General features: G+C 36.5%; 2 protein-coding genes across 3 annotated transcripts; both read right to left on the bottom strand.

Annotated features, from left to right (window-relative positions):
- Window positions 1-55,655: 55,655 nt before the first annotated feature.
- Window positions 55,656-58,240, bottom strand: LOC582347 (tripartite motif-containing protein 2). Its single transcript, XM_782300.5, has one exon. It carries the CDS (start codon window positions 58,120-58,122, stop codon window positions 56,035-56,037), a length of 2,088 nt encoding a protein of 695 aa, XP_787393.2. The 5' UTR covers window positions 58,123-58,240; the 3' UTR covers window positions 55,656-56,034.
- A 3,703-nt stretch (window positions 58,241-61,943) lies between these two features.
- Window positions 61,944-125,724, bottom strand: LOC373195 (ADAM; the record flags this gene model as incomplete). Of its 2 annotated transcripts, NM_001366411.1 has the most annotated exon segments (21): window positions 61,944-66,427; window positions 66,999-67,146; window positions 72,899-72,967; window positions 74,834-74,951; window positions 75,484-75,561; window positions 76,019-76,217; window positions 76,719-76,821; window positions 77,139-77,256; window positions 78,653-78,823; window positions 79,534-79,705; window positions 80,222-80,367; window positions 80,895-80,979; window positions 82,812-82,981; window positions 83,518-83,589; window positions 90,715-90,851; window positions 96,805-96,914; window positions 100,654-100,730; window positions 101,166-101,244; window positions 105,657-105,733; window positions 123,262-123,377; window positions 125,700-125,724. In NM_001366411.1, coding segments are annotated over 21 exon segments (3,078 nt in total), but the record flags the coding sequence as incomplete, so codon positions are not given.
- Between the last annotated feature and the right edge of the window lie 3,253 nt (window positions 125,725-128,977).

The following is a 128,977-nucleotide window of genomic DNA, read 5'->3' as shown; positions in this document are numbered from 1 at the left end:
CTCCGAATTTTGGCTTCAAAGTGTTCTCCCTACTCTTAAATTCTTCTACCAATAGTAACTTCTCCGGTTGTGTAAAATTTGCCTTCCTGTGGTTCATTTTGTCTTCCATAATTGCCTGGTGTCTGAAAGCTGCTCCTCTGGAGGTGAAGAGTTTAAACACAAAAGAGGAAAGGGGTTATTTCATTGATACCTCTGCCTTTATCACTTTGAAAAATTACTGAAATATTGCAGTGAAAGTAAAGGTAATATACAAAAATCAATGCCATCTTTGGAGAAACTTTGTCAGAGGCTTTTGCCTGGTACTTCCTAGATCTTTTTTTATCCTTTCCAGTATTTCCAGTGTTTCTTTGTGTCCCTCAGCCTTAGTTGCACTTATGTTATCTCCAGTCCTTTACCTGTTGCTTTAATTGGTGTCTGGTACAAGACTCTTCTAGTGTGTCACTAGATATTCTTCATATTTGCTAAGATCTCCTAGAACCATGCTACACTAAGGCAATAGCTGGCCACAGTGGAGTGGCATATACGGCCGTCATAAAGAAGGGGATCAATTCCTCTTTCGTTAGCTTTCTTCATGTCTACAAGACCATGTTTGCGGCCTTTACACAGAGGAAGGCGCAGAACCTTTCCTTCTGTGTAGCTTTGCAACCTGCTTTCCGATGACCACCTATTCTTGATTTAAGATGGCCTTCGAATAATTCCAGGTAGTCCACTGTCAAGAGGTATGACAGGCAAAGGAAAGATATTCAGTTATCTAAATTTTGTACTTGATAAACAAGATTTCTGCTGTTCAGTTCCATTCAACCCCTCATGCACATTGATACCATACAGTTCACTCACAAGATGCCATATTCAATTCAATTCAATTGTTTTATTTTTCCAAATCGTTTATAGGCCAAGGTATTACAAGATCCAGTCCACAACCAGTCAAATCAATCCAACAAACAAAACATTACCCAGCTCAAGTCCTACATGTCTTCGTTAAATAAGGAAAGAAAGGGGGAACTACAAAAAAGCAGAAGCTTGTGGTTTGAAAAGTTCCCTCGGTACATTATCATAATCAAACTGTTACACTTACATTGTACAAAACTGATAAACTACCACACACATCCACGTATACAATCAATCACACAGGGAGGGGGAGGGGGTCAGGATTCGGGGCCCAGTCAGTTGTGACTGGTGCAAGTCGGTCCCATACTCATATACACGTAAGCAGGTAAAGTGACAAAAGACTGACCTGGACCAGCCACAAAAAGAGTGACGGGCTCTTGGAAAAAATCTAATATAAACTAGACCAATGGCAATGGGATCTGTCTATAGCTTCGAGGGGCTTCTTAAAAATTACATTCAGATTTTTTCAGTCAGCCCTGGCTCATGAGTCTGGTTTATCAGCCGGGGTTACTGCGGGGAGTGTGTGGGATGGGGTTGATCCCCCTCCAACGGTAGGGAGATATTTCAAATGTGTGTCTGAAAACGGCATTTTCTTGCACATTACCTTTATTAGGGGTAGTTTTTGTAGTTGCATAGACCAATTCCCTCCTCTTGTTCTTTTTTCATTATTTTCCTAATGAATTTGTTTGAAGGAAACATTTTCCTTTTTTCCTTTCTTTCTTCTTTTGTTTTACTCGCCGATCAATGGGGGGGGGGCATGGTCCCCTTGTGCATCTTAACTATTCCAGTAACAGTGGTGCAGCCAAGATTTGTCAACGGGGACAAAGCGAGGGAGCGAAGATTTTCAACAAATCTCCACATGCTTCACAATTGATGTCATTAATATAACACGGTTTAATACTTCTTTCATTTTCAGTATCAGTGACGTAGCCAGGATTTAATCTTAGCGGGGGAGGGGGGGGGGGAGTAATATGCGAGGGAGCAAGGGAGGGGGGTGTCCCCCCTCCTCCTCAGACCTGCATTTCATATATAGTCAGAGCAATATATGTCATTCTACTGGTTAAAGTCTGTATGTCCCCAAACATTTGAGGAAAAAAGGAAAAGTTCCTTGTCACTTAAAATCGGCTTTGGTGCTCTTTAACCAATTCTGATATTGGTGGTGATGGTCTCATGGCGATCGTTGGGTAGATTCTTCTTGGGTCATTTTCGGCCATGGAAACATGCTGAAAAAGATGTCCATGAGTTTTAGATCGCATTCTGAAGACTTCAGAGGTGAGAAGTGGAATGTATGCGTATGTCTTCGGCTCCTTGATGGGGTACACAGCGAAATGCTTGGTTCGTTTGTTCCATCGCTTTCCCCAACGCAGTTTACCGTCCTTGGTCTTTGCTTGTTTCCGGTTGTCACGGAAGTTTTTGTCCAGGACTGCCAATTGAACTCTTGTTGTATATTCCTTCAAGGTGGAAGAAGGTACGCTTGCTGGCATGCATCAACAAGACAGCCATTTCCCCATGCCCTGACAAAAGTTCGTTCAACTATTGACCTAGCCCAGTAAGTAAAAAAGTGTCTCAGAGTGGACTCTAATTTAAACACCATGCTCCTTCCCAGTCCCAGTTCAAATGTTAGATCTTCTAACAAAAATATCCCTAAACATGGATCTGTGTTTTCAAAATTTTGAAAAATGGGTAGGGGTTTCGAGGCTTGAGCGGCACACCCCGGCTAAACCAATATGTATTTTATTTGTTGAGTCTACACCTAGTACGTCTACTTACAACAATCGTAGAAAGGATCCATAGAGTTAGAGGTATTCTATGGGTCCTTTCTACGATTGTGGTAAGTAGACGTACTAGGTGTAGACTCAACAAATAAAATACATATTGTAATTTTAGTCTAGCTACTCTTGTCTCTACTCCAGTGGGAGGGGGGGGGGTACTCAGATTTGGTTTAGCCGGGCTGTGCCGCTCAAGCCTCGAAACCCCTACCCATTTTTTCTCGAAGTAAAGTCCATTTATTTTCTAATTCACGCTGTTCAAATGAAAATAAATTATTTTCCATCGCGCTTTCACCCACCTGCTGAAGAAAACATATAAATTACTTTCCAAACACTTAGGGGAGCACCGCTCATCTAGGACAGCTGCGGACACCTCCGCTATGTTTTCCCCTATGTAAATCTCTTTATTATGTAGGCAACAATGGAATCTCAGTATAGTCAGTCACCATTTTCATTCGAGAACATGAAATTTGCAAAATTCACAATCTTATCTTTCCTCTCATGCCTCACTCTTTCATAGACTGCCTACCGATATCGTGATATTACATTATATCCCTTTACCCATTTACTAAACATATGCAATTTGATACAATTTTAACCAATTCATATAACAAGTGAACGTTATACAACATATCACTTCATTCTGTTCCAAATTTATGAAACTAATAACAATTCTGTAAACCTTTTATTTTTATAAAAGAGGTATCATAATACTGCAAATATAGCCAATACTCGAAACCGATAATATTTACCTTTATTCTGCTCTCCAACGTTAATTCCGTTACTGGCCATCTTTTGACAATTTAGGGCTATACCCAGGGCAATTCCGTCTCCAGTGACCCGTCTTCCCACAGCAGAAGCAGAAATCAGTTGACTTGGGGCCTGACTGATAGGTAGGATTGAATGGTCTCGTGTAAGGGGTATTATGGCGGATGGGGCACGAAAATTATTAGCATAACTGGGCATATAAGCCGGATTGGCCGGGGAAGCCATCGATCTCCTCGCCTGATATGGCTTGGATTTAGGAGCAGATTTGATACCAGACTTTTTCTTCCTGGCTGCTGCCCTGGCTTGGGCAGAACGGATCTTCTTATCATCTTCACTATCCTCTGCTAAATCATCCGCCAGATACTCATCAACAGCCAAAAACCCCGCTTCAGACTTATCTGCAAGCTTGACCAGCTTGTTCCTTTGCCTTAAATCTTCTTCGGCTTTCTGAAGGATTGTAGCAGCACTATTGCCCAAAGGAAGTGATTTCTTGGCTTCCTGTAGTTGATCTAATATGGAGTAATTGAAGCTTACTTGTTCTTCGTTCCCTTTGAACCTGAATTGTATCTTCTTTGCTTTGAGCTTTTGTATGTCAAAAGAAGCCTTTTCGTTTGCTTTCTTTTGCGATTCAAGTTGATTGTCAACATAACTATGGATTCCCCCAATCGCTTGCGTTAAAGCCCCTGCTACGGCCACATTTATTGCATTAGTCAGAGTATCTAATGATACAGGCTCACCTTCTTGTCCTCTGATTACTGGCTGCTCAATATTGCCTGAAACACGTTCCATTACAATCCGACTCTAACACCACACAAGGAAGCACTATCTATCACAATTCCTTGCTGGAGCAAAATCGGGTGGTCCGCACTGCCTCGTTAGATAGCAGTCAATGACCAACGCCCTACTCTTATTCAACCTTCCCGCCACGTGACTCTTGCATACATTATGCAAAGTGGGGTCAAAGCTCCGATGGAAAATGTCATTTGACAGATGACATGTTGAGTATTTCGGCAGAAACACTGGTTTAATTAACTATTAAACCTTAAATCTTACAACTGGATCGACCTATATACTGAGTAGCTAGCTAGATATAGATGCACGAGGAAAAGATGTACACTTTTCTTTAATCTGATTGGTTAAAACTATACAGACATTCCCGACGTCATTGAAGGGGAATTGGTATCACATATCCTATCTGAATACGCAAAAATATGCTTTTTCATTAATATACACATGCCATGAAACCCTCCTAATCTCTGTCCACTTCTTCTAGACATACAGTAGCACTCAAAATCATGTAAATAGGAGTTAGACAGATCAATAGAATCAGTTTACATTTCTGAGAGACATATTATAAGCTTTCAAATACACATCAATAATACCAGCATTTTGTTTACTGGTCAATCCATTAACATTTAATTCTACAACAGAAGGCAAGATAGGGCTGTGTACAGCAACGGCTGTGGTAAGACATGCCAAAAGGGGATCTTCTTTTCCTAGCTAGAGACATCAATGAATAGGACCTGAGCTTTTGAGCTTATCCTCCCCCCATCCTAACTGTTTGAACAAGTCTTCATGAGAGGAAAGTACATATTTCTTCTGCGGATCCTTCTTTAGAGTGCAGAAGATCTTGCAATCTACTGCCCACACTTTCTCAGTTTCTTCATCTCGTTTCACGACATGGAGCTAGAGCTAGATATTAGCTTCCAGGTGCTTGACGAACTGTATGTCATCTTAGTAATATTTTTTTAATTTATTTTATTTTATTCATTCATAGCAACCAAGGGTTGGATTGATAATAATACATACATTTTCAACATAATTATGAACATTATTAAATTCAGTACAATGAAATTGATAAATTATGAATAGAAATACATGTAGATCATTAATACAAAAAACATTACAAGTCATTCAGGTATATCATATTACAAATAAATCATTACAAGAAAAAGGGGGAAACAACATAAACTTGAATAGACAAGAACAGGGAGCAAGAGAGGGAAAAAGAAAGAAAGTGAAGAAGTGAAAAAACTGCAATGATCAATCAAGTAAACTATACATCCAAATATAAAAATATATAATATAATTATAAAAAAAGTCAACGTATGGGTATAAACTGAAGAAAAAAAAGAAATGTATATTGCACTAATTACCTGCTTATTGTAAATTATACGCACACCAAGGGATAAAACTATTCTAATATCGGTTTGTTTTACACCTGGGCAGACTCACTTGTTTACTTTTCCTAAGGTTATATCTTGTCTCTCGTTTTGGTGGGAGAAGGTCATTTAGTTTGTGTTCAGGTTTCTGTATTTGGTTGAATAATTTCTTTTAAATCCTTTAAATGTAGGTAGACAGTCTTAGTTGTTAGTTGTTTTGTTACCACTAATTAAATCTCTGAACACTGATTACTCAAATGTCTGAATAACCAAATTTACATGCACATACATGAACAGTACAAGGTGACATGAACATGCAGTCTTACCTTCTCAAGGTATCTTACAAGTAGTAAATTTTGATTTTGATTTTTTTTTTTTTTTTTTTTTTTTTTTTTTTCCTTTGCTGTCTCCTCCTTTTTCGCTGTCTGCACTTTTTTCTCTACAAATATGGGCTTGGTGGTACCGGGATCGGGTTAGATGGTGTGATAGGAGCATGTTGGCTAGATGTTGAAACGTTGATATAGGGTATCGTTGCTGGTAGTTTGCTGAGTTTATATCTGTTGGGTGGAAGCTGTGGTGGTGAAGGGGGCCGATATGGGTTTACGGGGAGTTGAAAGCCATCAAGTGTTGAACGCTTCTGCTTCCGTGGAATTCTCCGTCTTTTTGTACTCTCATATCTATGCGTTTCATATTTTTCCCTCTTCTTGTAAACCACGAGGTCCAAGTCTGTTTCAGTCCATCGTAATGGTTGCTGCTTTATCTTTCTAGGGGTGTGAAGAATTTTCAACTCAGGGAGAATCCATGATGACAACACAGAAAGTTTGGGCGTATACACATCATTTAAATAAATTTCCACATTCTGCGCTAAGAAAGCTTTTCTGACGTTGAAAGCCATCAAGTGTTGAACGCTTCTGCTTCCGCTTCCGTGGAATTCTCCCTCTTTTTCTACTCTCATATCTATGCGTTCCATATTTTTCCCTCTTCTTGTAAACCACGAGGTCCAAGTCTGTTTCAGTCCATCCTAATGGTTGCTGCTTTATCTTTCTAGGGGTGTGAAGAATTTTCAACTCAAGGGGAATCCATGATGACAACACAGAAAGTTTGGGCGTATACACATCATTTAAATAAATTTCCACATTCTGCGCTGAGAAAGCTTTTCTGACGTTGAAAGCCATCAAGTGTTGAACGCTTCTGCTTCCGCTTCCGTGGAATTCTCCGTCTTTTTGTACTCTCATATCTATGCGTTCCATATTTTTCCCTCTTCTTGTAAACCACGAGGTCCAAGTCTGTTTCAGTCCATCCTAATGGTTGCTGCTTTATCTTTCTAGGGGTGTGAAGAATTTTCAACTCAGGGGGAATCCATGATGACAACACAGAAAGTTTGGGCGTATACACATCATTTAAATAAATTTCCACATTCTGCGCTAAGAAAGCTTTTCTGACGTTGTTAAGATGTAGTCCATCTACAGTAGAATATTCATCTGTTCTATTATAATATTTACTCTGTTCATACAACAGATCACAGTCCCGGCAAGGGAGAATCAAAGAAACAAAAATATCTGCAAAGCGAAACTTCTCTTTCAATGTAAAAATTAAGTTAAAAAATTGCCACTGGTCTTTTTCCCACACTCCTCATTGAAGGTTATTTGTTCCCACGTGGACTAAAACTGTTGATGTATCCTCGCAAAAACTGTCAGTGTTGCTTATTTTTTTCTCTGCAAAAATGGGCTTGGTGGTGCCGGGATTGGGGTAGATGGTGTGATAGGAGCATGTTGGCTAGATGTTGAAACGTTGATGTAGGGTATTGTTGCTGGTAGTTTGCAGAGTTCATATCTGTTGGGTGGAAGCTGTGGTGGTGGAGGGGGCCGATATGGGTTTACGGGGAGTTGAAAGCCATCTAGTGTTGTATGCTTCTGCTTCCGCTTCCGTGGAATTCTCCGTCTCTTTGTATTCCCATATCTATGCGTTCCATATTTTCCCCTCTTCTTGTAAGCCACGAGGTCCAAGTCTGTTTCAGTCCATGGTAATGTTTGCTGCTTCATCTTTCTCGGGGTGTAAAGAATTTTCCGCTTCCGTGGAATTCTCCGTCTCTTTGTACTCTCATATCTATGTGTTCCATATTTTTCCCTCTTCTTGTAAGCCACGAGGTCCAAGTCTGTTTCAGTCCATGGTAATGGTTGCTGCTTTATCTTTCTCGGGTGTAAAGAATTTTCCGCTTCCGTGGAATTCTCCGTCTCTTTGTACTCTCATATCTATGCGTTCCATATTTTTCACTCTTCTTGTAAACCATGAGCTCCAAGTCTGTTTCAGTCCATGGTAATGGTTGCTGCTTTATCTTTCTCGGGGTGTAAAGAGTTTTCCGCTTCCGTGGAATTCTCCGTCTCTTTGTACTCTCATATCTATGCGTTCCATATTTTCCCCTCCTCTTGTAAGCCACGAGGTCCAAGTCTGTTTCAGTCCATGGTAATGGTTGCTGCTTTATCTTTCTCGCGGTGTGAAGAATTTTTAACTCAGGGGGAATCCATGATGACAACACAGAAAGTTTGGGCATATACATTACACATCATTTAAATCAATTTCAACATTCTGCGCTAAGAAAGCTTTTCCAACGATGTTAAGATGTAGTCCATCTACAGTATAATATGCATCTGTTCTATTAGAGGTCTTTCACACTATCAAATAGTTTAAAATTATGTATCGTGGATAATTCTATTATTTTTGTATTATAATATTTACTCTGTTCATACAACAAATCACAGTCCCAGCAAGGGAGAATCAAAGAAACGAAAATATCTGCAAAGCGAAACTTCTCTTTCAATGTAAAAATTAAGTTGAGTAGAGGAATTTTCCATCTCTTTGTACTCTCATATCTATGCATTCCATATATTTTCCTCTTCTTGTAAGCCACGAGGTCCAAGTCTGTTTCAGTCCATGGTAATGGTTGCTGCTTTATCTTTCTCGGGGTGTAAAGAATTTTTAACTCAGCGGGAATCCACGATGACAACACAGAAAGTTTGGGCGTATACGCATCATTTAAATAAATGTCAACATTCTGCGCTTAGAAAGCTTTTCCAACGATGTTAAGATGTAGTCCATCTACAGTATAATATTCATCTGTTCTATCGAAGTCTTTCACACTATCAAATATTTTAAAATTTGTATTGTGGATAATTCTATTATTTTTGTATTATAATATTTACTCTGTTCATAATACTATAAATTTTAGTCCCAGCAAGGGAGAATCAAAGAAACGAAAATATCTGCAAAGCGAAACTTCTCTTTCAATGTAAAAATTAAGTTAAAAAATTGCCACTGGTCTTTTTCCCACACTCCTCCTTGAAGGTTATTTGTTCCCACGTGGATCATCGATGCAAGTTGAAGAGATCCATTTGGAGTTCTGGTGTTTAAGAAGATATCCTCATCTGTGGTATTGTATAACTGTACAGTTATTCTTCCCCTACACGAATGAGCCAGCGTCGGACTGAGGATGATTCCCTTCGGAGTTTGCACAATTTGGTCCACAATTACCGCAATGGTCCACAATTTGGGTAGGACAAGTGTCACCTCTATAGCTTGTATTGATCGAGCTGGGACTCTCACTTTCCCTCTTCCAGCTACACGAACAAGGCCCACAGTACTGTTCTTGTCGATCAACTTCTTGCTTGTGACAACTGACGCAAAAGCTCCAATTACGGTTGCTAAGGTCTCAACTGGTAAACCTTGTAGAACATTCATTCCAAGCAGAATGGGATGTTTTGGTTTATGTGTTGTATTTGTTACTAGAATACCTCTTTCCGGAACTGTAATGCCAGCAATAGTCACATCAGGCTCAAAATATCCAGAGTAAGGAATATATTAAAACTGTTGATGTATCCTCGCAAAAACTGTCAGTGTTGCTAATGTAAGTTCTTAAACGTTGATAAGTTGTACCCGGCAGCGGTGAACGTTTACATCAAAATCTGAAGAGAAGCCTTCTGAAATGTCCCTTAAAATCAAATCGCCTAAATTGAAACCTGCCTCATTGTCTTGGAAATCCTGCAATGTTACAAAAACTAAAAAGTAAAAATGATGATCAGCATACTTGTTTTATTAATAGCAAACGGTGTTACAAAACATTTCGTAATCATTGGCCTGATGCTACTAGAGTAGGACCCTCATTTTTCAAAATTTTTAAAGGTAACCTTTCTCTTTTTGGCATGGTAATTAACATCCACCATACATTTACCCAATACAGGTATAGTCTCTCGTGTGAAAGTTTGAGCTTTATATCACATTTGTCTACCTTTACCTTCTGTTTGAAGTTCTTTTCATACACAGATGGACTCACAATCGTGACTCCACACTTCCGGTCTTTGCAAGTAAGGTCCTCCAATAGGAAGGAGCATGTTACGATGTAAGCCTTGGCGTACGACCTCCGTCCTCCGGCTGCACATCATAAACGAGTAGAGAGTTGTCCTTGCGGTTTCTAAGGCTGTAGGGCTCAGATCTTCATCTCCATCTATCCATCTATCGGCCAGTTTGTGGGAGCCTTTCAATCCCTCTATTCTAACGAACATTTTTAAATCGTAATGCACCTTTTTAGGTTTTAGTTTGTATTAGTCACTTCAAGTTACATTGATAAATTTGACAAATGATTCACACTCCACTGAAAATGAACATTAGATTACATAATGCATTGAACATTATACAGGTTATTAACATATCAAATATCTTTCTACACTTATCTGACAATGGATATCCACTGGGCCATGCCCTGCCACCTGCTGTCATGGGCAGCTTTTTATCGTTACGTATAGCAACGTATCTTTCCATTTTGAAAGATTTGATTAATAAGGAAATAAAGTCATATACCGGGAACAATTTGCCTATATAGATGCAAATTAGCTAAATCAAATATTTTTGACTTTTTGTATTTGCTGATTTCTGTGATGCCTCTCGTGCGGCTTGGAAAGCTTGTTTTTATCCAGGACGTAATCCGACGCGTACTTCACTTGATCAAGAGATCGACATAGTTGAAATATAGTTGAAATATTTATTGGTTACTGAATCATCATAGGTTATAACAATAATGTGACAATGTCTTTACATGAGTATAAAACATAAGTTAAATTACATTTCCACATTCAGTAAATCATAGATACATACGCTCGAAGAGGTGATGATACAGAAGGGCTACAGCCTAAGCGTGACAGCTTGATACGCTTGCAGCCCAGAAACATTTAAAATCATAACGATTGTAAAGTAAAGTAAATTACAGAACATAATTGGGGGAAAATAACAAAAAATAAACAGTGACTTGCAACCAAAAAAAAAAAAATGGGATAGAGGGTGCATGGGAGGGGGATTTTCCTGCTATATCAAGGAAATGCTGACAAACATATATGATATCATGTGTTAATTTAAGAGATTTGTCAATATTTGCTCAATAAAATTGATTTCACACTTTTCTTGAAAGTATATACTGACTTCAAGTTATGGATGTCAACGGACAGTGAGTTCCAAATATCCGGACCAGAATGTCTTATAGATTTCATAGCCATTGTTGTTTTAGGATTACATAAATGGTATTTATTTGATTGTCTGGTTGGGTATGTATGAATATTTCTATTCAAACAAAACATTGGTGGGAAGTGGGAAGGTAGGGAATCATTATGTAGACAGAACATGAACAGTGCTTTTTGTAAAAAGTTAATATCAGTTACTTTCAGAGTTTTTAACCTCGCGAATAGGGGATCAGTGTGATCGCGATATCCAGCATTGGTACACACACGAATCGCTTTCTTTTGTAAAAGTAGCATTTTATCAGTATATACTTTTGAGTCTGCCCACAGTATATTGCAATAAGACATGTAAGGAAGAATCAAGGAATTGTATAGCATATATAGAATATTCAAAGGCACATAATGTTTTAACTTATACAGTAAACCAACAGTGCGTGACACTCTCTTTGAAACGTAATGTACATGATCACTCCATTTCAGATTTTCATTGATGATAGTTCCAAGAAATTTAGTATTTTGTTTTTTCTCCAAATATTCACCATCCAAGACTATTTCAGGTATAGGTTTATCAGTTGCATTTTGCCTGCTTTGAAAATGAATATAATTAGTTTTTTCAGATTCAGAGACAATTTGTTGCTCCTAAACCACAAAGACAGCTTAGGTAGCTCGGTGTTCAGAATTCTCTGAAGTGATCGAAAATCGGAATTGGAGCAAAACACATTAGTATCATCAGCAAATATAATATATTGTAATGATGTAGTTGAGTTCGAGATATCATTAACATACAGTACAAACAATAAAGGACCAAGTATCGATCCTTGCGGGACACCACATTTCATAGGCAATAATGATGAATCTACAGATTCGTAGCTTACATATTGCTTTCTACCTGACAAATAATCATTAAACCAGTCAAGAGCAACTCCTCTTACTCCGTAATAGTGAAGTTTGCTTGATAGTACCTTGTGATCAAGAGTGTCAAATGCTTTGCTTAAGTCCATGAATACACCAATAACATGCTTTCGAGACGCCAAAGCATTCGAAACCTTATCATATAATTGTGCAAGGGCTAAATCGGTTGAGTGGTATTTCCTGAAACCATATTGATCCTGATTCAGTAAGTCATTTTCTGTTAGAAAACAATATAGCCTATTGTATATAAGTCTTTCCAATACTTTGGACAAACTCGAGAGAATAGAAACAGGGCGATAGTTTGAGACTTGGGAAGAGTCATCCTTTTTGTATATCGGAACAACCTTAGCAATCTTAAATGCTTCTGGAAATGTACCTGTCGTCAGAGAGAGATTAAAAATATGCACTAGTGGGGTTATTATATTTCCTATAACTTGTTTCAAAAGATATGTGCTTATCCCATCATGACCGTTAGCATAGCTTATTTTAAGAGAACGTGCAATATTCAAGATTTCAATCAAGTTTGTTGGTTTGAGAAATAATGACTTGTTGCAGGGAGTTTGAAGAAATTGTGAGAAGTCGACTCCGTTCGAAGCTATTGTATTGGCCTGATTGGGGCCAACCCCAACAAAGTAAGCATTGAAGCAATTTGCTATTTCTTTTGAATCAACCATTGTATTATTATCTTTGGTAATATGACACTTTGATTTACTCTTTTGTTTTTTGAGGGCTTGATTGATCACATTCCACGTTGATGATGCATTTCCATTTGCATTTTCAAACTGCTTGGCAAAATACATTTGTCGAGACTGTCTAATAATGGTGGTTAGTTTGTTCCTATATGATTTGTAATTATTCAAGCTTTCCTCTCCTGGGTGTCGAAGACTATATTTATATAATCTATTCCGTTTTTTAATAGAGCAAAAGATACCTTTAGTTATCCATGGCTGCTTGATTCTATTTCTTGCCGATCTTCCTGCAAAAGATCAATATTAAAATCACCCATCAAGTAAACATCCTTATTTTCTAGATTGACCTTATGCAGCATCCTATCAAACTCATCCAAAAATAATTCAACATTTGTATGCGGAGGCCTATATATTGTACATATCAAGATGTTTTTCCTTTGAGCCATATTGATTTCAATGCATATCGAGTCAGTACCATCACTCTTCAAACTAAGGTCAGATCTAATTTTGTATGTTAACAAGTTTGAGATAAACATAGCAGCTCCACCACCCCTTCCGGTTTTTCTATCAGAACGTACAATCGAATAATTGTCAATATTACATAAAGTAGATGGAGATGTATCATTAAGCCACGTTTCTGTGACTCCTATGACTGAAAACGGTTTGGTGAGGGCCGACAGCAGAATGTTCAGATATTCATAATTTTTAACAAGACTTCGTGCATTTGTATGTAATAAGCTAAAGGAATTATTTTCACTCTCAAATCTTGAATTAAATTCATGAGGAAGATAATATTTACAATCCACAATTGTCATCCAATGATTCATTCAATTCATCAATATTGAACATAATATATAGTTACATGAAACATAATAACAAAAATGTGTCTACAAAATGCATGATAGCAGGAAAAGGGGGTCGGGGAATGGGTGCAAGTCTTAAAAAATAAAATATAATTAAATACAAACATAATTGAAACTATATGTTAAGAGAAATTAATGTTAACAGTAGTAAAAGTAACTGCCAAAACACTCCTAAAAAAATTAAAATGTGAAAATACAGCTAACACAAATCACATGAAGAATTTTAGTAGCAATGGAATAGAGGAGGTAAAATGAAGAAGAGAGCAAGAGCACACATGTGCTGAATTGCTGATAACATGCAAGGAGCCATGACTCATTTCTGAGAAGTAAGCCATAAATCAAATAAAACAGAAAGTTGTGTCCTTGAGCCAGCTAGTGGGTGGTCAGTTAAAGTCGCACTAGACCTATAGTAAAACTAAATTTAAGCAGAGAAATAAGGAACACCTCCATCACCCCTCCAAACTCCTGCATAAAAGCGTAGTTTAGTTCCCTTCATGAACAGATCTTGTACTTGTTTTTTGTACTTCTTCTTTTCTGTAAGGTCTGCCAGCGTCAGATCATCGACAATGTAGTATTTCTCCTTATTTAGGGCCTCCCTTGACTTCTTCATGATGTCGACCTTCTCACGTATTGACAATGTCTTGACCAAAATGTGTCGTGGCTTATCTCCTTTCTTCCCATCACGATGAGCACGCTCAACCTTGATGTTCATGTTAAATTTCGTACTGAGGATGTCTTCCACTTTCACGACACAATCCTCTGTTTGATCGCCTGTTGATTCCTCAATCCCGACGATCCGCCGATTATTTCTCCGAGAGAATCGTTCAGCCTTGTTGGCTTCACGATCTTGATTACTAACTCTCTGTTCCAGATCATTATAAGCTTTCTCCATCTTTCCTAGTCTGCTTTTCAGCTCCTTGTTCTTCTGTTCTAGATCATTGATCCGGAGACCCTCAAATTCAAGGGCCTTTTCCACTTTCTGAAGACTTTCCAACATATTTTTCATAGCCTTGTTCATCATCTGTTCGAAGTTGCATGATGCACCTTTAATATATTCAGCTAGTGCAGACGGGATGACAGAGCCCAAGTCATCTTCCTCTACGGGATTTGAGGTTTCAGCTGGCCCGTCAGGAGCGGCAGCAGCACCATCCAGCTCATCGTCTAAGATGGAGAAGTTTGCTCCCTCATTCTTGTTGGCTTTCTTTGCTCCTTCTTTCTGGCTACGGCGGGTCATGATGGAAAACTAAAATGTTCCAATTGAGAAGTAAACCTTTCAGGAATAATTGCCACTTGTGGATTGTTTGAAGATGTTATCTAGAGTGTATACAAATATATCTTTTGGAGAGGTTAAGAAGCACGTGTGTTGCTCAGCCAGTCACCATACTAATCTGTCGGGACATGTTCCGAAGTCCACATCTATTGGTAGTTGGGCTTCCCACCCACACATCATGGCGAGATGGCGTCCATTTTGGGTGGTCCTGTTGCTTTCTTCAGCCAGAACCTCTTCAAGTTGTTGCTTAGCTACTGCATGCATCTCGCTGCTTATGCTTTGTTGGGATGATCTTGACGTCATCTTGCCATCAAATGTGGCTTGTGTCAGGGTTGTTAAGACAGTCTCTATGGCAGGATCCAATTCCTGTTCTGCGACGCCAATTCCCTGCAATAGCATTGATGCTTCCTTTAGTGCAGGGTGGATCCTTCCTTTATTTTCAGGATCACGTTTTGGAATTACCAATTCTTGAGGCATTTTGAGTTCCTTAGCCTCTGCCCACTTGGAGAAATAGTCTGTTAATGTGACTATGTATTTGTTCAATCTTCCGTTAACTGCAGAGGGTCTCTTTTGCCTCAAAGAGTTACAAATTCTTGAGGCATTTTGAGTGCCTTAGCCTCTGCCCACTTGGAGAAATAGTCTGTTAATGTGACTATGTATTTGTTCAATCTTCCGTTAACTGCAGAGGGTCTCTTTTGCCTCAAAGAGTTACAAATTCTTGAGGCATTTTGAGTGCCTTAGCCTCTGCCCACTTGGAGAAATAGTCTGTTAATGTGACTATGTATTTGTTCAATCTTCCGTTAACTGCAGAGGGTCTCTTTTGCCTCAAAGAGTTACCAATTCTTGAGGCATTTTGAGTTCCTTATCCCCTGCCCACTTGGAGAAATAGTCTGTCAATGTGACTATATATTTGTTTCCATCTTCCGTTAACTGCAGAGGGTCTCTTTTGCCTGAAAGAGTTCCTCCTCAGTTTCTAACAACTTGTTTTCCACATCCGTGATATTTGTATTTTTCTCCTTGAGAATTCTGACTGTATGTGCCAAAGATTCCTGTTATATGTTTGTCTCCACTTTTGATGATTGCTTAATTGCCTTTTTTACTTTTTGCCCGATTCTTTCTATTTGAGTTCTGACTTTGTAGGGATTTCAGTTTTTGTATTTGGTTTCTATCAGAGATATACATGCTTGGCCTTTCTTTGCAGCTTGTCTCAACTTGTGACTCTCACTACGCCACTTAAAAATTCAACCCTTTCTTATACTCCACTTCGTTCTGTGTTTGCCTGTCGCACTAGAAGACACTTGCTGGATATTTGAAGTAAGCCCTTCCGTGCTCTTCTGTTCGCTTCTGTCTGGTATGTGACATCTTCTTGCGCATGTCTCTTATCTCCTTAGGTAGCATTTCATCAATGAATATGGGATTCTCCTTATCCTCATAGACAAATTGTTTGTTTTTGAGTGCCGCTCTTCTTGTGGTATAACGATTGAACGCAACCATTATTTGGCGAGGAGCCCCTCTTTTGGATGACTGACCAGAGCGATGTGCCCTCTCTATACGCAGGTCTAGCCTCCTTGAGAAGTTTGACTGTATGTGCCAAGGATTCCTGTAACATGTTTGTGTCCACTTTTAATGGTTGCTTTATTGCCTTTTTACATTTCGGGCCCGATTTTTTTCTGTTTGAGTTCTGAGTTTGTAGGGATTTCAGTTTTTGTATTTGGTTTCTATCAGAGATATACATTCTTTGCAGCTTGTCTCAACTTGTGACTCTCACGACGCCACTTTAAAATGCGTGAGTTCTTTCTTTTTGATTTAATTAAATTGAATTTTGTTAATTCATTTCCATAAAAATCACATTACAAGGACACTTACATTTGCAAAGAGTACTGTAAATGACATGCAAAATCTTTAACTAGAATATACATAACTACATTAAAATATTAAACAATAATGAAAAATGGGAAGTTATAAAAACCCAAATAAATGATTTTGTTTAGATGTCTCCCCCAAAAGTAATCAAACAAAATGTGATGAATAAAATAAAGATTTGAAATTACATAAATTTATTTCTCCCCAAAGAAAACAAAGAAAAAAATAATAAGAAAAAACACAAGCCCTACAAATACACACACATATATATATACTGGTATATAAAGTGCAAAATTTGGTAGCATGCAAGGGGTTAAAGTCAATGAGGTCTTTCACTTTAACAATCATGATCTCCTCGGGTTGTACTGGCAACACAGCATGAGCATGTTATGTCTGTTGAAACCAACTGTGTGCCACAGTTCACAAAGTAGGCTGACAGAAGTACTGTATGGAATAACCCTACAGATCTTTCCAAACAGCGGGTTACCATCCTTCTTTCCAATTACTACTGTGAGATTGGCACGGTACTCGGTACCGAATACCTTACAACATTTCGCGACATATACCCCATCATAAAGTGCCGGAAGACACTTAGGACAAACTCATTCAGCCAGAGAATAATCAATGTGTGGAATGGTCTTCCAGGCGATGTTGTGGAGAGTACCACTATCAATCGTTTCAAATCTGGGCTTGAGAAATGGTGGAAAGATGCCCCAGATAAATATGATAACAAGCCCAACCAAACGAAACCATGGATAGGAACAACAGTCTAAAGACTGAATAATCCTGGATCAAAGTGAGTTACAAGTGAGTTTAGTGAATATAAAGTGGTACTTGAAGAGCTTGTGTGATTGCATCAGCATAATCAAGAGATGCTAGAATGACAGATGATCCAGGACCAACCTCAACAGCTCTTTCCGAAAGAGTTTTCTTGCTCAGTATTCTGTAATTTGGGGGTTGCTGTAGGGAAGTTTTTTGTGTCCGTTGGGAAGCAAATTGGGAGGTAGCTGGTCGTTAGGTAGTTGGTTGCTCTATGAGGTGTTAAGTCAATAATTGGTGGTCTTCGGAAAGCAGGTTTTCTGCAGGGAAAATTACGGGTAGATGGTCGTTCTGTACATGTGGTAGCTAAAAAGCAGGTTTGACTCTACGTGAATTCATTGTTACAAAAGTGTTTATCTTTTTTCATGTTTGATTTCATGTGTGAGTAAGATGAAGGAATGTGTACTAAAAAATATCTTGTCCAAAACATTTGTTTTTTTAATTCAAGTGATGAAAGGGAATAAATTGAATATTTAAGATCTATATTAAATTAATAAAATCATCACATATCTACCATGTGTAAATCATTTTGTACAAGATATTTTTTAGTAAACATTTGCTCAAGAGCTGTTCACATAGGGCTGTATAGCGCCCTCTATGTTAAGGGATGTACGATGCAGATATGAATAAGTGATATCCTCATGAATATACATGTTAGGGTGTCGGCACTGTGAAGTGATTGACAAGCAAGGTAGTCTTCGGTCTGAGACTCTATCTTGCAAAGATAACACTACACAATGCCTTGTACTACGCAATATTGTATTTCTTTCTTTCTTTAATAGCATGAGGGCAAAATTATTGCATTGATTTTGTCCACGTTGAAGATTAAGATTCTAATCTGAATTATTTATGTATTTTATGTTTTTAAAGCTCAGTGATTGAAAACCAATGGCGGGTTGTAAAAGCATGTTATACCAAGAGAATATGCCTACAGTTATGAGTATCAAAGTCCCCTGAATTATCACCTTAAAATTTTGGATTGAAATAAAACTCAATAATTAATCCATTTTGTTTCATTGAATGTATGTTTTTGATGTACTTTTTTATGTATGTGTTCATCACTGTATTACTAGATACAGAAGAAAAAAGTTGACAGAAAGCACATTTCAATAAATTGAATACAAGCCCTTCATCTTCAGAGTAGAAGATACCTGAAATAGAAAACATAATCCTGAATTCACATGTTTACTACAAAGTTGTAGAAATTAATTCAGTACATTTGGAACAACCCTACTGTTGAAAATGTGCAAGTACTTTAAAACACAATGTAAGTTCTGTTACCCAGACTATACAGTCGCCTGCTACTGTTGTACTGCTCATCAGGTGTCGCTAGCCTACAATAACATGTACATCAACGCCCACACACATTCACACACACACTTGCTATAAATCATGAATATGCATGATATGTTAATACAATCATGTTTATTGATAAGCATGCAGATATATCCCTTTAGCCAGTGAAATGTCAGACTTGGTATATGATTATTGCAGAGACAGACAAGTGGACCATATGTTACAGCTCTCTAAGGCAAGCCAAGGAATGGATACTTTTCTGCCAAATGTCTTAGACATATTTGTGTAAAAGAGACACTAGAATTTGAATTTCATGAGGGAAACTCTCTAGTGACAAATCTGTCACTTCATGTCATTTATTGGAACATTATGAAAACGATTCACACTCGTTAAATATAGCAAGCCCTGTCCCTCTGCTATCCCACGCACCAAATGTGACGTCAATTGTCTCATCTGCCCCCCGTAATTTATGAGTGATATCTATACTGTCTTGTCACTCCCGTTGAATTTCTTGCTAAAAAAGGGTGTTTCTTGTTTTTTGTATTATTTATATTAGATATCAAATTTTGATATATATTTTAATAGTTCTATTATCAAGAATCAGTTGGAAAAGCCAGGATTTATGATTGTATAAGGATCCATATATCCTTTTTATATTAACAACTCTATCAATGCAAGCAATTTATACATTCATCCAGTTTCAATTGTTTATAATAAGGATGCTGTGTACACTATTAAAATTCAGGGAGGGGACATATCGCGATACCATGAATTATGTTCGATGACGATGGTACTGATTTCGGATCATGACTTCTCAAATGTATGCTATTAAATTTAATTGCAGTATATTTTGGGATATGTGTGCAAAATGAATATCTGTATCGATTCATTTTGTTGGTAACTGATGGCTTGGCTTGTATGTAAGCCAAGTCAGCATTTTTCAAATTAAATACATTATTGTGTAAAGACAACTCTATTCTGTTAATTTTTATTCTGTTTATTTAAGGGATCACCCCTGCTCAGATTTAATCTTGGTTTTAAAGGAATGACAGATAACTTTGAATAATTTGTAATTGGAACAATTTACAAAATGAAAATAAAAACAATATTCAAATATATTTATACCAAACTGTTCATTTGTGTTTTGTTTGTTGTAAGAACACTATAGCAAGGACTTTATTGACCTCAGGCGACTTCAAAAGCTGTGTCCATTCTTTATATTTCTCACTTTTCTTTCCTTTTCCTTTCTTCTTTCTCTTACACTTAGAAACATTGTATTAAGCGCTATATAAATGTGATGTATTATTATTTTTATTGACTATGTGTGAACATTGCAATAACATAGTACATTATCCGCACATGATGTCATCGGGATGTAAAATAGGGTATTTAAATTTCCCTTGAATTCTCAAAAAACTGCAATTATCGAGAAGCTAAATTGGATTATTCAACAGAAGCAAGTTACCACAATATACCCTTTTAATACATGTACTACAAAGAGCACGGAAGCCACAGACAGTGTGTCATCCCTTTGTAAATCTGGCACTATTATGCAACGATCTTTATCTGATTAACCTCAACCAACTACCTGTGAATTGTGCATATCCTTTTCCTCATACCTTTTAAGGATGAGTAATCTGTCCCGCTTTCTTCTCGGCCTGGAATTATAAATGTTCTGACAATACTATTCTCTCTAACATCTGTAGCTGGCTTTGAATCAGGGGCAGATCCAGAGTTTGTAAGAGAGGGGGTAGAACATTGCTGATAAGCAAACAAAAAGGGGTATCACCTCAAAAGGGGAGGGGGCACAATTTTGGACATGTGTTCTGAAGGTATGTCACTTGAGTTTCAAAGGGGAGGGGGCACAGAGCAATAATTGTGCCCCTATCTCACATCCGCTAATGCTTTGCTTTATACTTTTCCTATGAAAGAAAAGGGAATGGGTAATTAAAATGATTAGGGGCAATTAACGGGTGACTGTAATAACCTTGGTTAATTAAATTTCTCACCTCTGCGTGAACTTTAAGAGAGAATTGATTTACATCACATTATGTTAATCATATTTCTATAGCAAAGAGTTTTACAATAACTAACTGTGTATATGGTAGGTTATGATATGTAGTAGTGTGATAGGAGACAGGGTGGGTCATTGATTAATTGGTTCAAATCATTGATTGACTGATGTTATTGTTTTACCATATTCATTACATGAATGTATTAGTAGTATGTCGAAAAGGCAATGTTGAGATTTGATTGTGAATGAGTAATCGAGTGAGTGATAGAACTATTGATAGATTGATTGATTGGTGTCTGGAATTTGTATTGGCGACAATTTTAGGCAATTTTTTTGTCTTCATATATTTTGAAACTTTTTGAAGTCTAAAGGAATATGACATTCACACACGTGTGCATTAGTATAGACCAACATATCTTTCACCCCAAGTTTGATTTGATATGAGTTCCATCACATTTTAATGGCATGTCCAGAAGTTGTGAACTGGGGGGGGGGGGCGGAGACCTCACCTTATAGAGAGGGGCACTGGGCCGATTGAACCTCTATAGCCAAACGTGACATGGAAACACTCCAAGTAGGATGTCCATAGGCTCCATTTTATGCAGAATACACCACTGCATCTCCCCCCCCCCTCTCTCTCTCTCTCTCTCTCTGAGTCTCTCTCTATGCCTCCCTCTTTCTCTCAGTCTCCTCCCCTCCCTCCTCCCAATTTCCTCTCCTCCCCACCTCTCTTTCTCGCTCCCTATCTCTCCCTATAACTCTCTCTCTCTCTCTCTCTCTCCTCCCCCCTCTCTCTCTCTCTCTCTCTCTCTCTCTCTCTGAGTCACCCTCTCGCTTATTCCATCATGTGATATACTTTCTATACACTTAGACAGATGGCATGACCTTATACAAGAGACAAGGTCGTAGAGGAGTCTATATGTGACGTATCCGATGGAGCTATGTGATACATTGATACTCACCTCAAGAAGACATCAAGATGTCAAAGTGATCAGTCGACCGAAAGTGAAATGAAGAAAAAAATCCTTCCACCAGTCATTTTTCAATTCCATCTTTCCCACACTCTTTAGCATAGAACATTCGCCCTTCAGTCTTTTCTGTAGCATTAATCTCTTGCGTTATGGTGCTCTGAGCTCTAATGACATCGAAAGCAAATAATTATGATGATCTTTATTCTGAACTATATAACCACAGAGATCTACTTTAATAGATTCACGACTGTCTGCAACATAATTACCTTCACAATCTTAATAATATGCATTAGGTCAAGTTTCGAGCAGAGCTATTTTCAAAACCGTGTGAAAAAAAAAGAAAGAAGAAAGTTTGTGTAGATATCGTCTAGTTGTATTTTCTTTCGTGACATCCAAGCAGTGTCTATTTTGTCAACTGTTCTTGCTTTTTTTATACAGCATCACTGAGTTTATGTTACAACTAGTGGTGTATCCAGAATTTGACGAAACAGGGGAAGGGGGTAATTCCTTCCACAGGGGAAGAATGTACTGAAGCAGCCCCATGCTACGTTGACACATTGCAACAAGTAGAGATCCACTACTGATATTTTTGTCCGGATTTTAAGTGTGGGTTGGGGGGGGGGGGGGACCCCGGCTCCAATTTTGGTCAAACCACCGGCAGCCCCATCCTACGATGTAACTTTAACACGTGAACTCATTATTTCTGGGCACGTCTTGAGTCAGGTGCATGCTTACCTCAGCGTTCGGCACATCTGGTGATGCGCTCGGTATCAGGAGGTTAAACAATTGACTCATAAACCAGATGATGTATTGCCTACACCACAACACAGATGAGCTCATCTTCAGTATCATCAATCTTATTGAATGAGGTGTAGCCTACCTTATAGACAAACATTGTGACATATACATGGCCTAATGGCATAGCCCCTATAAAGTGGCGTATCCATCATAGGGCGGGGCCGTTTCTGTGACCCCCCCCCCCCCCCTCCTCTCTTTTTAGCACCTGCTGCTGTAGGGTTCATACAAAGATAAAGAAAGGCACTGAGAGCAAATTACACCAAACATCGCTAAACGATTATACTTATTTGATCATGTCTAAGGGTTTGTTTAAAGCAGCTTTAGTTATACATGTACATGTATTTACGCGAACTCAACTACTTTCATTTTTACTAAAAATGTATGTTTACACCCTTTACACACAGAAGAATGATTATCATTTTAAAGAAACACTGTTCGACTTCGATTTTGTCGCAACTCTCTTTTATATATGTTCATCCATCAATATAAATGCATGTGACAACTGCTCTATCCCTTTTTTCTTCTTAAAAGTGTGCTCCATCCTACTCTTAAAGTTCAACATCACAACATTAGTTGAGAAGACGAATTACCAATATTTATTTGTTGCTATTTTCGGTTCCGCGTACGTCAATAATGATGAATCAGCTATGCCTTGATGCAAAATATTATATTTTTTAATGTGATAATGCGGAGTTAAGCGTCACTAATTGAACGCTAGGTAAAATCAGGGAATATATTTGCCGCAGCAATGAAAGTTGGGGTCGAGGGCCCATACCACTCCTCCCCGCCTCCCCCCCCCCCACCCTACTCTTTCAAAAATCGAGAAAAGTGCCCCTCCAGCATCATTAAAAAGTGAGCAAACAGCTCGGTTATGGAATAAGTGCACTTTTATTTATCTGATCTGCCCTTGGTTTAATAACCTTTCATTACAAAACAGATGCATTTATGTTCAAGTTCTCCTTCGAAGTGAAAAAAAACACGCCCTACACAATGAAATTTGTGCCCCTCCTAAGGTAAAATTATGACTTCTTTATCTTTTTAAATGTGCACATAGTTTATCCCTTTTATTACATACTTTTAAATATGTACCTCCTCTTCAAGCTTCTATACTAAATAATTTTGACAATTTTTGGGTTGCCTCTTTTTTGCAATGCCCCACTTTGAAAAACATCCCGCCGCCCCTGGATCTATGTAATTATGTCATACTCGGACGCACCGCTTGTTGTACATACTCGTTAATGGGATTTCTAGTTTCGTTTAGCACCTTTTTTAGTTTTTTCGTGCTTTAAAATTATCTTTTAGGGAAGTAGCATCACAAATATTCATGTATGGGTCTCCCCCTCAAAAAAAAAATCTTTTAAATGTCATTACTCCCCCACCTCTTCCTTCCTCTACCACTGAATAACAGTGATCTCACCTCATCTTAATAGGAGATGAATTATACTCCTCAGAAGGAATATAGAACACTATAGAACACAAGAATGTATATCACATCACGTACTCAGTCCAAATAAGAACTCGCAATCCAAAGCGTTCGCGGTCTTTCGCTCTTTTTATCTCAAAAACACTTGTTCGGGTGCGTGCACTTCATCAGCATACAATGCAAAATATTCGGCTCCGCATTCTACTTCTAAAATCGATTTGATTCTATCACAATTTGGTCTGGTATTCCTTTAACTCTGATTGCAGTAAATATTTTTGACTTGCTTCTTGTCCAACTAAAGCATTGTTAAAGACAATTTAGATCCGGGGTGTCGATAACATTTACGAACAAGTACACACAATTTGCCAATAGCTCTACGAAAAATATGTCCTCAAATAATTGATAAATTTGTCGATATATAGTTGCGTAAATGGTTCTCAAAATGTGTCTACAACAAGAATGGATTTGCCGGCAGGAGTTTGATTTTTTCAGGGGGGCTTTACCCCCGGTAGCTCACCCGCCATTCGAAAATTATTGAATTTCGCCCGGGACCGTGAAAACAAATCATTGTTCATGTTGATCATCATTCCAACGTTTATTATGAGGTATTGATTATAGCCTCGAACCTCGAAGAATGTATGATGCTGAGAGACATGCAATCATTGGAAAGCATTGTAGGACTGTTTATTGTTGGTGCCTTTAGTTTGATTGCTATTGGTCACCGATATAATAGTTGTATTGATCTTCTGAATGTTAACCATTGACTACTGTAGGAGTCTGAGGTTGAATTTTGATATGGGGTTAAGGGTTTGCTCAACACTTTTTGGACTTCTTCAAGGGATGTTCCAGTTTCCAGACTTCCCATTTGAGCTAGCATTGAAAATAGTAGTGCGGTATCGGGAAAGTATACGTATATAAGGGTTATGTGCAAAACGTGACATTAATAAGATTTGTATGGGGGCAGGAGCTGGATACCGAAAAGTAATATTCGAGGAAGAAATAAGAGTGGTTCTTTAAAAATATTGTTCAAAATATTATGGACAAATCAAATGATTTTATTTACAAACTAGTTTAAGTGTCATACCCTTTTTAGTCTTTGTTTTTTGCTAAACCAGGATTTGTTGTTGTAATGATTATGAAGACCATAAAACTATCACATTGTTTACGGTAAACTTCCAGGGGAGTGTTTCACAAAGATCCTAAGTTGAACTTATCTCTAAGTTGGACTTAAAAAAATATGGAAAGCCATTAGCATCTTTGAAAATATTTTGTAAAAGTTATTTTGAAAGGCATTAATTGTTTATTCAAATCATTCATATTTTCTATCATCAAGGAGATTTCATGTTCTGGATGTGGAATTAATAAAAAGTCTAAATACTTGAATTTCTGCTTTTGAATATATTTCATTTAAAGACTCCAATGGCTGTCCATAATTTTTAAGTCCAACTTAGAGTTAAGTTCTACTTAGGATCTTTGTGAAACACCCCCCCCCCCCCCCAGGACTTGATAATGTGAGCATTCCCACCTTCTGCAAAGTCATATACACACTTGTAGCTCATATAAAATATAAACATTGAACGGTGTTCATCTCGCCGCTTGCATATTCATCTTAATATACGTTTTGATAAATAATGGAGAGCCTTAATAAATTTACAGGTACAAACTAAAATATATCTCAGACACACCAGTTCTCTTCGATTAGAGATTAATAATTGATTCGACTAAAAATATCTACTGCATTCACATTTCGTTTTCATACTGGTCGCGCTCGCCATGATTATATCATAAACCATATTTAAGTAAATTCACCTCGCATTAGAGAAAATCCAGAGTGCTTTATGTCATGAAGGCGAGCTGAAAGTGATGTTTTTCTACAACTCAGCTAGTTAGAATACATATTGAAGCCCCTCATTAGGGTATATCAGAAAGCTTTCGGGCTATTTTGACAAGTCAATTCTGATCCCGCCCTCTCTCCCCATCTTATACTGGCGTCATCCCAATAGAAGACGTCACACAATCATGAAACAAATAACCTTGTCAATTGGTCGCCGCACATGCATGCCCAGTGCGTGAAATGTCACATTCCGATGCCTTTTTCTCCCGCTATTTTTGTTTTCTTCGACGAGTCTCAGTGTCATATAGTGCGTGTCGCCACTACCATATGGTGTGCTTTTTGTCAAGTCATAATAAAAAAAAAAGCATACGCAACAAACGTTACAAATAGAATTGAAGTTAGAATAGAGATAACATATATATGTTCATAGACAATCGAATGTTTCTTTTAAACTTTTGAGTATACATTTTTAGGAAAATTTATATCTTGTATAATTATTTGGTATAAGTTAGATTAAAACAAAATGTTTGGTGAAATCTGTTGAATTAAGAATATTAAATTGTATATACGTATCTCATGATGATACAATTTTTATTTTAGGTCGTGATTAAGAAATCAATTAGGCCTATATGATAGTCAGAATTGTGAAAGTATTTGTAACGACTGTTGGGAAATAAAGATCTGATTGGTGATGATTACGACGAAGATGGTGATGTAGTTGATAAAGATAATGAGGAGCAGAATAGTGATGATGACGATACGGGTGAGGATAAGGATGATGGATGATGCTGATAATGATGATGATGACAGCGATAATGAAGATGAGAAGAATAGTGATGATGATGATGGTGATGCTATCATAATAATAATAATGGTAATAAAAATAATAATAATTGTGATAGTGATGATTATGATGATCATGATGATAATGATGGTAATTATGATGATGATGGTAATTATGATGATGATGATTATGATGAAGGAGGAAGGGAATATTGGTGGTGATAATGATGATGATGATAGTGACTTTGAGGATGATATCAATTTTTTTTTTTTTTTTTTTTTTTTTTTTGGGGGGGGGGGGGGTGAAAGTTATTTTATTATTATTCAAAGCACAAGAAATAATACAGAATGATAACATTCGTTACACGTTAACAATGTACGTTACCGAGAATAGTTACTGTGAGGCGACTAAAATACTACTTTCACATTTTATTTTGGATCATTTCCTATACCCAATACTGAAGATGTTACTTGTCTTGCTTATGCCATATATGAATTTCTATTCAATAACAACTTAATAATTCATAGCATTAATAGTCGAATAAAGAAACCGATGAATAATATATAGAAAGTGAGAAGGGGTGGAAAGGGAGATTGAGGTAGTTCATATCATGAATGTTATGGGAAAATACATACAAAACTGTAAAAATAGAAGTATTCCATATGGAACGCGATACAGGCATAGCATAAAGGCGAAATACAGCGATATAGAAGTTTGCTCATTCTAGGAGTGGTACCAGCTTGCGTCACAATGAGACATAGGTAGAGAGAAAGGGAGAGAGAGGAAGAGAGAGAGAGAGAGAGAGGGAGAGAGGGAGAGAGAGAAAGAGAGAGAGAGAGAGAGAGAGAGAAATAGAGAGAGAGAGAGAGAGAGAGTCAGGGATAGAGAGACAGGAATAGAGAGACAAGGGGGAGAGAGAGAGAACGAGAGGGAGATGCGTGGGGGTGCCGTGATTTGCATGGAGGGCATAAGTAGGAAGAAGACGAGGAAACAAAAGTAGCAGATATAAATGGCATTGTGGGCAGATATGGGGGCGGACTAAAAGGTATTGTAAACCAAGGAGTTATTACTTGATTAAAAGGTACGGGAAGTTAGGATGAAGAATATAATCGGCATGGGTGAGAATTAAAGCCTGATATCTGAACAGGGATTTTTTTTTTAAAATCAACAACTCACTTTACCCTACTTTAATATTAGTTTCTATTCCATTACTGTCATATCAGGATGGAAATTAAAGCCAGAAAATACACGAATTTGTAGAAAGATTATTGGGAAAACACAACCAGCTTGAGAGAGGTATATATCAGAAAAAGGCACATATTAAAGGAATCATTATTATGTTTTCTACTTGATATGATAACTAAAAAAGACAGAATGTAATGCACATCATGCATGATATTCTGATATGAATCACCATAAAGAAGAAATGAAGCGTAAATAAAAGAGAAAGTGAAGGGCGATGTATATGACAGAAAAGGACACATTAGAGGCAGGCAAAATGGAACATTAACAGAGGTACGTTGCGACTAAATGATGAATGAGCTGGTTAGTCAAATAAACACAAAACACGAAGATAAATGGATTTAAAACAACATCGACAACAATAATCAATTATCAGAATGTACCCTGTTAAATTAAAGAATAGAATGCAGCCGACTTTTTGCACATAATACTTAGAAAACGGCAAAGAAGGAGTTCTGTTACTGCTGCATAATAGAAGAAAAAAAAAAGGTAAATTATTCGACCTCCTTTACTTGCATAGCTCCCTTATCTCCTCCGTGTTTGCCTCGACCTCGCATCACTTGTCGGTTCCGTTCACCTATACGACCTCGCTGTCCATCGCCGGTGATCATGTTACATTCAATGCTGACCTCTGGGGGACATCGTCGATCTCGGCTTGAATTATTCATTATAGTTTAAACCGTATACGCATTGTTTTCCATAATCAAGAATCAGGAGATAGGGGATACTGGGTATAAGTTTCTCTCTCTCTGTGACCTCCCCTATTTCTAATCATGATTACCCTCTCTATTTCTCCGGATCTGTTTTTATCATTATAAATATTTCACTTTTTTATTCGTGGAATGCTTATCCTCCACATTCCCCCCTTGAAAACAGAATCAACGAACTTACAACTTAACTTTTTGTTAAAGTAAACATGCTTCAAAACCGAATGAAATATTTCACATTTCTAGTGAAAGTAGAAGTGAATGAAACAATTATAATGTCATGTAACAGGCTACTTTTTAATGGAAAATTTCAAACCGGCCAAAATTCCACATTATTTTGGCTGAAGTTATTTTTAAAATGTAGCTAACAGACAGTGTACTTTTATTATCCTAAGAATTAGACGATAATAATAATAAAACGATGCTTGAAATATGCACTTGAAATTAAGGTTTGAGCGGACGTGTACTCTGCTCCTCGGTTTTATGTATACCTGTATATAGCTTGCATGGTTCTGCATAGAGATGCCTTCAAACTACTCTCGCGGCAGGGAGGGCATCCAAAATGTCTTGAGGAATGCAAATATCCTCTCTCGTTCTCTCTCTCTCTCTCTCTCTCTCTCTCTCTCTCTCTCTCTTTTCTCTCTCTCTCTCTCAGCGGTAGGATATCTTGACCCTGTTTCTCTTCCATCCATCCGTGGTTACATTATATTACCTTGAATCTTTATTGAAACCCATCCGGTTTCGATGCGCTCCAGGCATGCATCAAACATCGAGATGAAATCTGCCATTATCATCATCTTCGGATTCGAGTCGAAGAATGAAGACGATGGGAGGTAAAGAATTCAATGTTTTGATAAGATGAATGTGAGGGTGTTTAAATCTTAATAAATGGTTTCGTTATCAATTTCTGGATGCGATCATTATTTTTAACATGTTAAACAAGGCTAGAAAAGGGATGGAGGATAGAGAGTAGATATAGAGTTTGAGAGATATAGAAATAAAACAGATAGAGAAAGAGAAACACAGAAAGAGAGACAGACATAGAAGATAGATTTAAAAATTAAATAGAGAGAGAAAGAGGGAGAGGAGAGGGGAACGGGGCCCGACATCGTTTATTCTAACTGTAATGTACGTCATTAAAACAGAGTGTTACGTGTTACAAAAATAGTACTCTCCAATACCACGACTAGAACAAATCTCTGTAGTAGATGTAGACTTATTATTAGATGACAATTTTAATGTCCATATCGCTTACCTGTTTAAAGACATGCATCATGGGCTGCCATGAACAGTGCCTGAAGATGTCTTTGAAAAAAGAAAGTAATCAAGCTATTTTTTAACGAAGAAATGAGAAAATGTAGCCTATAACGTATACAAAATAGCAATGAAGAGGTTTTGTGAACTGATGCAAATTAGAAAGGAAATGTATTCTAACCTTGGTGGATCCGTGAGGGAAAGAGGGCACGAATAAACAGTCATGTAGCCAAAATCTTGACCAACGAAACAAAAAAGGAGTGGGAGGGGCACGTGCCCCAACCCAAGCGCCCCTCACCCCCTCGATTCACCACTTTCAAGGGGAAAATGAAGTGTAAAGACATAGTGAAGAAAGAGAACTAAATAAAGAGTGATGGAGACGGAAGAATTCATTAGCTTATCCCTGTGTTTGCACGGATGGTTACTAATGGACAGCCAATATTCATCATTTCAGGAGAATTCGATGCTCGTCAGCAACATAGTGGTAAACAGCTCGAGTGGGTTGCACAGGGGCGAGTACACTGCTGCTTCTTTACAGTTGACTACTGATATTTCGCCTTAAGCATTATTTAAGATTATCATAGAAACTAAATGTCAAGTATTTCTTAATATCGCAAGGGTAAGAATGTTGAAGAAAATGCGAAGGGAAGATATAGTATAGCAGAAGAGCATCAAATGTATTTTCGCTTCTATAAAATATACATTTTAAAAGTTATTACAGAACATTTTTACTGTCTTTTCATTCGTGTTCTTACTTATTCATTTATTTATGTATGCATTTATCATTTCTTTACTTGATTTATTTGCTGGGATGGGAGTTAAATCTTCTTTATTCAGGGGTGTATCCTCAAGACCCATGCAAAAACAAGTCATGTGTTTATTAACGAATTCGACCTTCCGATCGCTATTTATTTTGTCCGCTTCCCTTTATACATTATTTTTTTTGTCTTCATAGTTACTTCATTTTTCCATTATAAGTAGTAGAAGGGGTAGCTCAGCGGTATGTGCCCCTTCCCCATCCGAACGAGTAAAAGTATCGTTTCTTCCCCCCTCCCCAATATACAGCGACGCTATACTACCTCGGTTGAATCGTGCAGTTCACATTAATGAATTAATAATTAGTTCTCTTACATGCGCTTCTTCTCCTCTTTCTGCATGTGGCGACGGCGCCGTTCTATAGTAACATGAATTACTAATTTTTTCCTTCAATTTTCGTTATTTACGTTTTGTAAACAATTATCTGTTATCAAGTGTACAAAATTCAATAATCATAAGTGTCTCTAAATTGGCTGTATAATGGCAGCTGGTATGACATGTATGCCATTCGGATTATGTTTTATAATTTTGTTTCTTCATTTACATCCATCAATATCTCTCTTAACTACTATCAGATCGTTATTGCCATTTAAGTTTAATCATTTGTGATTTAGATTTTCTTCTTGATGCACGTTAAGTAACTATGGTAACTGTGCGACGTCTTCATAGACATTAAATTTTAATCCATGTAGAAGTATCTGCTGCGCAACAACAATGAACAACTGAAGGCATTTTAATTGCTGCGGAACCGGCTGAATGATACGTGACCTGTTTAATGAATAGAGCGATATACTATAATTAATACTGTGGCCTCTCCCAAGCTGTGTAATTAGCGTGCAGTGTCCATCACACAGCGGTAACGGTAAATCACATCTGCCTTCTTGTCACGTAACTCCCAAGCAAGGGCATCGATAGTGGGGGACATGGCCGGAACTTCATAGCAAGACCCCCCCCCCCCCCCTCCCCCTCTTTGGGGCATCAGAAACATGACTGGAAAGCATAATACTTATCATGCAGCATTATTAAATTTGATTTACTCTACAATACACTACAAATGCATTTTAACACCCCACATTTCATAAATTTTTACCCTGGCCCCTCCCCACACCATCATAGGGTGCACGCCCCTCTTTGAGAACTTCCTGACACCCTTATCCTCAAAATTCAATTTTGCAAAAATGTGAAGTTGTCCCAATATGATATATTTACTCTATCCCATACTATTGTTGAAACATTCATGGTTGGATTCACGAAAAAAGAATCCTCTCACTAGGCAATATATGTTATCATTACTCTTGTCAACATAACTGACAAAATGTTCCTCAGACTGTTTAAACATTAAGGCCCGAATTCACAACGGAGGTCTGAGGGCAAACACGGTTTGATCAGACCAAGGTTTGTACAAACCTTGGTCTGAGCTCAAACCTTGCTTTGTGAATTCGGGCCTAAATGTTTCACCATTGTACATAGGTTCTCATAAAAATGGCTGCTTCCTGTTTGTTCTGATTCTAGTTTTATAAAATCAGATTAATATGAAAATAAAGATTCACGTGGCATTATGAACTCGTGTAAACCGTAAAACGATGAATAAAATACAGCGCTTAATTCTTTGCCAGGTGTTTTATTACATTATAGGCCTTATATCTTACCTCGTTGAACTACCAATCACCGCGGACATAAATATGACTAATCAGATACTATTACTCATGACTAATAGGTCCTATCAATATGTTCAGTGGCATGGCCAACTGGGGTAGGCAGGGGTACGCCCCCCGCCCCCTTCGCAAAATTAAAAAAATTTACACGCGCGTGTCCTACTCCGCGTTGAAATTTTGTATCATTTTATATACTTTTTAACATTTATTCTTTTGCTCCCCCTCCTGTACAACCATCCTTGGTCTATATACAACTACTATTGAAATATTAATGATATAGTATTTCATTTGAATGAGGGTTCTTTTATAATGATTATGTCTTTTTATGATAATTCGATACTCGATTTATATTTTGGTTTATGATACGCCTTTTCCGGAGGATATACGAAACGCTAAAGATGTTATCCTAGCTTCATGCAGCCAAGATGTCTCAAGCAGACAACCAATCATGCAAGAAAAATCTTCTTCCAAGGTACTCATTATACATAGCTAAGTCCTGGATAAAGAACAAAATCAAATTTACACTGGAAGACGAAACTTTGTAATAAGATTTTCAATATCATATTCTGGATGTTGTCTTCAGAGCAATATCCCAAATTTATCATTAATAAAAAATGCAGAAAAACATTGAGGAAGAGAGTACGAGGCGAGGAGCTAATATCGACGAGCAGTATTGAAAGTCCTGCTGCATCTTCTTCAAATAAAACTCTATTTACACACAACTCCCCCATCGAGATTGCTTTCATTTCCGACCAATCATTTTCCCGCCATTTTCTGGCAAAAAAACTACCCTGGCAGACGACAGTCTGGAGTATGAAGAATTCTGTCTATCTCTCCCCAAACGCAACGCCTGCGCAAGATTTGTTTTACTATTACATTGAATAACATAACACAAAAACCATGGTGATGCCGATTAAATGAATGTTCCACGATTTTAGGCTCAATGTACCGCGATGGGGATGAATATATACCTATTCACTATAATGTATTTCAATAATTTATGCATGTTTCTCTCCCTCGCCCCTGGTAACCAGCCATTGCATTCACCTAAGAATAAATGCACCTCCATGGAAGGAATACAATTTGAATACATTCGTTGTTGATATGTCGGGGAGCATGTGGCAAGCTATTTAGTTGTCAGGACGACATTTTGATCAAAAATTATGCATAAAATTAGCAGACAAGTCTTCTGTTGGTTATAAACATGATAAAGAGCCACCCTATATGATTGTATGTTTTCCCACTTTTGAGAGTGCTCTCACAATAGAATTATTTACTACTCTTTAAATGCAAAATTCTTGAAGAAAGGTTTCGCTCGACAACTTGAAAGCTTGTCAGAAGCTTGCCAGACATAGCAACAAATATTCATGAAAGTGACTTCATCATTATGCATTGCAGGTGAATCAAATTGTTGGTAACAAAGGGGTTTTGGAGAAAAACATGCATAATTTGATATACATGAGTAAACGGGTCTATTCACGATTGTATTTCTAAATTCAGGGCGATTATACCTCAAGACCCCCTCAAGACCCACCTGACGAACCATCTAACATGGGTTCTTTTATTCCAATAGGTAGAAAGCCGCCAGTTGTATACATTACTTGGTGATACGTCGGGCAAGCATCAAGCACAATTTGGGGCTGTTGCTCGTAACTAATTTGTAGTAGAGATATATGCATGAAGTTTGAATGTATACATGGCACCGTGTGTTGCATGTTTGCATCTTTTTGATGTTCCCCTACAATTTTAGCCGAGAGTTAAGTGGCGAATGCTACAAACAGGCAAGGCATTCTGAACTGTAGAAATGGTAAGTAACCCGTAGCATTTTAGCTTACCAGTTAAAACTAGTGGTCGAAATGAGCATCACACTTGTTACACTATATTGTTTTACATAGTTAACAACTAAAATTATTTATAAATCTTGTAAATTTGATATTTTTTGTATTTGTCGTAATTTAGGAATGAAAGGTGGAATAGTTAACCTAGGGCCTTTGTTGAATAGTTTTAAATGTAAACGTTAATATGTCACATTCTCAAGAAACATAAATCGGGCAAATTCAATTTTTCGCATACTTAAAATTTAATTACAAAAAATGGTAAGGGTATGAATAACATAGTTGTTAACTGTATTGGATTTGTTCATCATAACATTACATTGTTGAGTACATGTTGAAAGCTCAGGCAGTATATTGGTGAAAGCTTATATCAAACCATAACGATTTATGAAATACATAATTCTTGCAGTGAAATGTCTTTGATTTTTTTAAACAACGGTGAGTTATTTATTGTTGAACTATGCACTAGGTCATGTTAAAAGCCTGGGAATTGATATTTGACATGGTCTTGCTTCCATTGGATATCCTAGTGTCACAAGCACTGATTTGTTTGTGGTTATTACCTCCAGAATGTAAATGACATATATTATATCGCTTTGAAGTTTGTATTTAACAACAGCATTGAAAGTCCCTTGACATGCATCGATTGTGAATGAATCATTGTAAATTATTTTTTTAGAGAAAAGTTTCACTTTAGCATATCAATCTTTAAGTGTCTTTATGTGCAATATTCAATGTTAGGACAGCATGATCTATTTAAATGCAGGCCTTCATATTAAATATTCTTAGATGTTATTGTTTGTATTTAAATTTACATGTTATTGTTTATACATTTTTGTTTACCTATAGCTGTGCGAATATAAGATATTATTTTCAAAAGTGGGTATGTCACTGATTTCTTGCGGAAAGCGAAGAAGTTTCACTGTCGATTTTGTCCAACATCTTGCCGATTTTGTCCAATATCTTGCAGATGCTAAACATGTTGAACATTTCCATCGCACAGCTTAATCTTGCAACTTTGCATCTCGTGACATTTTCCTCCCTGATGCAGTCAGACATGCAGACAGAGCATTGCTACAGACTCATCTAATATGCTGCAGTTGGTTCTATGACTCATGCCCTGATGAAAAGCCTCATGAATGTTACCCCCTATAGAGTCTCTTCGCAAATACAATATATCGGAACAAGCGAGATGAGGGCTGGCGGAAGGAATCGGAGCTCATGCGATAGGATGGTTGATGTGTCGCTACTCACAGGTATGGTGTTGTTATAAAACCTCATCTTCACTTGTCAATGTCCTGTGATATCATTATTAAATTTACTTGTTATCAGCAATATCATTATGAGTATTATTATTATTATTTCCACTGTGAGTATCGTTATCATCATTATCATTATCATTATCACTATCATTGTCATTTTTATTCAATTATTTTGATTTTTATTCTTATTAGCGTTATGATTATTGCTATTATTATTATCATTATTATTATTATTTTTGTTGCTGTTGTTGTTCTTGTTGTTCTTGTTCTTGTCTACGATAATTATGGCTATTTATGTGACGGGTAGATTTCATTAATATTTCACGAACAAATGTTGTTCTTGGCATATAGGCTTGTCAGAGGCTCGTCTGATATAGCATCAACCAATATATGCAAAGAAGATCACATGCAGAGTGATCTGCGTCATAATAGGTGTATTTGATAGTCGGTAACCAGGTCCCTCGTAAATGAAGTAGATTAGTAATGAATTAGCAGAGTGCATTGGAAGCGAATGATGTGAGTGTGTATGTATCTCATGTAATCAAAAGTACAGACAAACCTGCCTATCGAGCTTGTCCCAGCCGAAGGAACATACAAAATTGCCTCTTTAGACAGGTTCATTTACAGACACAAGATTTATACCGGAAAACAAATGTTTTAATAAATCTACTTTTTGGAGCCGGAAGGGTGTTAATTTTGTGTAAAATGATATAAGAATTGTCAAATTATCTCTTAATGTCTAATGCACCGGCTGTTCATTGTGTAATTGTATTATGAAATAATCACGAACATGTTCAGTAGATACTGCTTGTGGTCACGTACGCATTTCGGAAGTAGATGGTTGTCTTTCTTTCCACGATTAAAATGTGTGCTTTTTTATGCTAAGACGGTAAAGCTTCTCTTTCGTAATCTCTTCAGGATCGTTCTGATAAAATAGCATGAGAAATGGCGCCTCCCCAAAAAACGCCGCTCTGAGCTTGAAGCATTATGTGCCTCGTACGAAGCGCCTTCTTCCCATCCCATCTCCCCCCCCCCTCTCTCTCTCTCTCCCTCTCTCTCTCTCTCTCCCTCTCTCTCTCTCTCTCTCTCTCTCTCTCTCCAGGATATGAGAGTTAGGACACCTCCCTGCTCTCTCTTTCTCCTTTTCTCCCTCTGTCGCTTTCTCTCCTCCTTTTGTCTCCTCCTTTTATCTCCCTCTTTCTATCACTATGTTTTTCTCCCGCTCTTTATTCAACGCCTCCTCACCCTGCCCCTTTTCTCTCTCTTTTTCTCTTTCTCATTGCATCCCCCCCCCCCCCACCCTTCCATTTAAAAAAACATTCAATACGATTCCACAACCATTCTCTTCAATACAGACAATAAAACTAATTTCACTGACTCGTTTAATATCGAGGGTATATCCCCGCTTGACATTTTAAATTCATTAACGAAATTACCAAGGGCGATGAAAATGGTTACTCAATATAATTCTATGAATCTGATATCATCACCACAATGGCTAATAATCTTCTGACAGGCATATAGATCGTGAGATTCATTAAAATACAGAAATCTCGATGTCGGGTGAGGATAAGGAGAAATTGTCTTTATTCTCAGGAGGGAGTGAGTAATATTGTTTGTTCTATAATTTAGCCACTATCCATCCCTCGAGGGAATTATCGTTATTCTTAGGTATTATCAACTATTCCAATTCTGTGAGGTGTTGGGCTGTCATATCTAAATTCTATTTATGTAACTATCAGAAACAGTCACGCGTGAAAAAGCTGAACACATAATGTTGTAATGCAAAGGATTTTTTTCTCTCTTATTATTTTAACAGATAAACAACAACATTATATTTGTTTTCTTCTTTTTGTGTGTGTGTGATCAATTCGGGCAATTTGATGATAATTGTATTTATTTATTTATTCCAGAATCTAGCATAAATTATGAATAACTCATACAATAGTATACATATTTTTAGTGGTAATATGATCAAAATAAAGCTATAAGGCAAATTAAATTTCATGAATTCCTTTTAGCCAGTGGGAAGTTTGTAGATAATTCAGTTTTATGTAGATTTATAGTTCAAAGAGTACAAAGGGAAAGCATTTCTGTGTATTCAAACTTTCTCTGCATTCAGTTTGTTGTCCTCCTTCTCTCTCTCTCTCTCTCTCTCTCTCTCTCTTTCTCTCTTTCTTTCCCTGTATCCCCTCTCTAGCCCCCCCCCCTCTCTCTCTCTCTCTCTCTCTCTATCTCTCTCTCTCTATCTCTTTCTCTCTCTCTCTCTCTATCTCTCTATCTCTCTCTCTCTATCTCTCTCTCTCTGACTCTCTCTCTCTATCTCTTTCTCTCTCTCTATCTCTCTCTCTCTATCTCTCTCTCTCTGACTCTCTCTCTCTATCTCTTTCTCTCTCTCTTTCCCTATATCTCATTCTCTATTTCCTCGATAACTCCACATCTCTTGCTTTTGAAATCTCCTTTGCCATTCTTTTCCGTATTTCATATTCTCAAAAGTCAAACTCTAGAAATGAAATGCATTCAAAAGACCTGGAACAAGGCATGTTCCACATACTGTAACCTTCGTCATTGTGTATCATGATGAATACTCCTCATTTGAACTTTCCATGTTACTCTCAATTCTATTACTCTGGCTCGTCTGATAATCAATGTCCTTGGCTCTTTTCATTTGGAGAATTGCATTTGAAGAAAAAACAGACTCGATTCTCGTGACAAAAACAGACGATGGAATTACCCAATGATATTGATCATTATGTGTTCATGAATTAAAGGTTATAGCCAATTTGGTTAAAGGCATTGTTTAACAATGCCAAATATGAGATGTATGCCTGGCCCTGAGTGTTATCAACGTCTGTGATAATGGTGTAATATTAAAACCCTATACAACAACAAATCAGCGCTTCAAAATGATCATGAAGTGCTTGAAAAACTAAACATCTATGAGTGACCGGTTTTTAACATTTACTCATTCGTCATTTTCCCCAATAGACTTTAGTGTTATACAAAAAAACGTTGGGAAACGTTTTTTTTTATTTCGAATTCCAATCATGAATATCTTGATAATCAAAAAGACGATCGGATTGTAAACGTCATGGAATTCCTGACTGATCTAAAGGTTTATAATTATCATTGCAGCATGAGCTAAATCCAGGATTTTGTTTAGAATCTGAGGCAAAGATACCCAATCCCTTTAAGTTTCGGCAACGGGATGCAACACGTTTTTATTATTTAATGGTTTGTCTTTGTTTCTCCTTGTATTAACAAACTCGAAATAATCTTATTAAACGCATGTCTTAACCCTTCCCCTCTAAAGGTGTACAGGAATTTGTTTTAACATTTCAATCCAACTATTATTTGAGAATCCTTTGAACGAAGCAGACTTTTATACCATTTGATTTGTACAGTATTTGTTAGCATGAGATAAATTGGTGATCATTATGTTATCATAAAACGTATTGTATAGGGACTATCCTCAGAAAATCATTTGTATCTTCCCATTATCTGAAATTAAATGTAACATATGGCTGTACTGTATTATAGACGCTTTGAAAGTTAACATTTTGTGCTAGAGATCGTATTTGGCAGTGTGATTTCGCCTAGAAATTATTTCACTTAAATGTATTTTTAAGGCTCCTCTCATTGTGTCTCCCTTAATATATTGTTTGTAGGTTTTAGCGTTGATAGCTTATTAGCCAGGTGCAAGGTTTCAAGAGTCAAGATTCAAGATATTATATTTTTACCATAACCATAACAAACATACAAACATTGTGATAATATTATGACAATATTTGATTTGTAATAAATAAAACAAAATCAGTTGGCAGATACACATAGCATCCGTGTTATTTAATAACTTTACGATATACTATGAAGTTGTAAGATTTACCAAATCCACTCGAAATCAAAAAACTTTAATCAAATTAAAGTTATTACTAAATAGCGGCAAAATTTCTTTTTTATAGGTCATAGGTTATTCAAGAAAGTGCCTTTGTCTTATTTTTCTAATAATACACAGACAGATGAAATTTGTTCACGTATTGCGGTCTATACCACATTCTGTAGATGGTACCGCGCTAACTAAATCCAAATTACATCGCCCTTCCTGCAATATTGAGCAACCTTTCGACTGGGCCTCCTAAATTAATGCGCACCGCTCTTAAAATCAGCGCACTATACATTATTCCTGGCAAAGGGCAGCTATTTAATTTTCAACGGCATTCCCTAAATCTAATTTATACCTGCTTGCGTACTATGCCCTTATTTATGTATTATGTTTTGTATGCTTATACATGTATCTACCCCTTGCATGAAAACAACATTCATGGTGTATTTCGTATGTCAAATTTGTTGATAAGACAGTCACTGTGGAACTTGACAGTTTTTTAAAATTATTGTTATTTTGTTACATTTATCCCATTAAATCATGTTTCCATCCAAGACCTTTGTGTATTATCGCCTTATCGGTGCTACAATTGAATTACAAAATAAACAATATTTCTATTGTCTATAGGCATAATTATATCGCTCAGGCGAAAAATAATTTGTATTTCACGTTACGCTTATTAGAAATATTCAAATTGCCTACTCTCAAACATTTTGTTTCATTGTAAAAATTATTTCATGATTAGCTGATGGTTAGCTAATGTTTCACGACACAAAGAGCTTCGTTGTCGACCGTGGTTAAAGATCTAGTATTATTAATAGAGTCTCTTTTGATAGACTAACAATGGCTTGTGTCCATATGCAATATGACATAATAATCCTATATAAGCCCTGTCGATGAATATATAAAATGTCAGTATAGCTTAAGGGTCAAAGTGGTGCTATATGCAACGTGCGAGACCTTCGAAGTACAGAGAATACAGTATCATGCTTTTATCAGCTACTAAACAATTCAGCGATCCTCATAACTGTTTTCTATTTCTATATTGATATGTCAATTTGTTGGTGTGCTTGTGTGAATGAGTATTGGCTATCTGAAATGGTAATTGCCTGTCAACCGCGACAACCAACAACAAATTTACTAAAGTGCCACAAACGGATGTCAGTAAATTAAGCTATACCTGGTAAATTGATCGCACCCTCCCCTATACATGACCATTGCTAATTATGTTTATTCAAGGTAGACTGTCATCTATTTTCTGTACACGCTTCAGCGGCGACCTTTATAAAAGACCACTTTTCTATAAAGACGACATTTTATTTTTTCCTTGAATAGTGGTTCTCAAAGAACCCTGTATTAAAGGAAAATGAACATGAAGATTACCTGTCTATAGAGACCATTTTTCATGTATCCTCTTAGCGGTTCTTTTACACAGGTTTTTTTGTTTTCTTCTTCATTTTATATCCTTTATTTTCATTTCCAAACATAAACGTAAAGGAATATAACATGTTGACACGTGCAGGGCATGGTTGATAATCAATTAGAACAAACTTACAATAAATAAATTTACAACATTTTCCTCTATGTACAAGACATTGTATAATTAGACTTTTTTTTTAAATTACCAAACACCAAACAAGTTTCACTGTAATTGTTAAAAAAAAGTGAAAAGTTGATTTTATTTAAAATATAATCCAAGCTGCTACAATGAGAATGTATCAGTGACATAGTAAGCCCTGATCAAAAACTGAAAGAGACAAGTCATTAAAGCGTTGGTCACATCCCACCGTGCGTGTTTTTAGTCCGTACGGTTTTTGGGGAGGCCACGGCCGCCACGTTTTTCTGAAAACGTAGGGAGGGAGTGGCAAAGGGTGTAGAGGTCAGTGGGGAGTACCGGCAACACACGTCACACGCACTGGCGGTTGAATCGGTAGCCCGAACGCAGCCCGAACGCAGCGAAAGTTCCTCGTGCACTAAAAGTGCTACGGTGTGTCTGCGTGCTCCCAAATCCGTACGGAGGCGGCACTCACCACGTACGGTTACTCAAATTTTGCCCACGTTTTTGCACGTAGACAGCACGCACTTGCAAGTACGGCGGGATGTGACCACCGCATTACTGAGATTACGTATTCTGTCCTATACTCGGGGGGGGGGGGGGGGGGGGGGGGGGGGGTGGCACCCGTGTCGATCCATTATCCCGATTTTCCATTGGTTGTGGATTATAATTCAAACCACGTGAGTGGGCAATGTGAGCAGTATCTTTCGATTCATGTTCAAATTTCAAGGTTCGATTCTGCTCTATATATTAAAGCTGCATCTAATTGAACAAACCAAAAATTGTTGTGATCATAATGTTTGAGACAATATTCTTTTCCAGGGGAAGAAATTAATCAGGCCAATCAGATTAGTATGTGATTGGCTGATAATAAAGTGCCAACCGTCTAATCATTTTAATGACCAATCTGCAATCTCACAGTGATGATGCAGCGCTGCATGCCAATTTTAGAAAAAAAAATTGGGCTGAAGATTATTTTGTTTGTTAACAAGTGTATGACAGCAAACATAATTATCATGTACACTCTTACATATCTGCTCATGCCATTGAGATTATGGCATTTTAAGCAAGGTTTTATCCATATTTTCAAGGAGATTTTATCCCATTCTTAATGTCACAATTTGCAATTGAATTTATTTTCAGTCTTAACATATTAAACAGGTGCAAAATACTCATAATTTTATTGCTTGATTGTAACAGATTATTTATTTTTTAATTGCGATTTCGTATACGGGGTTTTATGCGCTCACTGAATGTGAAAATTAAAAATATTGTTAATGGATCTTGGAAACTGTGGCCAAGAAAGCTATGCTTTGACTACAAGCTTTTTTGCAAAATCAATACCTACAATCTTTAAAATAATTTGGCTAATTATTATAAGAGAACATTATCATATGGAAATCATACTGGGGACCGATTTTTTTCTTTCTTTTTTAAAATAAAAGATGCAGGGTAGGCCAATACTGCAATTCAGGCAAACGTCGGGGTAATGTTTGTGAAATAAACCCCTCTCACTTTAATGGTCTGGTCCAATTTACCCGACAATTTGAGAAAATCCTACGGCAAATCTACGAAAGGTCGCGCCCCTAACGTGCATCTTCACACGATCTTTCGCTTACGTTTACGAAAGGTCGTGTAACGCGACCACCCTACCGGACGCGATGACCCGATGATTTGAAGTCAGCCAAATTCCATGGTGTCATAATAATATGCTCAGGCACGACTAAGTTATGATATCTACGGATAGAGTGATCGCGCCTTTAGGCGAATTCACGTTCATGGTTTTAAGTCCAATCGAAAGATTTCAGCAAACAATTTAGTGGTTGGATTGCTTGCTTGGCAACAAGAACCTGGACTTGGTAAAAAAAATCATAATATTTTGTAACAGCTATTGTGAAAGGGCAAAGTGTCCCACAGTATTAACACCTGAAACTGTCCTAAAACCACACCGTGGTCATACTTCGATGCGTACATTCTGCTCCTTTTCCCGATTTAAAAGAATTGTAGTAGTAGTAGTACATGTAGTAGTAATAGAAGTTGTTGTTGTTGTTGTTGTTGTTCTTTATTGTAAATCAATCCAATTACTTTACAATTATGGCCGTGTGTTGTGTCTTTTCCTGTTATTCATGCTTCATAATTATTAAGGAGAGAGCACTGAAAACCATTGTATTAATAAGTCAACACAATCTACCTAGAACATTATTTAAGAAAGATTGAATCGGAGCAAGTAGGAAGGATTCGCTAGAAAATGAATGATTAAAAAGCATTGTATTGTATCCTGGATAATATTGAGATTCGTATAAATACAATCATCCCACAGAACTGTTTGCACAAGGCATATGGAAGGCTTTATCATAGGTAAGTGAAGGTAATTGGCTTTCATGGAGAATCATCATGACATGACTATTTTTGTTAAAATATTTCTCGCGAGTCATCAACCGCACTATTACCCGCATTCCACTTCAAGGTACGAGTTAATTCAAACCACCTCTTCATGCAATGAATTGCGAGGGCTGCAAGGGCATCGCTAGCACATGCATATTTCTATTTTTGTGGGGGTTGTTGGAATATAATTGTCTAAGCTATTTTGTCTCATGTATTATCGACCAAATCCAAGTCCTGTGTATACCTGATGACATTATCAAGCTGGTACCCTCATTGAATCAGACAAAACATCTCATTAAATCATTTTCGTGTCAATTATGTCCACAACTTCATAATCCAATTGGAAAATACTCGGTAACGTGTAGGACGTATTATCTTGGACTTAGCCAAGAGAAATAATTCTACCTCCTCTTCAAAATAGGGCTAAAATGAAAAATTCGCAGGCAAGGAATATTCTTCTTTTTTGGCAACGATAAAGGAGTGACCATTACTCATCCCTACACTACCTATATCGACACCCCTGGTCATACTAACAGTAGCTGTGTTGTATTGTCGTGAACGAAGAAACGCACGACAGGAAAAACAGATTTTAGCCAATTAAGACAATTGATCTTCAGTGACGAAGTTAAATTGAAACTGGCGTAAGCTGATACGGTGGCTAATTCACTCGCCCTCATGAAGGAGCTAATTCATTTTATCCCTCGAAAAATGTGGAGTCTAATTCCCAAGTGATTCTATTAATAGGCCAAGGAAAATGTGGCATTTTTAGCGAATCATGAGTACTAATGTTGGCATGTTTCACAAATCATCGAGTTGCAAGTATCTTTTGAAAATTCCAGTCTCCCAAAGTATAGCGTTTAGTTCACATCATCTCTAAGGGAACTGTTGTTGTTATTGTTGTAGTTGTTGCTTGTTTATATAATATATTTGTATTTCTTTATGTTATATCTTTTATGAAACCATGTGATAGGCGATCGTCGACAAAAAGTTTTACAAGACGACATAATTCATTTACACGCTTTTCTTGAATGATGTATTATAGATAGGGAACGTACAACCAGAGTCAAACGTATCCCTCAGTTATTTGACAAGATGGAAATGCTCCTTAACATTTGAATGGCCGGATTTTCTTTCAGAGACTCATTTATATGTTAATTAGATCGTTATGCTTACTCATGTGTGAATGGTAGGATTTCAATCCCATATCACCTTAGAGAGGATTAATTTATGTTTATTTTGATATATGAAAGACAAATATATATATATATATATATATATATATATATATATATATATATATATATATATATTATTATATATTCAAAATCTAAATCATAAACAGGTCTCTAGCATACCGCCACTTTTTCCCGCCCTGGTTGCTACTTACTGTTCATTCGAATAAAACCATGTTAATGATTGAAATGAAAGGGAAGGGAGGTGTTATCCCGAACAAAAACATAGGCCTGAAATACCCGTGCCCTACAATCATCCATTCCATTGTTCTTCCATTCGCTTTCCTTTCCATTGCGTACTATAAATAGTGTAAACCGAAATGTCATGTATCATTTATGTATGTATTTGAAATTTTGTAAATGAATGCTCATGCTCGTGCCATATCTACAAACTACTGCTCATCGAACGCAATATCTATCAAATCAAATCAATCAACCTTCGCATTGCTTTCGTTTTCAGGGTTTTACGTTTCAGGGTTTTACGGTAAATTTATAATATCATGGCGTATAATATCCACAATATTGCTGCCAACTACAAATTCGAAAGGGTTTACATGGAGCTGCCTAGATAATTTTTCATGACTTGTCTTTTTGCGTCTTCTGAATAATGTAAATTGTTACGTAATTTCTGTATATTTAAGTATTATACAATCAGCTAATGAGCAGAGCCTTACAAATATCCAATTTTTTCTTGAGCTGTATTTCTTATCACGAAGAAATGAGATTATTTTCACAGCTGTGTTTACCAATTACCTGTTATTACCCTTTTAAAATGAATACAGAAAGTGTAATATCGTAAAGCAATAACATATGGAAATTCGGGGATGTATGGTCCAAGGAGCGTGGAATACCGTTCAAAACAAAACCCTCTGCGATTGTACATCTTCAATGCTATCGATCAAGCGATGACGTCATCGTCGTCTGTCCTCCCCGCATCGTTCGACTTATACGTCTTCTATCGTTACCATGGCAACTCTCTGGAGGAGGAATATAGGGCAACGTCAGGAGCAGGCTTTTTATTATCCCCATCGGGAATGGACGAATTAGGCATTGCATATTTAAGGGTATTTGGTTTCGTACTAATGATATTGTCTTAATAGTAATCATCGCGAATAATAATAGCCCATAGTTTCCTGTCCGCCATTTTGAATGCTTGCATAACGTTGACAATGTTCGGTTGTATCAGGGAGGTGAAAGAAAAGGAAGCGAAACTCTTGTAATTTATTCAAACGCATTCTTGAGTTCTAAAGCGTAACAATGGGGTGTGTAACATTCCACTTGGCTTTGAAGTTCCATGCTCCGAACCGCGCTTCCACTGCGGGGACTTTCGGAAGCCAGGCACCAGTTTTACATTTATTACAAAATATTAAATTACCGGCAAAATTTCAGTGTAAATCAAAAACTTTATATGGGGATTTTATTTGGAATAGTGCATCAAACCAATTTTCAAATTTAGAACTCCGTCCTTCCTTTAATTTGTGTGCCAGAGTTAGTTAAAGAAAAATTACATCCTGTCAAAAACTCAATATTTTAGGATGATGCGCTAATTTGTGCATGCTTTAATGCCCCGTTATTTGTTTTCGCGTGTTTTTTGTATTTTTCAAGTTTAAAAAAGATGAAAGTACACAAGTTTGTGTTCGCTTGTTCTACTCTTTACACATTCAACAATGGATGAGAAACAGTGGCGTAGACAGGTTCGTACACCTGGGGGGGATGACTCAGGGGCGGATCTAGCTTTTTGCTAAGGGGAGGGTTGACCAAAATAATGACGATGCGGAGCATCGTCCACGAGCCGCGAAGCGGCGAGCCGATTTTTTTGGGGGTGTTTATTTGAACCCCGTAAGTGATGTTTTCCTGGCATCTATTAACACAATGGAGACCATAAAAAGCAGTGCATGATAACGTCTTTTTAAATCAAGCAACAGTTAAATACACAGTTATATCCAGAGTTATCATGTGTTTGGTTAAGTTACCAGATGAGTTGAATATCTTCTCACAATATTTGCACTTGAAAGGGTTTCTCTCCAGCGTGCGTTCTTTTTTCTTTCTTTTTTTCTTTTTTTTCTTCTTTTTTTTCCTTTTTGTTGTTGTTTGTTTTTTGGGCCGCCCAAGGTGGGGTTTAAACCCCCTAAACCCCCTCCCCCATAGATCCGCGCCTGTTTAATCTTGTGGTTATCTTGTGGTTTCCAAACCACAAGATACTTGTAAGATTTCTTTTTTTTACCGTCTGAATTGGCTTTCACCGTGTGAATGCGGCTAATAACAATAAACACAATTACAATAATGATGAGGATTATTATTATCATCATCATAATTATTATTATTATTAATATTATAATTGTTATCATTATTATTATTACTATTATTATCATCATTATGACTTATTAAGTAAGCAAATATCATTCCCCAAAACCTGGGGGGGGGGGATGATTGTACATGCCATCCCCCGCACCTTGTGAGGTGGGGGGGATGCATCCCCCTCATCCCCCCGTTGTCTACGCCCCTGATGAGAAATCATTGGAAGGGACAGCGAACAGTTGCAGTGATACTATTTTCTGATGTAGGAATTCTAAATCCTGAAATTTCATGCGCTCTTTTATCTCACCACCTGGTCAACAGTTGTAGATTAGCGCATAACTTTTCGGCGGCTTGGAGCATGGGGTCAAAGGAGAGCGGCTTGATTCCAGTCCTTCTCTATCACGTCCCTGGTTGTATCAATGAAGCCTTCCCTATAGTGCCTTCACTTCAGATTCTGTCTTGTTACGACATAAATAGCATTAACCTTTACCGAAGAGCACTTAAGGTATGGCCAACGACGCGAAATGCGTAGAATCACAGCCTTGCCAATCTTCAACAGGCAAGTGTTTGTTTGATTTGTGAAAAATAAGGGGTATTTACTGGCAATTCAAGATGCTTTAACTTTCATTTTCATCGTATTTCAATCAAACTGATTTCCTTTCTTAAACTTCTGTTTAATTTCTTATGGAATCGTTTCAAATTCACTTCAAATATCCGCCATATGGTGACGGATATAATAAGCATCGGTAGGTTCACAAAATATTTCTATTTATTGTTAAGGTTTCTACATAATAATAATAATAATATGCCTTGTTTACCCAGGGTAGCCTCATCAGTATTCATTCTCCCTGAGGGCCCTGCAATTACATAATTTGTTTGCTGGTATTTTTTGTAATAAATTGTCAGAGATTGAATGTTCGCGTTTCATCAAGAAAAAGAAAAAGATTACATAAAGATTTCTCAACAGTCGGGCTTTATAGTTTAGGAACTTGCAAATCTATTTTTTTTTTAAATATGTGTTTGCTTGCTAATTTTTTGAAATATTTTTGTCGTTTTCTTTTGTTTCGAAATTAGCTCAAATCTTGTGTTTATGGTTTATCCATACAATGATAATATCTGAACGACTTCAAGAACAGTCGATTGTTCTTTATTAGTTACCGGCAAATAGTAAATGATTATGTCATCTTCTGATAATCTTGCAGGCACACTTGGACACATGAGAGAAAGACGGGTCCAACGCTATCAAAAAAGTTTATGAGTTAGCCAACAACAAAATCTTGATGTTTTGACAAATTTACGAAATAGAATGTTTTAATTTCGCAGGGAACATTTATTACATGAACATCCATTACTCCAAACACTTCTTTTTTTTTAATTTATCGAATATTGAGCTGACTTCTTGATAAGTAAAACCTGTTTGATGGAATTGAGCCCTTGTTTCTCTCATGTTCGTTTTACTTTTACTATCCTTTTTACTTTTACAATCCAATCCATATGCATCTTAGCTGTCACTTTTTTCAGACATGCAAGGCTTCGTCTTCTAAATACATACAGAACATGCGGTTGTACGACACTTGCCCCTGCGACGATTGTTCTGCGTCAATTAAGACCTGTAATTATTACACACTAACCAACCCCGGACCAAATACATTATACCTAATGCCCAATCCCACACTACACGATCCTCCTGCGATCTGATCTTTTTAAAAAGAAATAACAATTATATTAGATATGGAAATCTAAACAAACATCAACTTCCTGAGTTAGGTTATATTGATAAGAAATAGTACCAACCGGAATTGTTAGTGCTGTATGCGTTTATGCTTTTAGTCAGAATAAAAGCCAAATAAGCTTCAAATCGTAAACAATGATACTACTGGTTTAACATCAATACGATTCTGATCCAATTGAGCTTCTCAGTGGAAGCTTGAAATCACTTGAAATTTAAATTTTATTTGTCTATTCAGATCCTCGATCACCAAGATTTCAACGCTTGAAAGTTTTTAATGTTCATATCAAATTCTATCGCAAAATTATTCTTCAAAAATCGCATCGTAGTCAGATCGTATAGTGTGCGGTGGGCTTAACCAGAAGCCCAACCCTCAAAATATCTCAAATGCAACCCTAACCCTAACCCTATACCTTTGATGAAATACATCCCAAAGCAATATTGTCGCTGGAGCAAATGCCTGGTCATCACACAATACATTTCACGATAAATGAAGTATAAGTTGATTAAGATACTGTCATCACACTCTCCATTCTTACACCACACATAATTATGTAGAAGTAAATTTTGTTTTGTACAAAATAGAAAAACACGATTTAATAAGGTCAAATGATTTGTTTATTTTCTGCACTGAGTATATCAGCTAAATAATGCCAAACAGTGACGTGCCCATAATGTGTTCTTTTAAATATTTCACTAACATTTTACGAATTTCTTAAGCACTCATTTCATACGACATAATGTATTACATAGTTTGCTTTTGTTCTCATCTTAAAGTAAAGTAACATCTTCTTCAGTGTTTAAAAAAAATTGCAATAAATACGATAAACTTGTTTCATGACATTGACATTTTTTGAGGAAGTTTCAATAAGAAGCGTACATTGAGGTTAGGGAGTTAACATAAAGCCAACAACAGCATAAACTGGTGATATGACATACTTTTGGAGTTTTATTGGAGAACACGTGTGCCAATACTAAGGAAAATATCATGATTCAAGATAAGAGGCCGATTGCACCATAGAAATAATTATTTAATTTCAGATATAATTTATGAACACCTATATCTCTTAGCTGTTTCTCATCGTGCAAGTACAACTTGAACAACTTTATTCTGAAAGGATTTACATTGACAAACTTTATACAAACACATGACAGTTTGGATGAAGTATGGTCTTTGAATACGTCATGACAAAAATGTTAGTAATTTTTTCCAGCAGTAAATGACGATATAGATTGCAGTTATGATATTTTGAACGATTTATTTTGATAAAGTAGCCAATATATAGATACATATTTAGCGTTTAATTGGTATACAAGAAAATCCGAAAATTAACACTATACGCATTGTTGCCATTTAAGATAATGTTTTGTACTTTTTTGAGTTTCTGTTTCGAAATGACGGCATACATAGAGCGTCATTATGTAACCAATTAGTAACATAGAGAAAAGTTGTAACTTTTTCATCACTGGATACAATATACGCATATTCAGAGACTGAACAAATTCTTCCAATCATAATCGTCATTATGTTCAATAATTCAAGATTAGTCATGTAACTTCAATTGATTAATAGCACATTGTCACTGTTTTAATTAGCTGAAATTCTACAGATTACATCTAACGACTTGTACATTGTTATTTAGGAATATTGTTCTTTTTATTCACCAACAGTAGATTTACACGACAGTCGTTTGGTAGAGCTATTTTAGCAGCACAATACGCACAATACATCGACTCTAAGACAATATTTTACTTATACGTGCATTTTAAAATCCATGTTTTCCTGCGTTATTTACATCGTCTATAAAAATATAGTATATTCTGATGTTCATGCCATTTACTTTTTATACATTCCAGTTAATTTACAATCTCTTCCATTTATCAGTAAAAGCTACTCAATCATAAAACATTCTTTCATCCCACCGTATATTCAACTTTATAGTTAGTCTTCATAGTTTACTCAGAACAATACTTAGTCTATTTGCTATAATGTGTTTCTGTTCTTTATCTCAAATGTTTGAAATATATACATACGTCATTTTATACATCCAACTATACCTATAAAGTCAATGCAGATGTATTGAACATTCATTTTGTTTACCTTATCATGCTAATGTACATGAATATATTTACATATTACTGTAAATAATTTATTTGAATAAATATCAGTACTATTCGCTATAGGTATATAGTCTAATTTAAATCTATTAAATATTCAATTCATCTATATAAGAAGGCAACGTATAATTTATAATCTCCCCAACATTCTTTTTAACACACTGACAATATATCGAATGAGGAAGAGAATAATAAAGTATTTTCTACAAGGTCTGGAACTAAAAGACTAAATGAATCTACCTAGTGGAAGATAACATAAATCTACGTTTACATATACGTTTGGAATGTAAAACGGTTTGATTGATGAACAAAATGAAAATATATCAGAAGTCATACTTCACATGCTATATCAGACTACCCAAACATTTAAAAGAAATGTATCAGACATGTAATATTATGGGTTAGATAAAGATACATTCTGGAAAAATGCTAATTTTGTGCCAATGATTTACCGTTATTCTCTGACAATATTCCTGATCATCATAGGGTCATATCCATCATTTTGCTTTGATATTTTGTATTGACTAATGCCAATGGAATATTAACAGAGAAGAGGTTAACATTATAACAGATCACGTAAGTTCATCTCGATTCAGACTAACATTTTCAAGCGAGCAGCAAGTGTTCATACTAATGCAGCATGTGTACCTTTAATGTACACTAATGAAACCCAAAGCAACAAACGCAATATGCGCATAGAGCTCCACACGACATGTATTCCGCACAGGAGATGATGCTATCCACACCAACCATACTCCGTGGTCGCCATCATCACCGCGTGACTCTACATGAGCGAATAGGAGATGGAGCACTTAAACACAGCATGTATGCGTATACACACCCCACCCTAATTCTCACTGGGGCTATAGCAGGGATGTGAATTGCTTTTACCAATCATGATTGGAAGGGTAATAATGAGTACCCTTATGGGGAGGGGTGGGGTGTGACGGGGTGGGATGAGGTGTAATGGGGAGGGGTAGGTCGCCATCATCACGACGTGACTCGGCATTATCATGAGTAGATAGGAAATGAAGCACTAACACAGCATGTATGCGTACACACACCCCACCCTAATTCTCACTGTGACCAGCAGGGAAGTGCATTGCTTTGACCAATTATGATTGGAAGGGTAATAAAGAGTACCCCCGTTAAGAGGGGTGGGGTGCAATTTGTTAGGGGTGGGGTGGAGTTGAAGGTTGTGTAGATGATTGTGATCAAGACCTCATCAAAACATCTTAATCATGAAGACAGCCTTGCTACAAGATAGCTACGTCCATGCCAAACGACACTAGGCGAGGAAAAGTCTTGTATGTACATAGCTGTGATAATATTGGCCAGATGTTGTAGACACACTCGAATGCATACTGCATAGGGTGTATATTTGCCAATAAAAAGAAAACCTCGATTATATCTTTAGATTTTAGTCGACACTCAAGATTTGGGTATTAAACAATTATAAGCTTGTTGATAAAAAAAGTGAAAATAAGTGTACATCCACAGTATATAAATAATTAGTTGTTTATGCTCAGTTGATGTCTCGAAAAGAATAGAAAATCTTCTAATGCATTGTGTGTCTGATTGCTTTACGGAAAAGCTATTAATATTTGAGACTATATTGAAATGAAAATCACTGAGTAGTGGCCAAGCAGAGCTACCCTTGGAGTATACTCTTACCAGGGACACTCGGGTCTCCCTGCTCTTACCGTCTAAATAAGAAGCTCATTGGCTGTTAACCGGCGCCAAAATCTATTGCGATCGATAAACTAGCTCACTCACAACTCATTGCATGTACATGGGCTACTGCACTATCAACCAAAGCCGCAAATTTAATATCCCCGACCTCTAAATGAAATTAATAAACCAGAAGGATACGGTCTCCTGAGTTTACCAGCTCCCAAAGGGCATTCTTGTTGATAAGTTTGTTTGCATTTTCCTGGCATTCCAGATATTAGATGTAAATAATGAAATTCCTTTCGTAATTGTAACACGCCCGCACGCTGATTGTCTTTACTTGTTACCATGCAAATTGTTGCCCATTTTCGTAGGATGTAAATAGTAGATTCCACTTTATATTGAAACAAATAAAACCGAAAACAAAACGTGTCATGACGCAATATTCTGATTGAGCACTGAAGGATTTCATGCGGCAAATCGAAAATAATAGTGACGTCATTATTGACTAAATCTCATTGTTCCATTACTGAATTCCTCTTTACACGTGTGATAACAAGCCCAAAATAAAAAGATTTGCAAAAATAATTTTGTATGTTTAACGGTTGTATTTGATTTATTTCACTTTACCATACAATATCTGTAACTATAATTTCAAAAAATATGCTAACATCTTGGAAAATAAACCAAACTGTATCCTTCATGTTTAATAATTGTAAACAAAAATAAAAAAAGTCCCATATAGGTAAACAAATCGAGATACATTCACGGGTTTATATAGCCACACCTTCTTTGCAATATCCAGTTAAGAGATTATCAAGATTTAAACTTTTATCAATCATGTTATTAAATGCTTGTTATCAAAAGGAGTAGTACAAATCCGAAACAAATATATCCTTTTAAAGAAACCTAATCTCTGCCCAAATGGCATTACATTCGCATAATATGCACATATTGAGTCACATTGCAGTGATGTGATATCCTGCATTTAATAACATGACTGATGAAAGCTTACATCTCGATAAGTTACATGCCCTGAACAACAAGAATAGATATGAGGGATTACTTCCCATCGGTTCAATTATCACTCCTAGATCTAGCTAAATCTACTGCGAATATCCCCTTTCCTGCTAGCTATGAATCCAGAGATTTCTGTATTAGGTATGGCAATGCCTTGATGGTATTTGTTTCATGTTTAACGTATATAGCTAAATGACTAATATAATTTCTCTTACGGATCAAAATTTGCTGAATGTTGATTATGTTCTAATAAAACAAGGTGAAGTAGATACCGCAAGAACTTATACGTAGACAATGTGACCTTCTTGTTAAAAAAAAAATATTTACATGTTTAAGTTAATATTTACTTCGTCAAGGAAATGTTTGCACATGACTGTGGCATCCTTGTTACGTTGTGCAGAGCATTGGCAAATAATTGTCCTTGAAATCTATCACGTTTTGAGATAAAAAAATCCTTAAAAATGAAACTTGGACGGTTGTCAAATCCAAAGATGACATAAAAAAAGCAATAAAATACCTGATAATGATTTACATATTTTTTCATATTTTAACACTGTACGCTTGAATGCTAACCACAACAACAATGACCAAAACGGACTATTAGTAAGTGTATTTTTCATTGATAATTTCAGTGTTATTGAACAATCGTCGTAACGAAATACTTTGTCATCAAAGTCACGTCGTTCTTTAGAGCATGCACAACGAAAAAAAAACAACGTCTCTGTGTTGGAAAGGCTTGTATATTGGGTATGACTACTGGCTTATCAAGTAATGAATACCTTCCTGTCATTCATAAATATAATCTCCGCAAGCCTGAAGGAGATAACATTTCTGTAAACAAACACAAAATGACGAATGTTTGTCGATGATGAGATCATCTGTGAACAAGAAGTGTATAATACACAGAACTCATTTTAATAATTCATTCTTTTGACCGTGTTGAATCAACAAAGCGTCTAGTCATATTGTATTGACTTTGCCACTGACGATCAAGGCGTGTCCACACTAGCGCTTTCTTTGTTTGCGTAAAAGGGAGCATGGTTGTGTGCACAGCCCCAGTTTCTGTGCACCAGGAAATATTGCTGTGTGAAAAGCACACATGTCAGATGAACAGAAAAAGGAACCTCTGAATTGTGAAACAGACGTTTGACCATCACAAGAACAGTGTGAAGCGGCCTATACAAGGACGATATTCTGTTCGTGTCCGTATATTATTAGGAATTGCATACAAAGGGACCAATATGCAAATGGATTTTTTGCAATGCCGTCGAACCAAGGACATATTAGTCACAAGATTCGTCATTTTGGACAGGAAAGGTGGAGTTGACTACATTCCACAATAATTTTTTCCGTTATCGCTTTCCCGAAAACTAAAACGTATAGACCTAATAATATGCGAGCATGAAAGTATAATTAAGACGTTTGATCATTATAAGCGATAATAAATGGCCTTTTAAAACGACGTTATTAAATCGGGCTCTTTACATAGAATTTCCAGAATAACGATTCAAGAATTCAGAAAGGCTGACATTTATAGGCCTTCTAATTTTCAAAGCATGATATTTCGTTATGGTGGAATCTCTGGAAACGATTCTTCAATCAATTAATCCTATCCAACAGCTGCGGTTAACCTCAGCAAACCAGAACTATATGATAATATTCCCTCAATTCCCTAAATTACAATTATCATTACATTTTGGGGATGTATAATTATTAACACTGAATTTATACAATGTGAAATATTTCCTTACGTTGCTTTGATGTATCACTTTTAAATTCTAAATATAAACTAGTCCCTATGTTAAACTTTATTAAAGTGTTGTCAAGGTGTTTCATGACAAATTAGACTTCTCATCACTACGAGAAATGATGTCTACATTAAATTGTATCAAGCAAAGTATTCCTACCAAAAATGTGATTCAGATAAAACATAATTGTATTTTATGAATACGTACAATAAAATTAAAAATAAACAGCGAATTTGAATGCGTAAATACGATTATTACAGCATGGTAGAAGTTCAGACAAAACATCTTTTCTCTCCAAAGAACACAAATTGCAATAATATGAATAATTTGATAAAAGCTTTACAAAAAAAATATATCTGCCAACAAAAATATAGTGCAACGAATATCGTACGTATTTGTTAAATACATTATCTACTCTATGTTTATACTCAACATACTTGCGAAGTTGCGACCAAGAACAATACATGTATATTAAGCACCTATATTGAAAACGGATGGTTTCGTTTTGACATAAATCATTTTAACTAGTCCATAAGCTTATTTTTGACAATTATTGTCCTCACTTTTTGGTATTTGCTTCATAGAACGTATCCATGATAGTATATTGTAGCAATAATTAACATTACGTTAAACGTTACTAAAATCCTTGATTTTTTGTTGATTTTTTTCTTTTCTACAAAGACTTATACTTCGATATTGAATTCATGTCACAAGAAGGTGATATTTTGTGCAGTTTTCCACAACTGTTCTTATAAAATTTCTCGATTTCGCTTTTATACCTCTCAGTGGTTGTTCATGTAAATGACCTCAAAATTTGGATTAAAATGGCAGTAATTTCAGCTGTTTTCAGGTGTGATTTAGGATCCAACTTTATGTTCGTTTCAAATTAGTAGCACTAAATACAAGCTTAGCGACAATAGAGGAGGTTTTCTTACGAAACCAATTTTAAAATTTGTATTACATTAATGTGCTTCAATGAGAACTGTTTGCATGAGCATGGTTACACCCAGCTTGAATATCTAAACATGTTTACACAGTGAGTACCGAGGTTGGTGATTACCAGCTCTCCGCTAGATGACATAGCCATACCCAGAGGCCCACTGAGGCCATCTGACTCATTCAATAGATGGCGGATGAACATCCCTTCAGGAGAGAACAACTGTAGCCTATCGGCACAATCAGCTACCAGGATGTTACCTTCCTGGTCGGTGCAGACACCGGTCGGACCGATGAACTGACCGTTGCCAGAGCCACAGGACCCAAAGGTGTGAAGATGAGTGCCTTTGAAGTCGAAGATCTTGATGCAATGGTTGCAGTGGTCGGAGACGATGATGCGGTTGTTGCTGATGGTGACGTAGCGAGGTTCATTGAACTGGTTGTCGGCGTCACCACGAGAACCAAAAGAGCTGATGAGATTACCGTCAGGATCGTGGATGGTGATGCGATGTTTCCCGATGTCAGTGACCACCACGCGTCCATCCTTGGCGAGAGCTATTCCATATGGCTGCTTGAAGAGACCGTTGTCGCCGAAGTGGAGAATGTATTGACCATACAAAGTTAGCTTCTGGACACGGTGGTTGTATTCATCAGTGACATACACACACGGGTCGTCACCTCCTGTAATGGCAACGTCCAGGGGAAGCTCAAACTGACATGGCTGGCGCCCTCTAGAGCCGAACTTACATTCGAATCTTCCCTTGCGATTGTAGACCTGGATACGGTCATTGTCGCGATCCACTATGGCCGTGTACTCTCCATCAGCAGTAGAAGCAACACCACTTGGCCAATCAAACTCACCAGCTTCATCTGTTTCATCCTTCAGGTGGAACAATATCTGAGGCTTCTTTAGCACGGACTCTTTGGCTGTTCTTTTAGGTGATTTAGGAGCACATTCAGATAGAGAGCTGTCGTCCAGCTCATTTGAATCAATAGAGCATATTGATCTGGTGTCGGTGGCCTGGGAAAGTTCACTGAAAGTTTTGTCTCCACATTTGATTTCACCTAGCTGGGGGAGGGAGTGGTCAACGGCACTTTCCTTAGCCTCGAAGTACAGGTTACTCAACTGCTCCATTGTAAAGTCTTGTTGAGGAGAGACCACGGCTAGCCCTTGTAACCTCTCGATCACCTGGTCCTTGATGGACAGAATGTCCAACTCTGATCCATGTCCAAGAGCCTTCTCGGTGAAATCAAACCCGCTGAGAAGGTTATCTAGTCCAGATTGTAAACTCCTACGGTGTGCTGTTAGCTGCTGCTTACTACCCTGGCAAATCCTTGCTAACCGGTGTCCCAGCTCCTGCTGTTGCTTACGTAACAGCGACATGACATCCTGGAGTGTCCTCTCTATGACATACTCGGCCTGACCACGATTCGCCTCTAGTTGAGCCTCTACCTCGTCCACTCCGCGAAGAGCCTCCTCGAACGTCGCGATCCGATCTCGAACATTCTTCATGAGACCGTCGATGGTGTTTTTATGACGGGTCACCTCATCTTGAAGGAAGGTATGAGAATGATCCTTATGTTCGATCAGTATACATTCCCGACAGATTGGAACCGTGCACGATTCACAGTAGAAACGGACCGCCTCGGATTGATGCTTGGAGCAGACGATCTCGCGTTTGAGTAACTTCTTATTCTCAGAAGCGGGAACGGATATTATGTGATGTTTGCGAGTGAAACGGGCGATTCGGTGGTCATGAGATGGTGCACATTCATCACATAAAAAGTCGACACATTCCAAGCATCTATAGTGGGCTTCAGCCGGCTGCTGACCAACGCATATGGTACACACAGCTTTCCTCCTCGGCCCCTCATCCTTGCGCGGTGTGAACACATCCGATAGATTCAGTATGAAGAAGTTATCAGCAAGCCCGGAGACGCCATTTTCAGGGAGTTCCGATTCTTGCCGGCATAGTGGACATCTAATAGTATGGCTTCCATCTGGCGCGTATCTCAGTAAACAGGCTTCACAAAAGCTATGAAGACAGGGTAAGACTTTGGGTTTGCTAAATCGCTCGAAACAAACTTGACAAAGAAGGAATTCTTCACTGATTTGACTAAGGACAGAGAGCTGTGAAAGTGATGCCGCCATTTTAGTATCGTACGTTAATCATTATGCGGTCATGCAGTATTGAAGTGATGCTCGCCTCTGTCTCTCTCGTTCAACCGGTTTGTGCTGATAGCTAAAAGTCGTCTGCTAGCTACGTCAGTGCATTCATTAACATCGCGGTTTGCAGACGACACGATACTCAGCGCCTGAATATCGTTCGCGGAAATGACCTCAATGCATCGAATTATCCCTCCCAATCGCCACGCCCCTTTCATGGAAAAAATGCCATGGTGGCGCTATGCAAGATAGCAGAATGTAAATAATAGCTTGAAGCTTGTGAGGTTACCATGGAATAGTGCGGTGAACCTATCTAACAGTCTCTCGACTATTGATGTTGGGGACATTAAATGAATAGATATACAAAATATCACATGACTTTATTTACCTACATGAAACACGATCGCATAGACTTTCAAGAAATTTACCATTTCAACCACACATTTTCTTGCCTGTTGAAAACCAGTTCGGATTTTTGCAATATCAGGCATATTGAAATGTTCACACATGCAATTATTGACGTATGCCTACATAGCTTTTAAAGCTGCCTTGTGTTTACTTTTTTAGCCTTAAATATGACACATAGTCATGATTGGAAAGAGCAAAAATTTCATGTACACTCTGCATCCACTTTTTTTGGATGAGTAGATTGCGGCTAATGCCAGGAATTAAAAAAAAGGAAAATTATCTTTAATATTTTTTAAGGTGGCAACATGTTGAGAGGTTCAAAATCATTACATTCGATCAAAATTGTCAATTTTTAAAACCATTTACAAAGTTTACACACATACTGTTTTGGAGTCAATACATTTTATTAGAACAATATAGCAATAAAAGGAGAATATTAATGTTCCCAATCTAAAGAACAACATGTGATCAATACACCATGTACTCAGTGGAATGAATAATTTTGTCCTCTTCCCATTTTCCTATAAGGTCAGTTGGTAAGTCGATTGGTGAGTCGATCGGTGAGTCTTCATTGGATAATTCCCTGACCCTGAACTTTGAACACATGATCGTGTGTCCACAGACTGTAAAGTAAATATTGCCATGACTCATTGTCATTCGGTCCAGACAATGTCATGATCATGACGTACAGTATATAGCAAAACCTGGACTTTAGACAGTGGAGGGATCGGGCAAGGACTTCTCAAGGTTCAATTGTAATCATTCTCTTAATTTATAATTTATGCGTGCATGGTATTAAAATTAGCACTCAAAATGCGAGGATAAATATACATAGAACGACTGTGGTCTAGACAACAAGCTCATAGATAATTAACCTTCGGACAGCTACCTCCGGACAAGTTTACCCCAAAACTTAAAAGAAAAATACTCCTGTGTTATTTCCCCCTATACGAAAGCCACTAGATTTAAACCCGGACATAATTATACCCCAAGAAAGATTTTCTCCGGGACAACCACTACGGAATCATTACCCCATGTGACATTATCTTTAAACAACGGTGCTGCTGAATATCCTACTTCATAATTTATATAGATATAAGATGGTAATATTTTGGGATTGAATGCTGGCATGACATGACTTGCTTATCAATATCCGATTCGAAATAATACTCCTATCTTGTACTGAGCCCCACCCCGCACTGTACCGTGAAGGACTGCCTACGATTGAACGAATCATTATTCCACCTCCAAATTATTTAAAAATAAAGTGCCTTAACTTGTAAAACCTTGTTTAAAAAAAAGCATATTCCCTAATTGCTATACAGTTCAAGAGCTCTTTGTTGTGTCTCCATTAAAAGGCTGTAATTCGCCCTTTTTTGTGTTCTCTTCCCAGCTTAAAAATGACTTTCATTATTGTTGTCGGCGTTGTCATAATGACATATGGCAATATTCTCAATATGTATTTCCTTAAGTGCAGCTGTCAATATTTAACATTGAAATCCCATTTAACCCTATGTAGTGTTGAACAATTTTCATGCCATTTTCAGGGTTTGTCGCCCTCACATAACTTCAGTGCGTACACCATCCACAATCATACCAGACTGTCACAGCGAAGCTGTTCAAGATTGAGAAGTAGTTACAAATATTTTCAAAAGATGTTATCATTGTCATAACGAATAATGATAATCTTCATATCAAGTCTGATATCAAAGTTAAAACATTTTTACTGGTATTGATTTCCTTATAAGCCTAACATTGACCCCCCCCCCCCCAAAAAAAAATATATATATATATCATCCGAGCAGCAGAGATTGGCCCAATTAAGAGTCTTCTAATAGGGCTTCCAGCTGCCAAAAAGTTATCTGTTGATACTTGAAGGGTTTGAATATAAAAAGGGGTGTACGAGAGCCCCATCCCGCTCTGTACCGTGATGGACATCTGTTTCTTTCCTAATATGTAAGTTTTACGTTCAACTTAATCAAAATGTCTGAAAATAACTGTCGTTGTTTGGTATTATCGGCGTTTCATTCTTTTTCAGAATATTTACGCCTTACACTTTTTTTTATAATTACTTGTAAATTCGAACTCGTACGGTGCGCAATCTTCTTGGCCATCATTGGCCTAGGCAACTATGGTACCGGTGAGAGGCCTAGGCAACTCTGGTGCCAATCACTATACACCACGTTCACTTACATGGAACTTTCAACCAATCATGTTCAAGTTACGTAAACTACCGTGGGACTACAGCGCGGCGGTGTTTCCCCGACCAAGAAAGAGGGCCTACGAATGCGCAATCTTACCCGTTTTTGTTTTGAATCTAAATCCTATATTAAAACTGAAGAAAAAATTTAGAAAAAAAGAAGAAAACGGTGGGTTTATAATTATGAAAATTGTTAGCTATACTATGGGGGGAATATTAATTTTAGATCTCTCTTGGAAGTCCAAATGTGTACCTTTCAGATAGTTATTTGTGGTCGTATTTGTGGTATATCTCTTTCCTCTCTCTCTCTCTCTCTTCCCTCTCTCTGTCTGTCTCTTTCTCTTCCCTCTCTCTCTTTTCTCTCCTCTTCTCTCTGTCTCTTTTCTCTTCTCTTCTCTCTCTGTGTGTAAGCTACAAGTATTTGATGATAAGAAATAACATTTAGAATATGCATAAGGTAAGAAACTTGAGCTCAAAAATATCAATTCCAGCTCCCCTCTTTTCCGAGAGCTTATTAGAAAGAAATTCAAGTATATGGAATTATCCTAACAATTGTTAAATGTGCTGAAATTGTTGATTAAAAAAAAACTAGAATATATCTGACAGACGAACCATTAAATTATTTAAATAAAAGTCTGTTTATTTTTAATCGTCAAAGTTCATTGATGTTGATTTTATTTTTGGTGTGTGTTAAAGCTTTTAGGCGTTTTGGCCTATACAATAACATACAAAACTATTAGTCTATTTGTAGTTGTTTAGTTCATATTGATTGAATGAAAATGCATGAAATTCTTTTTTAGTTTGTAATGTTAAGCAGTTTTCAGGTGTTTTACTCTCATTTTTTTCATTTAACATTATTTTCACACTAATGTTAATTCAACAATTCAAAACCATGGTTCAAACAATGTTCGTCCTACTTTGTAAGAATTATTCCATTTTCAACTGTTTTCATGCTGTGGGTGTTTGAAAAGAAAATCACCTATCAGAGAAGTGGATATACCAACAGTATTTCATGCCGATTCAAAGGTTTCCATGCCAATGTAGATTACACACCTCAATCCGGGGTATGATGGGTGGGGAGGGGGCAGGAAGTGTCACACCCTAAACAGCCCCTCCCCCTCCTCATAATGTCCCAATCATGAAAGCTCACACTCACACTGTTTGAATATAGAACAAATACAAAGACACCAACTTCAGAAATAACTCCGAGATAAAGCAAGCACTTGTTGTAATTTTGTTAAATATAAAAGTTTTTATTTTCTTCACTTCCCATCACATAATTGCAGTTTATATTTTGAGATGTTCACACATTTACACCATTACACCATGAACCATTCATTATGGTCCTCACACGATACATCAAATTTCAGATAATTATCTCGACAAAATTTGCCTATGAGTTTTCAGAGTTTCTTTAAATCTGCTGAAAAATCGCAAATGGATCAAATAAGGAGTGAGTGAAAAATCAACAATGCAGAATCAAATTCGTCACAGGCTAAGTGTTGCGCTAAAAAGAAACTTTTCAGATTCAGTCGTATAAATGCACCTCTCTTATTTACATAGTACCTTTCTTAACATAATGAACAAGAACATACACAAAACATGGGTAAATAATATTTAATGGTACCCATAGAGCATCCTATCAAAATAAAGATGAAGAAGATGGCTGAACAAAATGTAACAGCATGTACATGTACAACTGTGGCCTCAAAAAAAGTAACTTATCTGAAGTATTAACATGTTTTTCCCCCTATCTAACATCTTTCCAACTAAGAAAGGCATGCGCCGGTATCTGTAATGCTACTTGTACCCTCGCTACCGCTAAGTGTAGTCCTTTGGTTTAAGAGACTTGTAGTTACACGTGCCAGTACATTTTGCAAATCTACCTACAAAATGATTTAACAGAATATTTGAGAGATACAACATAAAGTATCGATTTACTCATTGTACAACAAACGTATAGTTAATTCAGAACTAATTCATGTTCATTGACGCATCATCAGTCTATACAATAATGCACAGCCTGGCCCTGACTGTATTATACAAAATGTAGTGCACAGAGGTTTACCTGCAAAGTGTGTAATGCACGAAGGATACTTGAGTGAATTGATCATGCTCCATGAAAACAAACACATCTTAGGCTGACCGCAAGAAGCTGTCAGAACTATGTATTATCAATGGTAGTAATGGCTTTCTTGCGGGCAACCAACCACACAAAAAAGGCAGCTTTTACAGCATGAATGATTTTTTTTTTATCAGCTACACATCTCCATGGACATGAGTTGGAATTTCTGATTTTATCAGGAAAGTCAAACTTTGACATAAATGGCCAATTACAGTATACTAGGTGACCTTTGAACTACCGTACGTTCATTGAATTAACCATCCTAAATAATTGGGTAATTGGTATACCATAGCATTCAAGAAGTTTTTGAGAATAATACCCAAGTCACATCGACAACAGACCAAGATTTTTTTTACATTACCCTTATGTATCACCAACTAACCTATACATGTGACCAAGGATGATGTCATTTATTTATACGACATCAGCTAAAACTTTTCAAAATGTATTTCACGGTCTTATTTTTCATCTCTTCCAAAACACGCAAAAATCTGAATTATCAACAAGTATTAAACAACAATATTTCTTTAAAGGCAAGGAGTAAAAAAAATTCTTCAAATCCAAATAAAACCTACACAATAAAACAAAATATTTATCTTACAAGAACTCAAGTATTTGCAACAAACCTTGTATATTAAAACTACTAATCAATATAGTAGAATGTAAGACTTTCCATGTCCTAGAATTGACATTTGGTGTTCGACATGTACCTTCACTGATACATGCACATCAGACAATTTATGAATCTCCCAGAATATCTGGAATAAGCATCAAAGTTCTGATAACAAGTTGTAGTGGTTCCATTGACATGTTGAAAGAGAAGTTGAAAAGGGGTGTGTTTAACGTACATTTATACTATATGATGTCTTTTCCTAACATAAGTAATATCATTATTCATAGAATAAGGATTTAACAAGCTAATGCAAGTGGCTAAGTTCTTAATTAACTTTTCTATTTTGTAATTTTTAGCAATAAGGAGGATATTACAAACATATACCCTGTCCAGCAAGGAAGTCATGGAATATAACAAATGCAGAGAAAAACAAAAACGGAATGAACAAATGTATATAAAATAAAATGTTTTACTTAATACATACATAAAAGAACAGGTCAGTACGACATGTACACAAGAACAAAATATTGAACATGTACAGAACAATGACCAATATATAAAGAAAAAACATATCAAAGTTTACCTGATAACTGTTCTGATTTTTAAGATATACTTGAGCATGGGCAGGCCGGCACAGGGAGTAAAATACTTTCACTGTTTCATTATTTTTCATAATGTTCAACTACCTATAAATATCTTTGACCTCCAATAAACAAGTGACTACAGCAAATACTGAAAATGCATTTGCTCCTCTACTTTCAGGCTCAAAAGAAGAAGAAGAAAATAGACAATCGGATCTCCTCTTGTCAAGGTTGTTGGGTTCGCTTACCCTCTCCCAGCCCCCCCCCCCTCCCCACAGAAAAAAGGAAGAGCACATTGAATCATCTTTGAATCATCTTTGATGTATGAATCATTGATTCATACATACTTGAAGCAGCATTTGTTGTCACATTTACTAGATAAGCCTCTATGTCCTTTTTTTGTTCTTCGGCAGTTAACTCTTTCAGCAAGAGATATTAGTGCTTTGTAGTTATTTAGTCACACACGAATTCCATCTCACTGGAATACATACAAGATGTGTAGGAAGAAGGCATGATACACACATCACTACCACTAGGTATTTTGCTTTTGAATGATTCAACTCATCCACTTATAGATTTAATGTGCCTAAAGATAAGTTACATGTAACTATATTTACAAAACTTGTTCATTTCGCAAATTCCACTGCACATGTATGGACTTTGCGACCATATTCATATATCCTGTCTCTTAATTAATTAGTCATTTTTAATTAATTAATCATTTTGTTCACATGCTGATCTTTATAGAGTACCAATGTGTGAGGCCATAGGTTGCTGATTCCAAACAATTTGGTGTTTAACAATGGTGTGGTGATCACACCAGCACCAAACATTGAATTTGCCTAGCTCCAGCTCGTTGCTTGAATGATTTTGTGGTGAACCTCATGCGCAGGTTCTGTTGTTTAGAACCAGTCACCTGGATGACAAGAGAATATGACAATAGCACTTCAACACTCGATTCTCTATCTTGTATTCAATGCATTCTGTAAAGGCATTTTTTAAAGATGCGGATTAACTTTTGAACTTGAAACGAGTGGGAACATCTCACAACATTACAACCCTACCATTTTACATAGGTCTACAAATGAGAAAAAAATGATTTTGCTTAAGTTAAAAATGACTTTCATAAATATACATACATGAAAGAACAGAGTTAACTGGACAACTCCACATGGGCAGAAATGAAATTCATAGCCCTTTTGGGCATACATGTACTTTTACATGTTAAGGAAAAATGTCTTTAAGGAAAATTTTCAATATTTTATTAATGATGTTCTTGAACATTGTGGTCTACCCTTTGGTGACAAATATCTATTGCACACACAGAAAAACTAGTCTTGTAGATCACAACAACATTTTAAAACCATTTTTTGCAGATTTCTGCCGATGTGGATTTGTCCATCTGCACAGGAAAGGCAGTAACATCTTATGAGTAGACATTCATGACAACCATAGCACATTCCTCTTAAATAAACTGGAATCACAGAAAAGACTGAGTTGAGTACCGATGATAAAGAGTTCATTAATAAAAGCCTAGATTGTTGAGACACTATCGTCATACAACAGGGTCCTTCTTGACAGGTGGTTTAAGAGCAGGTGGCCTAGTTGGCACGGTCGGTTTGTTCGGTACCGCTGGTTTCTTGGGCGGTACTGGTTTAAGAGCCACAAGAGGTTTATCTGCTACCGGTATTGACTTCTCTGCAGCAACGGGTTCTGAGACTTTATTAGTTGGTGAAAAGTTCGAGCTTTCATCGAGTTCTGTAGAGTTGTTACGATTTACGTTCGGTTTGGGCCTTGTAACTGGGGTTGGTCTGAGCGGCACCTTGGGTACCGTTGGCTTTAGAGCCGGTTTCGTGGGTAGTCCTGGTGGTGCATTTGCAGGTTTGGTGGTGCTAGCCTCTATAGGAGGTGGTAACCTGAACTGAGGTTTGGCACTGGAATGTACAGAGGGGGGTTTTGGCGCTACCCTGATGCCCTTTGGTGCTGGTACCGACACCGAGGGAGGGCTCTTAGCTGGGCTGGGAGGTTTGTTTAACGGTACCGGAGGCCTTGATGGTTTCGGTGCTGTTTCCACTTTCAATGGTGCTATACTTGCTGTCGGTTTCTTAGCTTGTGAAACTGGAGGTGCAGGCCGGTGAACTATCGGTGTCTCCTGGGATCTTAGCGGTGCCGGTGCTGTTCGTGCAGGTCTCATAGCGGCTTGAGGAGCAGCTGGAGGGGCACCTGAGGCAGGGAATTTAAAGACATTAGATGTCTCCTGTAGATAGGTGTGCTGTATTGCAGGTTTGACAGGGGCATGGCGTGCAGGCCCGGGCGCAGGTCTACTCTCTTGATTGCGATAGTTGTTTGTGCTTGAGGGATAACTGGAAGAGAAAGAAAAACAGAACTTTATTAATTAAACTATCGTACAACTACTGTGAATAGCTTAAATACACATCATTATTCAAACTAATATTGAGTTCTACTGATGGAAATGCATTTGAAGAAAAACTTAATAAAATTAATTCTTGATTGTTTACCATGCCTCATTAGTTGATTTGAATCAGCAAAATGTATACCAAAGAACACAAATTTGTTGGAAATCACATTTACTGATGTGTTCTTTTGCTCTACTGGCCATTATTGGGGATAACTAGCCAGATCTTCTCATCAATTTTTTTCTTTCTTATTACTCGGCTCTTTAAAATTGCTCTTACATACAATGTAATATAAGTATTGAGCAGTCAGTGCCAGTTGGTTTGAGTCTGTAAACTCCAATTTTCTGTGATAACTTGAACTCAAGATTTGTTTCAAAAGGCATATCTTTGCATTAAGGTAAAGTGATTCGAAACTATGAAGGAATATCTCTCTGAATTTGTTCAAATCAAAGTAGACCCATTTCAAATAGTTTTTGAGATGACAAGAATATCACTGTTCTCGGGACAGTCTGCTTACGTTTGCTTTGTAGTTCCCTTGGACTTGGAGACCATCTTAGAAAGAGTTTGTCTCTTGCAGTAGACTAGGATTCCAATGAGAGCAAGGCCTGGGAGTACACAGAGGAACATGACTAGGAGCACAATGACCATGTTGGATCCAGGACCGCCTGTAGAACATAAGGATGAAATAAAGGGATGGGATTGGTTAAAGTTCTGTTTTCGCATGGCAACAGTAATCCCGATGATGATTGTTCTGAAGTAAATCGTCTAAAAGATTGCCAGTTATGAGGAGTAAGGGAGGAGGAGAGAGGGGGGAAGGAGGAGAAAGAGGGAGGAGAGAGAGAGAGGGGGAGGAGGAGGAGGAGGAGGAGAGAGATGGGGGAGGAGGAGGAGAGAGGGAGGAAGGAAGGAGGAGGAGAGAGAGGGATGGAGGAGGAAGAGGGATGGAGGATAAAGAGGGATGGAGGATAAAGAGGGATGGAGGATAAAGAGGGGAGGAGAAAAGGGGAGGGGGAGGAGGAAGAGAAAGAGAGGAGGAAGAGAAAGAGGGGAGGTGGAAGAAGAGGGATGGAAGAGAAAAAAGGGGAGGAGGAAGAGAAACAGGGGAGAAGGAGGAAGAGAAACAGGGGAGAAGGAGGAAGAGAAACAGGGGAGAAGGAGGAAGAGAAAGATGGGAAGGAGGAAGAGCAGGATGAGTTGTTGGAGGAGAGGAAAAGAAAGAGGGGGAGAAGATGATGGGGGAGGGGGCAGGAACAGGCATATTCATAATAAGGGCAGATGTAGAAGTGGCATTCTTAATAGTTGGGGTAGAATTTCATGTGAGCAGGAGTGTATGAGGAGGGTGATCTAAGTAAAGAAGTGGCAATGTAAAAGTACAGTTCTATGAGCATTTTCTGCATTTTTTTGTGGGGGGGGGGGGCGGTCTTATACTACCACAGTAATAACTGTAGCCTCTAAAAATTGGGAAAAAGAGGAGAATGTAAAGAACTAGGGTAACCTGCATGTACATTTCATGAGTGATCATCACAAAAATAGCAATCTCATGGTACAATATGACATGTACAAACTCTGCTTGCAATACTTCATGCTATTTCGAGATTCATGGAAAATGAATACATATTAACAAATGAAATACTTAATGTGTATACAACCAAATTCATGCTTGTAATGGAATAATATATATATATACATTTATACATGTGATATGTAACAAATGCATGACACTCATATGAATAACGGTAAATAATTCTACGATGTGAATACTTCATGGCCCATGCTTGTCATACAAATACATGAATACATAGACACTGGTCTTGCAATGAATGAAGATGGTAATCATGGAAATACAATGATTTCATATCTGAAATGAACACTTTCACAATGAAAACAAGCAACCATGACAATGTTATTAAACATACAGCATGATATCAATATAAAGATATCACAGTGATTCACAATGAGACTAATAATAAATAATTGTTTGAAATATGAGATTACTAAGTCTATGCGAATCTCAAATTGGCAGTTTGGTCAGTGAATTGTGACGTATTCGCTGATAACTCTTCCGTTTGTCGTATACAAAAATATCATTAATTTCTGTTTTTCTCCCAATTGTTTTCTCCTAATTGTCTTCTCCCTTTGGGGCATTACTCAACATATATTATGGATAGCATTATATTATATGTCCTCTAAAAGAAAAGATCCTCCTGAGTCATATATTTTGAAGAAAAAAAATGAAATTTTAGTCACTTTGTGTGTTTGAACAAATGGGAAAGTTATCTGCCACCACATCACATAACCAATTCAGCCAATTTGAAGAGCCCATACCTAAAGTGATTACCGGTACAACTTTCAAAAAATTCAGAACTTAGTATCATTTTTTTTTGGTCTGATTTCATGCAAACTTTCACCAGTTTTCTTCTCTGATTTTCTGCTTTTCTCTAGAATAGTTTGCTATCAAGGTTGGATTTCCTTTAAATGTGATATTTACCAATTGGTACAGCCTTTAGGTACACCCAAGTGACCCAACCATACATGTTTCACATAAGATATACCACTGCAGGGCTACATGCACAGTACATGCATGTGCCTTATGAAGTTAATACAGTTTATAATCATTACTATGATGTTACATCATTTTTTTTAGCCACTGCAAATCTTCAAAACCTACCCATTACCAATTATTTGACTGACACTTGCACCTAAACACAAAGTTCGCATGATCATTCATATACACGACTTGAAAGTACACTTCAGTCGAATATATCACACCTTTTTATTCATACATGTATGACATGTTTATGAATATACTGGTTAATATGTTTGATGCTTTCTCTTGTCAAATCATGCAAAAGTACTATTTTTCCCTTAGGGCATTTATTTATTTCTAAGAGTGGGGGAGGGGGGGGGGGAGGGGGTACATCAATTGGAAGTAAACAATGCATAGGATGCAACAATACAAATAACAACAATAAATCCTCAAGTTCACCCCCCCCCCCCCCACCCCCCTCAGAAAAAAATATATCTTGTAATAATCAGGTACACACAAAAATTCCTTTCTTTGTAAAAGTGAGCATTAAAATGCATTTGAAATGTAAGGGGCATTTTTCACCTCATGACTGTGTTGTATATTAGATTGAAAAAATATATGAATCTTTATCATCCCACCATATGTGTTTATAACTCTTGATAATTTTCACATGCACATATAGAAGTATAGAATCCCCAGAGAATTACCTGCTTTGATAATGCATAGATAATAAATCCCTTTTTACATTAACCATATGCACTTACGAGAGTCATTTTTAGGGGGTTTGGAATTCTTCTGCTCACTGGAGACTTTATTATTGTTTTAGAAAAAGTGAGTAAACATTTTATTCCTGTGATCATGACCAACTCTATTATTTAAAGTGCAGAGACTACAGAAAATGATTCTAAATTGAAGTATATTAATCTATTAAACTGATAAACTACTGCTTACAGTTCTTTAAAAGAACAGTCTCAATCTGAGTTACAGCGTATATACTCTAAGATCAAGTAATTCAGTTCACATACACTCAACCAAATTATTCATGCTCCTCCTAAGTTTGATGTTTAGGTGTTTCCTGTCTTTTCACTTTTCAGAGAGGGATAGAGAGAAAGAGAGAGAAGGGGGGGGGGGGTGGAGATAAAGCATAACAAATGGAGGCAGTGGCAGATGAAAGATGGAGCAGGAGATACATTAGAAGATAAGAAAGAAAGGGGGAAAGGACGTTTGAGGGGAGAGGAAAAGATTGACAGAGCAGATGGGGACACTCGGAAGAGAGAGGGGGGCAGAGAAAGAGAGAGAGAGGGAGACACACACAGACAGACAGAAGAACAGAAGAGATGATACAGGGACAGAGTTTTGAGAAAGTGGAAAAGAGTTGAAGCTTTACAAGAAGAAAGATGAGAAACGATGAGGATACATAGATAGATACATTGGGAGGGAAGGAAAGGAGAGAGGGGTGGGTGGGGTAGAAAGAAATGAGAGGGAGAGAGAGTACATGAAGGAGAAAACTAGCCTTACAAGCACAAGTCATGACTCATGACCAATGATGCGGAAGCGACAAGACATTTATGTTCATGCATCATTAAGTACACAGGCAATACATGACAGAATGGACAGAGACTACACTTCAAAGAGAGAAGAGCTCAAAGAAGGGATGAAGAAAAAGTGGGAAATTTACAAGAACAAAAATAGCATTGAAGTCAGGTCTTACTGTACATAAACTAAAGATTGTGTTTTTATTACCCGACCCAGAACCTACAGGTTTATTACCTTCAAACTGAAGAGTCAGTGCGGTGAACCCACACGTTTATAAAATATGTTTTGAAGGACTATCAGACATTTGACTACACATATATGACACCTTGGAAGATAACTGTATGTATCTGAGAAAGCATCTATACATATGCTCGATCTTATCCATGTGACTCGTAAAAAATAGTTAATACCGCTGAACCTTGGGCACTAACACAATAACTGAACCTGTAATCTACTGTTTGCTGAACTTTTCTCAACCCATTGCTTACTAAAACCAGGTGGCTCATGTATTAAGCCTGTGGCAGAAATAGAAGTGAGTAGTGAACAGGTTAAGATGTTACAAACACGCTTTCTTTCCTATATAACTGTCCTTTCTAAAGCACTTCGAGAAATATGAATGAGTATGATGATATGTCATTTATAGTGATGCATTTTTTTCCCACTGGAAATGGATAACTAGCATTACGGTGGATCAGCTGTTCTACATGATACCCAAAGTCAAATAAAAAATATGTTCCAATTTTGAAGACATTACAACAACCTCAAAACTAAATCTATGGATTATAATCATCTAGTGTGAATACATATATGTTGAATATAATAAAGTTAACTCATTGAATACTGAATTTTGCCATTCCTGTAGGCTCACTACAGGAGCCATATGTTTCCCAGATGCAATGTGTTAATTTAGTAATATGTTATGGTTAGAATACCTATCTTCACATCTAACATGACTAATGATTGTTGGTCAATAGTGACATAGATAGATATCGATAAATGATGGATATATATATATATTCTGAAAACATTGAATTGATATAGTGCCATGTGTCAAAGTGTGGAGTATAAAAATAACAGAATTAGTTAAATGTTAGATTTAGTTAGAGCAACAGCTAAGCAAGAATTCTATGCAGAACTGTTAATTAGGAATTGTTAATTGTATTAAAAACATATACCAGGCTCTCAAACATTTGTTATGTAAAATAACACATACAATGGTGAAATATCATGTATTATATTTAGTTCATGAGCACATACGCTTGGTGAAATGTTAGTTTTAAAAATGATTGTTATTTTTAGTGCTGAGGGCAGTATCTTTTGGAGTTAATTGTTATTGAAAGGGTGTTTAATAAAATTGACTGTTAAAAGTACCAGTATAAACCGATGAAAGAAATTGCAGTGAAAAACGGGTATTCCTCTTTAAAAAAACACTGCACCTGCATAACTTTCAAACACTTCATACTTTTCCATGTCAAGGTGTTAGTATGGAATTTAACACTTAAAAAACTCAAACTCCTCTAGATCAAAACCCTCTCAAAAATCAATTTCTGTTAATAAATTAACAAATTCAGGAAAGATTCCAGACAGAGAAGGACCAAGGTGATGCATGCTTTTCACACATATTTTTGTTTAAATAAAAATTATCTCTCATCCTCATCTAAGAAGAAGAATCAAAGGGAATTGAATATCTACCATTAATACATACATGTGAGAGGGTCAATTCATTGATGAACTTTCCAAAGGTCATAGTTTTGGTAGCATAAAACATCTTTCTTTTTAGAACAACTTCAAATATAAGCTATCTAAGACTTTAAAACAGTTGCTTTTCTTAGTCCTAATTTTTTTTTCTCGGCCCAAGCTACATGTATGGAAAGAGTATGATGTACTGTTTGAACATCTTTGTATCTCACTGTTTATACAGCCGTTGGATCAAATAAAGCATACTTTATTTACTGAATGATTAAGGTTTCAAAAGAAAGATTAAGGATCGAAAAGTCATCTACTCTTTATGACCATTGTATTCACATATACATGTAAAACGCAACTATGTCTCATGTACTACGGTTGACTGTGAATATAAGACCGATGTAATGAAGAAAACAAGCATGGTTTGCAGCAACAAGAACAGCATTGCCAATTTGATGAAGTAGTAGGGATTAATCGTGAAGTCTTTTGGCAGACATGATGCAAGATGAATGGAGAAGAGAGTGAGTACATGAAATATGAATTAGAATCAGATGATCGAAGAAGAGAGAAGAGTTTCCGTCTCGTATTTCCTTCACTGCTTTAGAAGGGCAGGCAGAGGATCGGAAATTGGCAACAAATACGACGAGTTGATGAGTTTCCATAGTTACCTCGGACAATAATTTTTCTTGTGACGAAAGATTTGGTGCTTTGCGAGAGTGTATTAGGGAATGGGGTTACTGTGAGGAAGAGAAGAATACCAGTCGTACAGGTTGACAGAAGACTGTGCTTGAATAAGTGTCAAAACAGTATTTGACTTTTGAATTTCAGTATATATATATATATATATATATATATATATATATATATTCTTCTCAATACCGTTATGTGGTTAGAATATTATGTCAGCCCCTGTCTGTTATATAAATATATACAGAAGTACCTTTAAAAGCTTTAACAGACTATTTACGAATATGGTTAATATATGTTAATCCTTTTTCTGTTATTCTCATTTACCAAATAAAACTAGTCAGCACAAAATAAATTTCTTTTCATACCGATTCTTTCACTCTGGAATTAATAATCCCTAGTTATTCCCCCAAATATTAGAATATTAATTAATTAAGATTAAAAACTTTTTTTTCTCTAGACTTAGTTCACACTAATCCTTAATAAATGCATTTCTATCAAACCAAATGGATAAAAGTAATAGTAGTAGTCAAATGATTAAAATATTAGATCCCTTTTCCTTTGGCTTGATATGAAAATCCAATGAATGAGAAGTTATTAAAACATCAAGTAAAGCTAAAAATTGTAACTTATTCAGCTCAAATGGCAAAGCAAGCTAAGCGATCATGCAGCGTTATCGATCAGCCTGAAATCATTCCTAAAAGCATCTGACATTTCTACTTCTTTTACTTATGTTTAAGGAACAAATAATTCTATTTTTATGATAGAAGATGAAGTATTAAGTGACCAATCTACTTGTGTCTTGTTTTATTCATTCATTGACTTTTAATGGACAATGTTAACCAATTATTGATCATTATGAGAGTGAATCGTGAAAGAACCATCAAAATAAAATTGTGATTGTATGATATCTTTGGAAATTTGCAACCGAACACATAAATCTTGATTGTATTACCATGTTATTAAAACCCACAAAAGTTAGTGTTGATAAATGTCTTCTTAATATAGCTGTTAAGGTTTTTTAACATACGTGTGTAATAAAAATAAATATGCGTAACTTGAACAACATCAAAGTATATGTTATATCTAATAATAATAGTGTACAAACTCCTGTATGGAACAACAAATTTTCCCCACATTTTCTGATCAATACATGCATAGAAGTATTAGTCATACATGAACAGAGAAATATATAAATAATTCCATTTCCATAAAACTTATACTCTGAGAGTCAACCAAATGTTTTATGAAATTAAATGATTCAATTAAACATACTAGCACACTTCCAAAATATAAATAATAAAATAAAGATGACTATTGAAGTATCACAATAAGTGAGAACAAGACAAATAGAAATAATGATAATGATATCTAGATAAATTATAAACAAGACAAAATAATCACAAACATGATGAAAATGAAAAAGCTGGGGAAGGATACTACAGTATTGTGCACAATAAAATTGACTTCTATTCAATATATAATTTACATTACTTCTCCTTTGAATCACTTGATCATTCAAAATGTCAACTCTGTATTTTAAAGCTGGGTCGTTTTAGAGGAATACTAATACGATCGGCCATTCAACAAACTCATATCTCTTGCAATTATCCAAGTGAAATTTCACGCAAAAGATTTTGGGTGATGCAAGCACAAGACATTGCAACTAGGATATGTGGGGGGGGAGGGGGTGTATTTTTGCAATGGGAAATTTGGAACAGATTTGGGGCACAGTGTGGATGATGCACCAATGCCTAATGACAATAAAGTCTACTTAAACAGTGCTCATAAATAACCCTTACGGTACCACAGGGTGCTGTACTGGGTCCATTGTAGTTCTTCTGAAAAGGAGACAATACAGAGATGTGTATCGGGAAGGGGTAGAGAGAGCGAGAGAGAGGAAGGGGGATACATACCTGGTTGATCTGTAGCTCTGGCAGGACCACTATCAATGCTACCTCCATACCCACGAGTGTTACAGAGAGGGGGGCTCCACTGAGGGTCACAGTGGCAGTGATTCTTGCTGTTGCACACCTGCAATTGGAAAGGAAAACAATCATTCATTAAACAAGGATTATCTGCAATAACAAATAAGGTAGACTGGAGATCAGAGCAAGATTTTGAGCATATCTGAATGTGGTTTTGATATATTTCTAAATCATCCCTCCCTATACATCCCAGTTAAGATTTTCCCTTCTCATCAGGGTTGACAATTTCCTGGAAAATATCTATATTTCCCACTGGAAAATACCTGTGATATACTGAACATAAAATGAAGTGGTATGACTGAAATTACAACATAAAAATGCTTTTCTTCTGACTAAAACTCCATCCTTTCAATGGAATTCAAATGTTCTAATCTGTTGGTTTATCATAAGTTCATTGGCTTTTATACAACTCACTCCTAGATCCTAATCATATGATTGGTCATATGTGGTAACCTAAGATTCATTTACTGAGACTATCCCTTGTTTTAGAACATTGGCTATGGGTTTATGAAGGATAAGCCCATGTGGACAGATATGAATACGACCAGATACTATAAACAGACTGATGCGCTTCTTACCCCATGATCATTGCAGTTATGAGGACATGCCCTGATGTTTAGAGATGATAGGTTCTGGCATTGGAAGTCACTGCACACCTGTACAGAAAGCAACAAAATCATACAAAACTTCATTAATATACTGCATATTCAATAAAATTAATTCAATTAAGATATAAGTCATGACCGCACAACTTCCTGATCATGGATCAATGCAAGTTAAACTGGGTATGGGTACCTCCTTTAGTATAATAACAATTATCAATTTGTCTCTGGTTAAACAATATATTTCCTGAATATTTCCTATAATTTGGCATTTCTACTTCAAACAATCTCTGTCTCCAAATACCTCAAATGAGTAAAATAAGTGCATTATAAACTAAGATCTATCACCTCCTCTTATTTTATTCTTTGTTTTTATATTTCTATCACTTTCTGTCTTTCCTTATGCTATTCTTTGTTTTTCCTTCTATCACCTTCTCTTATGTTATTCTTTGTTTTTATATTTCTTTCAATTTCAATTTCAGAATTTCCATTCAATCCCTGAGGTACTCACGAATCCTGGTGCACATTGCGATCCTGTGGCGACATAACCCGGATCTGGTACGTCTTGACCCAGGTCAATGGAGGCAGACTTGCAGGTATGCTGGTTGTTGTTCTCGTCCCAGATATAACCCTGGCTGGCCTTCGCTAGGGAACTCAGGATGGGATAGGAGCTTCCTCCAACGCACATCAGCTTACCACACTTCACATGACTTAGAGGTAATAAAAAGAAAAACAATCATTGTTATTTGAGAGTCAATTAATATCAACATTTATTGCCTGGCCTTAGCTAAATAACTCGGGATAGGATAGTGGCTTCCTCCAACACACTTCACATGACTAGAGGGAGAAAGAGATTTAAACAATCATTGTTATTTGAGAGTCAACTATTGAAGTTATGGTTGCAATGATAGTGTGTTTGTTTTACCTGACTGTTATTAAAGAAAGCTTGTGATTGCTTGTAATTCATGAATTATGAAACAATTTTGTGAGTCTACAGTCTTTATGAACTTACACATTTGTTTGTACTAAATTACAGGATTTTGCAAAACACTAAATTTGTCATGACTAAGGTCACATTTTCTTATGGTATGATACGATTTATCTCATTTTTTCTCTCTTTTTTCACTTTTAAAATAAAAAATCAAGATTATCACCACAACCCTTCTTGATCTACAACCCTCCCCCCCCCCCCACCACAACAAACATCTTACCTTCTTTCACATGCTTGGAACGATGAACTCGTACCTCCACAGTTACCAAAAGAGCTGCCCTGAGTGTTGAAATTGAAGCAGTTTTCATGTGCTACCTCAGCTCCTATGAACAAAAGATAAAAACGTCAAAATGATGTATGTAAAGGGGAAAGGTCATGTACGATTTAGCATTAGTTTGGGATGTAAAGAAAATTCAGTCTTTTTAATTTCAATACATGACTGTCAGGATTCATAATTTCTCATTTAAAATTTATAATTCATTTGGTAGGAATCATAAAAGAAATAAAGATTTTTACATGTATTTTCCGATACACTTTATAAAAAAAATGTATATCAGTATTTCAAATAGAATATTTTCTTTCATTATACCCCCCTCTTTTACAAAACCCCTTCCCGTGCCCCTGTTATGACTGGTCTTACCTGGCCCCCATATCTTCTCACACTGGTCATCAAAGGCCAAACATTGGCCATCATAACAGGTGGAATCGTCCATGTTGGCACACGTCTGACCGTTCTGTCTGTACACGTTGGCTGGACACTAAAATTGGAAGGAATCAATTAGTGAATTAATCCTCACATCCGATATCTATACCCTTGGATAAATCTGACTTGTTTGACTTTCACATGAACTTTTAATGGTTTTGCTTTACTATACATGTATCTAAACAATCTGTGCATAATATTCCCCTTTCCTAAAAGTGGAACACATCAGAGTCTACACGATTTCTTCCCTTGCAACTTCCCTTTACTTCTTGATCTACTAAAATGTATTTTCCCCCCTTCCTCTCTTTATTTCTTCGTCCTGACAAATATCAATCAATCTTCTATCAAAGTACCAAAGTAACCACTATGCATATTTCTGTTCTAGAAGACTGACTTTCATACATTACATGTACCATCAAGTCTAAATTGTCATCCCTCAGGTTTATCTTTTCACTGCATTAATGGCCCTAATTGGCTGCCTAATTGCATGCTGTACCATTTGCTACTTGTAGATCAACTTTTTAAAAAACTCAGTCAATCTATGATTCACATTTCTTCCAAAATCTCCCAACACAATATTCTGATTTTCAATTAAATCCATTACACAAATTTTAGACTGTTTCATCAGTGTCCCTTCTGTTTTCAACTTGTAATCCTACAACTTTGGCCAGGGAATGTCACATGACATAACCCAGCCCACAGATACACTTCTTTGTAACTTCAATAGAGTCACCACCTCTTCCTTCCGGCCTCATCCTGTTCATACCACTTCCTAATTAGATCCGTCATCATAATGTAATCTAAGTAAACTAAACATGGTTACATTTCATGTTTAAGACCATATTGTGAAAGTCTGATGTCTAATGTTTCATGTGTACCACATTAAATCATGACAACGCAATCTGTTGGACTACCCTCAACTTTAGATTTATGATCATGTTTGTCAAAACAGAGCAAGATCAATTTCAAAATGAGCCTCTTTGTTGGGTCAGTGTCACAGCTGTGCCAAGCACGTAGCTTCTGAAGCCGGTAAAGAAAGTAGGAGATTATCATACTTTCTACTGAGGAATGAAAAATGAAGTAATTGTTAATCAATTTCTTTCGGATTTCAACCTTGTATTTTTTCAACATTGTATGTTTTCAACCAAATGTCATTGTATCCATTGATCCTTACATAAAACTTATTCCTTCAACTTTCTAACTGTCCCTAAATCCCTCTATTTATTGTTTCAACCTATCTATTATTTTATTTCACTATCCATCCTTATATTAATCCTTCCATTTATCTCTCCATCCTCTACTATACATGATACATCTATTCATTTATCTATCCCTTTTTTCAACCTACAATCCCTCCATCAAACTTTTATTCATCCATGCATCCCCCATTTAATTCTTCATTTCAATACACCTCTCCATCCCTTATTCATCCCTCCATCCAATACACCTACCTCAGCAGACAGACCAGTGCAGTATTCTGGCAGGTCACACATGTTACTGAGATCCCGGCAAACCTCACCGGCCTTCTTCAGCTGGCAGTCTTCACAGCATTCTCCTACAGCACAGGTTGCATTCTCATGTAGACGACAGGTAGCAGGAATACAGCAGTCGTTGGAACATTCCTATAATCACAACAAAAATGCAAAATATTGTAAAACGTTAAAAAAAAAAATGCACTCAAAACAGTTACTAGAAGAGAGAAAATGATACCAATATCACACCAATTGATACAAGTATAGTTTTGCTAAGCCCAACACAAGACTTTTTATCAGATTCCTTTGCTTCAGATTGGTGAATAGTAAGATACTAACTGTCTCAACACTTCTGAATTGATATGAATATCTCTTTCCTTGTATTAAAGTGGAAAATTGAACAAAAGAAAAGATAATTTAAAAAAAATTTAGATCCTGGCCAGGGATGTCACTTCACACTTGTTTGTAAAACCTACTGTATGGACAACTGTATGTTTGCAAAGATAACCAAAATCATGTATAAAACTTGTAATATGAATATCTGGCACGTGCACTTGTATAATTTGCAAAAGTACACCATATTTGACATATTTTCACCATTTTCTTTTTCATTGCCTAAACTAAATGGTATTTTTGAAGCTTTGTTATTCTTTTGCATGAATTATATGGCTGCTGCTGAAAGATGTTGATTTTCCCCAACTATCACTCAAGAAAAAAAAAAAAAAAAAAATTCACCCCCCTCCCCAAACCCTCCCCCCCCCCCCCCCCCCCCCTTGGGTAAAAAAAAAAAAATCGGGAAAAAAATCAATCAGAAAACCGATTTAAATCTGGTAATTATCAGGCCTGTCCATGTCACTAACCTCTACTGTTCCGCAATCGCACTCCTCTCCAACCTCCAAGAAGCCGTTGCCACAGATGGGTCCGTCAAAGATCATATCAGGATAGTCAAAGAGACACGCTCCTAGACCCTTCTCAAGAGAGGTCTTAAGGTCGGTGTAAGAACACGTTGAGAAGTTTGTAGGAGGGATCGGTCTGTGGAGAAGGGCAGATAAATATGTAATAGTAAATAACTCATTTATTTATTTGTAGAAACCAAAGGGTTGGATTGATATAATACATACATACATACATGATAGATCCATGTGGTTACTAGTTTCTTCCTCATAGCATAATCAATCTGGTTCAGAAATACTAGTAAATAAGCCAATATCATGAATCTACCTTTAAAAGTGATTTAATCAAAAAATTTGGTTTATCTTTGGTTAGATAGAAAAATGTCATAAATTAGCCAATATTATAAATGTAAAAATGATTTAATCTAAATTATCTTTAGAGTTTTATTTTGCTCCTTATTATGAGTATCCTCCTATGCTTAACTGAAAATTATCAACACCATGCCCACAAATTTTGTTTATTTTTTTGTAAATAAACACAATATAAACTCAGTCAGTCATTTGATTAGAATGTACACAGCTCTTTCTTACAAATGAATATCATAACATGACCTTCAGACAGTCATAGACAATGACCCTGACTGGACGTACTCACCCACTAGAGGGTTCCATCACGCAGCCTACATTGGACGGAGCATCACAAACGCAGTTTCTATCGGAGGTATCGTGCATGAAGCCTAGATTATGGCCCATCTCATGGGCGACGGTGCTAGCAACAACAGCTGCGTTGCGATCATGGTCCTAGAATACAATGCAAAACAGATGATGCTTAATGTGTGTGTTGTTGGAATTACATTGTTATAGAAAAATTAGAAAGTAGAAACAGTGTTTTCTATTGGATGTATTGTGCATGAAGCCTAGTTATGGCCCATCTTGTGGTCCTAGATAACAATGCAGAACAGAGGACGCTTGATGTATAAAATGACATAAAATGTTACCAAAATTAGGAATTTCATGATTTGTAAAAGAATCCAATAACAATGATAAGCTGGAAGGAGGATACAATTAAACATAAGAACAAAATAAAAAAATAAGAGGAAAAGAGGGAGAAAGAGAGAAAAGAGATAGAGTGATAGAAAGAGGGAGGGCCAAAGATATAGATAGAAAGGAAGGAGGGACAGAAAGAGAGAAAAGCTTAGAATGAAGCCAAGAGAGGAGATATAGAAAGAGGAAAAGAGAAAGGATTGAAAGAGAGAAATAAAGATAAAGATAGACAAAGGGAGAGAAAGGGAGAAACAAAAGACATAAAAATAACAAATGATATTTACCTGGCTAACTCCGCCCGATCTCTCATCGGAGCACATCGTTCCTAACGAAGCCATCCCTACCGTGCTCCCATCAAACGACACACCCCTGTAATAGATGATTCAACCCAGACATAATTAATCCTTGTATTACCGGATGAGCGGATTCCAATAAAAGGTACACCCTTTCAATGGCACATGATTAAAGGGAAATCCAACCTTGATAGCAAACTACTCTAGAGGAAAGCAGAAAACTCAGAGAAGTAGACTGGTGAAAGTTTGAGTGAAATCGGACAAAAAATGAAAAAGATGTGAATTTTTGTAAGTTGTTAATCACTATAGGTATGGGCTCTTGGCTGAATCTGTCATGTCTATGTGATGAAGTAGCAGACAACATTCCCATTTTTACTCAGGAACTTCTTTCTCTTTAGAGGACCTACAATAATATGCTATTCATAATATATTTTGAGTAGTGCCCAAATGGAGAAGGCACTTATGAGAAAAACAAAATTTAATACACCAGTTTACGGTTACTTCAGTGCGCATGCGCAGACTTGTAATTGGCTTTAAAACAAAGCCAATGACCTGAGGTCAGTGGTATTTATGCGTAAATTAAGATTGCGCCAATGCAAATGATGATGTGTGCGCACAACGCAGTGCGTAAGCAGTGATGTCATTGTAATTCGCATGGGCGCAATCTTAATTTACGCATAAATACATGACCTCTAGGTCATTGGCTTAGTTTAAAATGGCGCACACAACTGTAAACTGGTGTATTGTATTTCTGTACATGACAAGCGGGAGAGTTATCCGCGACTACATCACCATCCACTGACCAAACTGCCAATTTGAGATTAGCAAAGACTTAGTGATCTTATATTTCAAACTTTCACCATCCTCCTTATCTTATTTTTCTGCTTTCATACAAATGAACTTATTACAAGGGTTGGATTGCCCTTTAAATCACCTGATCTGAAGCCAAAAGAGCTATCAATGCATATGGCTACATGTATGTAAACACTAGGCTAGTACCCTTTTAAAATTAGAGATGCAGAACATCTGCTGGCATGAGAAAATACAAAATAAAGGGTAGTATATCATCACTTTACGAGTGGGAGTCAAAAACAATTACCAAAATGTTAATATCCAGTCAAATGACCAATAAATCAGTCATACATTTTCTACAGACATTCAGTCTACTCATAATACCCAGAATAATGCAGATTATTTTCGGTATCCATCTTTTCTTCAAAACAGGCTTATATTGTTAGATAAAATGTGACATTTAAGGTTTAGCAGTGCATGATCAGGGAGACATCTAGTTCGTCAAAACAAATTCATAAAACAGAATTTTCAAGATTTCAATTCCCATAGTTATCTGCACATATCCCACTTCCTTATAAATACTTTTACATTTAAATTTGTTGTTATGCATTCAATATATGTGTTTTTGTTGTTAACTATTTTTACCACTTGGCCCTCATCTGCGATAAAATTTTATTAATAAACCATCTTAATTCAAGTCAAATACATGAACATAAATTTACTTGTTTGTTTGTTGTTGTTGTTTTTTTTTTTTTTTTGGGGGGGGGGGTGTAAATGCTCATCAATGGAAATGTGGTTTTGGAAATGTATAGTCCTAGGTTCAATACTCCAGTAAGTGAACTAATGCATTTGTGACTTATTACAATATAATCATCTTTTGTTATAAGGCCCAACACTTTTAAAGGCCTTAAAGCCACACTGTCCTACTGGTAGCTACTTGCTCCCTCTATATAGAAAACAATGCCTAATCGGTGATCCTTGGTCACCCATGATCCTCTTTTTCTTATGTTAATTGGGAGCTGAGTTGATGAGATAACTACCTGTCCAGTGACCTTGCAGTGTGGTCTACATCCCTCCCATAAACTAGTACAGAAAAGCTTTAAAAGTGAATCTTACGTTATGAACTGTGCATTGTCGTTCTTGATATCTGGGAGTAGTTCGTTGTTTCTCCATCTTTGAAACTCGCCCATCGTGTTTCCTGGGATGGAGCTAACGACAAAACGGTCTCCTTGACTCCAGGTGACCACGCCCACCAGCGCTACCCGAACATTCATTGGACGGTAGATCTATGGTAAAAAGATATTCATTAACAAGAAAATAGTAGTTATATATATATACACTGTATATATAAAGCATTAAAATGGTGCTTCTTTGGGGATAAATCATAGGTATTTTATTCTTTCCAAAACCAGATACTGCAAAAGATATACAAAACAAAATACGTAGTGCTTTGGATATATAATGAAGAAAGCCATATTCTTTTGAACACTATGAAAGTGTAATCAACTTTAAGAACAATGATGGAATTAAGAAACATTATAAAAACAAAGTTCTATTTTGGTTCTAATCTTCAGTACCTTTTTTATGCAGTAACAGAGTGCTTTCAATATCTTTCAAAATAATCAATAAACAAATAAACAAACATATTAAATAAATAAATAAATGAATAAACAAATAAATTTAAAAAAAATAATAAAATAAAATAATAATAACAAATAATAATGAATAAACAAATAAAAAAATAAACAAATCAAATATATTAAAAAATCAAATAAGTAAACAAACAAAATCAAATAAATAACAAAACTCAATGACATCTTACCATGTCCATGACATTGGCTATTTCTTTACTTCTTCCTGCAACGATAGTTTCATTCTCTTCTTGGCGTAGAAACTGCATGAAAAGATAAAAGAGAAGAGAACAATCAATAAAACCATAACCTTTGAGTTTTAATGTATTCATCTGCACATGTAATTTCTCATCAATTCCGATTATATGATTTTCTTTCGGTCGTTATTTTTCTTTTAACAGTAAATTCCTCAAATAAAAAAATAAAAAATAAAATGTTGAAATAAATTATTCATAAATCCTAATTTCCTGTCATGGCTGATGCATTCTACAATCTAGTTGTCATAAATTTGAGGTGAATTGAATTTTCTCTATTTAAAAAATGTTTTCACTCTCAAGACAATGAAATAATAAATTTATCAATACCAAAGGCACCCATCGCAGTTAACAAAGCCTAAAAGATATGAGTTACTTTAAAAGATATTTGAAAAGAAAAAAGAATCCTTCACATGATAAATCATAACTGCAAAGAGTGCCTTCCTCTTTTATTTTACTTAAGTCTGGACAGTTTAAAGGTAAAAACCAGTATTGGAAATGCCCCAATTTCAAAAAATGAAATGGAAGCTCTTATTACCAATCATGTGAAAGAATATGTTTTGAATAATACATGATGATAAAAAATTTGCCGGGAAACCGCCTACTTATTGACATATTTGGTAAATTAGTTTATCTATTGGTGTGTGAGAGATAAAAACGCACGTGTCGCGCACGTGTGCGTAGTCCCATATACATCTTTCTGTGTACAGTGCTTGTAACTTTATGAAGACTGGGACAAATTTCTTATCATTTTGACGATTCCAGAACCTTGCAGTACATCTACAGTGTATGCTAGATGATCAACCTTTTCTGATCGATTTCACAACGTTTCTTTCACAACGTTTCTTTCACAATGCAATCGCATGACCATAACTGGTCTTTATCTTTAATAACACATGACAGTGTACTAACCATGATAAAAAGATTTCAAATAGGAAATGACAGAGACGAGCAGATGAAACAAGTTGACCATAACTCCCATGTTGCTAATCAGTATGTCATAAATATTCTTCACCTTTAGAACTGGTTCTCTTCTTACCCTACCCAATGGCCCTTAACCATGCAAGATAAAACCACACTAGCTACCTCCACTACGCAACGGAACACCATCATATCAAAACACATCACCCTCAGCCAATGGATATGTTCACATTGGTGACAATCATCAAGCTTTTTTAACGTCATATAATCATCATCCCAACACAGTAGATGTGCTCACATTGAGGGCAGCGAACATTAACTTTTGCACAACACTATCTTATCATCACCCTCATACAGTGGATGTGTTCATACTGAGGGCAATCTTCATTCATTTTTTAAACAACACCATCTAATCATTAACCCCACACAGTGATGTGTTCACGCTGAGAGCAGCAAACATTCATTTCGCACAGAGTGCTGAACCCTTGCAGCTACCAATGCTATGAAACAGAACACCATCAGATCATCACATCACCCTCGGCCAATAGATGTGTTCACATTGATGGCAATCATCATTCATTTTGTTAACAGCACCATCTAATCATCACCCAACACAGTGGATGTGTTCACACTGAGGGCAGGGAACATTTGTTTCATACAGAACCATTGCATTTTTATGTACCAATATACTATGAAACAGAACACCATCAGATCATCGCATAACCCTTGGCCAATGGATATGTTCACATTGATGACAACCATCATTCATATTTGCACCACTAATGCTACATGGACCAATACATGCAGCAGAACACCATCTAATCATTGCCCCCACACAGTGGATGTGTTCACACTGAGGGCAGCGACTATTAATTTTTCACAGTGCTTTCAAACCATTGCAGCTGATCGCAAAAACAAAAAGTTAATTTCAATAATTAAGCAAAACATCATTGATTTACCGGTATACAAATGAATTTGAAAAGAAAAGATAAAGATTATCTTTAAATGATGCCAGGTTTCCTAATCAGTGTACAATTCTTTAACTAATGAATGAATATCTTGTATTTCACGTAGATATTATGTAGGTAGAGAAGAGCTCTGAACCCGACCTAGAATTTAACCATGCAGCTCTTATCCGTTTCAAGCCGACAATTTGCTAGCCTCCCTCATCCAAGTCTGGGTTTCATGGATAATCTGTCCGCAGGCCTGAAATCCAGATCCTTTTAAAGGTGTTCTAGAGTTCAGGTAATGACAGAATGTAATTTCTTACAATTTTTCAAATATGAAATATCCTTAAAATTCCCAGTCTAATATCTAAGACTAGAATTAAATGACCTATCAAAAATAATGTTGGGGAAATTGGGCGAACATGTATAATAGTTTGACAGCTCAGTACAAAACTCCCCTCCCTATCCAAAAAATAGATTTTAAACAAATAAATAAAAGAAGGAAGTCTAGCTTTAGCAGGAGTGCATAAATTGTGGGCTGTGCTTTCTTGCAAATGTGGTTTCATAACGTATGTTGTTAATTTGTTTCAATTTTTTGGTCTTGACCCACCCACCTACAGCACGACAAACAATTTCAGAATTATGCTCAGCCAGTTTCACTTGAAATGCAATTCCGGATACCACAAATCGAGAGTATCTTTAAATGGTGGCTTGCAAAACGGAGCCCCTCTATATATGCATCACCCGCATCAGTTACATGACGGTGACGGTCCATATAAGATGAGACGAGCCGCAACTGGTAATTGCCACTCCAGGAATAGAGAGGCCAATTATGATCATTCTCCTTTTTCTTTCTATCATTTCCAAACCCCATTCAACGGAGTGACGAGTGCCGGTTCGTTGATCTAAAGCACAATTTTATTCATTTTCTGTTCATCTAATGGCTAGAATGACGGAATAGTGGAATACGATCATTATATCTCTTTTCGTCTAGTTCTACCATTTCAAAACACTATTATACTGAATGGTGATTATTGGTTCATCAACTCTTAACTTCCCTGTTCCTTTTGTTTTCTAATGGCTAGAGTGAACAATTATGATAATTCTCTCTTTTTTCCTACTATTAAATCCCGACATCAGTCTACAGACTGGTGATTGCTGATTTCATCAACCTAGAGTACATTTTATTTTCATATAGATCTCTCTTTTTGTTTTAACGATTATTATTATTATTGCATAACTAATGTGCATGCATATATGTTATGAATGCATGATCAGCAAGTGAGCCTATTATTTTGCCTTCTTAATTTCATATATATGCAACACGGCCTGTATAGTAATCACATCAAAATAGAAACTTGATTTTATGGGGATGTGTGACTCGCAGACCTACAAGTATTGTGTAGTGTAAAATAACAAACACGTTGTATCTGTATTCTGTAGAAGTTATGAAGCCAAATGCTACTTTACCATTTGTTTACACACTAAGCAAAGTACAATGTTTTATCAATAATTAAATATGTATTATGTAACAAACTGTTTCAAAAGATTTTCCTCTTTTCATTTCTCAAAAGGAAATTGTATGGAAAGTATAGTGTTTCCTCCCCTCCCCTCCCATCCCTCCTTTTTTCACTCTCTCTCTCTCTCTCTCTATATCTTCGTCCCCCCTCTTCTTGTTGCCTATGCACCTGCACATGCACCTGTTTTTTCTATCCCCCACATATGTAGTTCTTGGTCAGACTGACCAGTTAGTATCATTGTTCTATTCTAAATATCTCTCAATCATTATGAAAGTGTTGCCAATTTCTTGTTTATCACAAGTCCAAAATAAAAGTGACGACTCCTGAAATAAGACCCACTTCTTCCGTGAAAACCTGCGCCCTCGACAACTAATTATCCCCAAAAGAGGAATCTATTTCCATCTTTCGCCAAATGAAGTTCATCTCCAATTCTAATACGAGGTCACAAATAAAAATTGATTCTAAAACGATTCCTCTTCCTATAAGACATGGCAAGCTTCCAAGTGACAGATAAATTCACAAGGGATATATTCCTCATTTCTGGACTTCTATCAAATATCTCATTTCAATTATCATTTTACCTTCACTTTGATGAAGATAAATGCTAGGATATACAGTATACTGTATGTCACTCAAGGATATATGTATAGAAAGAATTTTTTTTTAGACCATCTGATGATTTAAATTGATTTTATTGGAGCAGAGATAATTTGTTAGTATCAAGAAAGTTCAATTGCCTGTAAACAGTTCCTACAGATTTTCAAAAATAGCCATATAATTCTCACTGAGGAAAAAAATTGATGTATATTTTACTGTTTATACATTTTTTTCTAAAGATTATCTCCTTTGCAAGGAATTTAGCATCTTGAATTATAAATTATGTCGGTTTTTCTTGGATGCATCAATCAACTTACAATCACAGTCCTTCTTCCGCAAATAATTTTATGTTTGATGAAATTTAGCATTCATGACAGTTAATCATTTCGTTTTTGAAATAACAATTGTTATATATATCTCCTTATTTATGATTCACTGTCAGAAAATTACTTTTTGTATTTTATATTGATATTGTTATCGAAAAACTGTTGTACTTATATATGAATGCAGAAGAAAATCAAATCATATCAAACTGCACATATTTTCCAGTCCATAAGAAGTTTCAACTTCCCTAATAAAAGATATCTCTTATTTTGAATTGAATAACAATCAAAGAATATAGATGAACATGTTTACAGGTCCAACCAGAGGTACTCAAACCAGAAGTGTTCCATGCTAGCATACCGGTAAGTGCACTGGTAGTTCACTCTTGCTTGCTATTCATGGCACGCATACTTCAAGGGCTCTAAGCCTGCGCTAATGCATTGCCCAGCCGAAAGAGGTCCTGTGCGGCAGGCAAGCAAACTTCAGCCAGACGAGCGATATACATTACGAGCACGTTACCAAACGTGTGCTCGGTATTCAAGCCAAGAGAGGAACGCAGACATTTCATTAATGAACCAACTCTTCCAAAGCCTATCTTCCCAAGCCTTGCTTCAGAGAGATAATGCACCAAATCATTGTCCTTAAAGGTCAGAAATCCAGAGAAAAAAAATACCTCACAGTGTACTTTTGAAATAATGCGTACATGCTAGTTGCTTTGTTTTCTTTTTATAAGATAATTTACAAAAGAATAAATTGAATTTTTAGAAAAGAAAGGATTCTAAAGCTTTCCCTACAGCTCAACATGATTACACTTTATTGTCTGTTTGGAGACAGAAGAATGACAAAGCTAATCTTGAGTTCTGGTATGGGAACCGTATTTTGAGAGAAAATTGCTATGATTTCTTCTGTATTGTTTATTTTGCAGTATATTGGTTGTTTGAACAAGTGATATAAAAACAAATGCACAAAAACTTACTAAGCATCATCTTCGATAAAAGCCACAACATTTGCACATAAAGACCTGTGTTAAGCACATGGTGTCGGGCCCACTTACTATCTTTCTAGGCTCATTACTCAGCCGCTATAAGTACATGACCTACTAAAATTGAAGTCACCCAAAGAAAATTCCCAACAACTGATAATTATGGATAATTTATATATGGATGGAAAGATTTTCTCTCGAAAACACAAATAATTTGTTGAAAAATCATATAGATATCATGGAAAGACGTAAAATGCAATTTTGTGGCTAGCGTTGTCTCCCATGTGATGTCATGAATCTTGACGCTCTCCAGAGGACCGCTGAAGGCAGAAAATCTGGATCTCAAAATTAACATTTTTGAGAGATGATTACTGCAGGCCCCAAACATATTTTGAAGAGGGAAGTTGTTATATTTGATCAGTAAGGCTTCCCCTTTGCATCAATTCAAAACACTTTTGATTCTTCAGGTGACTACTTTAAAATTCTAACCAGTCATCAGAGTGAGTTTGAGTCACATGAAATAAAAGAGAACTTGTAATTTCTGTCTTTATCCTTTTAGCCCAAAAGAAGAGGACAGGTATTTTTGGATTTGTTCGTTGAAGATTGACCAAAACATGAAATATTCATAACTTGAGATGGAAGTCTCATGTTTGTTTTGTAACAGCTCCATTCATGCATTCAATTGCAATATATATGCAATTTTCATCTGTACAAACGTACATAATCCTTTCTGTTTTCATACAATTAAAAATAGCACCAAAATCATACAATCTAAATTCACTGAATTCTTTAACCCATCTACATGTATATAAGTATGAAATTACTTCCATAAATTGAATTTTCATTGTTTCACAATCAAAAAGGTTGTTTTACCTGTGAGACTCTCACCTACTTTGTTACTGCAGGCATCATCAGAAATTCTCAAAGGTAAAACAACCTTTTTTTATTGTGAAACAGTGAAAATTCAATTTATTGAATTACTACTAACCAGATGAACTTCTTCAAGGATATATGAAATTACTTATAAATAAAAGATGTAAAGAAAAACAATTATCTAAACAAAATATTGATGTCATAGAACTTAATGATGACAAGATTGGTTCATCTTTAACCATATGGAAACTTCAGTCACATGCACCAGCTGTCAATATTGAGTTATTGATTAAAGTATCAAATGGTTTTTTGAAGGAGTGGATAGAAAAAAGATGTTCACATGAAAACCAATCAATCGATTAATACTATTTTGCCGTATGAAAACTTAAGTCCGACAGTTTGAAAAATCAATTTTCATGTTTTAATCATGTTTCTCCTTCAAAACAATAATTAAAAAAATTGCAGAAAGTGAGACATAAATTCAATCCTCAAAAGAAATTACCCCTGAGGGACATGTAAGCAAAACCACCAACAAGGACAAGGATGGTTTTTAATACTAAAATTAAATCAAATGTGCAAAGAAAAACAAGTTGCTCGCTCCAACAAAAGAAATAAATGTAAAATGTAGGCTTTTTACATCCACTGATTCAAAATTTGATGCTGGAAAAGTTCAACGCAAAATTGAGACGCTGTTTTAGTTTCATCTTCCAACTCCAACTTTGAGTAAGTAATAAAATAAAAAAATTGCTTGTAACAAAAAAAAATGATAATAATTATTTTAAAAATTAGTCAAAATAAGCCTTGTTATATTAGATTTTAAATGTATTTTATCTGTTTTGTACAAAGCATGTTCCTTCCATCACATTTCATATTTTTCCATAAAGAGAAAACAATCAAAGTTTTGAATCAAATCGTTATCAAGACTAACATTTTTCTTTCTGCTTATGGATTCAGCAGTCTACACACATACCTCTTGATAGTCGTTAACGATGACTAGCTCGATAAATTTAGTTTCAGAATGGACGTCTCTCCGGGTTCGGTGCCCGAGGGCTGGCTCCTCTGCTCCTTGCTGAAGTTGCTCATGATGTGATGAATCCACGTCAAACACTGCAGACAAATGATAATAATAATAATAAATGGAATTAGACACTCAAAGATATCATTAAACCTAAAAATAAACAGCAGTATTTTTAAAATTAAGTTGTAGTAAAGTGAATTATTGGCATTGGAGTTTGGGATCAGATAGCCCTTGGTTGATATTGGTGATGTACATTAGAAGAAATTGTAGAAAAACACCTCATTGCTAGAGACTGAAATGAAATGGATTTGACATGTATAATCAAACTTTCATCAAAAATATTTTTATCATACTACATGTATATTAATGCTAATATTGTGGCAAGGGAGAGGGAGCTGATTTATAGTTGTAATGTGCAGCTGTAAACCTGAGTGATAATCAATAACAATTAAACACTAATTTTGTAATCAATATCCCAACAATTGAATGATTTCCATTTTCCTTCAATTAAATTTTGTAGCTCATTGTCTAGAAGACATAAACGAAGGTCAGGTTTAATGTGAGGTTTTCTACAACTAACCAGCTGTGTCACAACACTTCAAAACATTAATGTCAATGACTGTCAATGTCACAATTATACATTACAAGAATAAATCCCCCCCCCCTCCCCCAGCATTCTTCATGCCCTTGTTCTATTTCACAGCCTCTCATTCTGCATTGTTTTGAAATATGTTGTCCATGGAAGACTTAAAAGCCTTTCAGTCATCACAAAATATTTACTCAATTTATAAGTGCATTGTGCATGTATCTTTATTTCTAAAAAACCTGAATAGGCCTACTGTTTTTAATCTTTTTTCTTGTTTATTCTTTTTTTTATACAGAATTTAACATAATTTCAAGGGCAAAGGAAGGAAGCATGATCTTTAGCGTTCGACTAAAATCATATCATGTGATTTCTCCTTTTATTTGCTTTTTACCCATTTAACCCATAATCAGCGTGAATCCTATCACAATAAATGTATAGGGTTTAATGACACAGATCAGCAAGAGCTGATTAAGTATAGGCCCATTTACAATACAGAAAAACCAATCTTGATAACCATTGGTTTTTTAACTAACATTTTAAACTACCGTATTGGAAAAAACAAAAACATAAAACAGTTGTTCACTTGTCGCTGCTTTACAATTACATGCTTTAGCAATGAAGCAAGGAGAGTCACGTTACCAAAAACTGGAATAGTTCATCAGTGTTTTGAGAGTGAGCATTTACACTGCAAAAAAACGGTGGAGTTTCGGCTGGCGTTTAAAAAAACAACACTCCAGAGGTGGATTTTTTGAGCAACTTCCAACAAAACTACGGAATGAAAGAAACACCAACGTTTTTTGGTTGCAGTGTAAATGCAGCTTATGATTCCTTATATCTTTACATCATAGAGCACCGATTGCAAAACATCATGAGGTAAATAAAGGCAAACAATCGCCTCATTTCCATCAAGCTGAGATATATTTGGTTAACTTCACAGTGATCATCACCAGCTGAGCTTTCTTCAACGCACTGCATTCTGGGATGCATTATTTCATTACAACATTTTGCTTTTGCCATTTAGTGAAAAAATATGAAAACTATAACCACATGCATAGCTTGCTACGACCTACAACAATTTCAGAAATTACGACAATTTCAGAAATTTCTACAATCACCTAAGTTTTCTTTTGCTCATTGATTGAGTTCTGTTTTTGTTCTTATTTCCTATAAAACCTAGTTTTCTTTTCAACAATCACTTGTCTATGTTCACTTTGAAAATATCTGTTTTTTCTAGTTAAGTTCTACTCTGTAGATTTTGATTTATATTACTACAGAGATTTATACTTTGAATTAATTTTTCATTTCATTTAAACGATTAAAGCAACATTAAAATTTCCACTTGTTACATTTCTAATCAGAAAACAACCTTTTCTTTTCTGATTAGAATTGTAAAATGTTGTCAGCCATATGTCGTGTCAAGCTGATGCGATTCTCCTATCGAGATCAATCTGAAACAACAGCCTATAGACAGAAGCTTGCTATCTACTCATATCGAGTAAGATAAGACATGGCAGAAATCACTGTTATTTCAGTAGCAAACATCCCAAAAGGCAATGCAATCATGTCAAAAATTTCCGCTCTAAAATTCCGCAACATTTTTTTTGAGGATCCACAATCAGATTACCTCCCAGCCTAGGTAAAAACACGACAAGGCTTTATGTAAGCGCTGGTTATTACGTCGCCCTCAACCAACTTCAGCTATAACCTAATTTTCTGTCGATTCCCTTCAGGCTTCGTTTCAGAATGGCGGATATACCTTTGGGGAAATTCATGTCTAGGGTTTCATACAATCTTTGGGGTAATCTAGTAAAATTCTGTTTTGATTTCTCAGCACCTTTCGAAAGCATCCCCATCACCTCTCGTCAAACCTCTTCCCCCCTTTTCAAAGGGCCTAGAGGCAAGAGACATTTCAGAGATCATGTTAAGTTGGAATTTCAAGGAAGAAGTCACAGGTTTTGAAAGGCCTGTCTTCATTAGCTCGAGATTGCCAAATAGCCGCAATTTCTGATTTGGGAAATAATCCCGAAGTTACAAATCGCGTTTTGATCAGTTTGAGATTCGACGTCGAAACTTGAAAGTCGACCTTGAGGAAGACGCACCGGACAAATAGCGGGATATTTTGCAAACTAACCCAAGATACCTTAGGATGATTATCCCGACCAAATATCCCGCTAATTGCAACTTCGGGCTGACAAAGACGCAAACTAACTGGATAATTTTCGATTGGGATAGTTGAAATAGCGGGATATTTGGCAATCTCAAGCTGATGAAGACAGGCCTTAAGTCAGCAAATGATGCTTGTTGCACAATCGACCAGCCAGGCTTATGTTGGCTAGAGAGAGAGAGGAAATGCAAGCAGATGCTGATGCGAGTGTCAGACAGATTATTTGTTTCGCTTTCTAGGGATTTTCAAGTCTTTTAAGGCCTCAGCTCTCTGCATCAATTTGAATACTTTCACCACAACCAAGTGCTCCTCTTGGTCTATAGAGGACGAGTAGAGCTGCTTATCGATGCGAATGTACATGTAGTTTGGGAGTTTATGGCCTTCAAAAGGACATCAACCTTTCAAAAATCTAACCAGAAATTGCACATGAATAATTCGGAAGACGTCATATTCATTTTTGTATAGGATTGAAATTATGAAAGTGGTGATAAACCTCTGTAGAGTTGTGTCATTTTTATTAAAAGTTAACTGTGATTCCACTGCAAGCTAAGGTCTAATATCTGATGTGTTTTTATATGTGTCACATTTGGCTGGAAACAAAGTTTACAACTTGCTTGCCAAGTTCACGTAATTTGATTTTTTTTATTCAAAAATTATTGCTAGGCATGTCTTTTTCTTCTTTCTCTTCAAGGCAACATATCTTATTTAGAAGACATACTTCATATACAATGCACTTATATCGTTAAGGCAGGAATTTATGCTTATCAAAATTGACTCGTAAATATAACTTGGAGGTAAATATATAGATCAATGCAAGGATAGCTGCTCGAGTCCTTCTGGTAATCAATACGAGCGACTTATTCTGACAGAAAAAACATTAGCCATTGATTTTCTCTCTTGGATGAATGAAATCCTCCTATCCCTTTCCGTCAACTTCCCTCTTAACATTAAAACCAGATCTCCCAGGCAAAGTTTTCCACTTAATCGTTATTAGCATAGATGCCCTAGAGATGACTGGATGATAGAGATAGCATGCCACATTAATGGATCGACATGTCATATTTGCTCCCTAAAGACTGCCCCGGGGGCCCACATCAAGGCTCAGATTTGTCTCTACTTTCTAAAAAAAAACATCCAAGTGCATTTGATAATTTGCATGTTATGATGGCCCAGCCTTCTCCGCGGGTCTCTAATCATAAATCATGCGTGAGTCATGCGCGCGGTGCTTTAAAAATTAAATAGAAATCATAATTTGTTTTGAGTCTGTAGCGTAATGCGATGGCAGTAATTAGGGCTTGCGTTAATCCGACATTTCCCCGCATAATCTTGAGGCATCTCGCCCCAGACCGGCCGGAGTGACTTATCTTGACGGAGCAGGGGTATTATGAATGACAAGAGAGAAGATCTGAGCTGGCGGCTCCCTGCCTCCACGCTGGATATAGGAAATTATTGGACATCATTGGCAAAATCCGTTCCTAAATCCAGTCTGACTGCACGTACCAGCCATGTCTCGGTTTCGCTTTCAATTGTTATATCGACTGCCTCAGTGAATTCAAAAGCTCTCAGATAATGATCCTTGTCTCTCTGTTCTGTTGTCATTTTTGACTGAAATTGGGGCAGATAACTTTATCCTGTGATTCAAATCTCTTTCTCTTGCGTCTCCTTTTGTCTCCTGTGACCTGTCTACTGCTAAAACTTTCAGATCTATTTCTGTCCTACTAACGAAACTGTATCATCATAGGAATGATTTTTCTTCTCTATTCACTTATGTTATCTTTGTTATTATTTGAGTAGCCAATTTCCTTTTATTTATTTTGGGTCTTTCTTCTCCCTATTGTTCCTCTCCTCTTCTCTCCATTGTTCCTCTCTTCTTTTATCTATTCTCTTTATTCATCTTGCAAGGTAAGATGAAGTCCTAAAACCACCTGTTATTTTTCTTTCTATACCACTCTTTCCCGTATAATTTCTTTTGTAATTCTGGGTAATATGTGACTTGTCAATCTGTTTACTTCAAAATATAGTAATTTAGTTTTAAATCAAACTTTGTATTTGCCTCACTGTCTATACAGCTATTCATAAATCATCCACGTCGCAATAATAATCCCACGGTCTCCTATTTAAACCTAAAATCTAATCAAATCAACTCAGAGTTGTGGTCAAAAGTCAAAACTTGTATTTACGTTAAAAACTTATCTTTCAAAATATACATGTACGTGCAAGAGGGCTATTGATTTCATCCAAAATAAAGTGGGAAGTTTAATTTTCTCCTTTGCTTCCATTTCCTGAAGATTTATCTGTGGTTTTTGAGGGGGATAAGCATATCTGCTTCACGTGTAACCCTATCTTCTTTCAATATTTGGCTACGGAGAAATATCTCTTACAACTCAACTGACATTTCAAATTTTGGTTACCCCTCGCATATCAGATATCCTCCATCTCTTAACCTTTCCCTTTTTAGTTATCTCTACTCTCTTAGAAAATAAAAAAAAAGTAGCCCACACAGAGTCCGAGATAACTTCACGGCGCTGCAACCCACAGCCTTGTGACGTCAAGAATGATTTCCTCTGCCGGTTCATGTGCGTGTGAATAATCTTTGCTGTTATGGGTTAGTGGTAGTTCATCAAGATGACAGTTGTCATAACTATAAGTCATGATGTCAAAAGACGGTTCACACTCCTGTTTCAAATGGATCTTGAAAGATTTCTCCAAGACTTTTCTGATGAAACCTACAGTTAGCAGATACTCAAGAAGGTCCTCTTCACTCAGAATTACGTATGTTATGTTACGCTCCTGGGATAAGTGATCTGCGGTCAATGTTCTACACTGCTAAAATTCCTAACCTTAACCCTAGATTAAACACTATACCTAACTCAATCCCTTATGCTAAACCTAATCTACATGTAAATCCTAACCTAACTCTATCCCTAATGCTAAACCTAATAAAAAAATCCAATCCTAACTCTAACACTAATGCTAAACCCAGGATAAAAATCAAACCAACCCTTTAACCTTTAAGTCTTTAACGAGATAATGCCCAGTGCAATTGTCAATGGAGCAAGATCTATCTTCATACAGCATTAACATTTGGTTCTTCTTCAAATAAATCACAAAGACCTCTTAGTGAAATTTGTGGCAGACTACTCCCATCAATTACATCCCACAAAATGTTATGTCTGAAATTAATCTCCTAGATAATAATATTTCCAAATGTGAAAGGGGCAATAACCTGATATCATATGGCTATCAGGTATGCAGTAGATCTTCTCTTTCCCCACTTTCCTAGAGTACTTACCCCACGTCTTCTTGTCACGCGTATCCTGCGGTCTGTAGACTAGATGTTGTTCGTCCGCCTCAAGCAGTGGTTCGATATAATAACTTTCACCATCTGCCATAAACACTCCACTGTGGGAGAGAAACAAGATAGGAGAGAAAAAGAAAAAATAGAGATGTATACACTTGATTTAGAAACCATTGCAGAGTACGATCTATAAATCTATTTATAAAAACCACTCACAGTAGTCTCAATGTAGCAGTTACATGTGTAAAGTATCAGTGTGAATTTTTTTTAAAGATATACTATACAAAACTATAAACTAAACTATAAAAACAAATGTGAAAGTTTTTATTAGTAAACTATTGTTTGTAATTCTATCACTAGCATGGACAAACAGAATAGAAATTTGTTCATAAAAATTAAACGTTTGTACATTCTATATGAATAAAAGCTGATTTCAAATACTGTAAAAGTAGAAATATTTGTGTTACATTAATTTTCCGCGGATTTCGTACTAAGACTGCCAAGTTCGAATATTAGAAGTCGCAAAAATATAAGAATGACTTCTTAAAGGAGCTACTCAAAGAAAATTCACTAACAACTGATAATTAGAACAAATTACATATGGATGGAAAGATTTTCTCTTGAAAAACAGGAATGATTTGCTGAGAAATCATATAGATATCATGGAAAGGCGTAAAATGCAATTTTTCAAGACCCTTCTTAGACCCCCAAGCGCCCCCGAACGTAAGCCAAACACACGATAGTGACGTCACACACTGGACAAACAGCTCGGTACCGGAGTCGCGCGTGTATTAGTCTGCAGCTAGCCAGCCGTGTCCCGTGTGTGACGTCACAAATATTGACGCTCTACAAAGGACAGCTGAAGGCAGAAAATCTGGATCTCAAAACTAATATTTTTGAGAGTTGATTACTGCGGGCCCCAAACATATTTTGAGGAGGAGAGTTGTTGTATTTGATCAGTAAGGCTTCCCCTTCACAATGATATGAGTTTTGCATCAATTCAAAACACTTTTGATTCTTCGTGTGTCTACTTTAAGCGTGTTTTGAAGGGGCTGAATTGCATGCAAAGCAAATTTAAGAACCAGCGAATATGTTTTGAGGTTGCTCTGCACGAAAAAATTATTCACACAAAAATAACAGCGTTTACAGTAATAGAATTTGCTCGAGGAATACATTCTCTCTCCAGTCTCCATATTATTTTTCTCTTTCCTTTCGGTTCGAATCTGTCTCCCTCTCTCGCTCTCTCTCTTTCCCTTTTCTCTTCACTATGTCTCCCTTTCTTTATCTCTATCTCTCTTTCCCTTTTCTCTTCACTATGTCTCCCTTTCTTAATCTCTCTATTTCACTGGTGATCATCATCCCTCTTCCTTTTTTCTATTGCACTCCCTCCATGAAACTTTAATGAGTACAAATTACGCACTTATCACATCACTCCTCCCCAGTCGAGTGATGGTTTTTAAAACCACTGAAGAGCCCTTGATATGATCCTCATTTGACTTGGTAATGTGCAATGCATCCCATCCATTTAATCTGCACATGATAAGACAAGATCTTCCGGTTGAGAAATCAAGCTTCTATGCTTTTCTTTTACAAGTCTGTCTCATCATCTCTATTGGTAGGTATTCATGTTTCATTTGCTTTGTATTCATTACTTACTGCACTACTAGATTACACAAACAGGTAAAATAATCTTTTTAAGGATGTAAGTAATGATATTCTAGGAAATTAATCGCAGGAAAATACTGAGAAAAATAATGAAACAGTCATTCTAGAGAGTACTTTGCAAACACCCTGGGAGCCTTTCCACAGGGTTTTGGTAATGTATAAGAATGCCAAAATCACAGAGAATGGTTAATGGTTAATAATGCTCTATCTTGTGTTGTTATCTGATGTATCGCTTTATTGTTTTATCATTTTACCTTATTTTGTACTCTTGATGGATTTATACTCTTATTCTGTCATGATGGTATTCTGTTTTGTATATTTTATTGGAATTGAATAAAACTGAATTGAATTGAATTGAATGGGAGATGGTGGCCTATCAAAGCCAGTATGATTCATGACTGAAATGATGCATACTACATTGTATATGTAATACAGGAATCTAGGAGATTGATTAGGTATGAATATAATTTACAATTCACATGTTGTGAAATCTCTGCAGCAACTACATATACACAGCTCAGGCACACACATGCATTCACCAAAACAACCAAAATTTTCAGTAAAACCAAATTGAGGAGATTGATTCTCTAGGACTTTAAATTCCAGTCAATTATGAAACACATCCCTTTTTTCCCTTCATCGCATATGACTCGTGCTCCAGTTTGCAGTCTATTTGGGATAAAAGTTCCCTACATTTTACATTTCCGTAAAAACCCAAATCAAGGTGAATGATTTGGTGGGACTTCAGGTTAAGGTTGAGTCAATTAAAACGCATATCCCCTTTTTACCCCCATATGACTCACTCTAGAGTTTTTCAAACCCTTTTAGTAAAAAAAAGTTTTTAAAACATTTTCTGTATAACAGAAATCAAGGAAATAATTTTCAGTTATATTTCCAAATATGGTCAATTATAATACACATACCCCCTTTTAAAGTTATACCCCATATGACTCACTGGACAGTTTTAGCAACCATTTTTTTTTTTTTTAAATTCTCTACACTTCTGTTTAAAAAAAATCAAGGAGATGGACCCTGTAAGACTTTACAGTAGAGTCCACACCCCTTATTCACCCCATGAAATGACTCATTCTACGATTTGTTGCACCCCTTGGGTAAAAACCTCTTGATGGGAACATTCTTCTTCTTTTTTCCGTAAAGAGAGGCATCTAATCATCCTTAGAGCTTCAGGTGTATCATCAGTTCATCTGTTTGGAGCCAGAAGGACGTTAAGTCATATACTGTAACACAGAGTTAATGCCCTTCTGGGTCCGAGCATTTGAGTGATGCAGACACTCTTCTCATGGAAAAGGTGACGCAAACGCAACCGATCCATGTATTATTCATGTCCATGGTACCTTTGCCAAGTGACACATGCGGTCATTCATGTAGTAAAGGACATATCAAGTGTTCAGAGCCAGAAGGGTATTACGTCAAAAGCTTTTACACATTGTTAACGCCATTCTGGCTCTCGATCAACAGTTGAAATCAAGAACTATTAAAATAGCTTAACTGAGAAAACTATTAAATAACAATTGATAAACTGAATATTTCATGCTTTATCACGCTTTTTCCCCCTTAGCATATTTAATTGTATTTTCAAGGTTTTAATGTGGGAAATCAGTCAAGTTTATCCTAAAATATTAATAATTTGGTATGATTCATTTTGGAGATAGACAGTTTGGCTCTCATACACATCAAAGAGCCTTGAGGTTCGGTAATAAAAAGAAAACAACGATAACTGCCAAATTGATTAATATTAGGAAAGGTTTACTTATATTTGTAGGAAAGAGGAAATATTGTACTATTCAATTGATTTTATTTTTGGTATATTGATTCACAATAACATTGGAAATCTACAGTACTACATGTATCACTACCTAATCATCACCTTTATTACATGCTCATTTATTTCACTTGGGAAAGTATAAATATTTTCCCCTCTAATATTTAATTCAATTCAATTTATTTATTTCCACAAAACTCATAAAAACAGTAAAATATGTACAACAATGCAGAAAAGAAGGGGAAAAAAAAGAAGAAATATTACAATAGAAATAAAAAGATGCAGTAAAGAAACCATACATATTTAACATGATAATAGAGTATTATGTAGAGGGATTAGCAAATGCCAAAGGCCTACCACTTTTAAAATATGCAATAAGATTAAGCTTTGCTCACCTGATTCCATTGCAAGTACTGAGTGCTACGGATGATGTATTAGCTTCTCTTACTTCTCCGTGGTAGTAACAATGATGCTGCATCAAATCAAATATAGAATAAAAAGTCCTTCAAAATACTATTCCCATCTCTAAATTTTCTTGCACTAATTTCACTCTCGAAACGAGAATATCAAACATCATGCAAGCTGTTTAAATCAACTTTTAAAAAATAGTTACCTTTGAAGAAAGAAAAAAAATCTTTTCAAAAAGGGAAACTTCCAATTTAAAACCTCTGACTCGAACTATTAAATAACTCAAATGGAGGGTTTAATCACTTTAAAAGATAAAAAAGATGTACACAACAACTTTTACATCACGGACTCCTAAGATTAACCCTTTTATATCAAATGAACTATAGTCATGATCCAATCATACATTCAACACAAAAACAATGACCATGAATAGAATCGAAAGGGGATTTCCCACATGATATCAATGGGACTTCCCCCTAAATCTTGAGTCATAACTTACATGTGGGTGAGGCTTCCTAGTAATAGCTCCGCCATCCTGTGCATAAGACCTCTCAATGTATCTTGCAGGAAATAGGTCTCTGTTTGGGAACACAAAGAGAAAAATGACAATATAAATATTAATAGAATTCAAGCAATCATTCTTTCCTTAAGACTTTGAAATATTTCTGTTTTCAGTTGCCTTTGGATAAAAGAACATCAAGTGCAGTGTATGTGAGAGAAGTTATTGAATGATTAACTCAAGCTTCTTAAATTGCTTCTAAATGCCATAAATATATTGTAGTAAACGACAATCTAACTTACTGAACTAAATAATTCATGAGTCTAATCCTCTTTCATGTAAGTTACATGGACATAAACTTGAGCAAAATAGGCATTGTGCCCGTGATTTCAAAGCGATATCAAGTTATCAACAAATTATAGCCAGGTGAAAAGAAAAAACATTTATGCTGACAGTTAGAAGGTGATCATAAGTAGTTGGTTGCAAAAAATTAACACTTTACATAAATAATATCACACATTATATAAATAACATCATATCACATATTACTTATGTAATATATATATTTCACATAAGTAATATATAATTATGTAATGGTATCACATAAGTAATATCATTTTGAACTCTCCTGGCTCTCAATTAATGAAAGATAAGGACTAAAAAGGAATTATTTGAGATAAATAGCTTGAAAAAAGTGGAGACACTTCTAAAGTAAAGTGGGAAATCAGACTTGTGGACTAATCAATAATTCTCATTTACGATTGGAGAGCTACTAATGGAAAGCAAAGCATTGACTCTGTAGAAGGTAAATGATTATTCAGTCAATGAACTCCACATGATAATAAAGTGGAGTATGAAGAACCACTTGTGGCTTCTACCGCAGGGACTGTGGTGACACAGAACCAGCTAGCTAAACACACAATGATAATGGCTGGAAATAAGTCACTGTCTATTTATCTATCCGCTCTTATGTCATCGGATGAAGACGTCTCGTTGGTGTCCTGGTTAAAAATTCTGTTTGTGCAAATCCAGGATTGTGTTGACCCAAAGAAACTGGGCTACGATCAACTTAGGTCTTACTCCTCTTTTAATATGAAATTTACAAGAATTAACCTTTAAAAAATGGTTTGCTGGAAAAGTGGATGCATTTTGTAATTTATCTGATGATTAATGGCATGTATATGGTCCTGTATATCTGTTAAAACATTGAATAGAATAATTAAACATTAAATATAATAATTAAATGCATCATCATAATCATCACAAGGCTACACACACTAACAAAAGTATATGTATATCAAAGAGATGATTGGTACTACAAAATCTTAAAATAGCAACAAAAACAGACATACTAAAGCTTTTCGTCTTGCAATCATCAGTAAATCACAAGGATGAACAGACAGCGGAAATCAGAAACTATAAAACAGAAGCTATAAGTGGAAGCTGTATAAAGCTTTCTGTTCATCTTGTGATTTACTGATGAGTTCAAGACGAAAAGCTTCAGTACCGGTATGTCTTTTTTAGTTGCTATATTTATAATGTATAACCAGAACCTTCAAGTGGAGATGTTTGAGATTTTCTCAATTGGCCCAGATTCATGACAGTTCATACCGCAGACAAAAATCAATCACACTACCGGTATTCTTGCAATCTGCAAGAACTTCTTACCGCAAAACAAAGAGTCATTATTGATAATTCCCTAAAGAGGATGAAGTGCAAAGTTTTGGGGTTTTACAGGAGCTCATTTGATCAACAGTTTTTATTTATTTTATCAATAAAAGAGTCATACAACAAGAACATGTTCAATTTATATATAGCCATCATTTGCATTGTATCATTTGCATTGTATCAAATGCCTAGAAGTTGAGGTATTCTAACCTCAAGTCTAAAATTAGTAACACCAGACTTAATTAAGGATCACCGTATCCAAGCAAGTTTCCCTCCCCTCGGGGAGTCGGGGTGACTAAAAACGATACTTTTCCTGATTGAATTTATCTCTAACCTTCCCCTGTAAAGAGCTTACCTGATGGACCATACTTTTTTTTAATTACCTGACTGAAAGTGGGCTGAAAATATGATGCAGTGTGAACATGAGAGTTTTAACCACAGAGATTAATCCCAAGTCAGCCCAAGGTGTTTAGAGGCATTCATACTACATGATTTAGCCTGGTGTTGACCCGTATCAAATTTAAGCAGTACATACACTTACATGTAGCCAAATTTAATATGGGTTAGATCTAGGTTAGATCATCTAAGGTCATAGAACAATGGGGGAAAATAAAAACAAAATAAAGCGACTGCTCATTTTGATCACCCATCCTCATTTAATCATGATCAAGGAATGAATGTAAGATAATGTGACCTTTGACCCTCTGTTAGCATGGGTTCCAAATCTTCAAATCATATTGGGTCACTTTTGCATCATCTTCCGGGTTCGACTACTATCACCAAAGCTTGACTACAGATAAGGGTCAACGAAAACTTAATGAAAACTTAATTTGTGTGTGTGAAATACCCAGGTTTACTTGACATGGATTCAATTTGCATGGCTAGAAGCATTCACACTAGTATTAGCTTTTGGTCAGCACAGGGTAAAATGCCTGGTGTGAATGGGGTATTAGCCTGAAATGAAATGAATCAGATGGCTTTTGGAGGCACAAGATTCAGTTCAAGGCATCCCAGTTCTAATGTAATTTGATATCTGTCCATCTATTCCGTCTTATTATGACAGATGAGGAGAATACGTTCCACTCAAGATTGAAAGGGAAGTGAAATCTTAGGCAGGTAGCTTGTGCTCCCGCCCACTGCTGAGATGGGGATAAAAGGGAAAGGGGAGGTGTCCGCCTACAGCATTAAGAGATGACTCAACACCTGAAAGCTATAGTGTAATTGATCTCACATCCATCCATCCAAATCAAAGTAAGGAATGAAACAAATAAAGAATGTGTAAGTTTGATATGATTCACATTGCAAACATGGCTCAGTGAAGAATTATTTTCATCATGGATTAAGATGTAAGCAAATTTTATTATGCCTCTTGACCTGGGTTTTAAGTACAGACTACGAAAAAGAAAACACGAGTCTCTATTTTGAACTTTAAAAAAATCTGACATATTCCCTTTTTACAATGCGTTCACATCTTCAGTAGACAGCACAATAGGCTACTATACGAGCTGACAACTAGAAGGGCGTAACTTGATTTTGACAGTATCAAAATACATGTAAGTACAAGCCTTGACCTCAATTGTAATCACATGAAATTTTCTCATTAGATTTTTTTAAAGTTTGTATTTCAACAAATGTTTTTAATTTATGAGTTCTTTTCCCCCAAGTCTTTAGCCAGAAATGAGTTGGAATAGGTTATTTTGATCAATGAAATAACATACTGCTTGATACATCTTGTCTTACTATCATAAGAGAATCACTACAGAGCCAAAACTTGTGTGATACTGTAAAACGGGCAACTTTCATGACATGGAGCTTTTATGCACTGAAAACGACAGTCAATCTCATAGAAACAAACCCCCACAAGCAACAAAATTCATTGTACTGTTGTAGCTCAAAAGTTTACTAGCATGAAACCGTTGCAAATCTTAACCATGCAAAAAATTGTAAAAAGCACAAGCTTGCCTAGTTTTTTATTTCATTGTAAGTGAATAACAAATATATTACAGACCATTAGACTAATTTAAGTCAAGACATAAAATGTTGATTCTTGGCCGGTAGGTGAGGGGTATTTCCTGTGTGGGACAGGGATTCCTCAAGGTTTAAAAGCTTCCAGATAATCTGATGAAGTCTGATTAACACACCAGTAACACTACTAATCTCTCTGAGATCCATGTAGAGTTCTATGTATCATAATAGCTTATGTTACAGATTAGAAGCTATAGGTACTAATCTCCATGTTAATCTCTGACTAATCCTGATCCTAGCTGGCCTTTGATCTCTTTGTAAGGGATTATGTTGAAATAGGTAAGGCTTTTAAGCCAAAGCTTCCTTCCACATAATCAGTAGGGGTCCTCATTGGCTACATGTAGAAGACTTCCTTTTTTCTAATGTATCCACAAAATCCACAAACTTGGTCAAGGACCATGGGATCCAACTTTTGAAATCCAATTAGACACTAATCCCTCACAATGGCTGAAAAACGACCTTCAGTAATATTTCATAGGTTTTTTTAAATAGTGCATATATTTCCTTTTCCTTTTTTGGTTGTGAAATAAAAGCATTACAACCTACTGATAGGTATTGTTATGCAGAATTGTTTTCCAAGTTGGGGCACTTTCCCCTGAATTTTGATCTAGTCTCTTCACAAACAAGCATATTTTCACCAAAAAAAACCTGTTGAGCCTTTGACTACAAATTCAATACATGGGCTGATATAATTCATATCTATATATGAAAATGTACATGTCATAATGTGGCCAAATACCAGATTTAACAATTTTATAATAGCAGTAACAGCGGTTTTTATAAGTAGATAATACTTACTCATTCAGCCTGACATCCAATGTAAATTGTTTTCCAAATGCAGACAGAACAAAGGAAGTTTCTCGCATGTGACCATCCTGCAGAAAAAGAAAAGACAAGGAAATGTGATTAACACATGACAGCTTTGACTGTTATTAATGGAAAATGTGCATGTATATTGGAAGTCTATCCCTTGCATTTATCCCCTGCCCCCTCCCCCCTAGATCAATGGAAGTTTTAAACTACCGGTATAAAATCATAAAATGTATATATATAACTTGTTGGTCCATCATGATATCCCTCCCCCTTTGTCCTCTCCATCTTCTTTTTTCTACATATCGTCCTTGTTTTCACGAAGTGACGGTAGTGAAGTAAATCGTAACGCAAAGTGAATGCAATTTTTTTTCACTACCGTCACTTCATGAAAACAGCGACGATATTGTCTCCCATTTCTCTCACTTCCCCTCCACTCCACGCTATCGCTCTACACCTTTCTCTCCCTCTCATTCTCTTCTACAGTTAATGTCATTCTTTGTCTAGTTTTATGGTTTTTTCCTCTGCCTATCCATCTCAAATAATTCTCTATCCTCTTTTTTTATAATAATAAAAATGTACCAAAACATCTTACTCTCACTCACTCTAAAAGCTTGAGTGTTTATTCAACATTTGACAGGTTTGAGGAGTGAATTTTTTCCCTCAAAATAGTCCATTATCACTTTTAACAGGCTGCTTCCAATCATATAAAAGTTCAATCAAGCACGTTATTTAAAAGTGTTTTCAATCTTCAAACCTTTTAAAAGTATTGATTTAACATTTGAGATTTTAAGTGCTTTCTCATAGGTACACACACCCTTTCCATTTGCAATAGGCAAACTGTTTAGTCAACTCGAACAACGCCCTACATTTGCAAGAGCACCACGTACTGAGAGACTGAAAGTAAAATCTGGGGCAGAGAAATTGTCTGCCGTGGCCATTATTCACCAAATCCCCAATTTCAGCATTGCAGCTAATGGGATGGAAACGGTAATGGGTCGCTCATATTCATTACAGTTACTGTACATGATGAGAATACAGGGTTATCTGTAATGCAGATCATCAAGTCTGACAGTAACAAAGGAAAGGTCAGGACATGTTAGCCCCCCCCCCTCCCCTCTCCTCATTACTTCCTTCTTAAATTAATTCCTTTCAGCTTCAATGGATTTGAAGGACAGGGAAAAGTGGAAAGGGTACACCAATAGTTACAATTATGAGAAATTCAGTCAAACCTGTGTAGAAAGATTGGTCAGGTGACATAAGATATTCTTTAAAGTCAGGTAGCAAGGGCAGATACAAGAATGTCTGATTGGAGGGGGGGGGGCAGAGTATTTGAAATCCCTAGAAACCCACACTATCTGGGTAGCTATACAGCACATGTGAATATTGTGTGTGTGTGTGTATGGGGGGGGGGGGGTGAATGGGGCCCTTTTCTCTGCATGTAGATATTTAGGATAGCATGTAGCAATTATTGACACAGGTTTCATTGAGAAACACTGTAAAACCAGAATAGTTCAGGTTGTCTTTCTTTACAGGTAGTCACTAAATCAGGTCTGATTCTATGTCAAATTATTTACAATTTTTTTTATATCAGACAGTCACATGCTGTTGTGAAATCAACTACTTTGCTGGTATCGGTAAAAACCCTTTGTAATGACTCAGCTTGTGTTTGGTATAAAGACTATCACAACACTGTATTTCACCTGCTATTTGATCCACTAGGTCCTATACTTGATCAAGCAATGATAACTTGCATCATCAATTACAAATGGATAGTAAAGGTGGATTATTGCTACCCTACTTCTAGAATAAAGCCCTGGATTAGTCATGTTTGATTGAGAGAATCCAATATTCATTGAAACTTAACAAATCTGGACCTAACCTAAATTACTTGCTCTACCTAGAACTTTATAATTGGGAAGTAGAAAATATTTATTCAGCAATTTTGTGATTAATAAAAAACCCTACATGTAGTTTGGTCTGTCTTGATACACATGCAACAAATATACACCAACAAGATGTCTCCTACCATAAATAAAACATTTGTGAGAAAAAATTACTTCCAATCCCTCCCAAAGAGTCCCAAGTTAACATTTATTGGCGATGACAGATATGTGGACCTGGGAGTCCTAAAGACCTATATTTTTCTCTGATTTAAGAATAACACACACTTGATGCTTGCGCTAGAAAATACAGAAGAATACTGTCTTTAATATGAAACCAAAACACCTTGGGACGGACGACCTCCGTGACCTGCCAGAGACAAAGGAACTCTGGGATATCAGCAATCATCGTATCTGTCTGGTGAAACTCCGGATGTGACACATCACAGTTCTACTTTGGCTGCCCCGAGACTGCACTCAAAACATAATTGCCAGTATCAAAATATTTCCCATGATAGTAAAGATGAAAAAAATCCATTGTGTATTTATTTAACATGTACATGCTTGTAATAGGTTTTTCATACAACTACGCTCTTCAAAAACCTTATCATTTTTATCACTGGTAACAAAGCAAATTAAATTCCAAATGTCAAAACAGTAGCCAATATTGTTGCATGCATTTTCTCTCTCTCACTCCTGTCTCCCCTCCCCCTATTTCTGTCTCCCAATCTTTCTCTCTCTCTTTCTCTACCCCCTCTCTTTCTCCCTCCCCCTCTTTCTCTCTGTCTCCCCATCTCTCTCTCTCTGTCTACCTCCTCTCTTTCTCTCTCCCCCTCTCATTCGTTCTCCCCTCTCTCTCAACCCCCTCTCACTTTCTCTTTCTCCTGTCATCTACATTCACTATCTTCTAAAGCTCAGGAATCGCTATGATATCACACAATTATTCCCCTCTGACCAGTGTTAGCATTTCATTTCCTCTGGCTCTTGGCTATATACCCCATATCTCTGATTGCATTGCCTTCAGAATAAAGTTGTAATCCAGTATCTTGAGTCAGAGTGGTTCTCCGCCTCACAAGAATACACCTTGTATATCTCGAAGTAAGATACAAGGAGTATTTCATCTTCCTCCTTTTCTTAAATCTTCATCACATCTTCTGTCACACTCGATGCAATAATAGTTTGCTCACATTGTATCTGATTACATGTAGGGACTCATATTTTCTAAACAACCTAAACACTTAAATCGAATTAGAGCACGATATACTATAAAGATACTAAATTGCAGTAATACATATAAGTGCTATGAAATCACATATTTTTATCTATTTTCCAACAAAATACTACATTGAAGTTGAGCTGCGAAAGTTCTCAGAATCAATTTCTGATGCTTCAAATAATTTGTTGACCCTAGCTAACTCGTAGTAACTTCAATCTAGACACTCTCTTATGCAAGCTCACACAAAACCCATCTACACCGCTTTAAACCCAATCTGAAGAAGAAAAAAAAAAATCATAAGTTATTGAACTACTATTTACACTAGTGCAAAACCCCATATAAATACATAGGTCTTTGCTTGTTTCTGGTTTTGAGGTGAGTAGCGTGCATGTGCGACTTGTCCCAGCTCTGCATGCGATAGCACGGAAGTAAGGAAAATCCCATGAGCGAAAAACACGAATAAATTCACCAGTGTTTTGAGAATTTAATAGCATTTACAATTGCAAAAAAATTCAGAATTTTAACAGGAGTTAAAACTAATTCAGAGGCAGATATCTCGCTTTGGATTTATCTTTGTGTTAATAGGGGTAAGTTGCCTAGTAACTTCCAACAAAACTCCTGAACGTGAGAAAAAACCAATGGTTCTTGCTAGCAGTGTAAACGCCCCTCAATTGTGTTGATATGATTTCCCTTAAAGTGACCTAAAGCTATAACCAGGCTACCCTGGCTCATATCCAAACCAAAATACTACCAACAAAATAATGTAAGCTGAATCCTGTCCCATGACAAATCAAACTGAAATGTCTGATACTCCGTGGCAAAACAGAAAAATGGGTAAAGGCAACTCGCAGCATGAGCTCTGCTGTTCAGGGTTCCTTGAAATGAAACCAGCAGCCATGTACGATATTGAATCGAGTAAACAATTATCAAGGCAGGTTCTATTCAATCGCAGAGAAACGTTACATGATAATCGAATATATTTCCAACTTCAAGCACAACTTCATACTCGTTCAGAGTACATCATTTATTGAATCTATCAAATGTATTATTCGTCCTTGTTTAGGAATTCGCAATGTTATGCTTGAAGGCGTGAAAAAGGTCTTAGAAAGGCAACAGTCACTCTGTATCTTCTCGGAGTCTCTGAAGAATACACATACTACAGTATTCTTGTGATGCATGCTGTTCAAATTTGCATCTCCTTAGGTAGATATCAAATGCTAACAGTTTTTTTAAAAGCTTTTACATTTTGTGCTCTTAAAAAAAAAACAAGAGAAAAGTTATTTTCTATCATTCATGTGATTACATTAACTCACATCCTTCAAAACAGTGTTCTTAGACTACATTTTCACTGCGGAAGTACTTAGTATTATCTTTCAAATCAACTTGCAGAACAACAATCACTGGATGGATACATTCATTACAACATACATCTGGTAAAACATTTAACTGGAGAGGAAGACACAATCGTGTTAAGTACAAGGACACACGTCTTCTCAGCTTTCATTGAAAACACAAGGTGTCTCTTTTCTTAGAAATACAGGTTCATGTTACATGTTTGCGTTGGTAGAATAATCATGTTGTCAAATTGTGAATGGAAGAACATGAACAATGTACATGAATCACCAACGATGGTGATGTTGGTCTTGTGCACCTGAGCAATGATGGCTGATTATGTACAGCAGCATCTGAAAAATGATGAACAGTAGACTGGATGCTAACGCTTTGTTTCACAGACACATACTTTTTTCATTTTTTGGGTGTGATTCAACTTCACCTTGCAACAATGATCCAACTTCAGCCTCTAAGAAGTGAATTTTCGCCTTAACATCTATTGAAAAAAACAGAGTTTTTTCTTCTATGCTATTGTTCTTAGTTTTTGTTTTATAAACATACATGTACAGTGCTAAATCTAAAAGATTGTTTTTTTCGTTGATATTTGTTTGTTTCTAAACACGCAAAATGAAGCGAAAGATATCTTGTACCATTTGTATTTATTCTAACATCATTTAAATGTAAAATGAAATTGAAGAGATTTGTCTATTTGTACCAGTTTTTTTCAAGACCAGCTACAAGATAAAGAAGAATGTATTTATAGAAGGTCCTTGGTATGTGATCTTGAAGGAGGGGTGGACAGACAGGAAATTGATGGAAATGAAGTTAGCATGCAGGATATCTTGTCTGATTACTTGTTTCACCAAACACGCCAATCTCTTCCAGCTAGCCCTCGCACCTCCGATTGTGCAGTGTTGAAATACGAGTCCATGCCCCTCCAGGAATGGAACCTTGTTGTCTCGTCTGTCCAGGTGTGAAGAGGCTTCTAATATCATATGCAGGATAGGCCATCTACTACTGGTCAAACTATGTACAGGCCAGGAGTACAGGTCAAGTGTATACACAGTTAACAACTAAATTATTCATACCCTTACCAAGTTTTTCAAAATAAACAATGAATTAAGTATGTGAATAATTGATTTGTCTTCATCAAAGTATTCATCAAAGGCCCAAATTCAACCAGTCCGCCTTCCATTCTTGAGTTAATTTCTTGCACGAACAAAGTTCCTGATTTACAAAAAATCAAGAGTTATCAGAAAAGGTCTGTAAACAAGCATTTCGTCTGATATTTGAATACCAATACTCTCTCAAAGTTACTCAAAATGAAACAATAGTCAAAGTCACCTCCTGAGCAAATCAATAAATGATGTTTCAAATTTGATTTGCGTAATTTTGTCTATTATTCATACAAAAACTGCAAAGGCTTCAACAGTCTTGTCTGTTAGGAGCCAGGAAGGTGTTAAATCATATACTTTTAATAACACATGCCCCTTTGACTCTCAACAGATGGTATGATAATATTACCCGAACCTCTTCCCTCCCCCCATTGTTTTGTCACAAAACAAAATTGTTCATTCTACAAGTTTAGTGTACATGCACATTGACTTTTGAAAATAAAATATAAATTGAATTTATGCAGTAGAAAATCTATGAATCATGAATTTGGGGCAAGCACTGTTGATCTGCATGAAAAGGTGACCTCTGAGAATTGAAAGTGGAATGATGGAAGGAATAGAGCATCAATCAAGATCAAAATGGCCGACATGCGTCACATTATTGCACATTCAATCTCTTGCTCCAGTTTCATACAATCAGTGAGGTGGAAATTGAAGAGTAGAACATTGTGAATATTTTAACGAGGTCAAACATAGGGCGAGCTGGATGTTCAGGTTTAAGCACCTTGCATTAAAGCACTTCCCTAACTAATAATTTTGTAGTATTACTATATAGGCCTACCAGCAAGAAGCTATATTTAACATTTAGGAGCTCTGATGGCAATTCATCTCAAATTTCATTGACAGAAAGAAAACCATAAAGGTAGATATATACATTCCATATTCCAGACAGATAAATCATGTAATTACACATACAAGAATGTGTAGGTAATTTCATCCATTAAAAAAAAAGTGTGTTGCCAAAGGAGACAGAAATCATGGACACCAACAAAAAGCAGATTTCATTTTAGTTTCTTAAGCATGTAGCATATGGCTACAATATGCCATGCACATTCCCATGTTAATTTACTGGTATTTTAACCAAATTTACATGAACTTAAAAAAGACCACTTGAAAAATATGTCATAACATTACCACAATAAAACTCCTAGTATTTATTCTTCTCATCATCATAAAACAGAAGGATGACTAAAGGCAAAAGGAATTTCACACCATGGTTTTAAACCAAGTCCCACCGTGTCATGTGATGATCAGATGTATCCTGACAAGATAAACGCTCAAATCACAGGTCAAATAAACCTCGCTGATACTACCGGAAGGAAAGAGCATTTGGAAAAATAAATACTCAAGTGGAATAGCAGTCCTAAGCGTGAGGATCTGAAGAGATAGAGTGAAGTGTTAGCAGCTCGACGGAGATAGCAACAAGCCATGTTAGGTGAAGCAGCTATCCCACAGTACAACATACCTATGTATCGGTACATGTATATGTACTTTTACCATTCAGTTATCCACTTTCTAAATATCTTAACAATTTTGTTATCAAAACTATCAAAGATCCAGACTACTATAACCTTACAGAAATCATATTTCCAGTGTTTTTTTTAAATTCTTTCTTATGTACATTGATTCTCTCAAAAATAAATCCTTATCCATGTATGAAATTTTCAAATCTAATTTGAAATATTTAAATCCATTTTGAATTGTCAGGTTATAGAACATCATAACAATACAGGAATTTATTTTATAGCTCCATTGCAGAAACTAAGAAATAATAATGTACATGAATTAAATAAATTCATGAATATTAATGGTTCCAAATTGAATTATCAAACTTTCAAACCAATTTTTTTTTTTTTTGCTCGATAATTACAAAGAATGAATAATAAATAGTAATAAAAACGGTGCATATGATGGGCAAAGAAACCAAAGGTGCCAACTGCCAAGTGTACTTTCAACACCTACTACATTTGTACATACACACTGTGCAAGACTGAACCTTTCACTGTACAGTGATAAAATCAATCTTAATTAATGGCATCTGGTAATTACTTGTACTTGCTAAGTGAGACTTGTTATGACCTACAAATGGAGAAAAAACAGCCGAGCCCTAATTAGCAACACATGTGACTGATAGCGGAGTCTGTTGATTTCATTGAAAAAATATATGTCTGGCGAGAGAAATCAATATTTTTGAAATCCACGGACTGCAATATATATATGCTCCTGGGTTTTTGCTCCATTAATGAGTTCAAATACGGGCCCCCGAAATGCTTGATTATGATAATATGTAAAAAGGGCATCCAATAAGTTCATATTTCTAAAATGAGAAATTTCAAATAACAACATATAATGTTGCATCTTCTATGATAGAATTTTTTTTATTTTTGTTCTCTATCTGTGATTCATTTGTCAACCTAGTATCTTTCTCCCCCTCTATCTGGCCTTCTCTCTCTCTCTCTCTCTCTCTCTCTCTCTCTCTCTCTCTCTCTCTCTCTCTCTCTCACTCTCTCTCTATTTCTACCTCTCTTTCTTTCTGCCTTTGTTTTTTTTTCTTCTTCTGTCTTATCTCGGACACATTTTCTTTTTCTTTTCTTGTCTGTTTCTACCTCTTGGTCTATCCATATTCAGACAAATAATGTCTTTCTTTTTTCACGAGAAGAGAGGCGATGAAATGATAGTGCTGATAACACCGAATGGAAGAGACACATTAGGCGTGTCTGCACTATCTCGAGATTGCCAAATATCCAGCTATTTGAACTATCCCGATCGCAAACTATCCAGCTAATTTGTGTCTTCATTAGACTGAAGTAGCAAATTAGCTGGATAGTTGGTCGGGATAATATCCCAAGATATCTCAGTCTAGTTTGTGGTTTTCCGTGCTTACTCGAGGTCAGTGGTTGTACTAGCGCGCTGAGCGGTATAGATCGCATGTGCGAACCGGAAATCGTTGTGCATGATGGGATCGGGATATTTGACTCCGGACTTCGGTCTAATGAAGACGGTCGCAAACTATCCCGCTAGTTCGGAAATAGTGGGATATTTTGCAAACTAGACCGAGATATCTTGGGATATTATCCCGACCAACTATCCAGCTAATTTGCTACTTCGGTCTAATGAAGACGCAAATAGCTGGATAGTTTGCTATCGGGATAGTTCAAATAGCTGGATATTTGGCAATCTCGAGATAGTGAAGACGGGCCTTAATAGGCCTACATTCCCATCAGTGTCTCGGCAATCACGCCAATGAATAACAAAACAAATTTCCAGCACGATGTGAACGCAACTGAAGGCATCCTCAAAAATTGACGCAAACCTGCTTCAAATCACATGACCTCCTGGTAGCCGTCACAAACATACCTCTCACCATGACGAATGAGGTCTTAGCCAAGATGGCAGCTATTCTTCGCACTCCCAAGTTAATGGACAGCGACAAATAAATGTCTTGTTTTTCAAAGTTCCATGTACAGTATGTCACTCCTCAGATTGGCAGCAGACCAATTAGTGATGCCGAATGTCAATCAGATAACCTACATCTCTAATTGGCATTTCCACTAGACATGTCCTTTAAATGGGGGGTGGGCCTTTAATCTTCAGGACGATATCAATATTTCATATTCCAGTAGACACAGTCAATCGCAGATTACTCCATTCACCATAAATAATTTCTATCGACTACTCATTGCACGACCGATACAACAATTGCTGTCTATAAGCTTAGATGTAAATGCTCAACTTTCATACTTGGCATGATATTAATATTTCATTGAGTAGACATGCAGTCACCAAAACAAAGCTAGAGATTACTCTTAAAGGGAGATGGTCGTCAGTAATTCACTGATACCAGACTTGGTGGAAATACCATTAATGGGTGTAAAGTCTTGCACACAGCAAACCCGTGGTCCCATCAAGAAATACCCCCCAGTCTCCCAAGAGTTGGTGAAGAAAATGTAAGATGATGACTTTACTGCAAGGGGGATGGGTGGAAAATGCAGAGCATTACATAAGGCATGGTCATAGAACTGAAGGCAAAATCCTGATGTCTTGACCAACTCTCACTCAAGAAAAGAATTGCAGCTGGGATTTTTATCTTTCTCCTGGCATTCATCAACCAAAATGTTCTTACTAGGGAGAAAGATGGTGACAGACTGACAGTACAAATGTTTTTTTCAACACTTCTCTCAATAAAAGGACTTCCGGAGAACATGCATACAAGTTTGTAACAGTCCCCTCAGACGAGGAAATTAAAACAAAACTTGTCTAAAGAAGCGTTGTATAGGGGATCACCTTTCAGCAAGAAGGGGCATACACACTGGATAAGAACGTGATTTAAAGTTCAGTTGACATAACAGCTCGTGAATCATCAGTGCGCGCGTATGATTAATCCCACCCATTTACACCATTTTCGTAAGATACGACGATCAGCATAGAACGGGACCCTGATTCTTCATTGACTTTTTCGTTCGAAAAGATGCTCAAACATATGTTTTGCTATGAAACCTTTCGTTTTAGGATGTTCAGACCAGAAAAAAAAAGAATTACTACTTGTATAGTTATACTCTCGTCACGCCAAACTATACTTCCAGCAGTGAAAAAAAAACATGGGGCTCGGGGCGAAATAGCCCCTGAAATGCCCAAGAGAGCCCTCGAAAATCAGAAAAGAGCCCCCATATATTTGCATAGAGTTCAATGCAAAACAAATTTTAGAATGTTATATTCATGCAGGTAAGCTTGAAAAGTAGCCCCCCCCCCCAAAATTAATATTTGTCCCTGACTTCCAGTTATAGTTCCTAGCGGACCTTTCGGAAGAGACAAACACAAGGTACAAGGTACATGTTTAGTAGCCAAATTTTTGCAATCTGAATGGGGGGGGGGGGGGGTGGGTTAGAGAACAGTCAAACCATTCAACTGTCATCTAGCTAATGCTAATGAAACAAGACAGATTTAGTAGAAAGGATAGGAAAGGGGTAGAGATCAGAAGGCCAAGCGAGATCCATGTGGTCTTGGAACAATTGATGATGAAAGCCTCAGGAAGGAAACCAATAAGGCCTGGAACTTCCAGCTAGCTCTATGATATAATATAAGCTTAAAAGCCCCTGTAGTAGAGATACAGGCATCTAGGCACTGGGTCCATCCTGGAACATACTTCTACATGTATCAGAAAGCTATTATACATAGCAGCACAGGCCTATCCTTGAGTGCTGCCACGATCAGGGAAAAAATACACTGGGGCTCGGAGCAAATTAGACCCCAAAATGCTCAAAAAAGCCCCTCAAAATGTGCATAGAGTTCAAAGAGTGTTACTTTCATGCAAGCATGCTTGAAAAGTAGCCCCTGAAATTTTTAATTTTTTTTTTCCCTGCTGCCACTACAAAGGTAAAATGCATAATACATAAGATATCAGAAAAAGATTTCCTTCCAATCGTCATGGTAATAGGATTAGGAAAAATACACTCAAGCTGAGGTACACATCAGCTGGAAGTAGGGCTATGGTGAAGAAGTCACATACAGGTCATTTACCAGGCCCATTAAAACCACCCCAAAAACATGAGTGGTCTGTTTATGAACTTGGAAGCCTTGAAAGCTTCCGCGATAACTGCGCAGCAAAAGTTCAAGTGCATTGTGATACTCCTGCCTACTGTATACCTCATCGAAAAACCATGAATACCGTTGAAGCGTTCTATTTATTGCTCCCGAGACGGCCACTTCACCTGCCGAGATGCTGTGACCGTCCAACAACGATGGGATTCATATTTGAAGGACTGTGGGTGCAATGTCCACATATTTATTAATAATGGGAATAACCCTCTCAACAATTCTGTCCACAACACTCTACCTGCTTAACATCTTAATAGATATTTGGCCTCATTTACACAAGCAGAACAAGCTGTTTATTCATTTATTTATTTTATATTATCAACGGAGCTTGTGACCAATCCTCTACTGGGAACCAAAAAGGGTGTTGCCTCATGTTTGAAACTAGAAGACATTTTAGAGAAAATGTAAATAGATTTTGAGGTGTTATTGCTATCCGAAATGACCTAAAACTGAGTTGACAGCCTTCTCCTTAATCTCAGATCATCATGCGGATTGCAACATAAAAGTGATTGAATAACTTTGATGTTGTTCTTTGTTTTTATTTTATTTAACTTGTACTTTATTATAGCTAGCCCACGTTTTACACATGCTAATGAATTAACGGCTGCATTTCTTCACTGTGTAAACACTTGAAGATGATGATTGTTCGTCACTTGAAAGCATCCTAACCCTAACTTCTATTGATACTGCTCTTTCTGGTCAGACCATCAGAGAGGAATTCAAACGTTGAGTGTCCTAATAGCTGACCTTAACTTCCTCCCTCGCTCCATCTCAATTTGTTTCCAAAACACTTGAGAAAGGACCCTAAGCATTAGCATCAGAGACCTTTTCATACTAGACGGGCATACCATGAATCATTGACATCTGCAGTCGGTACATGATGTGCACTACTTACACCTGACTATTTTATTACTCTGAGACTGAGCCACTTCCTGTGGACTTCTCCCAAGAGGTAGGTGCTCCTGTTTTGGTTCCAGGACACTGCTGTCCATTATCTATTGTGGATATTTTCAAAGAAATGCTTCAGTGGCAGTTCACTTTGGCTCAATGTTGGTTGGACGGATGGCAGGGGCAGACACGGCAGGCACGCCCAACCAATCACACATCCAAGAACACCACAGCCTACTTCCTCTTCTGGACATTACCCAAAAGGTGCTTCAGACTGCTGGGCAGACTGTCGGAAGACTCAACACACCCAACCATTCACAGGTCTAAGACTGTCCTATCACATTCCTCTATGAGGTTTTATCCAAAATTTCAGAAGCACTATACTTCGGCTATATACATGTAGCTATTGATCTGGGTGCACTAATGAGATATCCAACTACTCACAACTCTAGTTTGTGATCAAGCTTATATTTTCAAAAATCAAGCAGATTTCTCTCTTTTTTTCTGTTCTGACCAAGTTCCTCATAAAAATTAGATTATAATAAATAAATTGGATGTAAACTTGTTAGTTCACAACTCATAATTTGACACTGTTCACATAAGAAAAAATGTTTAATTTAGCATTCCAAAATTTTAGCAAAAATCTATATACCGGTACTATAGAACTTAGACATGTTGTCAGCAAGGGGCTGGCAGTACCTCAAGCCTCAAACATAAATCAAGGAAATCTGGCAATTTCTTCTCCTACTTTACATGGACAAACTTTTGTTAGCTTACATCAATCGACAACCTCTTTTCAATTGCAACAATTGAAGAGAAACCCTTGAGGCAATGAACATGAAATGAATGAGCACACCACCTTTACAATGAGCTTGCAATTACAGGCCAGTTTAGGTTCGGAGTACTGAAGTGCAGTGGCATCAAAGTTGTCCATACATTGTACATGTACTTCACATAAGAAAAAATCTTTATTCATATTATACAGTACATCCATTTTGAGATCTCACTGCTTATCTATGGAATGATGGACTGCTTACATTTAAAGGGATGTATATTGCTCTTCTCCTTATTTATGACATTTCTAGTGTCCTTTTAGGACCTAAAATTGCTAAGAAGGTAATTTTAGGCCCCAAAATGTGTGAAATTTAGCCAATATGATCATACCAATTCAGCTCCACTTTAAAAAAAATATGATGACCGTTAATTAATTAATCAATTAATAATAACAATACATGGGCCGGCTGATTGTGCGTAATATAACCAACACGAAAAAGCCAACATCGACATTGGCTGAAATACAAGGTAAAAAGCGCTATTTTGTTTTTTCAACGGCTTTCAACGGCTGGTTCAAATTATCTTATATTTGTGGTGGTACACAAGTATCAGAAATTGTTATATTTATGGATATTTCAGCCATCTCCGAACCGATTTTGATCAAACAAAGATGATTTTGTCATTTAAATTGTATGTTCTTTCAAATTTGACAGTCAGTTGTTCATTATTTCACAAAAAACAATTGTGTAGCGCCCTCTGCAACAGAAATCAACTATCCCTTTAAGTACATCCTGAGGATATTCACAGTAACCGCAAGTGAAGCAAGAGGATGCTCAAGTGCATCTGAAAAAAACTGTCCATGTTTGAAATAAAGAATTTTGGAATAAGATTATTCTCGCAATACCGGTACATAAATCCTCCTCCCATGAGAAGGCTACAGACATGTGCAGTCAACTGGCAATGATTTAGCACTTGAAAGCATATCATTACACACAATGAAGGAATCCTTATCACCTGCTAGGCCAAATGTCATGGTTTATGAGGAACACTATCGGATCGAGTTCATGTTCAGTTATTTTAAAAACATATAACTACATGTATTTCTTCCATATAACATACATGCAATACTTGCAATTTGCTGTTTAAATATTTGAGAATGATTATGAAAACAAATTAAAATAAGAGGCAATTGCAATACTATTCGAGTATCATTCGAGTACCTTATCACGCTACTTATCCTAAACAATTGACAAAGGAATCAAATTATTTATTTTATTTAATGTACATGTAAGCGCATTTGTGATGTACCTGATTTGTAAATTTGGCAGCATATATAAAGAAACTCTGTTTTTCTGGAGCAATATCTTGTATTGTGCAGGGGAAATGTTTGGCCATTGCCATCAATACGCCCATTTACACAGCCCAAACCCTTTTTGGAAAATCACCAACTTTTTGGACTTCATTTACACTATTGGTAAAAAAACCGATTAAAAATGAAGGAAGGAGATTCACATGACCAACACTCGGAATCATTCACCAATGTTTCCAGAGTGAGCATTCACACTGCAAAAATCAGTTAAATTTCTGCCAGCGTTTCAAAAAAACAATCTAAAGTAGTGGATTTTTTTTATTTCTGTTTTTCTTTGTGTTTGCTGGTAGCACTCAGCAACTACCGATGAAACACTGGAATGTGATATAAACAATGATTTATGCCTGCAGTGTAAACGCAGCCAATGTAGCTACCTTGGATTCTTGCACAAACAAAACGGTTGTGTTTCTCTAGCACTTTTAAAGTGATTAATAAACATTTATTCAGTGTAAAATAACACTTCAATGATTGATTTTCTTCTGTTATTTCACCTTCATTGCCAAGCATACACATGGAAGCCCCAATGTATGTCAACACTCTGTCTGCGCAAAATTTTAACATCAGGCTCATTCACACAAATGAATTTAGCGCGATTTTGAGCTCAATTCTATTTTCAACTTTTTTGCCACCGATCCTACTCTTAAAAAAAATTCTAAATCTCAATTTTCAATTCTTGACAAGCGCTGTTATCTAGCTTTTATTCACACCGCAAAATGCTTGGTCAAATAATAGCAATTATTTTTTTTTAAATGACACTTTTGGTGAGAGTCTGATCGCGACCAGGATTTTATTTTTTAGCAAGATTTTGAGGTTCACACACAGAAAAAAGTGAGATTCTGATCTTGAATAAAAATCTTTTAAAAAATCTTTAAAAAATTGAATCACTAATTTCTCTGGGTGTGAATCCCACTATTGTCTTGTCTGTGGTCGACTAAAGCCATGTTGATTCTTTGATGTGAAAGCAATGTTAGTATTAAAATATGAAAGGTGTTTCCAGATGCCCTGCTAGCACTTGATCAAACACAAATTGGCAATTCTGTGACATATCTTGCAAGGTTCCCTCCCATTTGCTCTGTACTAAAAAATCTGAAATTTTTATATTCAGGTGGAATTCCTCCAAGAAAATAATAGGTAATCACTTCAAAATGCTTACAATAAGTTATCTGCAGGAGAACCTAATATAAATGTCAAACTGCATTGCTTTGGATGAATTCCAGTCAGTGTTGTCATTTTTTAAATGAAAGCTTGTGCACTTGACATCATTAATCACTGACTGTCTAAATTCAAGTTAATTTATTTATTTATGAATTTATTTTGTATCAACGATAGAAAAGAATTGTTGGGAGAACAGAGCCACTGTTCAGGTGACATCTCATATTATATTCACTGCTTCACAAGCAGGATATTTTTCAACATATCCTCCAGGGGGGGGGGGCGTTTCATAAAACTTGTCATCAGTGACAAATGACCGTTTTTGTTATAAGCTACTGAAATCCTTGCTTCTGATTGGTTATCATCAGATTTGTCACTGATTTTTGTTATTTGTCATTGAAAAAAGGCTTTGTGAAACAGGCCCCAGAACTTCTCTGGAAGTTTCATGGGTGAAAGGAGGTGAAGGTATTTTGAAAGGGGTTTCTAATTGGACTTGCCCTACATTCCCATCTAATGAATCCTATTTAGGATTATATCTGATGTAAGAAGGCTCTCTGCCCTAGAAACTATGAATCTAATTTACCCCAATAAGCACGATGCCCTATAAGAAGTACCATGAGTTTCTATAAAGGGGTGCTGGAGAAGTACTCTACAAGATTAGTGGTATTTACAGGCACACTTGAACAAAGTCTGAAATTTCCTTAAAGTGAAAATGAAATTCGGATTGATCGAGTGAGGTATTTGGAGATGGAGAAGAATGCAATGATCCCTACTTGTGTTCTGGTTTCTCTACATTCTTACTTGAATACTGAGGGGGAAAAAGAACTTGTCGCAAATATTGAAAGAGATTAAAATTCACAAATGTTTAACACCTTAATATAATTGACTCTCATCTGAAAAAACAATAAAAATTTGCACTTATGTAAAATATTGTTTGCCTTGGAATTGGACTTTGTTTGGAAGTTACGAAAGTTTTTTGGCTTTCAATATGGGTGTATTAACAATAAACAGCGCAAGTATATTCCAGTGAGAACATCAAGTTTAGCTACCTGTTGGCCAGCTTTAGCTCAGGTTTCACAAGATTCCTGGAAATTTCTCAAAATTACTCTGCAACTATTCAAGGAATGTGTCCAGAAGTCAAAGGTTCCTTCCTTGCTTTTCTTTCTCTTTTACATGTAGGGGTGAAATCATAGACCTACTACACGTAGATGGTGGTCGAGGGCAAAAACTATAATCAAAGAGTTTCCACTTCAACTTCCCTGGTATAATTGGAAACCCCTAGAATACCCTCACTCATTTTCCTCTCGATCACAAGGTTTATAGGGGCACTGCTTTATTGGACTGCAGTGAGGCACCAATCTACAATGTAAATGGTTGATCATTGGCTGTATCCAGGACTCTTGTTACAGCAATGAACCTGAATGACCCTGTGCATGTCTACAGGCTCGGATTTCCCTCGATGCAATAAAGGGATCCAGATAGGCAGCGTTCAACGGAATCAGGGTTAGCTGGATGTTCTTGGAATAATCCGGTTAGAACTAAAAGGAAAGCGGCTTGATGTGAGGGGAAAAAAAAGAAATGATCCTCCAAAATAAAGCTGAATTAAGCTAGGCAATGACAATGGCAATGACAATGGCAATGATATTTAAAAAACAGCTGATATAAAGATAAATAATATTGATATACATGTACTTACATGTATTTTCATTTCTAATTCAATCTCTCACCCTTTCTTTCCCTTCCTTTCACTTTTCCTTTTCTCCTTTCTTCACTCTCCTTTTCCCCCTGATACTTTTCACTTTTATCTCATGCATCATAACATAAATTTTTCAGTCCGTTTTATTTTTCCTGCAGTTCCCGTCCACATTATCCTTTCTCTTAAAATCAATCATTGGCCTATTGGTATCTCTAAATAAATATAAAAATAACTATATTATTTTTTTTAACAGAAAAATACTGTTTCTACAATATTTAAAGAAAATATTTTACAAAAAACATGCCATTTGTTCCTACTTGACTTATTTGTATACATCTAAATTACTGATCACTTTTTTTTTCTTTACAAATTGGCAACAAAACCATTCACAATTTACAGTGCTCCCATTATAATCGATTGCAAACGTGAGCAGTATTTAATACCGATCAAGCACTGCACTTAGTCATCCCCTAAATATTTAAATGAAATGGAGATGAGAAATCTCTATGGTACCTGAGTAATTGTGTGGGCTTGCCTGCGCTCCCTGCCCGCTAAACGATACGGTGTGATGATGTCGTAGTTCAATAATTTCCCTAGTTGTTCCTCTTGTCCTCCTGGTGTTCTGTAACCTGTAGAGGAAAGAAAGAAAGGAAGAAGAAAAGTTGGAGATGAGATCATGAGATGGTGAGACTTGTCGTTAATACTTTAGGAGATTTAATATCAGGGGACATGCGAGAGAAGGGATAGGATTTAGGCCTGGGGAAAGTTGTAGGAGTTCATGTGACTGTATAAAGTCTGAACCCTACTCAATATGACCTTTCAAAAGGGGAAAATGCCACACTTGATTTACGAGAAAGCTATGAATTGATATACTGTAATCAGACTAATAAGTTTTAAACAAAACAGAGGCCCTAGAAACAGATTACCTTCTGGCAAGTATTGGATATTCTCTCTCTCTTTCTCTTTCTTTCTCTCCCTCCCCCCCCCCCCCCCCCCTCTCTCTCTCTTTCAATCAGTCTATTTATTTTCTTCTTTCTTTCATACATTTGTTCACAATCTCATTCATTTCCATTTCCCCAACAGTGCTTTATTCAATATTAGTACATACAATACATGCAATGAAATAACACAGGTCAGTGACTACAATGTACTGCAAGTTCAGGCTCTACTTACATGTAGGTAGTAGTAGGTACACTACTATTTCACAAAAATATATTCACTGCTAAGAATAGATCCATTGCCTTGATGTGTTTCGCATTTACCATCCTTTCTCCATAAATAAAATACGGAACCGTTAAACATTGATGCCATTATCCTAAGAGCAACACAAGCCCTGTTTGCACTGATGTTATTACTCTGTCAGTCTGCTATCATCTTAATGTTAACGATACTCTGGCAGTATGAATGCATCCATTTCATCACATTTACCTACATGTACCAAACCAGGGAGCTTTCCCATTGCCCTGTAGTTGTACTAAGTATTCACAGTGTTGCAGATCCAGTCTTCTAGAATAGAATAGCACTATAAAACTTGCAATGTGAATGCAGTTTCTTTCACTTCACTGCTCAGTGGGAACACACACTGAACCTGATTCATGCGTAATTTCTGCACAGACTACGGAGCATATCACTAAGGTTGCATTAGGCAATATTGGCAACCATCATAATCTGAGGATTAGGCATCTGAAGTACTTGATTTCTAGTAGGAAGCAAGAAGTCATACTCCAGTAGAAGTGTTTCCATAAAAGATCATACTTTTAAGGAGCGATTCAAGCTTCTGTCAAGTGCATGTGATATTTCATTGTTTTTTAATACGTTAGGATAGATTTGTGATCGGAACATTTTACCATGAAAAGTATTACTTTTCCTAATTTTTGTTGTACAAAACATATATTTACATGTGATGTCAAAAATACATTTACATGTTTAAAAAACTGACCACAATAAGAACAGAAACATACAAATAAAGGAATAGTGAGACTCATTCATTTATCAAAGGTCAATGAATCAACAAGACAATTAAGAACATATAGCAGGTTTGTGTTGGCTAGCCTTTAATTAAAAAAACTTGCTTTCCAACAACAGAAGTTCACTGGTAGAACAATTTCAAAGTCTGTTCAGGTCGGTCACAAACCTATCCATCCTGCCACGCCATGCAACGCCACGTAATCCGGTACTTCTGATTAAGTCCACTTGCTTCCATGACGCCGAGGAGAGACACCAAGATAAGATCGCATCTTCATGTATGGCTCCAAGGAAGATGCTTTTAATCACAAGGGATCCGACAGAAGCAATGTTCACATGGGATCATGTAGTATTAAACTTAAGTTTGCAAAACCTCGAATTATAAACCATACATGTATGCCACTAACAACGAGGAGGATTCACAGTTTTAAACAACAGCATACAAAACTGGACACGCAGTCATATATTAACTACATGCTGGCGTAACCTCGAAGTCAATTGCGTCCATGACACACAACTTTGACTTCGGACCCTAAGACCTTTAAGATCGTGGTTTGTAATTTCGAATTAACTTTAAGTTTTGTATCCACAATTGCATCCGCACAGTCTCCAACTACAAAACTATGACCTTAACTGACTGTCGTGTGAACCTGACTAGAATATCCAATGCAGAGATTCTTCCCTTCAACCTTTTCAAATGACCTGATTGGACTGGGGAACTATGATTAAGGCTCGTTTTCCCTATTCAACATCATGCGCAGATTGTTCATGAACATGCAGTCAGATCTTATCGATGTCAGTCACAGAAAGAAAATGGAGGAAATAAAAGTTCAGTAACTCCAAGAACATCCTGCAAAATCATGGAGGCTTTAAATATAAATGTATTTCTTCAGTATTAAAGCACCTTTATAAAATATTTGTATTGTATATTCCACACCTCAACAATATCAGCTTTGGTTTAAATGAAAAAAGAAAATAAAAGAAATCTAAAGAAAAAGTGAAAAATTATATGATAATCACTTGTAATAAAAAAAAAAAATCTTCTCTTTGTATTTACTACAAGAAAAGTCAGATTTCCTCGGGGTAAATCTTATATTTTCCTTTCTGAAGTCAATCAGAAATCTTTTCCAGCAATTCCCAATTCTTCACTTGAAAAATATTTCTCAGTAATTGAATCAGTTTCCTCAGAAGCTCCAACCTCTTCTTCATCTCACAATTTAATATCTTTCAATTTGGGGGTACTGATATCAGAAATCATGAGATGCTCTCCAATTTGTGAACCCAATCATTTGATCAACAAACCACCCCTCCCCTACACCACTTGACATTTCCTCCACGTTCCCCGGGATTCCCTCGTCGACAGTTTCAATATTTGCGCTGAAAATTTCAAGTAGAGTTGATATCACAGGAACGGTAACATGATACGTCTCAAAACGATTAGATTTCACCGGATCCTACTTCTAGAAGTGGGATTATGTGGAAAAATTATAAAATGAGAGAAACTGATGGGCGGTTTTGGGCACTTCAGTGAGTAAAAGGAGAGGCGGTTTCGGACAGTTTAGTTGCTAAATGGTTAAATCACCTCACTTCTTCCAAATGGATTTTTTTCAACTTCGAGGGGTTTGCACGAGTTTGGTTGTAAAATCATCACCAACATGTCGATTGCTACACCTTCCCAGTGCTATGAGAAGATTGCTAAAAGCAAAAATTGTTTGTTCTGCCAAAGGCTTGGTAAACAATCGCCATTATTATTATTCTCTTTCCCAAAGTCTCAGAGATGTCACTCAAGGCTCTATATTCTTTATAAGGTGACAATAAAGTCAAGGTGTTGTTGGTTTAACATTAAGTATAGCACCTGTCCATACAGGACGTAGTACTGCAAACTGTTGATCTTGAATTCTGGGCTGATTTGCACCTGCCTGGCACAGACTCGTACAAGTACATTCTTGTAAGTGTTTGGAACTTGCTATAAATCGGAGGTGTAATTAACAGGTGAGAACCTCTGGGCGCATCAGTTCTCTGCCCATAGACAGTGTTGTGCATGTTCAGATGTATGTATATACAGGTATCTCATTTCCCCAGTCATTTAAGATTTTCTTTGGGATTATAATTTTTGTTGTATCTCCGAAAATGACGAAGAGAAGAGGATATAGTGAACGGACAAATAGCATAAACAAGTTCATCTTGAAAGACACAAGATAATAGTGCTATTCAGATATTGTGGTGTTTATATATCTTCAACCAATATAACATTTTGACATAGTTAATATGAATGTAGTTGAATGATCAATGTTTAATGAGGAAATATCAATTTTCATTTTGATAAGAATACTTTAAAATTCAATCTGAATAGTGGCATAAATAAATTAAATCACAGACCTTGCTTCCCATCACCTTTTAGACTGATTTTTCAAAATATTTTTGTCTTCAAAAGTGAAATAGTACCTTTAACAGGCTGAACAGGCTGAACTGCATGAGATAAGTAAAATAGCACGTGGATTATGTTATGAGTCATGATGGAGGGTGACGGGTCATCAAGTTTAGTGTTCCACGTTAGTCATTCCTCACATTATCCCCTACAGAATGATCACTCATAGGCAGCAATCACCCCCTAAAAAACTGTTAACCTGGACAATATTCAAATTAATTTTCATCCCCAACACAGGGGCATTGATCAATTATGACTGGCAAATTTTTAATGCTTGATTAATGCAGGCCTACAAACTGGAATTCTATTTCTATACATACATTAATGTACAAGAATGGCATGAGCTCTGTGTTTTAAGATACAGAGATGTGAGGCATATTACACTGTGTATTAAAATCATCATTAACTATTAAGCATTTAAAGATAAAAACCAGTTATGGTCATGCGATTGCATTGTGAAAGAAACGTTGTGAAATCGATCATAAAAGGTTGATCATCTAGTATATAAGTATTGGTGTGTACTGCAGGGTTCTGGAATCATCAAAATAATAAGAAATTTGGCCTAGTCTTCGTAAAGTTACAAGCACTGTACACAGAAAGATGTATATGGGACTACGCGACACGTGCGCGACGCGTGTGCGATATCTTTCAGGTCCAAATAGATATAATAATTTACCAAATATATCAATTAGTAGGCGGTTTCTTGGCAAAATTTGTATCATCACGTATAATTAGTCAAAACATATTCTTTCACATGATTGGAAATAAGAGCTTCCATTTCATTTTTTGAGAGGGGGCCGTTTCCAAAACTGGCCTTTACCTTTAAAGTTCACTAGAAGTTCTAGAATACATGCAAAATAAAGAAGGAAGTACAGGAGTCTACAGGATAGAATCACCAAGGACTCAAGAAGTCTAAAGAAGGATCAAGGAAGTAACGTCTCTTAAATTTCATGGAAACTGCTTAAAACGTAAATGTACTGGTATGAAATTAGCAATGGAAGGAATAGAGTCGTCAAGTGTGATGTCATCAAAAACTATTTTTAGAGTTTCCAAAATTGAACTTCATTTTCCGAAAGAGCATCAAAATAGTGTCCAAATGTTGAAAACTGATTGAATATGACTGAGTATTGGCTGGGACATGACCATCCAAATAAATAGATTTCAATAGGAAATCACTGTTATTTTGCTCTGGTTCGTAATGTTAGCCAGAGTAAAATAACATAACAGCTTTGGTACACTATTGACATGAAGTTGTGTGACGAATCATATCCTTACTATTTTTATTTTTTTTCTTTGGGGGGGGGGGGGGGTATCAATGCTCAAGTTTTTATACTTCAAGTCCTCTTCCAGCCTTCGTACAGTATGAACAAAAAAGGATGTTCATCATGTCCTTTTCTTGAAATGGAGCCAGAAAAGGAGCACGAAAATAACCCAGAATGATGGCAAGTCTTACAACACCAAGGATATGACACAGTTTTGGGGGCAAATTCCAAATACGGAAATAAGCCTGTATTGTGTAGGAGGCTGGTAGAAAGTGTCCTGCCTCTGTGTGTATGCCAGACTTGAACTTGGAAATCAAGCCTACAAAATTATTAGTCATCATCAGGTGTGCCCATTGTTTTGGGTTTTACCAATTTGTCTTGCTTCAAACATCTACATACATGTAAATGTAGACAATATCTGAGACTGAATAGACATGTACAAGTAGTTCTCATATGTAGTATGACGATCCATTTTATGAGGCATTTTAAGTTTTAAATGTGTATGACTAATTATATTTCAAAATGTTCAAAATGTCAATATCACAATAAATGTGCTCAGATTTCAATACATATA

This window comes from Strongylocentrotus purpuratus, unplaced genomic scaffold (genome assembly GCF_000002235.5).
Source record: "Strongylocentrotus purpuratus isolate Spur 01 unplaced genomic scaffold, Spur_5.0 spur5_scaffold_15, whole genome shotgun sequence".
Taxonomy (NCBI): Eukaryota; Metazoa; Echinodermata; class Echinoidea; order Camarodonta; family Strongylocentrotidae; genus Strongylocentrotus; species Strongylocentrotus purpuratus.
The sequence above is the reverse complement of the archived record's forward strand: the minus strand, read 5'-3'. Positions and strand labels throughout refer to the sequence as shown.

Coding starts and splice junctions, on each gene's coding strand:
- LOC582347 (XM_782300.5), bottom strand. CDS start 58,122: ATGGCGGCATCACTTTCACAGCTCTCTGTCCTTAGTCAAATCAGTGAA.